Source organism: Trichosurus vulpecula, chromosome 4, assembly GCF_011100635.1.
Source record: "Trichosurus vulpecula isolate mTriVul1 chromosome 4, mTriVul1.pri, whole genome shotgun sequence".
In the NCBI taxonomy this organism is placed as follows: Eukaryota; Metazoa; Chordata; class Mammalia; order Diprotodontia; family Phalangeridae; genus Trichosurus; species Trichosurus vulpecula.
In genome coordinates, this window is record NC_050576.1 from 241759978 (window position 1) to 241904156 (window position 144179).

At 41.4% G+C, this 144179-nt stretch overlaps 1 protein-coding gene and 1 long non-coding RNA gene across 3 annotated transcripts; one reads left to right on the forward strand and one right to left on the reverse strand.

Moving 5' to 3' along the window:
- Nucleotides 1–5425: 5425 nt before the first annotated feature.
- On the reverse strand, nt 5426–102163 carry GOLIM4 (golgi integral membrane protein 4). Of its 2 annotated transcripts, XM_036754766.1 has the most exons (16): nt 101124–102163; nt 40479–40553; nt 38696–38745; nt 36675–36728; nt 35178–35328; nt 32169–32251; nt 29525–29608; nt 25827–25988; nt 22607–22954; nt 18649–18890; nt 17501–17583; nt 15749–15852; nt 13140–13307; nt 12751–12819; nt 9169–9249; nt 5426–7750 (listed from the first exon to the last, which is right to left on the reverse strand). In XM_036754766.1, exons 1-16 carry the CDS (start codon nt 101308–101310, stop codon nt 7607–7609), a joined length of 2085 nt encoding a protein of 694 aa, XP_036610661.1. In that variant the 5' UTR covers nt 101311–102163; the 3' UTR covers nt 5426–7606. The 2 variants fall into 2 exon arrangements, with proteins under 2 accessions (XP_036610661.1, XP_036610662.1); XM_036754767.1 differs by lacking the exon at nt 29525–29608 and having other exon boundaries at nt 101124–102138.
- A 19841-nt stretch (nt 102164–122004) lies between these two features.
- LOC118845726 lies at nt 122005–123717 on the forward strand. The gene is made up of 2 exons (XR_005010138.1): nt 122005–122103; nt 123419–123717. It is a non-coding gene; the product is annotated as an uncharacterized LOC118845726 (long non-coding RNA).
- The last annotated feature ends 20462 nt before the right edge of the window (nt 123718–144179 follow it).

Consider the following 144179-nt stretch of genomic DNA (forward strand, 5'->3'; position numbering starts at 1 on the left):
AAGAGACTGCCCATAACTGGGATGGAGGGGGGGATGTGAAGGGGGCACAGAGAAGGTGAGTTCAGGAAAAGTCCATTATAGGAGATGGCATTTGAGTTGTACTTTAGAAGGAAGCTAGGGAAATGTAAACTAGAAATGAGAAGCAAATACACTGCAGATGTGCAGACAGAGTCAAGTCCACAAGCATTTATTAAGCCCCTCTCATACGTTGGGCACTGGGCTAAGCACTGGAGATACAAAGAAGTAATAATAAGTAATTCCTGCTGCCCTCAGGGAAGTCACAACTCCATGGAGAAGACAATATGCAAACTGAGAATGCATGAATGAGTGAATGATGAGGACGCAAATAGCAAAGCGGAGGGTCCCTGCTCTCAGGGAGCTCCCATTCTAATGGGGGAAACAACACATATAATGGATTTAAGCTGCAAGTTGTATGGAGAAGTCCCATGGTCCGATTATATTTGTATAACCTATGGCAGATTGCTTGCTGACTTAGGGAAGGGGGAGGGGACGGAGGGAGAGAGGGAGAAAAATTCAGAACTCAAAATTCTACAAAAACGAATGTTGAAAACTATCTTTACATGTAATTGGAAAAATAAAATACTATTAAGGGGGAAAACTACATATTAAAGAAACTTTTTCGATTTAAAATTTTTATTTTTTTTTAAGTTCTATGGTCCTTAAGGTGCAGTAGTATCAGTAAAATAATCCTATCAGTGTCTCATGTTGAACCATCTTCCAGTGCCAAGGATAGAGACAGATCCATATACAAATATATTTATACAGATCTACCCTTAAAGGCATGTAAGTCTAACAGGTATAGAGATCTGTCTATATAGGGTCATAGACATATATATATATGTGTGTGTGTGTGTGTGTGTGTATAGATAGGTCTGCATACATATACAGGTACATAGATAGATCTCCCTATCTCTCTTTCAGTCTATCTATCTATCTATCTATCTATCTATCTATCTATCTATCTATCTCTCCATCCATCTATCTATCTACCTATCCATCCATCTATCTAATAAATTATATATAATCACAGATGGAAGACTTTAGTATTAAGGGGGACCAGGACAGGTTTCTTACAGAAGATAGGTTTTTAGCCAAGACATAAAGGATGCCCAGGAAGCCAGGAAGGAGAAATGAGGAAATATAGAATTCTAGGCAGGGACACAGCCGGAGAAAATACCCACAATCAAGAGATGGAATGTCAAATGTGTTAGTAAAACTGGTGTCACTAGGTTGTGGACTGCACAGAGCCGAGTAAAGTGTAGAAGACAGGGAATGTAGGAAGGGACCAGGTTATGAAGGCCTTTGGAAGCCAGGTGGAGGATTTTATATTTGATCTTGGAGGTAACAGGCATCCATTGGAGTTTATCAAATATGGTGAGGGTTGGGGTGGGGTGGGGGTGACATGCAGACCTGAGCTTAAAGCAAAGGTAGGTAGAAGTAGAGGCATGTGGGGCATTTATGATCACCAAATCACTCAAAATTAGGAAAAGAAAAAAAAAGGAAAATGTAAATTTATGATATCTGGTCCCTCATGGGAGACATCTGTATTAACTTGGCCAACAACATGTTGTCAAGTGAATGTTTGTGGAACTGAAGGGGATGGGAGAGGTTAGGATGGCAATTCAGGATCAAGTTATTGCCACCAGGAATTAGAGAAGAGTTATCCTGGAAGAGTCCAGACTTGCTGATCAATGTAGCTAATCCAAGTAAACAGTAGTAGTTGCCCAACACATCGCCACAAGCTATAAAATTTTAGCATCTGCAGAATACCTAGCAAGATATGACTTGGTAGTTAGTATTAATTATACCTCTAAAACTCACTATCTTTCATAGTTGACTGATGGGAAATCCACATAGTACAGGGACAGACTTTGAAATAGCCTGGAGAATTCAATCAATACATTGTTTTGGAACTAGACTGTTATCACAGAATAAACTGCTACTCATGCAATCACCTGGACAGATCATTGAGCCATTAAATACCTAAAAGCAATAACATTTTTAATATATACTGCTACACTAAATGCTCAATCTCCAAGCTACACAAAATAAAAGTTTTCAAAATATAGAAATCAAAACCACACGAGAATGAGATGGCGTGTGTATCATCCCTCTCCTCCTGCTACTGGAGTTGTATGGAGGAAACTTTCAGCAAGCCTGCAGAAGATGTGCTTACACCCTAATACTTTTATTAACCTAAAAAAAGGCAGTTTTTCCTCCATCCAGGTAATAGTTCATAGAACATTAAATATGAAACAACAGTTTAACAGCTTATTTTGGTACAATTTCTATCTGAATCCCATTGAAAAAGATAAGAATGAAGCAATAAGACATTATAGGAAGCTTATACACATTGTTTCATGAGGTGCTATTATCATTCTCATTTTACAGAAGAGGAAACTGAGGCTGAAAGATGTCAACCAACTTGCTCAGGGTCTCAATGAGGCTGAGATGGGATAAGAACCCACTCAGGTCTCCATGGTCACAATTCCAGCATTCTCTCCATACACTGTACCACCCTGATTTTCAATGTCAATTTACACAGATCAAGAGGTTACCATCAACTTTAGTATTCCAACATGGCTGTTAACATGCTTATGTCTGTCATTTTTCTCCAACATCGTTCTGCCCCATGGCTATTGAAGGTTTAGACAATTATAGATGAGTTTGTGACTGTCTACTGTATTAATTCATGACTGATAACTGGAGTACACTGCCCATAGACCCATTGAACCAGCATCCTTCAGAATGCTTTAATTAGGTGCTTAGAAGTAATCTAATAACGCTTCCTCAAAGAGAGCCCTTTACCTACTTGGCACACAGCTGTCGACATGACTTCTCCCCGCTCCCCTCGCCACCTCTCACCCCAGGCTTCTCTTCTCCAAGTGATACATGCTTAATTCCTTCAACCAACTTCCATATATCATGGACTCTAGGTAGGCCCTTCTTTATCCTGCTTTCTCCCCTGAGCGCCCCCTCCAGTTTATTAATGTCCTCAAATGAGGGGTGCCCAGTCTGCAAATATTCTACATGTGGTTTGGTCACGGTACAATACAGAAGGACTGTCACCAATGCATCCCTGGAATCTAAGCCTTCCTTAGGGCAGCTCAAGGTGGCACCAGTATTTTTGACTGTCCTAGCAGTGTACATGCAGGCCATGAAAACACCCAGATCTTTTTCAAACTACTAACTGTGCCTCCCCCAACTTGCATTTTAAAAGTTTTGGTTCTTTTTTTAACTCAAGCACATGCCTTTACTTTGATCTCTCCTTAATTTTACAGTGTTTGATTCAGCCAAATTCTAGTCTGTCAGAATTGTTTATTTGGATTCCATCTCTCCAGTGGGTTATTCCTCTCCCACTTCCCACTTATGAGTTATTTGCAATTTGATTAACATGTCATCTAGCAATTGGAGCAGCTAGGTGGCACAGTGGATGGAGTGCTGGGCCTGGAGTCAGGAAGACCTGAGTTCAAATCCAGACTCAAACACTAGCTGTGAGACCCTGGGCAAGTCACATAACCTTTGCCTCAGTTTCCTTATCTATCAAATGGAATACTAATACCACCTGCCTCCCAAGGTTGCTATGAAGATAATGAGATAATAATAGTAAACCCCTTAGCACAGTGCCTGGCACATAGTAACACTACATAGATGTTATTACTACCGTTATCCGAATCCCTGATATAAATTATTAAACTTCAAGGGGATGTCCTTTGTAGAGGTGGTGTGGGGGAGGGCCCACAGGTTTAGAACGTTGCACATGTCCAATTTTTTTTTAATATATTGATCAGTTTTGTTGAATTTTCCTTTCCTTGTTTTTCCTTTCTTAAAGCCCTTTGTTATAAGGGATAACTTTGAGGGGAGGGATACAGAGGGAAACTGAAATCTGGCCAATGTGAAAACAAAAGCTATCAAAATTTTATTTTTAAAAATCAGCAGAGTACAAGTCCCAGCAGAGATCCATTATTGGGGTACTCCACTGGAGACCTCCTTCTATCTTGAAATCATATTATTAAAAAATGACTCTGAGCCTGCACATTCAGCAGCTAGTTCTCTCACCCCATCTTGAAGTAGCAGGAATCCTAAGTGGATGTATCACTGCAGTAAAGGCTCCTGGTAAGTACGGGCTATCTGGAAGATTATTTGTACTTAAGCTAATAGACAGACCTGTGATTTAATCAGTGGTGAATTTCTATCTTGGGAACTCCCATCCCCAACTCAAATCCAAATCTGTCTATGACTAGAGAAGCCCTAGAGGCCCCAGAACCAGCAAATTTCAGTCGGATTTCAATTCTCTTCCTGACTCCAATCCCAGAGCTCCACTCATTATTCTGAACTGCCTCTTTATATGTCTGCCGATTCACACTTCAGCACCTGAATGGATGAACAGGCATTTATTAAGCGCTCCACGTCAAATGTTGTGCTAAACAGTGATGACACACAGACAAAAGTGAGATTGTCCTTGCTCTCACAGAGCTCACACTCCGACACACATAAAAAATTCCAGCAGCAGGGTGGATGGAGAGAACCCAAAGTCCTAAGGGTACAGCAGTGGGAGAGATGGCTAGGTCCACAGCTCCTTAGTACACTGGCAGGCCAGTTAGCAGTGCCAAGCATCTGTTTGATAGCATCATGTCAGGATAAGATGGTAAAGCCCAGTAATCCTCCATTTAGATATATCAGTGATGGGGGCACTTCTTCCAATGGTACACAATGTTACCCATCCTTTCCTCATCCCGTGGCGCTCTCGTCCACATCCTTCTATAAAGCCTCCACGGTGGTTTGCAGATTCCTAGAATATAAACTCGAATGGAATTCTTACTTTTCTAACTACTCTTCAGAGAGTTGGCACTCAGGTGGTCTTTGGCTCCAACCTGCCCTCAGAGAGCATATATTCTACAGTGTGGTGTGGTGATGGGAAATAGACACGATAGTTGAATCATGATCCTCTGAGAAGGGAGGGAAGACCAACAACTTGGGAAAGCACTGAAAACCATGAACATGCTTCCCAGAGTGTGCAGCTTGCTACTTGGCTCCTTAAGGAAATAATTTTTCTTCTGTCCATTTTGCTACTTTGAGATAAAATTAGAATACTGTAATATTGTAGAATACTGTATGCAGAATGTAATATGTAGACTACTGCAATACTGGCTTTGTCTATGCAATAACAGCAGAACTTTACACTACCATGTAGAGTTGAACCAGTAAGTCATGGCCCAAAGAGAAGTGGTACTTCAGTTTCGGATGACCACAGGAATGTGACCATTAGACTCCAGCTGCCTGGTTCTGTTACCAATTGGCTTCCAGATGGCAGATCAAGTCTGGGTCTTGCTGTGGGTGTGACACAGTTTAATGGCTATGAAAATTAAGACCCTTCTTAGACATATCACACTTCAGAAAGATGTACCATCTGTCTTTTGATTTTATTATCTGTAACCAAATTCTATTATGCCTCAAATAATTAAATATTGCCCCTGGGACATTAAAATACAAACTAATTTACCAAAATAATTGTATTCTGAAGATTATGTACAATATTATACATTTTACATTACAGAGAGATTTTATACATAAGGTAAAAGTTGATTTATGATTCCTAGAAAACCCCAAAATACATTTGAATGAAACCTTTCTTTGCATAATTACAAAAACACTCAGCCAGGAACAGTCAAAACTAGAAATGAACATAAAATTAGTTTTGTTTAAAAGGGTAAATTACATTAATATCAAAATTGTAAGAACAGAACTTTTTCCATTGCTTTGAAAGAATTAATACAAATTACAAAAGTATATGGGTTTTTAAAAAATGTTTTCTTATGCATTTAACCCCTAATTGCTGGTGGCGTTCATATCCAGCTTTGAAACAAATGTAGTCCTCTATGGAACAGAAATGCATTTCAAGAAAACTTAATGGGAAATGAATTGGAAGAGGCTCTTAAGGAGATGGTTAAATGTTTTTTTTTTCCTTTTCTGAACTAAGTCAATTCTAACATTTATGTGTCACTAAAAGCTGATGATCAGCCAGGAGGAAACTCATAGCCCTCCAGCACCCCTCTCTTTGGCAGTTTTTCCCTCTTAGAAAGTGTCTTCTTTCCAGGCCCCTTGGAAGAAGTGATCTCCACAGTCACTGCAGCACAGCCCACAACCAAATCCAGGAAACCCTGGCCCATGCATCCTAAAGGGATGATTCATTTTATGGCAGGATGTATGTGTTGAATGTACAAAACACTCAATTTCCAAAAACAGAACATTCTGGGAAATTCTGACTTTTTAAAGGGCTTCATTAATTCAGAATTACCATCATGTCTTATGTATGGGGGTCGGAGCTGGGGAGAGAAAGCAGACCTAATCGTTGCCAACAGAAGTCATGAGTAGATTATATCTGAATGTATAATGCCTTGCTATATATAGTTCCATGCAAAACGATTATGTTAAATGGTATGCTAAGGGAAATATATCTTCAATCTGATGGACTACATTTTGACAGTTGGTGCTTAAGGAAATAAGTGATAGCAAGATGATCTGTAAAGTGGCCAAGATGGACTGAGCATGACCTTGATGATACTGATGCTACCAGTTAATTCCAGAAAGAAGTCAAAATACTTAACATGAATATTGATGAACCAAAAAAAAAAGCTACTGAGAAGAAATGTACCAAGCCCCTTTCTAAAATTCAACCTGCCTCACTTGACCATTAAAGTCACTTAGTAAGTGGTCTACAGGCAACTCACATCAGCCTAGTGCCACTGGGATACTCCTGCTAATTGGCCCAGTTGTTTCTCAGGTGACTATAGTGTTGCATATGCTTCAGAAGAAGCAATGGGAAATCACTCACACACACACACACACACACACACACACACACACACACACCCTAACATGAATCTGATTGTCCAAAAAAGACATGGGCTATATACGGGAATTAGAGGCTTGGTCAAGCGTATACCATCCTGTGTGGGCATCTGGTATTGGAATCAGACTAGGGCTAAATAAAATATTCTGAAAAGACCGATGTGAAATAATATAGGGTTCCAGATATCATTGGTTTAGGGATTCCCAGGAGAGCAAATACTTTCCCCCAATGCAGGTCAGTACCTTCCCTATAACCTAGAGTCTTGAATTTTTACTTAGTTGTACATAGGAACTTGGGAACATGATTACTGACCTGACCATCTGTGGTCTACATGCCACAGAGCCCCACTTGTTTTTCTCCTATACTGCTTGTTGGAATGGAATATGTGTCAGAAGAGAGATGCTTGGAAAATACCTTGTGTAAACATAAGCTTGACAGTGTCACCACCCCTACTGACCACCCCCCAAAAAAAGAAAGCAAGCTGAGTCTGAGCTTATGGTTTGCCTTGAACGTGTTTCTCTTTCTTCATATTTAGCTTGGATACAAAAAAAGCACTAACCTAGAATACCAAAATACTATATTCATATAAAGGAATGAAAGCGTCAAATACAAAAGTAAAAAAAAAGTTGCAGCTCTGAATTGTCCTTAAATATCCTAGAGTTCGGTAGGCAGACTGTTTGTGAGCAGCTTGAAGAGAAAGCCTCTGCTGAAGCCTCCCCAGAGCTACCAAAATCACATTTCTGCTCGGCCTCGAGCTTTCTCCACAGCCCCGCCTTCCTCTTCCTCCTCTTCCTCCTCATAGTTTTCCTCCTGGCCTTTTCGGGGGTTTATTTCTCGAGCTGCCTGTTCTTGGGTGTCATTGTTCTTATCATCCACCTGAAAGTTTAAAACAACAACAAAAAAGGAGGGAAAACAGAATGATTGGTGGGGAAGAAGGTTTAGTAAAAAAAAAACTGCTCCTTGATAAACTTTTAAAAGGAAACACAAAGTGTTACTAATGACTAAACATGTTCGCCCTCACTAGAAACTAAAGAAATGAAGAGAAAAATAACTGAGGGCCCACCATCAAGCTGGCAAAAATAATTAAAAGCAACCAAATTCAACACTGGTGGGAAATGCACAGCAACAGGCATTGTCTTCTGTTGCTGGTAAAATTGCAAGCTTGTAGGTTGGGTTCTTTTTTTAAGAGCAATCTGATAGTATTTGGTAAAAATTATAAGAAAGATCATACCCTTTGACCAAGTAATCCCACTGCCAAAACTTTAGCCTAAAAGTGTAACTAAAAATAAACAGATAGGCAAATGGACAAATACAAAAGCTGTTTGTTCAAAGATTCTTATAGCCCTGTTATAGGTAATTGCAACAAAACTGGAAACAACCTACATGTGTAGCAAGAGCGGAAGGTGAGGGGCAGTTAGGGGGCACAGCGGATAGAGCACTGGCCCTGGAGTAGGGAGGACCTGAGTTCACATCCAGACTCAGACACTTGACCCTTACTAGCTGTGTGACCCTGGGCAAGTCACTTAACCCCAATTACCTCACAAAAAAAAGAGTGGAAGGTGAGACACACTGGGATATACTGATCTAATGTGCTAATGATATTGAGACTAACATGTACAAGGATCATAAAGTATTGTGGAAAGACCAATGGGAAATAATCCAGGGATAAGGGGATTGTTGGTGTGGGGAACTCCCAGGAGAGCAAACACTCTCCATCAAGCAGGTCAGCACCTTCTCCCTATCTCCTAGTCCTAGAGAGTTGCCTTGAACATGGAGGGCCAAAGGGCTGACTCGTCCAGAGGTCACCCAGCCAGAAATAATGGGAAGTGGCCAAAAGTAAGACAATGAGAAAAAGAGTCTACGCTACCTACCATCATACAAGAAGTGAGTGTGAAAGGAATCCTAATGGGGACTTAGAAGGAAGGATGGAAAAACCAGCAGCTTACTTTGTGCTTTGAAATTAATCCATTTAAATTAAATGGTTGTACTGATGTTCAATATAGTTTTAATAAAACACTTAATTTTAAAAAATTACTCCTCAAAGAGAAAAGGAAAAGGCACCAAGTGAGGAGGGATGACAGAAAGGGACAGGGTGGGGAAGGCCCTCATCCCTCCCCTGCTACTTCTCTTGCTGCTGTTCCTTTCTCCCCAAGACTGTGATAGCTCTGTTAAATATGGCAAGGCTCCAACAGTCCCCTCTACAGCCATTACACAAGACCACTGAGCCGCTAAACCCCATCCTGCTGAGCAGTGCCAGCTCTCACTACATTAAAAATGAAACATGTGGCACGTACGTTGTCATCATTTTCCCCATAGGGCTCCTCTGCATTGTGCTCCAATTCCCGTTTTTTCTCTTCAGTCAAATCTTCTTGACCCTAAAACAAAAACGTACAAATCCAGCATGATCATTCTCATTTTAAAGCAAGCCAAAGAATACGATGCTCCTCCTTATCACTGTAAAAGCCAAAAAAAAAAGCCTCTTAGACCTTCCAAGAGTGACTTCAAGATGTCCACTGTGATAATTCAGGTGAGAAGTAAAAAGGGATCACGTGAGTGGAGGGGATCATGGATCCCAACTCTAGCATTGGAAGAAACGTCAGAGGCATCTACTCCAAGCCCCTTATTCTACAGCTGACGACACTGAGCCCTGGAGGGGTCAAGTGTTACCTGACTAAGACCACACAGGTCTGCGAGTGGCAGAGCCAGGCCCTCTCACTCCAATAGCAGTGAGCTGTCCACTGGACCACACTGCCTCTGACTGGACCACTTTCAAGAGATGCTATGGAGGCTGGCCTGAAACCCAGCCAATCCAGGCACTTGGGGGTTTTCACTTGACTAAAGGATCTTAAGTGCAGCTAGGTGGCGCAGTGAATAGAACACTAGGCTTTGAATCAGTAAGACTCCTCTTCATGAGTTTAAATGATGAGGATGGTGTGATGAGGTCTGTGTCTGTGTCCCTTCCCAAGAAAATAAAAATAAGAGAAAAAAGAAAAGAAAAAAAATACAAATCTGGTTTAGCAAGGTTTGCAAATGGCTTTATAAATCTCAGTTTCATTTGTGTGACCCTGGGCAAGTCACTTAACCCTGTTTGCCTTAATTTCTCATCTGTAATATGAGCTGGAGAAGGAAATGGCAAGCCACTCCAGTACCTTTACCAAGAAAAACCCAAATCGGGTCATGAAGCGTCTGCAAAGACTCAACACAACAAGTGGATCTTATAAACTCCAATCATGGCTTTATGGCAAACTATAAGCCAAATACAGTGAAATACTTCTTTGCCAACCTTCAACTCCCAAATGAGGGAAAAGATAAGGATTTTCTCCTTTTGATGAGACTTTTAGGGGAGTGAATGCTTTTTTAATTCTACTCCAGTCCTCAATCCATTCACATTAACCAACTGTAAAGAATTTATTTATCTGAGAAGGTAACCAAGCCTAAGGCCTTGCTAGTTTAAAAAATTATCTAAAATACTAGAAATTAGCAACAAAATCTGTTGAGAAGGTGGATGTGGATAAAAACCTCAGGCTGAGTAAGCTGGCATGAAGAGCCACATGTGGAATTTGGGTTCCACTTTAATAAATGATTTAATAAAGATTAAATTATAAATGAAATAGCCGCCTCTTATGTAACAAATTCCTTCTGTAAATCTGCAAAAGAAGCAGTCACCAATTCTAGTGCAATTAGTGTCTAGGTGGCCGAAGGCAAACTTTTCAAACCCTGCAAGCATATATTCACACGGCAAATCACTTCAAGGACGGAGATCAGGGGCCTTAACTATTTTTGTGTCATGGACCCCCTTCGCAGTTGGTGAAGCCTAGGGGTGTCTTCCCAGAATAGTGTTTTCAAATGAGTAAAATATATAGGATTAAAAGGAAACAAATTATATTATAATACAATTATCAAAATGGTTTTAAAAAACCACAATTTTATAGACCCCAAGGTTAAGAACTCCTGACCTAAAGGAAAATTTCAAAATATCACGGATTTAAAGTTAGAAGTGAGTTCAGTCTGACTCTTTCATTTTACATACGGGAAAACTGAAGCCCAGGAGAGCTGGTCACTGTGCGAGGCACAATTTCAACCCAAATCTTGATTCCAAATGCCCCACTCTATCCACTGTATTATGCCTGGTACCCTAGTATGGACAAAGCCAGCTGGTTAGGCATATGGTTGCCCACCCAAATTTTTCTTTGTGCCAGGTTAACTGGCTCGTCCACATCGTCATTAGGGCTCTATACGTTGGCTTCACCAGTTCTCCATTTTTAATAACAGAGTTAAACTGCCCCCACTTAAGGGTAACACTGTCATTAAACTGTTTTGTTATCAAACACTGTTCTCTAATGGAACTATGGGGGTGAAGTGTCTGTACTCAGGAACTATGTGGTCTCTGTCAAACAGAAGATGACAGTATTATACAAACGTAGTATGACAAATAGCTGTTTTATCCAAATAAGAAAAAAAAGGAAATTAATTTTTTGTTTTAAAGCTGGACTCATCTTGTTTCTTCTCTTTATATTTAAATTCAACTGTGTCCATGAATTCTTGTGAGTGAAGGGATAAGATATGCAACTGAAAGGGGACAGGGTCAAAAATGTCACTAGCTATTTTTAATTAACGTAGAAGTCATGGGGGCTGTTGAAGAGCCACCTTGCTAAACCAGATTTGCATTTTCTTTTTTATTTTCTTAGGAAGGGACACAGACACAGATATACACCCTCCTCCTCAAGAGCTCTTATCTTATTTATATAATATGCAACATATTTTAATATAATACATAATGTACAATATTTATATATTGTTATAATATATATAATATATAAATATAAATATATAAATATATAATATATTATATTATTATAATAATATATATAATATATAATGTTATATTTTACATCTATCTTTCACTCTTTAAGTTTCGCAAACAACTTTATAAATCTCAGTTTCACTGAAGCCTCAGTAAAACCCTGGGAAGTGGGTATAATTACCCCGATTTATAACTATAGAAACTGATGCTCAGGGATGTTACATGAATTAGTAAGAAAGCACTTGAAAGTCAGCAGGAACATTGACACACGTGATTTCATTTGAACTTCCCAACACCTCAATGAGAGGGAGGTTCTGGCGTATTCATTTTAGAGATGAGAAAGATGAGGAGAACTGCCTTGCCCATGGCTGCAGAGACAGGAAGCTGGAGAGGTGGGATCCAAACCCTGGTCTTCCTGGCTCCACCCCCTAGCCCTCACTGCTTGTTGATAGCTATGTGCCCCTGTCTACTAAACTTTCCCAGATGTCTTCACTCTCTCATGAGGCTGCTGGGAGAACATTTGATTTCCAAAGCTGAAAGGCACAGGAACAGGGGCTGGATGTGGGATTCCAGCGGGAGAGGAAACTCCTCTTCCAGAAGCAAATCAGTGTCATCTGCCCTTTCTTTGGTGTGTTATCTCTCCCAATTAAAAGTGGGAGCTCCTTGAGAGCTGAGACTATTCATTTTTCTCCCTTAACAAGCACTTAACAAACTCTATTCTATCCCTTCTTCCCTTCATCCACCCATTCCTTTATTCTCTCCAACTTAGAGTCTTAGAGAACTGCCCAGAGCACAGAGAGGCTAAGACACTTTTCCAGGGTCACAAAGTCAGAAGCAGGAACTGGACCTGGATCTTCCTGTCCAGCTCTCTGTTCACTGTACCTTGCTGCATAAATGGGAGCCAGTGCCATCATATGTCTGCACACTACCTGGGCTGTTCATGGTTTACTTGCCCATCCTCTAGGATATACCCACAATTTCTACAAATATGTCCACAACTTCCAGCTCAGTCAGAACTTGCCATCTCAGAAACTCAATCCTTTGACCCCAACCTGGCTCAGAATGTTCCTACCTCTTCTTCGCCCTCTTCCTGGTACTGCTCATCGACATTATCTTCCTGCTGGTCTGGATTTCCTGCCATCTGTTGAAACAAAATGGGGAGGCTAGTGCAACTGTCCATTTCAGATGCATCCGTTAGTACTGTGAGATCTCAAGCCGAGCCCTCCATCCCTAGGAGAGAGCACTTTCAATGGCTCACCGGCCATGAAATGATGGACGATAATTCATAATAAGAAGCACAGAATGCCAGTCTCTCTCATGGTCCCCAGGCAGCTAAGTGAATATTGAAAATCAAAGCGGGGGCCCTTCTGTCTGTGTCTTACTCCTCCCCCTTTGGCTTAGGCCAGTCATCCGCTGCAACTTGCAGGTTCCAACCAGGCCCAGGCTCCCGGAGCTCCTCACCACCAAATGCTCCTCCATTTCGGCGTTCCCTTGCTTCTGACTGTTCTGCTTGGGCACCTCGTTCTCCTCAGGCAGGTTCTCTTCCCTTACTTGCTCTGCTTCTTCAAACTCATCCTCTCCTTGATTGTTTGGGTCATCGGCAGGATTTATATCCTCACCAGCTGCTCGCTGTCATTCAGAAGAAAAACAAAAAAGCAACATTTTAAAAATACTCGGGTCAAAAGAAATTACAATTGAAAAACCAGATTTTTTAAGCAACAAAGGTCTCTAGTTGACCGCTCTGGCAGTACAACTTTGCCCTGAATGGTATGAATTTAACTTAAATGTGTATCACCAAGATCCAGCTGCCTGGAGAACTTAACATCCTGCTTTACTCCAAAGGGAGATGAATCAGGATGAGGTGGAAGCAACATCTGACTAATTTCACTTGCTTTATACAGCTTGTTTTTCAGTCATGTCCAATTCTTCATGACCCTGTGGACCATGGCATGCCGATACTGTCCATGGGGTTTTCTTGGCAAAGATACTGGAGGGTTTTGCCATTTCGTTCCTTCAAAGCAAAGAGCAGTGAAGTGACTTGCCCAGGGTCACATGGCTAGTAAGTGTCTGAGGCTGAACGTGAACTCAAGTTTCCTTGATTCTAGGCCCAGAGCTCTCTCTGCTGAGCCACCTAGTTGCCTTTCATACAGCTTGCTACTCTGCAAAAGAATCCCAAAGCACTCTCCAAAATACAAAGGGAACCAGCCAACTTACCATGAGTAACAAGCAATCACATTTAAGTCAATACAGAGGAGTTATGAGAGAGTAGGGTAGGATAAGACCCCTGGAAAAACTGTCCCAAGCCACAGCATAAGTGACACAAGGGTGTTTCACAAAGCCATATTTTATTTAAATAAGCAGGGGTCATGCCCTGGAGAGGAAAATATGAAAGGACTCATAAGCAGGGTTTAACCTGCACCAACATGAGTGTTAAAATAGAATAGCCAGAAGTGACAAGGCCAAGGGGGGCTGAGGATACTGGCATAGGAAGAAGGGTCGGTTAGGCAGCAGAGCCAATGGCAAGTGGAACCAAGGGCAGCTTGGGGATTTGGGCTCCTCATTCCTTGTGTGACTTGAAGCAAGTCACTGAGCATCTCGGGAGCCTCCACTTCCTAATTTGTAGAAAGAAAGGGATGGACTCAAATGATCTCAAACATTCTTTACAAATCTAACGCACAGCAAATGGATAATTTCGTATGGGAATTCAATTGTTCCCTATCAAGCACTCTAGTATAGAACCTTGCACACAGAGATGAAGGAAGAGTATTACGCTTTGCATGCTGAATCTTACCTAGACAGCCTCCATTCTTTGGAAACATGAAAAAATGCAAAGAATGACGGATGGGGCATCAGAAAACCTGGCTTCACATCCCAGGTCTACCGAATGTGTGACCTTAGACAAGTCACTTTAGCCTCCTAGTGGGTCTAAGTTTCCTCCTCTAATATGAGAGAGTTGGACTAAATGGCTTCTGAGACCCCTTCCAGCTCCAGATCCATGACCCATCTTCAATAACCCGAAGGGATGATCACACCTTGAATCTCATCAGATAGGCAGCTAGGCTATGCAGTTGATAGAGGGCTGGGCTTGGAGTTAGGAAGATGTGAATTCAAATCCAGCCTCAGAAAATTACTAGTTGTATGATCTGTGCAAGTTACTTAACCTCCATCTGCCTCAGTTTCCTTGACTGCAAAAATGGGGAGAATAACATCACCTACCTGGAAGGATTGTTGTGAGAATTAATGAGATAATACCTGTCAAGCACAATGCCTGGCACATAGTAGGTGATTATAAATGCTTATTCTCTTCTCCTTCATCATCATTTGAATCAGCTCCCCTTCCTTCCCCTTTTCTATACCTCCTCTGCTACACTCATCATCAAATTCACTTCCTCCTCCCCTATTCTTTCAGTCCAGCTCTGGAAGTTGGTCCTTCTCCTGAATCTCTGTCACTATCATTCACCAACTTAGAGCTCATGCTGTTGCCTTTCTCAATTACTTCTGATCCTGCTTTACGATCGTCCATCTATATCCCTTCTTCCCCATACATTATCATTGGCGATGTCAACATCCATGTTGTTCACCTAACATCCTGACCTCACAGTTCCTTGAATTCCTGGCACCTGATACCATTTTCAAAGTGATTCTTCACCCCCTCCTGAAGCTGGACATGACCCCCTCCCCCCCAACCTGTCTTCTTCCAACCCAGGTTTCCTGTCTTCCAGGTTCAAGTCTTGGAGTCATTTTGAATACTAGGTTCTCCCTCCCTTTCCCCAACAACTAATAAACTTTCAAGTCCTGTTATGGTGGTCTCCATAAATTCTCTCGCAGCTCTAGACTCCTCTGGAAACCTCCTAGGTTAAGGTCTCACCAGTTGTCACCTGGAGGTAGGAAGGCCATCTTCTAACTGGCCTGCCCATTGGTTCCACCAATGTCAGAGCTATCTTACTGAGTATATATCATGATCTCACCTAGGGCATGGGCCAGCTGGTTTCACCCTTGTCTCCCCAGCATCTCACTTAGGGCCCTAGAGCTCTGTCTGCTGGACAGAAATGTACAAAGAGGGCACTCACATCAGGTTCAGGGTTATCTGCTTGCTGTACTCGTTCTCGGGGCTCATTCTCTCCATGTGTATCATCTTCAGTTTCATCTTGGTGCTGGTTGCCTCTTTCATAGGCTGGGAAATTAAACAAATTACAAGATATCCAAAACACTGTCAGTCTAATTTTCCCTTGTGACCCCTCAAGAATGGCAGCACCCGCTTTCATGCCCATAGCCTTCCATCAAGTCTATGGGATCATAAATATCAGTGGTCTCCTTCTATCTACCTCCTGTTCTGTCCAGAATATTTTCCAGGCTTGGTGGTATTGGAAATGCAAAAGAATAAAAAGAGAGAGAGAGAGAGAGAGAGAGAGAGAGAGAGAGAGAGAGAGAGAGAGAGAGACAGAGAGAGAGAGACAGAGAGAGAGAGAGAGAGAGAGAGAGAGAGAGAGAGAGAGAGAGAGAGAGAGAGAGAGAGAGAGAGAGAGAGAGAGAGAGGGAGAGGGAGAGGGAGAAGGACAGGGACAGGGATTGAGAAACAGACAGGGCACAGAGGAAAAGGGAAAGAAAGAAGAAGAAAAAGTGGAGAGAAGGAGGGATGGAGAAAGAGGGAGGAAAGAGGAATTCATCTATCTTCCTTCTTTGAACAAATGAAAAAAAGCCATAATTTCCTGTCCAAATTCTTCTCCCCAAAAGGCCAATAAAAAACTGGAAATGAACAAAATTCAAAATTTAAATTTAAAAGTGGAAATTAATGAAACTGCCAAAATTAACAGTTTATTCTTGGCCTATTGAAATACCAAGGAACAAAGAAAGCTAAAAATGTCTCACAAAAGTCAAAGATTTAACCCATTTTATGAGTTTAGGGACCAGCTTCTACACCTGAACATGTTCTGTGATGTGATGATAAAGACTCTGGCAACTTATGGTATAAAAAGAGATTGAAGTAGATTTCTCCTAGATCTCAGGATTAGTGAATATAAAGGAGATATAAGAAGATCAAGACATCTGGGGATTAGTTAGCTCGAGGAACAAAGAATTATGGGATAACAACATTAGTCTTCAAAGTATATAAAATGATGGCTTGATGAGAGGATGGTAATCAACTCTCCCCTATTCCCAATGATTCAAGAACAAATGGTCTTACAGTATTGGCAGAGGAGGACCATAAGGAAAATAATTTCTTGACTGTAAATAACAAATTCTCAAATATCAAAATAAATCAATGAGGTACCATATGCTGATTTCCTTTCGAGGTCCAGGAGATTAGGTTACACAGCTATATTAGTGCTGTCTGAAGACTAAGGAGCAGAAGGGATGAGAGTCTGGCTCTAAGGTCACCCCAAGGCAATGTGGAATTTAGAATGCCATCTAGCTAATAACTACAAATGAATGCTACTAACAACTTAATGTATATTTTTTCAGATATCAAACCAGAAGAAAGCCCACCTAGAAATTCATATGGGGATTCTCTAGAAGTACAAATTTCTTTCAGTAAAGCTTGCCATAAATTATTCGTATAGAAAATAATCTAATAGTGGTGAAAGAAAGAGAGGAAGTAGATCTTTCTGAATGACTTTGGCTGCTGATGTCTATTGGAGAAATATACACATGTACATACATATAGATACATATGTACATACAAACACATATACATTAATATATACATATATACATATTAAATATGACCTAATGCCTAGTGTCTCTCTAGGGTATAGTCCTATACCCATCCAGCCTTCTGGCAGAATGATGAAATAAGAGGCTGGCCATCTACACATCCTCACCTCCACCTTCTTCCTCTTGGATTCCCTGTTCCTCTGCTCCTTGGACAATATCGTTATCCATAGCATCATAACGTGTTTGCTGCCTGGGAGGGAGACCAGAATACATTTTTCAGTAACTCCAACAGAAAACTCAGACAAATTTGACACAGGCCATTTTTCAAAGCAGACAAGCTTTAAACGAGGTTTGTCAACATGTATAAAAAGAAAATAAATGAAACCAGACAAACCACATGTATTGGGGTCTGATAAACTCAAGTCTCCCCCAGGCCAGGGCATATCTAAAAGAAGCTTTATTTCAAAACAAAGAAATGTAGAAAATCAGAAGGAAAGGCTAACCAATGTCACATGGCTATCATGAGGCCTGCTATAAAATTTTAAAAGTTCTAAGGTACAATCTTTTAAAATGTGATTTCAATTAGATCTTAGATCCCTACAACAGCCAGTCTTGACATCCGAGGGGTGAGGAAACAGACCTGCCTCTTTCTCAGGGTTGGGAGTAAACTGCAAGCATACACTGAGGCATGTACCATCAGTTATGGTCTATGTATCCTCTGGTTTTGCTTAACTGTACTTTGTTACAAAGGAGGGTTCTATTGGTGGCCATAGTGGGATACTGGGAAATAACAGTGAGGCAAAAAGAAAAAAAAACGTAGCAACATTTAAATATGGCTCTGATGGAGACAATCAAGTTAGAGGCATTTTTGTCTGGCTGCGGCTACCTCATTTAAAAATATGCAAAGGAACTGGGATTTCTTCAGCAAGTGGAGAACTCAGTGTGAGACCTCCAACAACGAAGACGGATTATAACCCACCTAAGCCATAGGAGCTAACTTCTCAGATGCTGCCCCGGGGCATATAAAGATGAAATGACCTGCCCCTGTTACACGGTGGGATTTGAACTCAGGGTCACTGACACCAAGCCCATTTCCTTATCTACTACGCCATCCTACCTGCTCTTTTAAAATAAAAATGTAAAATGATGTACAGGTGAAAAAGGATCTGGGAAGTTGACATTTCCCTTTTAAATTCATTACTTGTACCTCTGCTACATGCTAAGTACCGTTAGTCTCCTGACTTTAGGGGCATGAGGCACCCGATGACTTTCCACTGCATCCACCCCTCCCTGTTTCCCGCACAAGAACACCAACCTCAGGCGCTTTTGACGGTGCTGCTCATCCTGGAGCGCAGCCTGCCGCTGCAAGGCCAGTTCTCTTTCCTGAAGTCGTTGCTGCCTCAGCAAGTGCTCTTGCAGCCTTTGCTTGCGCAAAGACTCCTGCCGCTCTCTTAGCTGCTGGGCTTCCTCGGCCCTTCTGGCAGCCAGTCTCTGCTGCTCTAATTGTTCCTCATAAGCTGATTTGGCCTTTGTCACAGCCTTCTCTGAAGGACGTGCCTACAAAAAACACAAAGTTATTTGGAGGATGAGATCCTTTCATGTTAGTGTTATTCTTTGTACTTTTCTGTTTTCATATCTACTGTAGGTGTAGCCCCCAATAAGATGGCCCTGGTGGTTTCATGATAATACCATTATTTCATGATTCATAAACTCCTAATACCCAGGCGAAAGGCCAAGATGGCAATCAGATAACTCAGATGGTGAGAAGTCAAGCCAGTGTTTAAACTCAGATGGATTTCAGATGACTTCTCATGGTGGCCATATATAAAACATAGTTCCTAACTGACCCTGGTAATGTTGTTTCACCTATTGGAATTTTTTAAAATTTTTTTTCGGAAAAGCTGATTGACATTTTGTAAGGCATACCTACATTTGATTCAATCCTCAGAACAACTCTGATGTGGGTAGGGAAGGTCAGGGCTGGCATTATCAGTATCTATGTTATAAGTAAGGAAATAGAGGGATTTTACATGTTAAACTAAGATCATGATGGAGGACAGTTCTGTCTGCAGGATTATTCTTGAGCAAATTTATTTTCATCTATCAACTGAATTTTATTTTCAGAATTTGGCTCAAAATTTTCCACATGATAATTTTTAATAGCAGTTCCATCTACTTCAAAAAGAAGTGTGGAATTTAAAATCTCATTAAGAAGAAAAAAAATTAAAATGATTTTGTAAGCTGAAGCTATTGTTGGGCCTCAAGATGGTGGTATATTAGGGGATGCTAATTAACACTATTATTGGCCATAAAAATTAGGGCATAACCAGCTAAACAAAAAGTCTACTAACAGCTATGTCTTGGAAGGAGGGGGAAGAGGAATGAAGGCAATCTTCTTTTTAAAAAAAATGAGGATGGAGACAAGATTACCTTCTTCTATTTAGAGAAAACAACACACAAAAGAACCATCACAATAGAACACTTTAAAGCTGTTTCTCATCTCTCTCAGTAGAGAAAAAAGGAAGAAAGGCCTGAAATGGAAGAAAGATTAAAAATCATAAGAAATTACTCCTTAAGTAATCTTTGAAGAAAGATAGTCACAGCAAAGATCCTTCAAAGCCAGGGGGCTTATGGGCCCAAAATGGGGGTCAGGAACTCCAGGGGGATACGGACTTATTAATAGGGGCCTATAAATCTATAACTAAGCAAACATCACTTTGTTAAATGTAAGTATGTCACACATGTAAGTATCACTATTTTTCAAGTATATATGGAATTTATTTTCATGAACACAATATAAATCCACTAAAAAGCTTTATTGAGGTCATTCATACTAGCTTTTTGTCAGAATTTAATTCTCAACAACAGATCTTCATGGTTCAACTGCATTTATTTGAGGATGTCTGTGAATCTTTTTGTTTTTTAAGGTTTCTCTTTCCTAAGTTAATGTCATTACCAGTAGCTGAGGGAAGAAGCGACAAGGGATTCTACCCCTCAATCCAGATGAGCATTCCCATGAGGTAGGCAAGTCAAGTCTTAGACATTCCCACCTTACAGATGAGAAAGGAGAGACAGGGATTTTAAATGCTCTACCTCAGGTTACAAAAGTCTAGAAACCCTCTCTCCTGAGTTATATTTTGGCTCTATTTAGCTTGGTTATCAACTGTGGTTTGAGTGCTAACTTGATGTATCTGAACTACAAACAAGCCCCAGGATGGTTCGGACACCACTGTGATAGATAAGTCTCTGAGTAAGAACAGGGGATTGATAATCACTAAGGGTCAATGAGAGAGGTTAACTTAAACGTTCTTATAAAAAAGCATCCTTAAAAGCTGAACAGTCACCATTCAAGTTCAGTTGTTTTCATGGTTATTTTTTATTAAAGAAATGAGGGAACCATTTAATCCTGTAAGCTGAAGTTGGGGGTGTCAGTAAGCTGCCACCCACAGACCTTGGGCAAACGCCTGTGTAGGCTGCATCTCACTGGTTAGAGCTGCATGCTCAGGGCCCCCCACCTGGTGGTGGCAAAGGAAAACAGCAGCACTAGCTCACAGAAAGCTGAAGCCACAATTAAAAAAAAAATTGACAGCAAATGTTACTGAGAGAAAAGAAAAATTCAAGCACATTTCAATGGTGATTTTTTTTGTTGTTGATGGAGGGGGTGGTGGGTGGGGGAAACCAAGCTATATAACAGGATTGTAAGGGTATATGCAGGCTGACTTCCTAACAAGATGTAGAGCATTGATAGTTTGTGAATGCAAAAGCAAACTAGAGGAGAAATAGGCTGCTAAGAAGGAGATCTAGGTACTATTTAATTGCTTGAGTATATCACAAAGGCACAAAGAGATTTAATTTCCTCATCCATAAAATGAAAGTAGCCTTTGCCACGTTCCCTCGAAGGGATAAAAGGGTAGATTTACGTGTTTAATGCAAAATGGACTCATTCTAGCCTTTGTGCTGATTGTCTTCCATGACTGGGATGCTCCCCTTCCATACTTCCTCCCTTAGGAAGCTCTGGTTTCCATCAAAACTCACCTGCAGTGCCCCATTCACCAAGCATTTTAGGATCCCCCCAGCTGCCAATGCCTCTCCCCTCCCAATGTTCCTTGTATCTGCCTAGCTAGGTACATGTTGGTGACCCTGCCCCCGAGAATGGAGCCCTGAGCACTGGCGTGCCTGGCACGGAGCTAAGTACATGTTGGTGACCCCAGGCAGCCGAAGGCAGGGACTGCTCCCAGAATGGAGCCCTGAGCCCTGGTGTGCCTGGAATGGAGCTGGTGCTTAGACACGCTTGTCCATCAATGGGTCGGCAGCCAGAAGATGAAACTGCAAATCACGTCTTTGCTACCTTCCACCCCTGTGACTTGGAGCCTCAGCTTCCAAATCTTTAGAATGAGGCTAATTGACATCTAAGTGTCTTCCTACTTCTACACATTGGAAAAGACTGTGATGTTGGGAAAGACTGAAGGCAAAAGGAGACAGGGATGGCAGAGGATGAGGTAGATAGGCAGCGTCATGGAAACACCGAATGTGAGCTTGGACTGACTTTGGGAAATAGTGGAGGCTCGAAGAGCCTGGGGTACTATGGTCCATGGGGTCACAAAGAGTCAGACACAGCTGACCAACTGACTGACCACCACCACCACCACCTCTAAGCCCTGTGATGGTAAGAAGTGGACTCTTTGAGAGGAATAAAAAATATCTCCCACCTCCCAACACCACTCCCCTCCTTCCCACATTGTTCATTCTATATTTGGTACTAACACCCCAATGCAGCTAGGTGGCCCAGGAGATATGGTGCTGGACTGGAAGTCTGCCTTCAGATGCTTATTAGTTGTGTGACCCTGGGAAAGTCATTTAAACTCAGTTTCCTCATCTGTAAAACAAGGGTCAGCCTTGATGACCTCTAAAGTCACCTTCAGCTCTAGACATGATTCTATGAACTGCCTTAAGCAGACAATATGACTAAGAGCACCAATACTGAAAAGTATTTACTAGCAAGAGGGGTTATTTCTGAGTCTTTTAAAATAAAACTAAGCTTCCAAATACAACCAATGTTTTCCAACCAACTTAGTCCAACTCTGCCCTCCTCTGTAGGCAGATGCTATAGAACAGCCTTCTATCAATGCAAAACTGCAACAGACAGTGCTGCCCAGAGAAAGGTCACACAGCCAGGATGTGGCAGAAGCTGGCCCTGAACCTGGGTCTCTTGGTTCCCACTGCTCCCCATGCTGCCTCTCTGAGCAGATGGCTGAGAACAGAGGGGCCCTTACCTCCGGATGAGCATGTTCTGTCAGCAGGTTGGTCTCCTCTTCTCTCTGCTCCTGCTGCTCCTTCCACGCCTGCTCCTGCTCTTCGGCAGCCTGATCCTGTTCTTCCACTAGGTGCTCAGCCTGCCCCACCTGCTCCATGGCCTCCTCTTCCAGCTCCCTCTTGTTTTCCTCTTCCACCTGATGCTCCTGCTCCTCTTGTCTCCTGGGCTCCTCCTTGTCTGGGTGGTTGGGTGCATCTCCAGGGCGGAACTCCACCTCTTTGGGGGTGGGATGCAAGGATTTGGTCTCTGCTGTCCTCTCCCCAGTGACCCGCTCCTGGTCTTGCCACTTTTCATTACTATGGGGACCCTATGCCAAAGACAATGTGAGAAAACCATGCTGATTTCATAGGGGTGTATTATGGCAAACACCACTGTCTTCAAGGTTACCCAATCAAATGGAGACATGTTCCTGAAGAGGGCTGAGACATTTCCCTGTGGCCCTGCCATGAAAATTCGATGAAGTCAGAACATGGCTTCTAGACTATGGCATCCCAGTGTTCTACTCTGTCCACTGCTGCTTATTAACCGGTACTTTGGGCAGATCACTTAACATCCTTGGGCCTCAGGCACTTGTTTAGATTTGGTTTTTCTTAGTCTACAAAATAAGGCCCTTACATTTAATGATCTCTTCCAGATCTAAGTCTATGAGTCTGGAATCCTAGTTAACATCCTCATCTGCAAAATGGTGATGCTTTGGAGATAAAACACCACCTTCAGAAAACTACATGAAGCTGATGATAGAGGTAAAGTCCAAATGCCCCTCATCATAGAGCAACTTTTATTTCATTTTGCAAAGTAACTATTTCTTTACTCTCCTCCCTTTGAGATAAAAAAAACCCAGCAAACTCTGAAAACTGAAAAGTCCTTTTTTTGTCTTTTTATTCAATCTGTTTTTAAAAAGTTCTCAAATAATCCATGTTAAAGAAAATGACAAAAATTAAATGGAAAATAACCTGATTCTCATCCAATGCTTTGACTTAAAGAAAATAGCAATATTAACAATGATCTCAAGTATGAAATCTGATCACTCCAGCTGCTTAAAAATTGTGGCTAATAAAAATAACACACGAAAACACTGAAATATCAATTCAATGTCAGTGCTTTTCAAAGTACAGTGTCCTTTTGTCTGTAGCATTTGTTAGCCACAGCCAATTAGCTAGAGGTTTTCCAGAATAATGCACACTTTTAATCTGAAAAGGTTCAGGAAATGTGGAATTTGAAGTGGAAATGTGGTCCCCACGGTTCCATCCCTTCAGGAATGGTCTCATTTGAAGCAGACAGAAGCGAAATGGAGATCCTCCATCAAAAGGGGGTAAAAAAGGAAGAGAGAATTAAAAAAGGAACCAAAAAACTTCTCATCACTTTCCCCATCACACCCTCCCCTCCTGCCAAGTTATCAGACTTTGCACATCGTTTCCCAGGCGGGAGCGGCTTGATCACGTGTTTTGCTCTCTGGCTATTAAAAGGAATTTCAATTCCTCCAATTTAAAGCCAATTTTCTCTTGTATCTACCTAGTTTTAAATGAACAAGATTTAATCACATTTGTGAAAGCACACAAATGTGTGAAGGAGGCATTTTGATAGCTTCCCAAGAAGAAAGGAGGAAGATGAAATTGTGGGAGATGCAGGGTTTTGCTCTCTCTTCACACCTAGTCTGGCTGTGACATCAGAATACCCTGAATTGATGGTGTCTTGTCCTTTTTTGAGCACTAAGGGCTTTCCCAAATATCTCATTTATCTTCACAAAATCCCCATGAAGTAGGTCTGAACAGATAATACTATCTCCACTTAACAGATGGAGAAGCTGAAGAATTGGGTGGTTAAGAGACTAAACCAAGGTTAAATGGCAGGCTGGGCCAGCCTCCAGACCCCTGCTTTGTCTCTATTTACTGACCTGGGTTGCCTTAAATAAAAAGGGTGGGAGGGATGACAGAAAGACAGAGAGGCCCAGGCAGGAATAATTGGGGTGAAGTGAAGTATGTTGCCAAAAGACAACTCTGTGTTTGCTGCTAGTGCAGAGAAAGACGCATCCCCCAGGGTGTGGGCCAATGTTGCCCTTTGGGGGGCAGCTGTGGACAATCCCAGATCACTCACTCCAATGGAATGGTGGCTCCTTGAAGGCAACTAGGGTTTGATTTTGTTTTTTTATTCCTTGAAACTAGCACAGTGGCTGCATATAATAGCATAGGATCGTAGATTAGAGGGAAAGGTAACTCAGGGCCATGATGGCTGATCTTCTCATTTTACGGGAAGCAAATAGGGCACAGAGACAGTGACTTGTCCCAGGGTCACAAAGCTAAGTGTCCAAGGCAAGACTCAAACTAGGGTCCTCCTGACTCCAGGTCTAGCACTCTGCCTACTCCATTATTCTGGGATGTTAATTTTAATTTGATTAAGATCAGTCCTTAATTAATATTCTTGATTGGTTGCTATATACCAATCCAAACAAGACTGTTAAAATCAATAGGATGGACATCAGTAATGGCTACCATGAATAAACATATACCAAGAAATAGAAGTATAGACAGTGAGGATCAGCTCAAAGACCACCTGGACTGTTCTTGTGCACCATTTAATTATGCTTTCGGTAACTTTAAATCATGGCAAGAGTCCTCAGCCACGCAAATTGATAGGAACAGAGGTAAAGTCAGTGGATAAAGACTGAATATTCTCAGAGAGAGCACTCTTTTATCTTGCCTTTGCAGCCCTAGTCTTTGAACATTCTAGAGTATGTAATAAATACTTGTTGGATTGGATAGGCAAACTTGGCAAGCCTGATTGACTTACTTGGACGACAACTTGACTGGCCAAAGATGGAACACAAATCCATACATTTAGCATTCACTGCTGAGGACACACTTTAGACAAAAAATAACACCACTGGAAAGAACAAGTTAAGAACTATGGCCAATGCAATGACCAGGCGGGGTTGCAAAGTGATGAAGGATGCTACTCATCTCCTGACCTAGGGCTTCAACTCAAGATGCACAATGACACACATTGTTGGACATGACCAATGTGGAAATTTGTCTTGCTTCATTATGATTATTTCTTACAAGGGTTTGGTTTTGCATCTCTTTCAATGGAGGGGGAGGGAGAAGGGGAAGGATGTAAGAGGGAGAAAATAAGTGCTTGTTAATTGAAAAAAATAGAATTTTGGAAGGGTTCATTGTTATTACCTCTTTTGGTTCCTCAGTTATTTTCTTCTCTTTGGCAACAGAATCATCTTGGTGGGAAGGTGCTACCTGGATGACATTTTGTTCTTCCACCCTATCAGGTTTTCGGAAGCTCGGAATCTTATTCAGCGTATCTTTCAGTTGTTTATATTCAGCCACTTGGGTCTGGATGCAAATTGTAGAATTTGAGAGGAGGAAAAATATGTCATTCACAGGCTAACTATGAATATGAGTTCCCTGCGTCACATACATAGTATAACTAGATTCCAGTTTGGCAAAATATGCAGATGATTTCCATGCATTAGACAGTCTTATTTTGACATGCTTCACCATTATAGAGTACATGCAAATTAGAAATTAGAGCTCTAAGGAAAACATGGAAAAATTATTGAAGGCAGATGTTAATTTCCCAAGCTACATACAAAAGAAGTCAGAATTCTTATTATTTCCTCTACTTTCTAATAAATGCCACTTTTATAAATGAGCCAGCTGTATAATTCTTACACTACTACATAAAAATCTACTGAAAATATGCTTAGCCAAATGCCGATCCATTTCCATTATCCATTATGGTCTCTTCCTCAACTGAAAGCAATCAAGTATTTTAAAATGTGAATACACTTTGTGACATCAAGCCAACTTGTGCTGAAAGGAGATGGAGAAGTCATGAGATACAGTTGGGAACACAAGCAAAAGGAGAAATGAATTTAGGCCCCAGGACCTTGAAAATCTAGTTCCTATGTGCTTTCTCTGCTTTTCCTTCATTGCGCTCACTAATTCTTTTACTGTTCCTGAGTAACTCTCAATTATACATGTGCCCTAATTAGTCCTCTTCCTTTCAATCTATTCTGGGAGCATGCCCCTTGAATCATGTCCTCTCTTTACAAACTTCAGCTCCAGTTTAACCACTGGATCCTACCCTGCTGTGTGCAAAAGTGCCCAGAACCTCCACTCTTCTTGACCTTGACATTCCCTCAAGTTATCCTCTTCTTTTCCCTTTTGTAGTCAAACTCCTAGAAAAAAGCTGTCTACACTCACTGCTTCCATCTTCCTCACATCCCACTCACAGCTCAACCCCTAGCTTGCACTCTGGCTTCTGAATTAAGCCACTCTAAGGTAACCCATCATCTCTTCACTGCTAAATCCAATGATCTTTCCTCAGGCTACATTCTCCTAGCAATCCTCTCCTGGGGTTATGTGACACTGTTTTTTCCTGGTTCTTCTATCTGTCCAACTGCCTCTTCTCACTTTCTTCAACTGGAACAACATCCACATTCCACCCCTTAGGCATGAGTGTACCTAACCAAGGGCTCTGCCCTACAACCCCTCTTCTTTTCTTTTACTACACTCATCTGCCATTACTTCAATTATTCTATTCCTCTTTTCCAATGACTCCCCAAATCTACCTAACCAACCCTAGTCTCTCTCCTGAACTCTGGCCCCCATTACCAACTGACTGCTGGATGTTGCCACCTGAATACTGTGTCAGCATTTCAAACTCATGGTGTCCTAAAGAGAATTCATTACTTTCCCCTTCTGAAACACACTGTATCCTGACTCAAATTTCTGTCAAGCAATCTGCCAACCTTCCAATCACTCAGCTTTGTAAGTTTTGCCCTTCATGTCCAATCAGTTTTCAAATTCTGCCAACTGTGCCTCCATAACGCCTACTGCCTTTTCTCCTACTCCAGGCTCCCATTGCCTCGTCCTTGGACTAAAGCAATCAGCTCCTGCTAAGTCTCCCTTCCTCCAGTCTCTCATCACACCAATACCATTTCTACCCAGGGGCCAAAGCAATCTTCTAGAAGCACAGGTCTGGTCACAACACTCTCCTTTTCATGAGGTTTCTGGAGTTCTTATTTCCTTTAGGATAAAATATAAACTATACTCTTGGCATTTAAAGACCCTCACTGACAGACTCTAACCTGTCTCTAGGCTACTCATGCCTTCTCCTTTCAGAACACCATTTAACTACTCTGCATATATTTCCTATGTACATAATATGTTTTATCTCCTGTTAGAACACAAGCACCTTGAGGGCAGGGATTGGTTTTGCCTTCTGTAGCCCCAGGACTAAGCATGGTGCTGGCAGACAGTAAGTAAAAGCTAGTCCACTGACTAAGCTAACTTCACATTATTCTTGCCCAGCCCAACCCCCAGGATACTTGTTTTTCCTCATAAATAACACTCCCATCTCCTGACTATTTGCCTTGGCTCTGGGTGTCTCCCATGGCTGAAATGTTTTCCTTCCTCACCTCCGCCTCTCAAAAGCCACTCAAGGCTCAGATCGAGTTCCACAAGGACTTTTCTGATTCCCTGGTAGTTAGGGCTTTGCACCAACCTTCCTAGCCCCTCTCCCTCCCCCCAGCCCCATTATTATGTGTTCAATTTCTATGACCCCAATAGAATGCAAGCCCTTTGATGGCAGGGACTTTTTCAGTTTTGTATTTGTATACTCAGCATTTAGTACAGTGAAGGGAACACAGAAGGTGTTTATTAAATGTTGAATTGAAAGAAATAAAAGTTTTGAATGAGCTAAAGTGATAGGGTATGTAGGCAAGATTTTAATGAGGACCTTCTCTTAGAGGGATGTTCAGTGATAGAGAAAAGAGAAGACAGGAGAAGGAGTTAGTGGGCCTTAGTTTACACCAGGCCCCATCACTGGCCTGGATGAGGTACATCCTTCTCTCTCCTACTTCTTACTCTCCTTGGCAGGATTTCCTTAAATAAGGGGCCCTTTTCTTAAAGTCAACCTCATTAAAGTTTTAAATAAAATCAGTGCACACAGATAACTTCCAGAATTAGGGTGAAGGGTGAGAGATACCCTTTATGCAGCAGCATCTTCTGAGGGTTCCCTCCAGCACTTCTTCTCCCTTGTCCTATCTACTTTCTGAAAAAAGTGCAAGAAAAGCCAAAAGAAGACTCCCCCACTGCAATCATGATCTCTATATTAAAAGGCTATTCCTAACTCCTTCCCCTTTTGTGGGCCCACCCCGCCTCCCCAAGAACTATTTCCTTTTTGAGCTAAGTGGGAGCTCCAAAGATAACCCCTCCATCCAGGTATACTTCTAATTCTTGGCTATCTAGGAGTGGCAGCCCACACCTTACTGCGGTACCCTGCTCAAATCCTGCACAGCACCAGTTCGAGCTTGTCTCTCGTAGCTAAGAGGTCTCTGCAGCTCTCAGCTCTTGCTTTCGAAATCAATACATTTACTATATCAGAACAAAGAACAAGCCTTGAATCTAATAACATATCAGTATTAATGATTATAAGCCATTTCCACGATAGGAGGAAAAAACAACACTCCTCAAAAGTAGGCAATTTCCCAGGTCTCTAGAACGTAACAGATCTTAAAAGGTAAGTTAATGAAAATTCCACTTCTTGAAACACATAGGAAAGGCAAGGGCTTGGCCTGCTCCTCCTCACTACAGACTGAGTCATACCCAGAGCACTCTCAGGACAAAGGCACTGCTGCAGGGGTTAGATTCATTCATTCTGCGGGGAGAGAGGGGGAGCAGTGGAGAGAAGAGAGCTAGAAACCTTTAAAGCATGCGTAATTCTCCAGGATCGGAACAGCGTTGGGCTGGCCCAAGCTGCAACTCACTGGAGAGTCATTGCAAAAGGCTACATGCATACAGGAATTCAGAAAGGAAGCCGCCTTTGAAAAGAACCCGTCAATAGAGGCTGCCACACTCCTAACCTGCGCAGCAGCTAGCGCGCTCTTGTGGTCTTCCAAAGTCACTACTAGGTGTTCATGCTCGGTGAGTAAATTCTTATGCTGTTGCTACATAAAGAAAGAATTTTACACGTTGAGCTTTAAGATCTCCAAGCACACGTTTCTCCAGCTGACAGTCATATGACTGAACACTGTGCTCAACTCTGCAAACTGACTTTCCAGCCCCCCACCTTCCTACCCCACCCCCAAAAGTATTTCCAAGTGAAAAAAATTAAGCTCTCTAGTTCCATCTATATTGGGGAGTTTTGAACACAATCAGTGGTACTATAGAATATGAAATCAGAAACAAAACAGAAATATCTGGAGACACCAGCTAAATGTGGAATGTGAGGACCTGGGTTCAAATCTCAGACACACCATTTACCAGATGTGTGACCTCAGCTACTGGGCTACCTTATCTTATCTACAAAATAGATCAGGGCTTCTTAATCCAGGGATATGGGAGGATCTGTGATTGAATTTATGAGGGGTCAATGAACTTGGATGGGAAAAAAAAATCACATCCTTCTTCTCACCAACCTATAACTGATATTCAGCATTTCCTTCAATGATGAATAATAATTTTTAAAAAGCATGAGTCTGAGAAGAGGCCCATGGGCTTCACCAGATGGGCTCCATGACCCCTCAAAGCCCAACACCCTTGGACTAGATGGTCTCTAAAGTTTTTCGAATGCGGAATGGAGGATCTTGTGATCTTTCATGAACAAACCTGGCTTGTGCCTGGGTTGCTAAAACAATGCAATCCTAAAAACGAACCACCACATCAGGACCATGGGCAATCCTTAGAGATCTACACGTGGACATTTTCAAGGTGAAGTGCCAAAGATTCTAAGAAGAGTAACATAATGGCCTAGATTTCTTCCAACACTGACTGCTGATATTTCCCTAAGCCATATACATTAGGATTCAATTCTGATAAATTTCGCTGATGCTGAATTTTCCAGAAACACATTTTTTATATAAAGCAAGGCAAGCTTGCATGAAAGAGAACTTTTTTTTCTCTTGTAAATGGACATGTACTGAGGACAAAAAGCTTTCCCCTATCCTCAGGATCTGAAGGCAAGCTAGTCTTTCCCACCTTCTACAAGAAACCACTGCCAAGCTCCCTTCATGTCTATGCCTTCTCTCTGTTGGCAATCAATCAGCAGGTATCATGTATACAGCTTGTTTGTTCACAGTTGTTTGTATGTGTTGTCTCCTCCATGAGACTGAGCTCCTGAAGAGATGAAACTGTCTTCTGCCTATCTTTGTATCCCCAGCACTACGTGCCTGGCACATAGTAGGTGTTTAACCAATGACTGTTGCCTTGGCTGAACTTAACTTGTACAGTGCTTAGCAGAATTCTCAATAATTTTCAGGCACAAAGTAGTGTGCAAATCGGTCCTAAATCCCCTTCAAAGAAACCCAACCATTACCGGCCTATCATGAACAATGCCTGGGCGTGAAGCTTGAACAATTCTATCTTTCCTTTCTCCCACTGGAAGGACTTATTTGAATCCAAATGTCACCATATCATTTCAAGAATGTTCGCACTGGTCCTGATGTTGAATTTCCTTCTCATTGCATCCCTCTTTTGTGTAACCAGAAGCGACCATTTAGCATGAGAAGCTCCCCAGGGCTCTCAAGCAATAAGGAAGCAATGGTGAAGGCCTACAGTAGAAGCCAAAGAACCACCTGGGCCTTGGCTGCACTGACCTCACCAAAATGCAAAGCTCAGCCCCTAAGCCTTGGTCCCGGAACTCAGAGCTGAAAGGGACTCAACCACCACCACCGAGCCAAAGCCACAGCTGAAAAGGAGGTCCCATTATAACATCCTGGGCAAGTGGTCCTCCAACCTTTGCTCAAAGACTTTCAGGGAGGGACGGCCCAAGACTTCCCAAGTCAGTTCATCACACCTCGATATTCCACAGGGTAGGGGATAGGGCTGTAGTCAGAAGGACCAGGCCATTCTCAACCTGGACACTGGCCAGCCTGGGGATCCTGGGGAAATCCTTTAGCCACTCTGAGCCCAGTGTCTGCATCTGGAAAATGAAAGGCCCAGTCTTGCCAGCCACTAAGGTCCTATCCTACTCTAAATCTATGAGGGCACTAATTGGTAGGAAGAATTTTGTCTTTAAATTTTACACTTTCAAACTTAAATTTGCTTCTTTGCCACTTCTACCACTGTACCTAAGTTTGGCCTCTGGGGCTCAAGTGGAACAAGTGACATAGTGAACAAAAGCTCTGGTCCCCGGTCCAAGGACCAGGGATTAAATCCTGCTTCTGACTCCCAGGACCAATGTAAGGGCCAGGTGAGGACTTCACTCTCCCAGGCTTCTCCTTCCTCATCCTCATCTGAGGGGTTGGATCAAAGGCCTCTGAGGTCCCTCCATCTCTAACCCTAGGATGCTGCGACCCTTCTTCCCATGGTGATACTTCAAGCTGTCACATCCTCCCAGGCAGGTGAGACATCCTCGGCTCCTTCAGCCCATCATCGTGTGGCATGACCTCGTGGGCTTCTTTCTTCTGGAGGATCCTTGGGTTACTAAACAAAGGCCAGGGAGGGACCAGTGCTTGGTAATGCTAAGCACAAAAACAGCCAAGAGACTCGAGGTTTGGCTGAACTTACCTTTACATCTTGAAGCTGCGTATGCATGTCTTGGTGGGCCTTTCTTAGCTGTCTATTCTCTTCTCGCAAATTGTAAACGGTTTCTATTTTAGAAAAATAAAACAAATTATCAGTGAACAACATCATGAAATTATTCTAACATCCTCCCATAGCACAAAATCCTGACAACTTGTTTTAAGATTTGGTTTGCCTACGGAACGGTTACAGCCCAACTCATCCACAAGAACGTAGGAGCGCTGCACTCCACGTAAAGACAACATTGGCATCGATCCACCTGGTCACCCAAACCAATTTGGTTTTATGGAACAAATCCCTACAAATGAGAAACCCAATAGACAAGCATGAGGAGATGCATTTTCGTTAACAGGTACACCTGCACCAGAAGTGGTTGGCGGTCTGAAATACGTGATCTCTAGACTGAAGGAAGCAAAGTCATTTTTTTTCAGGGACAGGGCTGCCATCTCTCATTGTCATCTACATATATTCTCATTTGGTCTCAAAAAACAAGTTCCACACAAGGGGTGGCTAAGAAACATTCAAGAGAAACCAAAATAAAGGCTATGCTAAGAGCTTCTTGTTCATGTCTGGGCTGATTAGATGGCCTTCCCTATCCCTCCAGAATCTGAGATACTCTGATCCTATGCAGATTCTTTCAGTAATTCTCATGCCTTATTCTCTTTTCATTTTGGGGGCGAATAATGCAATTCAATACATATCATTCTATTCGAATTCTGACTCTCATTTAAAAAAAAAAACTTGCAATTTCACAGGTAGAGGGGACTGCAAGAAATTCTGTCCACCCATGAAGACGGGAATCTGCTCCTCAAATTACACTGGGAGAGAGTTACCTGGGAAACTGAGGAGTAAAGTGCCTTGGCCAGGGCAGAACCTGAACCCGGGCCAGCACTTTTATCTGCTATACTACCATGCTGCCTTCTCCCCTCATTAAATCAAATTCTCCACCTCTGCCTTTACAGCTAGAGGGTGGTCTTTTCCTTTGTTATCAGGGCAGCCAAGGTCAAGTTTTTTCCCCCTTATTACTGGTTCCCCAGGGAACTCTCCTCACCAACCTATATATTCCCTTGTGATGTAAAAATCTCTTTTCATGCCTTCCCTGAACATACATTTGACCAAGATGGAATTTAGAAATAGATCAAGCCCAAGCCAAGAAGAGAGGTGGAATGTAAACCTAGCCACCAGCAATCTGATGTAATAATAGGTCCGAAGCCAATTCACAGGAAATAGTCTGGTTATCGCCTGCCATAAACAAAAAAGTCCCTTGATTCAATGCAACGTGTATGTGTAGATATGTATGTGTGTATGTCTATATTTATGTGTATACACACGTGTGTATGTACACACACATACACACTATGCTATGCTCTGTACTAGGTGGTGGAGACACTTCAATAAAAACAAAAAAAAAATTAAAAGGCAGTCGATGCCCTCAAGGAAAGCAGGGGGAAGAGGGCATATGTGGAGAAGTGTAAACAAGGGAGGAGCATGTTAGATTAGACAAAGGTGACCTTGTGCTCAGGACAGTCAAGACTAAACCTCCACCTCTTACACAGGAGAGTGGCTGTGGGACCATGAGTGAGTCCCTTACCCCTCAGTGTCCTAAGGTTCACAGATGTGGAGCCTGATGGGACCCCAAACCCATCAAGTTCAGCCTCCTCAGTTTACAGATGAGGGAACTGAGACCAAATGGTCAGTTGACTTGCCTGAGGTCCTCCAGGCAGGGAGTGAGCAGCACAGGCAGGATGGGAAGCCAGGGAAGCTAGCTTCCAATGCCCAGCCCTCTCAACTGTACCAGGCTGCCCAGAAGGTGCTAAGCTGTAGAGCAGGGGCACATCTGTGGGGTCAGAGGCTTTTCACCAGGCACCCCCTACACTGATGAAACCCCAGGGCCAATCAACGAGGAGGAGGCACAACAGAAATACATGGGAGGAAATGCTAGGGCCAAAAGAAAGACAAAAAGTTCTTTAAGAAAATATGAAGAGGGACAGAACCACTTTCAGGACCATATATGTCGTGGGGAGAGGGTGTCAAAGCAGTGACTGAACTGTGCCATCACTTTTGCTCCCTATGCAAATTAAAAGCCTTGGGCTCTACTGAGTGACTTAATCAACCCGGAAGTGACAGCGTCCCAGTCTAGGCATGCTCTGTTCTGATCAGCTGCTGGATGGATTGCAGATATATTGATGATCATAGATAGAGCTGAAAAGCACCTCAGAGGCCACTGAGTTCAACCCCCTCATTTCACTGCTGAGAAGACTGACATGAAATGATGTCCCCCAGGTCACATACAGGCACCAGGGTGTGACTGACAGATCTGAATCCTAGTCCTCACTCCACAGCCAGATCTCAGATTTCCTCTTCACTTCCAACTGTTCAAAAGTAAACGTTGGAGGAGATGGGGTAGGGATGGAAGTGGGGGCAGAGGGAAACTTTCCCTTCCAAAGCCACCTCCTGTCTTCCAGCATCTCTCAAATCCCCATCTATTTGTTCTTTATCTTGTTCACTGGGTTCCAAAGCACATGTGTGTATTTTGGTGCACTGCTAAACTTTATTATAGTGTGAGGGAACAGCAGGATCCAAGCTTATAATGAAGTCAAGAAATAGCAGGAAAATTTCATGTTTTTGTAGTGAATTTAGCTCAGATTTTTATAAAATCGGTCAATAGTTTTTCAGAGAAATTTCTTATCTTGATCCTCTCCTTTTGTGCTATGGAGTCAGGGCAGCTAGGTGGGGAGGTAGATAGAGTGCCAGGCCTGGAGAAAGTAAGACCTGAGTTCTAATCCTGCTTCTGATACTAACCCTGTGACCCTCAGCAAAACACTCAGCCTGTTCCCCATCTACAAAATGGATATGAGAGTGAAAACACCTACTTCACAGGATTGTTGTGAAGCTCCAATAACATAAACAAGCAAAACGCTACGCTAGTAATTATTGTCACTGCTATTGTCACTGTCAAGAATGAAGCATTTTCCTTCCTCCACTTTCAAATACCCTTTAGCTTGGACAGCTCCTGCTCTTTCTCTTGCTGAAGCTGGAGATATCTCTGCTTGTGGTCACTAAAGGTTCGACTGAAGTCATCGCCTTGTTTTCGATGTTCCTCCTCTAGGTCACTGTGTTGCTTCTTCAGCTCCTCATGCTGACTCTGCAAAGACCAAAATGGAACCATTAAAAAAATGTGGCACATGAAAAATGGGGAAGAGGGCTCTGAGGATGTGCCCTGTACTCCCCCAGTTCCAGCTCATAGCAAGAAGGGGCAACAAACACCTCCCTGAAGCCAACCCTTGGGAGTACAGTCATATATGATGTTTGTTCTTTCTGCCCATTCCCCTACCTATCTCTGAACCAGACAAATTGGGTTGGAATTAATGGCAAGGTATTATTGACATAATTTTTGCTAAATCTCTGAGGTTTGAAGGGGGTGACTAGAAAAAGGGAAAAATCACTGAGACACATGGAGTCCCAGATAACTGTCAACAATATATAATGAAGTCTCTGTGCCCTCAGGTTCCCTCCATGTCCCATAGCACCTCCACTACCTTTCCAATCCCATTCTTAAATTCTCGTCCCCAGTCTTCTGCTTTCCTTGGCACGCCGAATCATAAATGCCAAGAATGCTTCCCTTGAGCTTCATTTCACTGGCAACACTGATACGTCCCACATGTCTATGAAAGCCTTTCGGGCCAGTTCTGCTTTTTACTGTCCCATGCTCTCAGCCGATATTAATCCCATTACATTCAGCAATCCTCCAGGAAAGAATGCTGTGACTTAATCCACCTGATATACCCTCAGGAAGCAGACAAGGTTTCAGTTACAATAAAGGGTTTTTGTACTTCTCCTCTAACCCTCATCATTCAGGTGAAGAGGAGAGACAAATCTAATAGCTGCAATTCATGGTTTGTGGGTCCCCAAGAATATCCTTTGGTGGGATAAAGGTCACTTCTACTGGGTGGATACAAACAATTTTCTCTCCTGACGTAAATGAATGAATTTTGTTAAAGGACTAAAGAAAGGGAATCTCTGAGAACAAATTGTATGCCTCTGGTAGCACAGCATATTAAATGTCTGTGTACCCTGAAGCTCACTTTAGCAGACCTATGCACTCTTTGCTAAACTGATGGTACTTTTGTCCAGAAGAAGCACACTGAAAGCCTAGTATGGGGAGAAATAAACTAAAAACAAAAAACCCTGAAATGATGCCAAGGATGGTGATAAGAAGGATAAGGGGACACGATACCTGAATTGTGAGGAAAGACAAAATAAGTTAAACACACAGAGTTTAGCTAAGCAGTGACAGAGAGGGGCCTGATGAGTGGGTGTCATTTCCAACCATGTAGTCTATGCCATAGATTCATGCCCATTGATCTTCTCCAACCTTCCCTTAATCACTCCATGGACCAGCATTGCTAATCATCTTAAGCGGCAATTAATTCATTCCTTCACTCACCAAGAGGGGCCATTTTTAAGGGCCATATTTTATCTAATACTCACTTTCAACATCTGATGTTGTACATTCAACGCACTGTATCTGCTGTTGGAATCTTGCTGTAAAATTGAAGAAGAAAAAAGTCAACGCAAAGACACCAGATCTGCCTCATGTGAAACTCAGCCTCGAGCTGTTAAGAGAATGATTGTGCTTCTAAATTGAATTCAGGACTAGAACAGAGCATCTCTTTATTTCATGCTAGCAGTAAGGCTGAAAGGGTCAGGTATGGCTGTCATATTTAAGTAATGAAAAAAGTGGAGCTGGAGTGAGTCAGTATTGGATTGGAAGTCCTCAGAATACTCGGCTTCAAATAGAGACTCGACTGCTTTCTACCCGAGCGAGTGACCTTGGCAGGCATTTTCACCTTTCTGAGCCTCATTTGTAAAATGAGGGGGTTGGAGGAGTGGATTGCTGAGGTCCTTCTGAGCTCTAAATCCAGGAACCTGTTTTATATATGGAACAGGCCCTTTGAATGTTGCCACTTCATTTCACAAATGAGCAAAGTGAGATCCAGAAGTGGAGAGATTTCCCGAGGGGTCACAGTTGGCAATTTCAATAACAGGCTGATCCAACAAGCAATTATCAAGCACCTGCTGTGTGCTAGGCATTGTGCTAGACACAGAGGAAATACAAAAAAATAAACAAACAAAAAGTTCCTGACCTCAAGGAATTGACATTCTATTGGGTTGTACTGGAAACATACTTAATAGATAGTAATGGACTTGCTTGAAGTTACATGGATAAAGCACATGGTGGGAATTGTGCTCAAAACTCAGGTTATAAGAAAAGAGAGTGGTGATACTCAAAATCATTCCATTCTGTGAGATGAGGGGTAGGGAAAGGAGAGCTGCCCATGAGCTCAGGCTAACTTATTCCTAGAACCACCAAGATGTTCACATGATCGAGGTGACAGAGCCAACTTACATCTGGCTTCCACATTCATATACCTAGAGTCTGAGGATAAAAATTTCACAGCCATGTAACTATTTACATTTACACATTTAGTTTCCCTCTTGTAATTAATACACAGATGTTTTCATATAGGGAAACAACCTGACATGTTTTAGGGCTGGCCTATCTTTAACAATGTCCAAGAAAATCTACATTTTTGTGGAAGCCAGGGAAGTAAAAAGCACAGGGAGGTTGAGCTCCAACATAGAATGATCTCACATGTGTAAAACTGAGCATCTGTGACTAGCCTGCCTAAAAATGGCACCCAAAGCACATTATCAACTGTCAGAATTTATTCCCTTTATCCTGCTTTCTTCCTTTCTCTTTAAAGCTAACTGACTCTAGCCTAGCCTTTCATATCTAAATAAATCAGGTAAATTACACATTTCATTTTCCTCTTATAATTATTGATTGCCCTGAGGTTGTTTTTTCCCCATATAAGCCAATGCAGCATAGTGCATAGATGGTTAAACTTGGGAGTCAAGAAGACCCGAGTTCAAATCTGCCTCTAAATAGTATGTGACCAAGGACATGTCTCTTAGCCTCCCAGAGTGATGAGTATCCACACCACAAGTTTCTCCACCCTGGAGAGGCATGAGCTCTTCCTAAACAGAATTACCCATCTTTAACCACAGCGAGGCAAATATCATCTCATTAGAATGTTGAAACTTGGCCAGTAAATAATAACAACTGAGAGCCTGGTAGTCTTGGAGGTGATTTTCCTGTGGCTATCATTCACCCGAACCACTAACTACTCATTATCGTCCAACTGAAGTAACAAATAAAGTTTTTGTTACTGTAAGTGTTCATTTATCGGATTTATTTTTTTAGATTCAGAGCAAGTTTTCTGGCCAAGGAAAAGTTAAATATAAGCTTCTTGAGGACACGGACCATTGATTTTGTCATTTATGCATTTTGTTTTTGTTATCCCTGGTGCCTTTCATACAGTAGGCACTGAAAAAATCTTTGTGTGATTGAACTGAAATAAAGGTTTTGGCTTTTTCTGTACAAATGGCTTAGTTCCAAACATTCTTGTTAATCATCCACACAGAGAAACACACATTCAAAAACTTACCCTTCCTTTATTTAGTGTTTCTTGTGCTTCTAATTTATAAACCAGAAAATCTAGGAAATAAAAAAAAGAGACATATATAGATAGGCAGTGAATTTGAGGGCATTTTACAATGCCAGTCTAAGTGGAAAAATGCTTATCTCATAAAACCCTAGAAAAATGTTCTAAATTTTTCTTAAAAAAAAAAATCACTTCCTCATTGCAGTTTTGTCCAACTAACTTTGTTACTAAATTGAATGGAATGATTTTTTTTTTTCTTTTCTATTGACCTCAAAATCTGAACAAGCCAAAAAAAAAAAAAAAAACCATCCCAACATTAGAAAAAGCAAATTGTCTTATGGATTAGCTTTCACTCCATTAGAGAAAATAAAGAAGGGAGGATTTATTGCCAGCCACTAGATGGCACCATAAAATCATTCAAGATTGGAAGACCACACTAGCCTAAATCATGCCATCCAAACAGTCCTTAACGGTTCTTAAATTTTATTGTCCACTAGATGGCTCCATAAAATCATTCAGAATCTGCAAACAAGAAAGCTAGTAGACTGTTTCTCCTCAAGACATTACCACACTCTTTAAACTTTATACTTAAAATGAAGTTAATAATAATACCTACCTCCCATGGTTGTTTTGAGGATAAAGTGATATTTTTTAAACACCTCGCAAACTTTAAAGCACTATACAATTGTTACTATCTTTGTTCTTATTATTCAGAAGACAACCTCAAGGCTTTAATAAGATATTCCAAATAAGGACATTTGTCATCTACCCTTCCAGGTTCACCACGTATAGGAAGGATTTTTGTGACCTTGAACTTTAGGAAGACCTTAGATAAGAAGATGGGAAGTGCAAGGTGGCTGAGATTACAAAGGAGTTGTGCTTTCTGAAAAGTTTTCGTTAAAAAAGTCAGTTATGTCAACGCACAATGCTTCTCATGTCAGAACTCTTATGTGCACTTAAACGATAATGATCAGATTCAGCAAAATCACACGTGCCAATCCAAGGGCATTCATCAGGTTGCACAAGCTTTAGGAGATGCCCTGGCAAAAGGACAAACTTATTACTTGTACTAAATGTGATGGGTCAAATATTTCATACTATCAAGAAAGGATATATAAAGAAACATACAGAATACCAAAAACACATTGAGAGAAAGTCATAGAATCATTGATTTAGAGATGGAAGGGACCTTGGAGGTCATCAAGGTCAACCCACCCTCCTTTTACAGATAAGGAAACTGAGGCCCAAGGAAGTTGAATGACTTGCCCGGGGTCACACAGCTACTAAATGTATCTGAGCACCTTTTGATCACATATCTCTCTAAATCCAGGGCTCTCTCAACATAATGCTGCCTCCCCATTTTGCTTAGTGACCATGAATGACCTTTATATGCAAAGGTCCAATGACTCATAGAGATCAAGTAAAATTATGGCCAGATCCACCAGGGTGGAAAGAGTTTGAGCACAGATGTAGTTACGAACTAGATCACCTAAGGACCCATCCAATAATACTCCTGGCTGCAACATCATCACTCCCTGTTATAATAAAACCTATCTGACAAGTAAGTGTAGCTGAAGGGACTATTGGACTAGAATCTCATGGGTTGTATATTCTAAAGCTGATTCTGTCAATTCTTGATGTAACAATGAACATAGTAGGTCCACTTTCTGACACTGACGTTGGGTCATTTCAGATACGTCACTCCAAAAGAAATGGAAAGCCAACACAGCAGACATTAGAATACTGAACAATAAAACATGAGAGCCAAATGAAAAAATGTTTTTACCTTCTTTTGCTTTCTTGTGTTCAAGTCTCTCCTTCTGTAAAGATTTTTCTAATCTTGATCTGTGTTCATATACAACTGCAAAGAAAGAAAAAAAAGGTGATTCCTGTAAGAATAGTCTGTTCTCAAACAAATTTAGTATAATTTCTAAAAAACAGGGATGGCCTGGGAGAAGGAATAGAACCTTGCATATACTATGAAAGATGTTCCTACTGTATATAGACAACCTATTAGTCTTCAGCTGGGTAAAGAACTGTTACCCAGTAAGTTTTCTACTCACTGTGCTCCCACATACTGATAACCACACTGTGGCAATCTTGCGCCAGACAGCCTTGGTTCAAATCTGAGTTCTTTTACTTCCTACCCATTTGACCTTGGTCAAGTCATGGCCTCAGCTTCCTCATCTGCAAAATGGTGGGGCTGGACTAGATCACTCCCTTAGGTACATTCCTTTCCAAGACAGGAACAGTTAAGACATGGGAAAATGTAGCCAAAACACATGTGCTCACAAGGTAGAATGCAACGTACATAAAAGCACAGTGTATATTCTGCATTTACTCTGCTTAATCAATTTTCACTGAACTTAATTAAAGAACAAGAGCTATAGGAACCCAAGGAACACTCCACTGGGGAGATACTGGAGAATTCTGAAAAGTAAATGATATGTTAGAATAATGAATAAATAGACAAAAGGGGGAAATAGCAATTTTTAGAGCCATTGTGGACGGACAGGTACACCAGTGTACTACTGTTCATTGCTGGAATTGTAAATTGGTTCAAACATTCTGGAAAAGAGTTTGAAACTATTCCAGAAAGGTCACTAGACTGTTTATACCCTTTGATCCTGCAAAACTACTGGTAGTCATAAATCCCCAAAAAGGTCAAGAAGAGAAGGAAGGGACCCTCATATATATAACATGTAGAGTGGTGTTAGTCCCTATAACAATAAAATATATAAACAAAATAGATGTCTATCAAGTGGAGAATAGTTGAAAAACTGTGATATATAGATATAATGGAATATGGCTACACTATAAGAAATGACCAATATGCTGAATCCTAAAACCTGGAAAGACTTAAATGAACTGATGTAAATAGGAATGAGAAAACACAGGAAAGAAATTTACAAGTTGATGTTACAGTAATTAAGGTGGGGCTTTTTTACTGTTTTCTCTTTTGGAGCACTTATTTAATCAAGTGCCCTTGAAGAGTTTTGCCTTTGTTTCTTTGATTAAATCAGGAGTCTTTGATGAGGCAGGAGTGTCCCTGACTCAAGGGAAAGCCTAGTTTACATGGGTTTGAGTCACATGTTTGTGACACCAGAAGCTTTTAGGCCAGGTGGGTTTGAGTGGCATGTTTTGATGCCCTTTGACCCTGAACAGTGTATATAAACTCAGAGGTTTAGATTTTTCCTTTGGGGGCTCTCACTCACTGGAAGAGTGGCGTGTGACTCTGAGCAAGCCATTGTAACTGTCCCCTGGCTTTGCTAACCCAGACGCATTGATTCTTCAGTAACTATGAATTGTGGTTTGGTCTGTTTATATTGTCTCTGCAATTTGTTTGTATTTGCTCTGAAGTTCAGGGTGCTGGCTTTTCCTAATGAGATTGCTAACCCCTTAAAGTTACTTTCCTTAGTAAAGCAGATCAAAGAACCTGTGCTGGCAGCCCTCTGTGTGCTGGCTGTTGTTGGTTTCACACAGCCTCGGTAGCTGCTAGGCAAATGGTTGTTACAGGTGACCACAACAACACTATGAAGGGAAACCACTCCGGAAGACCTCACGACCTGATCAAAGTAGACAGTAACTGACTTCAAACCATACCTCCCACCTCTTAGCAAACCAGAGATGCAGAATGAGATTTGTATTTTCAGATATGGCCACTGTGTTGACCTATCTTGATGGGCTATACATGTTTGCTACAAGCAAAGGTGTTTTTTTTTTTAAGGACATAGATTAGAGAGTAATAATAGACTTGCCATCAAAAAAAGTCTCAAAAGACATTTTTTAAGCACAGAAGACAACCATTGTTTTGGTGTCAGATTTAGGCACTGGAAAACCAGAGAGACCATGATCACTCTTAGGGAGGGTGAGGCTCCCCCAAACTTCTTATCATTTAGGTTTATAAGACACACACTTAAGTTTTGTTCTTCAAACTATGTACACAGATCCCCAGACTCTGGGGTAGTTAAATACAACTTGGGTCATAATGCTATGCCAATACTGTTCACTCACTTTGAAAAGATGCGTGTTTAACGGTACTAAATGTGGACCAAATGGCATTATCCCTGGCCCGATGCTAGGTACCTCATTTTCCTGTCACAGTGATCCATTGGAAGTAGAGCTAGAGCTAGAGCTAGAGCACGTAGGTGAACTGGGGGAGATTTCCATGATGACAACTGCCTTAAGTGGTGGGAGCAGCCTTTTAAAGACTTAGGCTATCCCTGCTAGAGAAATATATTTGCCTAGAGCTGGAAGAAACCAGTGGAAAGTTTCTGGGAGAAAGCAATCGTATTCTGGTAGCAGCCATCTCAAGGTGTGTGGCTGGCACAACAGTCAGGATAACCCATGCCTGAAGAAAAGGAAAGACTGAAAAGGGAGAGGAGAAGAGGGGGAGGGAAAAGAAGATAGAGGAGGGAATGGGAGGAGATAGGGGAAGAGGAAAGAAGAGGAAAGGAAAAGGAAAAAGAAAAGGAAGAGGAAGGGGAAGAGGAAGAGGAAGAGGAGAGGAGAGGAGATTAACTGATCCTAAAAACTACTGACTTGTAAAGTACTTGGTAAAATTCTGTTTTAGAACACCACAAAGGCAATCTGTCGATACCGTGAGAAGCCAGATGGTGCAGACAGAGCAGTGGACCTGGAGTCAGAAAGACCTGAGTTCAAACCTAACCTCAGACATTTACTAGCTGTTTGACCTTGGGGAAGTCACCTCACCTTTCCTCAACTGTAAAATGGGGACAATAATAACAGCATCTACCTCACATGGTTATTTTAAGGACCAAATGAGATAATATGTGTGAAGTACTTAGCACAGAGTACATACTTAATAACGCATTTTCCTTTCCCATCCCCCTCTGAGGAGAACACGGCATTGGGTAATACAGCCTGGCTTCAGCAAGGACACATCCTATCAGAGTAATCTAATCTTCATTGAGAGAGTAGAAGGTAATAGCTCTGAGAGGAAGAAATACCTGCAATCTACCTTGAGCAAGGCTTTTTGGATCACTCCAATCTGGCACGCTGAAAGGTACTAAATAACTGTAGAGACGTGTTTTACCCAAGTGGCTCAATATCCCTCTCCTCTCCCCTCCCCTCCCCACTCCCACCCCCCAGCTAGGTGGCACAGTGGTTAGAGGGCTGGGCTTGGACTCAGGAAGACCTCATAGCAAATCTGGCCTCATCCACTTAGTGGTCATATGACCCTTAGCATCTGCCTGACTCAGTTTCCTCAACTGTAAAATGGGGATAATAAGAGCACTTACCTCCCAGGGCTGATATTATTTAATTAAATATTTGCACAGCGTCCAGCACAGGGGTTAAAAATGCTTGTTTGCTTCCTTTTCCTTCTACCCTCCCGCCCCCCTTAAGTCTAAGCTCTCTTCTGCCTACCTCACAATATTCTGACTACACTGGATTCTTTTTCCAGTCTTCAGACACCCAGCTAGAATGACAGATGCAGGGAAAACAGGGGCGGGGGGAGGGAAGGGCACGACAAGTAGGAATATTATTTCCTCTTCCGTATTTATTGCTTCTTGATATTAAAGTCACCGAGGCTATTTCTGATGGTTTCTTCAATTTATCAATGTCTTTTTGAATCCTGAGTCTGAATTTTGAATTTTGCCTCGCTGCAAAAGGAGAACCCCATTATTCAGGTGACTTGTGCAAACAACCCATGGAATCTAGGAAAGGCTTTTGTAGCACATGACCCATGTGCTTTACTGCTAGATACTCCCAGGACGGTGAGAGGAATTGACACCCATATGGTCCTTAGCACTCATAAAGACTTCTAATACACTATTTCACTTGATGACCATATGAGGTAGGTACCCAGTTATTTGTGTACCCATTTTTCAGATTAAAAAACCGAGGCTTGGGGGCAGCTAGGTGGCACAGTGAGTAGAGCACTGGCCCTGGAGTCAGGAGGACCTGAGTTCAAATCTGGCCTCAGACACTTGACACATTTACTAGCTGTGTGACCTTGGGCAAGTCACTTAACCCCAATTGCCCTGCCTTCCCCCCAGCCAAAAAAAGGAAAACAACAACAAAAAATACCCTGAGCCTTGGAGAAGTGAAACAGTCTGACTGCAGTCACACACTAGTAAGTGTCAGAGGTGGAATTTGTAGTGTGGACACTATCAATCACCCAACACTGTCTGATATGATATCTCCAAGTCTAGGAGCAGCTGCGTGCCTTCCTATACTTCTGTACTTTACACAGTCCACAGCAGGGATAAGTCATCTGTGAGGCAGCAGCACAATTCAGCCATTCACACACACACACACACACACACACACACACACACACACACACACACGCACGCGCGCGCGCACACACACATCACTGGTGGCCTATCCCTGCGGCAGGCCACAAGAGCCACTCCTGGGCGGGGCTGTTTGCATAAATCATCTGAGAAGGAACTTCTCCAGACTCTTACAGCGACTAGGACAACTGTGAGAGAACATCAAAATTCAAAAGTGCTCAAGTAAATAGGAGCCCCTATCCACGCCAAAACCTCAGGGACATCGACGATCAAAGGCAAGAAATAGGAAACAGAGGATAACTATCTGGGCAAGAATTCCTCTTCAACAACAGGAAGGAACATTTATAAAGCACCCACTATGTGTCAGGCACTGTGCTAAGCTCTTTACAAATATCATCTCATTTAATCCTCACAACAGCCCTGGGAGGTAGGTGCTACTATTATCAACATTTTACAGATAAGGAAACCGAGGCAAACAGGGTTAAGTGACTAGCTCAGGGTCACACAGCTGCTAAGTGGTTGAGGCCACATTTGAACTTGGGTCTTCTTGACTCCAGACTCTGCACTAACCACTGTACCACCTGGTTGCCACAGTATAAGATGCCTTTTGCACAAAGAGTAGTGATATGCCAGTCTACATCCCAAATCAGAAAAATCAAAACCCCAAACAGGTTTAAACTGTCAGTTCAACACACACCTGACAAGCACCTGTGTGCCAGCTGTTCTCAATGAGTTTATGCTCTGTGGGGGTGGAGTAGGCGATAAGACCACAACAGATAAGTCAATACAACATATATAGAAAGAGGCCATTTACTTTCCTGAGTCTGAGCTTGTCTATAAAATGCGGGACTTGAATTAGCTGGCTTCTATGGTCCCTCCTCACTCTCACTCTATAATATTATAACCCTAGAAATGGAGGGATTTCTGGGCAAGCCTAGCAGCTGGGGGCAGCAGGGAAGGCCTCATGTAGGAAGCAGTCCCTGTGCTGGTGCTTGATGGCACTTAGGGTCTCCAAGAAAATACTTTCCTACTAGCAAGGAGTTTCTGGAAGTTCTCTCTCCAGGAGCCTTGAAAAACCCTACAGATTTCCAACTGTCTGCACTGGGTTAAACGCAATCCCACCTGATGCCAGGGCGATGATCCAGCCAGCCTCTCCTGATCCCTCCCAAATCCAATGATTACAGTGCAAGCACCAAGATTAACTGAGCCCTTGCTAAGTGTACTGAGAGCAAAGCTTAGGCAGCCCGCTTTGGGCTGGGTCATGGTTTCTTTTTTCTGGTTTTTAAAACTCTCGAAATGGAAATCTATTTAAAAATCACAAAAGTAAATGATTGTCCTCATTTTCCAGACAGATGATAAAGCTATTTTTTTTTCATAAAATTTGAGCAAGGGGCCGCACAACAGATCAAAAGCCAGCTGCTTTGCATCAATGTTTCCATCTGCTATTCTAGAGAATGACCATAAGAAAAAACTCAAAAATGATTTTTTTTAAAAAAAATCATTCTTGATTCTAACAGAACTGGGCTTTTCAGCTAGTGATTTTTCTCCAGAGATTTTAGTGTGTTGCTCAGAAGAAGAAAGATGGATAGTCAATCCTTGTCCTATATCTCTACTTTTCTATTTATATTTGAAAGGCAAAGGCATCTGTCAGGGTGAAGTGATGCTACAGGAACCCCTGTGCCCCAAAGCAGCCCCTAATGACTATTCTCCAATCATCAAAAAAGCTTCCCAGGAAATGAGGGCAGTCGTGATAAGGGGTTCGATCATGGGCCCTCGAGATTTGGAACGAGAACCATGCTCCAGTGCATGCTCTGCTCACATCCTTGGAAATCAGGGGCAAAGATGAAAGCCAGGATGCTCATCTCCTCTCCTGCTTACTGAAACGTAGCTGAATATTTTCCGTGCATTCAGGAGTGGAAGCAGGCTTCTGTTTTTCTAAGTACTCGGGTATTTTTTTAAATGTATCAGCTTCTTAAAGCAATATTTTTTATTTTATCTCTTTGACTCACATCATAAAATCTCAAGAGATCAATTAAATGCACTATACTTACTCAATCAGCAAAACATAGATCAGTTTTGAAAACAAAAAGCAGCCCAGCCCATCAATTCTGCCTGGGGAAGAAGAGTTCAAAGACTGCATTTAGTCTATAGCTCTCTAAACATTACACACAGAAATTTTCTTATAGGGTTTTAAAAAATTGTTAGAAAAGGGCAATGGTTCTTTCATCTACAGCAATAGCCCAGGATCAATTCCCCCGTGGGATTTGACTTCCTCTGGCTGGCATAATTTTGCCTACAAGATCATTTAAATAAAATATTTGCAGTGGAATTTGGGACTCCGCATGAAACAAACTTCTGTGCTATTTGCAAAAACAAAGAGCTTTGAAAATACATGCATTTTTTCTGCATGTGTCAAAAATATTTATCAGACTTATTATCAGTAATACTTTAGCAGATCTGTGATCTCATAGATGTAAGTATTCCCTCCACTGGTACTGATATCAGCCCCTCCATGCTTTTGCAGCCCATGTCCATATTCTTCCATAAATCTTCCTAAAGGGGCACTGTCCAGTGTTCTGGAGGCCTTCCTCTAGGACAAGGGTGGGGAACCTATAGCCTTGAGGTGACATGCGGCCTTCTAGTTCCTCAAGTGTGGCCTTTTGACTGAATCCAAATTTTACAGAACTAATCCTTTTATTAAGGGGATTTGTTCTGGGGAGTTTGGATTCAGTCAAAAGATCACACTTGAGGAACTAGAGGGCCATATGTGGCCTCGAGGCCACAGGTTCCTCACTCCTGCTTTAGGACTCGTTACCTTTTGTGGATACCAATGGATCACTGGGTCTGTTCACTCAGTACTACTTGGGTGTTACCACATGTCCAAACACCCTTTCTGATCATGGATTTCCTTGGTATCATATATTCCACTTCTTGAGTGTAGGTTGTGATGGGAAACATGATGCCAACTACTTGTGCCCACCATGGAATCAATCTGCCACTCTCTCAGTTAACCCAAACTTTGACTTCCTGGGCCTTTGGTGTTCCAAGATGTCCAATCCTACAGATTCACTAGGAGAACATACCTGTTGAAAAGATGGGTCACAAGCATTTATTACTATGTGCTAAATGCTAGAGAGACAAAGATAATATTGATACCCAAAAGGCTATCAACCAATCAATAAGCAAGCATTTATAGCTATGGATCAAGGCATAAACTCTGCTAAATACTAAAGAGACAAAGAAAGGTGAAAATCCCTGTCCTTGAGGATCTTCCGCTTTGAGGGTAAGACAAGAGAACACCCATCACAACCAATTCAAACTATTGGTTTTATACAGTCTACAAAGGATGATTCCTTCTTTACAATGCACCCCACACCTTTACCAGTGGTGACAACTGACTGATAGCCCGGGTTCTGTTTTATTACTTTATAAGGACAAAAGAAAGCATCTGATGTGGTAAAACCAAAATGCTGTCTGAAAGGGTCTCCAACAAGAAGATTCTCATGTATATTAAGATCAGATAAGAATCCTTGATAAATGAAACCACAGATATAACTCTGGTTGTTACAGTGGGAAGATAGATGGTTGCCAAAGGCTTTTCCACCACTGTGGTGGGGGGTATCTTGCATAGTAATATTTGTTCATTATTAAACATAGGATATATTTGTAATTATATATTTCCTATAATTTTGACACTGTGGTCAGGGGATATTCAGAGGAGAAACTTGCAAAAAATACTGAGGCAAGTCAGAAAGGAAGAGATTTATCTCAACAAAGGTGTTCATGTGTTCTTCTCATCTGCCTTTTTTTTTAAGGACTTAGTAGTAACCATCCGGGGTGTGTGTGTGTGTGTGTGTGTGTGTGTGTTTATCATGTTGCTAAAGCGCATGCTGGTTTTGTTGTCTTGTTTTGACAAAGGTAGAAAAAGGAATGGAAGCAGGTATTCTCTTACTAAAGACTTGGCTGCTCCCATTGTTAAATTAAGGAACCACAGATGGGTTTTTGCAATTACTTTTCCTTCCCTCTTCTACCTTCCTGCCTCAAAGGTACATCAGAGGACAGTACACCAGTATTCTAGAGGGCACAAGATCTCCCCAGACACAAAACCATACTAACCAAATACGAGTAAAAAGCAGCGGATTGGGTCCAGCCAACTTTCAAAGATTCATGGATGGATCAATACCACTGGCTCTACTTTTTCCCACCCCTATAAAGGGGGTGTTGTTTCAGACTCCTTCCTAAGCCCTGTTTCCTCTCTTCACTCTCCTGCCTAAGAGAGCTCATCCCTTCCCAGGATTCATAGCCTCTCTCCAACCCACCCCTTGTTTCCAAGCACACAGCTAACACTTTGGTTCAAGTCCTCATCACCTCTTGTCTAGATTGCTGTCTAGTTAGGAACTGGTCTCCCCTCATGCCTTTCCCCACTCCAGTCCATCCCACCCACCACTGCCAAAGGGATTGTTCTTAAGTGCAGATATGACCAGGTGACTCCTCTATTCAACCAACTCTATTGGCTCCCTATGACTTCTAGGATAAAATATAGGGTGTTCCAAAAGTCTCAATGAAGCTTAAAGCTATTTATTCTTGGCTGAAAACTGCTCAAAGACTTTTGGGACATCCAATATAAACGACACTCTTTAGCTTTAAAAGCTATATACAATGAAGGTAATGGAATATAATTGTGCCATAAGAGATGGGGATGATACGGACTTCGTAGCAACCTGGAGAAACCTACACGACATAATGCTGAGTGAGCAGAGCAGAGCCAAGAGAAAAATGCACAACCACAGATATATGGATTCCATGAGGACCAACTCTGACAGACTTCGCTCCTCTCAGTAACACAAGGTGCAGGCACAACTCCAAAGGACTCACGATGGAGAGTGCTATCTGCATCCAGAGAAAGAGCTATGAAGTTTGAATGCAGATTGAGGCACACTTCATGCTTGCCTTTTTCTCTTCTCTTTTGTTTTTGGGTTTTTTTTTTTGGTTCTGTTTCTTCTTTCTCATTATTCATTCCATTGGTCATAATTCTTCTCCACAACTTGACTAGTGTATAAATTAATTCCATGCGAAGTCATTCGTGGTAGTTATATGCGATTCCATGCCATCTTGGGGAGGGAGGGGGGAGGGAGGGGAGAAAATCTGGAACTCAAAATTATGTAGAACCATCTGTTGTAAACTAAAAATAAAAATAAATTAAAAAAAAAGCTATATACAACCTGGTCCCAACATATCTTTGCAGCCTCATTCGCTATGGCTCCTCCTTGACCCCTCTTTGATCCAGTCAAACTGGCTTTCTCTGTGTGTGTTCCTCTCTCACAGCTATCTATCTCCCACATCTATGCCCCTGCATCCAGCGATCCCATATACCTGAAATGCACTCCCTCCCAACCCTTACCTAATAATAGAGGAATCCCTCCTTTCCTTTATGGTACAGGTCAGGCACGATCTTCCACCTGAAGCCCTTCCTGATTTCCCCAACTATCAGTGCACTCCCTCAAACAACTTTGTATGTAAAGAGCTTTGCAAAAAATCTTAACAAGCTATTTAAATGCTAGCTGTTTATCATATGGGCCACTAGGTGGCGCAGTGGGTAGATTACTGGGCCTGGAGTCAGGAAGACTCTTGAGTTCAAATCTGACCTCAGACACTTGCTAGCTCCGCGATCTTGGGCAAGTCACTTAACCCTGTTTGCCTCAGTTTCCTCAACTGTAAAATGAGCTGGAGAAGGAAATGGCAGAATGACTCCAGTATCTTTGCCAAGAAAACCCCAAATGGGATGATGAAGAGTCCGATATGACAGAAAAACACCCCAACAACAATTATTATTGCATATGTGGTTATGTATTCATTTGAAAGTTCTGTTGTGGATATTTTTACACGTGCTTGTTCTCTCCTTTGTTAAAATACAGGCTCCACTTGGGTCGGCATTGTTCCCCTCTTTGTACCTGCATCCCTAGCTCCTGGCACATAACACACATTTCTAAATGCCTGTGGATCGATTTTCAATAGCACCTCTACATGAATGTCACTGACACCCTGAGCTCTTGTCCAAGAGTGTCCTCTATCCAAAGGATGATTCAGAAATTCCACCTCACGCTCAAGTATAAGATCTTACTACCCAATGGTTCACTTTCCTGACTTCCTCATTTCTATTAATGGTGCCAGTATCCTCCTTAACTCTCAGTGTCATCTTTGACTTCCGGGTTCTTCTGCACAATGTGAGTAGGCACGCAACAAATGTTTGTCAGCGATGACTTCTCTCTCCTTCTCTTTCTCACTTGGTGCATTTCCCAACCCATCACTTACGAAGAACAGCTGTTCCTACCTCAGAACGGCTTTTGTAGCCATCCCCTCCTCCCCCTTACTTTCCATTCCCACTGTTGTCACCCTCCTAATTGGTCTCGGCTGCTGAAATCCATCTTGTACATTACGAGTCATTACGAGATTATTCTTCCTGAAATATTGGCGCCATTGGGTCCCTCACCATACAAAAATGTTCACTGGCTCTCCATTGCCAGGGGGAAAAGGCCAAACGCAGCTGGACTTTCATGGTTCTCCAGCTTTCTAAATTGTCCTTCAGGGCTGACCCACAAAAAGCCTCTGCTCTATTCCAGACTGGCTGAGATGGGCCTTTACTCCTACTTTACACTCATTTGGAATGTTCTTCCCATCCCACCTTCCTCTGCAACATGGTACAATACGTAGATCACCTGCCTGACTCACATCCTCACTATAGCTGTCTGTCTCTAAGCAAGTCCTAACTTCTCTCAGCTGTTTTCTTCATTTGAAAACAAAAAGGTGGGGGGGAGATAATGTCAGTACTTGCCTCAGTGGTTTATGCATGCCTGAAATACCATATGTAAAATGTTTCGCAAAGCTAAAAATTATTTCATAAATGAATTATTCCCTCCCTCCCTCCCTCCCAAAATGTAAACTCCCTTGGACAGAGCCTATTTCCTTTCTGTTTTGTATTCCTGGTATTTAGCACTTAGTAGGTGCTTAAATAAATCCTTGTTGGGTGAGTCTATGTAAACCCTAGCCATGCTATCTCCTCTCTGAAGCTTTCTGTATCTGTAGTGATCTTTCCCTCCCTCTAAACTCTTAAGATGTTGACTATACATGCCTTTCAGAGATCATAGATTTAGAGCTGGCCAACACTTCAAAAGCCTTCATTATAGGAGGCCACTGAGGAGCAGGAAGTCATTTGCCCAAAGTCACTAGGTAGTGACAGAAACAGGATTTGAACCCAAATCACCCAAATCCCTAAGTCACACTCTTCCCATCGTATCCCACTACAGACTGCCTTCTGCTTAGGTTAATGTTTCACGTGTGGGTAGGTGTGTGTGAGGAGAAGGCAGAGGCTATCTGGCCTAACCAAAGTATAAGCTTCATTAGGCAGTACCTCAATCCTAGCCTCTTTTATCTCCCACAGAGTGAGAGATATTTCTATTAAATTCATGAAGGCATTCAGTGACCCTTCCACCATTTTTCCTACCTGCCTGCCCACTTTTTGTCCACCTGTTCACCCACTGGTACTGCCTCCCAGAGAAGATGTGGGCCCAGTTACAAGATGGAGGTTTACCTTTCTGTTCATCTTTTCTGATGGGTTGGGGCTCCCTGAGACCAGTGTTAATCACATTAACAAACATCCCCACCCAGGTGCTACCCAGTTTGAACACTTTTAGAGGGCTCACTGAAAAAGGTGACAATACTCTGGGTTGTTTCTCCTGTAGCAGGACTGCATTTCCCAGAAGCACAACAGAGATTTCTCTATTCATTTACACCAGCATCTATTTATGCATTTGCAGATGCATCCAGCTTCCTCAGAAGATTAAACAGAAATTTTCATGGAGCTCTGAATTGGGGCTGACAGCCTTTTCTAGCTTTGATTCTGAGAAATAACACATCCAGTCTTTTCCTCATGACACTGACTGAGACTTGGCAATATTTTTAAATACTGGCTGGCCTACGACATTCATTCCTTAGAATGAGAGTTTTCTTTTTTGGCCTATCTTCAAATGAACTACTGCTTATATTTTAAAATTTGAATTCAATTTAAAATCAAAAAACAAAATGAAGCAAAAAACAGAACCAAAAAAATCCCTTTTCCACCTGGATTTAAAAACAGTAGATCCAAGTAAATGTTTACTCTTTGCTAGGTCAAAGAGTGAATAGAGTGCCTGCCCAGACCTTTTTTTTTCATTTATGCAAACAGGCGTTTATTTAAAAATCTGCCTCCCCGACATGATCACTTGTTATTTACAATGCCTATATTGCCCTGGCTGTGAGCAGAGGGTGGTCTATTATTCCGTGTTCACAGTGTAAGGTGACAGCACATTCTGTTGCAGGGGCCAGAATACCGGAGGGCAACCTCTCCGCACTTGTTCCTTGCCATCGTAAGAAAGTGGATCAAACCAGTCCTTGGACTAAGGATGCTGGTAAATTCCATGATGAGGTCTGCAGCAGAGAGGAGCCACTTATGGTCCAAAATCCCCAGGTTATTAGGAGTTGAAGGGATAAGACCTTTCTAGGGCTGGATGAAGGGAAGAAAGCAAGGGGAGACCAGAAGGCAGGAAGAACAGTGAGCATGGGTATCGAGGAAACTGACCAACATGGAATAGAGAATCTGGGCTAAGAAGTAAGAAGGATGAACAAAGATGGGTAGGGAGGAGGGGTCCAAACTGAAATCTTGAAAGCAATATAGAGGCCTCTGAACTTGAAGCCCTGAAATACGAAACCATAACGACATGATAAAAGCAGAGTTTTAAGCAGGTTAATTTGGAGGATGTGTATAGAATGTACTGGAGTAGAAAGATCCAAGAGGCAGGGTCACTGCCACCATCTATTTGGGAATGAATGATGAGGACCACTGACTGTGAAAAAGGAGAAGGAGACATTTTAAAGGCAAAAAAAAAATGATAGAAGTTGATGGCAGATAAAATGCTGGAGATGAAGATGATTTCAATGTTTCCAGTCTGAAAGAAGCAGGGGTGGGGTGAGACTATCACCAACAGAAATGACGCCATTAGCAAGTGGAGGGGGCAAGCTTAATCTGCCACAGACCGAGTTTGAGGTAAGAGTGGAACACTGAAGTGAGAATGTGCTCCCTGTAATCAGAAATTTCTAGTCTCCAGTCTCTGGATCTAGGGCAGCTGGGGGGCACAGCAGATAGAGCATCAGAAGACTCCTCTTCCCAAGTTCAAATCTGACTTCAGACACTTACAAGTCAAGTGACCCTGGACAAGTCACTTCACCCTGTTTGCCTCAGTTTAAAATGAGCTGGAGAAGGAAATGGCAAAACACTCCAGTATCTCTGCCAGGAAAACCCTAAATGGGATCACAGAGAGTACAACATGACTGAAAAACAACTCAACAACAACAAAAATCTTTGTTTATCCCTTAAGGTTGGGAGGCTTGCCTTGCTTCACCTGTCCTTGTCGTCCTTCAAAGTTCTTCCCAGGTGCCACCTCCTGTGACACCTTCCTCTCTGCTGCCCCCTCCCCTCTCAGCTTTTATCCCCTCTTTTCATTTGTTTTTTTTTTTTTACCCCCTCTTTCAAGCGTCCAGTTAGCTATGGAGTGTTCCTCATCTCCATCGGCTGAACTGAGTAGTATCTATGTCATAGCCTCCAATAGAAGGCAAGCTCCCTGAGGGCAGGGCTTATCATTTTTGTTTATTTAGCTGTTTTTGTATCTCCAGGCACTGAGTCTTAGAGTTCTGGATTTGTAGGCAGTGACTGGGATTCAAATCCTAAGTCTGTTATATGGTTTTCTCTCCCTCTGCTTCCTTGACCATAAAACAGGGCGTTGGATTTAATTAGGAGTTCTCAACCTGGAGTTTGGAACATTTTTTTCTAACAAAATATGTTGATCACTGTATTCCAATGTAAACCTGTGTATTTTGTAAACCTGTACATTTAAGAACAGAGATTTCCCCAGACTGCCCAATGGGTCCCTGACAATAAAAGTTGAAGGACTCCTGGATGGAATGATCTCCAAGGTCACTTCTGATTCTTAATCAATGACACTCTCATGTTACAGATGAGGAAATCAAGGCCTGGAAGAGAGGTGACCTACCCAAAGACAGCCAACCAACAAGTAGCAGAGCCCCCATCTGAACCCATGTTCTCTGATTCCAGACTTCATGCTGATCCTTACATTTGTAAGATCATTAGGACATTTTACTGATAAGAAAAAAAATAGAAGCTCAGAAAGTTTATGCCCAGAGTAATATAGCAAGTAAATGACAGAAAGCAGACCAAGGGACGGTTCTCTTCAGACTCCTTCCGGGACTCCTTCTACTATCCCACAAGAAAACGTTTCACCAACATTTTAAGACCTAAACTCTAAAATTCCTTGCTGCCAATAAGCAGCGTTGGTGGGGGAGTTGGGGTGGCAAAGGGAGACAATGTAATATTCACTAAGGTTCTGAATTTCAAACAAAATGCTTCTTTTCTACTTGACTCTGTTGCCAAATAATTAGCCCAGATAAACATATATTTTAAAAAAGGCTCTGAAGTGCCCCATAATTAAGGTCTGCTTAACACACCATATAGCACACGGGACTTCCAGTGCTTCAAGGATTCTCCATCTAAACGCTGCTTTTCGAAAAAATGCTTGGACCCAACTCTTAGGATCTTATTGTCAACAACTGCCTGCTGCCTTCAGATGAACAAAGAAACAAACTGCAGGTGAGCTGCCTTTTCCTTAACAGGCCTAAGGCACTGACACCATAGCACTTTTAAAAGCCTCATTTTTAACCACATATATTGACTCTTAGGCTCATCAGTTCTTTCTGCAGTAGAGCGAGATCTGTACAAGAAAATGGGTGGAATTCCATTTCCCACAGAAGCTGTGCTCCCCTCCTCATATCCCACCCCATGTCTCTAGAATGCATTCCCTCCTCACCCTGGACTCTTAGCAACCCAACTGCCTTCAAGGCTCAGCTGATGGACAAAGTCACTTCCTGTGGGAGGCCTTTCCTAAGGCCCCCTAGATAGCAGTGCCCTCCTATCCTCAAATCATCATGTATACTGTCTGTATCTATTGTTAATTCTGCCCAAGAGAACAGAAGCCCCTTGAGGACAGGGACTTTTATCTTACTATCCTGAATGCCTATCACAGTTCCTGAGGAATCGGTCATTAATAAATGCTTGTTCTTAGTCTCACTCTTGTATATGCGGTATCTAGTGGTGTTAAGTAGTAGTAGTAGTGGTAGTAACGATGATTTAAGATTTCCACAGCCTATCAGAAATATTATTTAATTTGAACTCCACAATAACCTTGTTTAGTACTTAACAGTTAAGCTAATAGTTAAGTGGTACTATTATTATCTGTCTTACAGATGAGGAAATTGAGGCTAGGCAAGATTAAGTGATGTGTCCAGGGTCACTCAGCTAGGAAGTGTCTGAGGCTCAGGTTTTCCTGAATTTAAGTTCAGCACTACATCCATTGCACTCCCAATGCCAGGCGCTGGGCCCCTCCAGAGCCACTGTGGACCGCTGGCTTGGAATGCGGTTCTAAGCGGGTTCTATGGACACAGGGCATGGGAGAAGGGGCTGGCCTTAATCAAGGGTCTGAGCCCAGCTTAGCCTCTTGGTAGCTGTGTGATACTGGAGAAGTCATTCGACCTCTGTGAACCACCTTCCTCCTCTGTAGAAGGGGCTTACCAACTGACCCCATCCATCTCCCTCCAGGGCTGTGAAGATCTCATTGGACTTCAACTCAAAAATGTATTTTTGAGGCTACTATGTACCAAGCACTTCTCAGGCATCTACTTTCTCCTTCTCCCCGCACAGGAAAGCTAAGAACTACAGCAAGCACTTGGGTGAAAGTCCCCCAGCCAGCTCCCAACCCCAGGCATCAAAAGGAGTTCATTAGGTAAACTGAGTCTGGAGAAAGACTAAATCAAAGCATAGCTTTTGTAAAGGTAGACGCCAAGGAGGCACACAGCTGGAGCAGGTTGTCATTACTGGCTACCTCCCCCTTCCTAAAGCCCTTAACAACCAAGGGTAGATGAGCCCTAACATATTTGTAATTTGTTGTGGCCTCCCGCATCCACTCAAAAGTAGCCAACTGTTTACAAGATGCTGCTAGGCTCCAAGATGAGCCTCACATGCAGAGCTGTGGTCCTGAGCAGGGCTAGCACTGAAATGGCTAGGGATGAACAAGCATTTGGGGACAATGTAGAGGGGGTTGGGGACTGGAAGCCTGGGGCCAAGAGCCAGGAGCCAGGCAGTCTTTATGGACACCAGGGGTTAAAGCAGTAGGAGTGTTCACAGGAAGCTCCAAGGGCACCTGCAGCCATAAAGGGCGGGGATGCCAAGTCTGAAGAACTTAGTCATCAGAGAGAACAGATTATGGTACCAGGCTCAAGGTTCCAATTAGGATGTCAGTGAAATTGAATACCGAGATACTTTATAGCAACTAGCTCGTAAACGATACAAACATCAGGTTTTACAATTTGACCAGATTCTTGTTCAAATATTTGTATCAACTGTGCTTGGCACATAGTAAGGTCCTGAGGAGGGATAACATTGAACTGTAAGGGATAAAGTAAATGCTTGAGAAATGGTTTTTTCCCTTCAAGTATTCAATTCATTTTGAAAATGTTTGGGCAGCATTCTTGGTTTTTTTTGTGACTTAACAGGGAAAGAAAAAGAAAGAAAGAAAGAAAGAAAGAAAGAAAGAAAGAAAGGAAGAAAGAAAGAAAGAAAGAAAGAAAGAAAGAAAGAAAGAAAGAGAGAGAAAATGAGAGAATGGGGGGGGGAAGAGAGCGTAAAAGAAAGAAAGGGAAGGAAGCAGGAGGGAGGAGTAGTCTTGACCAGTTTGGGGGTCTATTCTGCCCATCCCACCCTCACTCTGAGAAACTGAGGCTACTGCTCAAAGCTAGCTCGGAGATCTCATCCTCACCACAAGGTCAGTGGAAAAGAGATCAGTCCCAGAGGGCAGCCCTGGTGCTGAGACTCTGGAAGTCCTGACTCTTCCAAGAATGAGTTAGTAGAGTGAGAGCCGGTCACTCTCAAAATGGCTTTCTGAACTAAGTGCCAACTTTTAAAGAAGCCTTATTCATCTGTAGGCAGCAGTGACGGCTAACAAAGCTGCTTCCTCCGAGAGGAGGGAAAATAACTGACTTTACCCACACTGTTTGAGCAACAAAGAACACTGACCATTTGCTGCAAAAATCATGAAAAATCAATCCACTGTTCACATCTGCCAAAAGCATCAGGACTCAGGCTCTGGGCTTCACAAAATTCCTTTTTTAAAATAATATTTTATTTTTCTCAATTACACATTAAAACCATTTTAACATTTGTTCTTATTTTTTTTTAAATTTTGAGTTCCAAATTCTCTCACTCCCCTCTCCCCTCCCTGAGATGATAAACAATTTGTTATAGCTTATACATAAGCAATCATGCAAAACATTTCCCTATTTGTCATGTTGTGAAAGAAAACAGAACAAAAATACCCCATAAAAGATAAAGCAAAAATTGTATCCTCTGATCTACATTCAGACCCTACCAGTTCTTTCTCTGAAGGTGGATTGCGTTTTTTATCATGAGTCCTTTGGAATTGTCTTGGATCACTGCTACACAAGATGCTTAAGAGCCTCAGTGGTATAATCAGAGCCCTACTGTTCCACATCCCACTCCCTGCAAAATTCATGTTAAAATCTGTGAGCTAAAGGCGAAAAGCCTTGATATCAAGCAGCTCAGGGGAGGGTGGTGTGCACAGCAGAGAGAAACAAACGAACAAGGGCTATCAAGCTTGGTCTTAATCACCTTTCACATACCTACTTTAATGAGGAACGATCTGGCATGAGTAATCCAAAAGTTATGATAAATGTCTTTCTAAGACATTCAAGTACTAACAAAGGAACAAGAGAAGAGACTGGAATAGGAGCTCATAATGGAAAATTTGGCTCACAATTCAGGGAGACTTAAGTAGGAAGTGACATCATATGTACCCGTGGGCTTAAGAGGTATTCTGCTCAAAATAAAATGTACAAGTGTAACACAGTCACGTCATTTCAGAGCTGGAAGGGGCCTAAGCAGCCATCTTGTCCAAATGGTACCCAAATAAGAATCTTCCCAACCCCAAGCCCAGCAAGTGGTCTTGGTAGGTTTCTGTCTGAAGAACTCCAGGGACGGGGAACTCAATACCTTTCAAGGCAACCTGTTGCACGCTGGGTTAGTTCTATGGCTTAGGAAATGTTTCCTGCCCTCAAACCCAAAAACTTGTGTAATCTGTACCTTCTAACTCTGTCCACTGGGGCCAAGAGGTTCAAGTTTAATCATATTTTTTTCTTGTGTGGAAGCCCTTGAAAGGAAAGACAGCTATCATCCTGTCCCTAAATCTACCTATGGGATTGAATATTCCCAATTCCTTCATCTTGTCCCTCTTTAAGGAGGAAGCCAAGGCCGCTCAAAGGTTAGCCATGTGCTGCACACAACTAAACAGGCAGTTACATGGTACAGTGAATAGAGCTCCTGGCCTGCAGTCAGTAAGGCTCATCTTCCTGAATTCAAATTTGACCTCAGACACTTACTAGATATATAAGCCTGGACAAGTCACTTAAGCCTATTTGCCTCAGTTTACCCATCTGTAAAATAAGCTTGAGAAGGCAATGGCAAACCACTACAGTGTCTTCTCCAAGAAAACCCCAAATATGGTCAGGAAGAATCAGACACGACTGAAACTACTGAACGACAACAACAACTCTCAACTAAGCAACGTTCATTTGATTTCAGTCATGATAGCCAGTGAATGAGAATTACTCGTTAGCTACTGACAGTGGGCCTTGTTTATGAAGTGTTAGTGTAAGAATCAAATCACCGAGGGTCCCTCAAGGCTCTCAGAAGGGACAATCCAAACATATCATTGCTTACTCATTCTGAAAATCTAACCAAGAACACTTAGTTCAGCAAATAATTAGGTTTCACAGACAATGTAAACAGAGCTATTTAATGAATGTGCTCAGTTGTTTTTCCCTGAGCTATAGACACTAATCCTTGTTTGTTCTTCAGACTACTTAGTCTACCCCGGTAAATATCTAACTGGTACTTGGGCGATGGGATCTGGACACAGAGGCAGAAGAAGGGACAGCTGCATGGAGGATTCGAGAAGCAATGAGACCTCGGTGGATATCAAAAAGTCATGGTGGGGGGTGGGGGGAGAAAAAAAGAGAAAAAAAGAAATTTACATGATAACATGGATTTACAGTTTCACGTTCAATAATCTTTTTTATTGTACTGTGTTATGGAAATGCTTCTTTTGTTCCATGAATTGAAAATAAAATATAGTTTTTAAAAAGTCAAGTTGTCCAGTGGAAAGAGGGCTGGTGTGGTAGAGTAAGAAATGAGACCTGGGTTCTACGATCCTGTCACTGCAAGTCACGTGACCTCCGTGACACCTGTTTCCTCCTCTGTAAAATGACCGGGCCATCCTAAGCCCTGTTTCCTTCCTGCTCTACAAGTCTATGATGGCTAATTAGCTGTGTGAGCTTGGCAAGAAAGGCCATTTCAGAAACGAAATTAAGAGACTGTGAGTAAGGCATAGTGAGGGCCAGCATAGAGCTAGGACAAAATGTAACATAACATTCTTGTCTTTATTATGTACATCTGTCAGCAGCAAAAATGAAAACAACAAAAAACAGCAAACAAAAACATGTAATCCCTTCCAAAGCCCTGATTTCTTTGCAGTATTCTATCCAGCTCCCTGATTCCTGGGACAGCCCAGGTAAAGGTGGACACAAGAGAAGAGAGAATAAGGTAAGGATGGGCAGGTATCTCAAGGAAAATGAAGCCTGGACCAACAGCTTTTTCGTCTTCTTTCATACTCCACAGAACCTAGAGATTCTTGCATCAGGCACCCAGTACATAGCTGGTGATTGACTGATAGATGGGGAAAGATCTAGAAACACAGGATAAACAGATTAAAAAAATAATTTTACTTGAAGCATGTCTGTAAACCAATGGAAAATTAGTTTTGACAGCAGCATGAGAGCGGGGAGAGGGTAGAAACAAGACGAGCAAGGAGCTTCATCAGTCACAGACCAAATTCAGAGATCTATTAATTTACTTTTAATTCTGTGAATACAGATTAGGTTGACATTCACCCCAGGATTATGTGGGGTAGGGGGAGGATATGCACATGAGTTCCATAATGCCAGATGCCATGGGAGGCTAAAACCAGTCATTTCCATGCACTCTGAAACTCCCCTTAACAGCACTCATTTATGTGCAAAAGTGCTAATTACAAATAATTCTTAACATATTCATTAACAGACTTTGCAGGACTTTGGTAGTTTGTGTGATTCCAAGATCACAGTATAAAATTTGACTTCTTTTAAAGATCCTGGACAAATTCAGAATGGTCTTTCTGCATCCCTGTGGATTATCTTAGATGGGACCTTCAAGGAGAGGGTAGCATTGAGGTAAAAAAGGGAAGGTAAAAGCTATCCTAGACAACAGGCCTGAGGAGGGAGGTCTCACTGTATCACCTTCTTACAGGCAGACCATTGTGGAAACATTGGTGGAAGCTAGACATTAGACACCCATAACACCCTAGCCAAAGAGAGTGGCTTTTTATTCAGGAAACAAGGTAATAGCATTGACAACTTAAGAGTATAGGAATGACTCAATAAAACTTGTTTCTTGAAGAGAAATTTGAAAGAGGTGAATATAGGGTGGACAGGAGGAAGAGAGAGACCAAAGGCAATGAGAAGAGATATAGGTATGGAAGCAGTTTGACTAATCAATACCACTAGATTCAAGGATGGGCTGATAAATGTGTAATGACTGTCTCTCAGAGATAAAAGTTTAGGCATGACATACTTTTAAATTTAATCTGCATTATTAAATTTTCTCTACAACTTTCTTAAACACAGTCAAATAACAAAACAATAAATCACCCCCTGATTTGTAGAGTTGCAGGTTTCTGGAGTGTAAATGATCACAATGAAAATGTAACTGCTAGCTGACCTGAGCTGGCTCCAGCACATGGGTGGCCGAGACCCCAAAAAGATCAAAGAAAGAGGAAAAGGCACCAAAATACCCACAGCAGCAATTTTTACAAAAATCAAAGAACAAATGGAGAATGCTTGAACAATCATGGTATAGGAATGTCATGGCATACTATTGTGCCATAAGAAATGACAGAAAGGATGGTCTCTGTGAAATTTTGTAAAACTTGTATGACTGAGGTAGTGTGAACTGAGCAGAAATAGGAGAATGACAACAACACCACTATAAAGACACACAGCTTGAAAAGACTTTAGAATATTCTGTTCAAGGCAATGACCAGCCACTGATGATAAACTCTGCTACCCACATCCTGACAGACAGGGAGGTGGCGATGGACTCATGACTTGGAATGAGAGATACGTTTTTAGGACATGGCCAATGTGGGAATTTGCTTGGCTTAACTGTGTGTATTTGTTACAAGGGTTTGGTTTTATTTTCCATTGGAGGAATGCAAAGGAAAGAAAATAAAGCCTTGCTAATTGGAAAAAAAATTAAATTTTAAATCAAGTAGAGGGACAGATACAGGAAACAGGGGAAGGCATGAGTATTGAGAGGGATTAGCAAAGGGAAAAACCAATAGTAATTTTGTAAATCCATTTAAAATAGGGGTGAAAGGGAGACAAATCATCCACAGAGAGGTGCTGAAGACAACTGTGACGTTTAAAAGGCAAAGAACCAGAATTATTAGTGTAAATGGGAGTTGAGTAAGAGAAAAGGGTCAACTTAAGGGAACTAACCATATTTCAATTTTTTTTTTCTGTAACATGATTATACTGCCACCATTTTTTTTTGGTATAGAAAATAGGAGTATTGTCTTCTCCCTTTATACAACTTCACTTGGTGATCTCATCAGTTCCCATAGATTTATTATCATCTCTACACTGATGATTCTCACATCTGCTTATCTAGCTAGCTCTAACCTCTAGGTTGACCTCCAGTCTCAAATCTCCAACTGCCTTTCAGACATTTAGAAACAGACATCCAGTAGATATCTTAAACTCAACACGACCAAATTAGAACTCTTTCCGACAAAACCTTTCTCTCTTCCAAAATTCCCTATTACTTTCTGGGTGAGTACTGTCAAACTCGAATAGAAACAGGGCTACTATACTGTACATGAGGGTTCCTGGCAGCTAATACTGACTTAGAAAACCATATATTAATATTATCTGTTTTACTATATTTTATTTATTTTGTTAAATGTTTCCCAATTATATTTCAATTGGTTTGGGCTGCTTTCAAGAGTATTGTAGACCACATCATACCAAGTGCCTGACACTTCTGGACCCAGGGCATTAACATCCTCCCAGTCCTCTAGGCTTGCAACCTAGGAGTCATTCGCAACTCTTCACTGTTCCCTTATTCAATCTGTTACCAAGGCCTGTTGATTTCGCCATTGAAACACCTCTTGAATAGGTCCCCTTTTCTCCTCTGACATTGCCACCCTCCTGGTCTAGGCCTTCATCTCCTAAGGCCTGCACAATTGCAACAGCCTGCTGGTTGCTCTTCCTGCCTCAAGTCTCTTCAGTCCATCCTCCCTTCAGCTGTCAAGATAATCTTCCTAAAGCACAAGTCTGACCATGATGCCTTGCCTCCAAACTCAAATTCCAGGGCCCCCTTCATTGACAATTTCTAGTTTTCTTACACCTTATCCTCCCCTCCTCCTAAAAGTGACTCTGGTCTTCTGGCCTTTCCCTGAACAAGACACTTGATCTCTTGGCTCTGGGCATTTTCTCTGGTTGTCCCCAGTGCCTGGAATGTTCTCTTTCTTCATCTTCACTTCCTAGCTTCCTTCAAGATCCAACTAAAATCCCACCTTCTCTGTGGGAAGCCTTTCCCAATCCCTCTAATGCTTTTCCTATTTATCCTGTATGTGGTTTGTATGGACTTAGCTGGTTGCAGGCCATTAGGAGCGCCTTCAGGACAGGGACTATCTTTTGCTTTTGTTTCCCCAGAGTTTAAAAGTGCCTGGCATACAGCAGGCACTTAATAAATGCTTGTTGACTGACTGACTAGAGGACTGGATGCAGTGTAGCTTAGTTGATACTCTGTAGGACTTGGATGTAGTCAAGAAGGTTCAAACTCTGTCTCTGACACTGATTATTGGCTGGGCAAACTGGCTCCTTGTGCCTCAGGCTACGATGTGTGGATGGTTGCTATCTGTTCAACCCCAGGTATGGCCAGACGCATGGACTGCTTTTGTTTATTCAGCCCAATCTTTATCACCTTCTTCAAAAATATTTCGACATAATAACAAGGACATGTGATATGTATGAAAAAATGGAAGTTCACCCTATTTCTCAAGTTCTTTTGCAAAATGTTCTACTATTAGTTGTGCAGCACGGAGGAAGGAATAACATTTGGGGGTGTAAGTCTGCCATCGAAATCCAGGCCTGCTATTTGCTACATGTGTGATCTTAGGCAAGGGGTCACTTAACCTCTCTGGGCCTCAGTTTCCTCATGCCTAAGATGAGGAAGAAGAACCAGTTCATTTCTAAGGACCATTTCAATTAGAATGATGGATTTCATCAATGGGAGAGGAAGAACAGAAGAATAATTCTTAATCTCAAGTCACAAACACCACAAAAAAGCCATAATGAAATAAAACAGCCAACTCTAAGAAAATAGTCAAGAGTCCTTCCAAAGATACTGCTAAACATAATTTGTAAAAGGAGAATTGAACATTTTTTTTAAAAAATGTTTGAACTGGAAATCAAAGGGATGCCCATCAATTGGGGAATGGCTAAACAAATTGTGGTGTATGATTGTAAAGGAATACTATTGTGTTATAAGAAATGAGGAACAGACGGACTTCATTATAACCCAGAAAGACTGAACTGATGCCGAGTGAGGGGAGCAGAACCAGAAGAACATTATACACAATTACAGACACACAATCTGTAAGGACTAACTTTGATAGACTTGGCTCTTTGCATCAATGCAAGGTTCAAAGACAGCTCCAAGAGACTCATGATGGAAAAAGCTATGCGCATCTAGAGAAAGAATTATGGAGTCTGAATGCAGATGAGGCAAACTATTTGCTCTTTTTTTTTTCTCCTTTTTTGGTTTTGTTTCTTCTTTCTTATGCTTCATTTCATTGGTTAGAATTCTTCTTTACAACTGGACTATTATGTAAATAAGTTCAATGAGAAGGTATATGTAGAGCCTATATCAGATTACATGCTGTCTTGGGGGGAGGAAGGAGGGAGAGAATTTGGAACTCAAAATTTTGAAAAAATGTTAAAAATTGTTTTTATATTCAATTGGGAAAAAAATGGAATATTACTCAAATAAAAATATTTGTGCTAGTTTCTATTAATTTGTTTCCTATTCTTGAGAAGTTAACCTGCTCTTGAAGAAAAGTCCATTGAAATGTGCCAACTTTTAGTTAGTACTTTTAATGAAGGCAGTTTTGTGACTACTTCTTTAACTTGCTTAAAACAGGATAGAAAAATTGATCCTTGTTACTAATAAATTGGATTTGTGAATTAACAATTTTACTACTCTATACAAATATTTTTTAAAAAACCCATTTCTTAAATTTCTTAGTTACCTTAATGAGGATAGCATCAGTAGTGCTCACTAACACTGTCTTTGAATCAAAAATTTCTCTCATCAACAGCTTTCTTTCTGAGACTCCAAAAATACCATCTTGGGTCTAAAAGTAAATGCCAGCAGTGATCTTGGCAGAGCTCAGTAAATCATCCCCACACTGAGGTGTCAAAGTATCCAGTTCTGCGATTGGAGGGATACAATTAAGGCCAGGGCTCATGTCAAAGTCTCAGGCTTGTATGAAAAACAATGCCTTCAAAATTAAAAAGGACAAGAAAATAACTATACCTTGATACCTTTATATCGAGAAAGAAGGTTCTGAGAATGTTCTATCTTGTTCCATAGCTTCCAAGGAGGGGTGGGTAGCCCCAAATGAAAGTGTTCCAGAATCAGCCCTGAACCGAAAGCTGAGAGAATAGATTCTAGTCATGCAGCTCTTATAAACTGGAGGGCTGACCTTGAACATACTATTCAGGACTTGATTTCCTTATGTATAAACACCCATGTGGGGGGAGAAAGAAGAAAGAAAGAGAGAGGAGAGAGAAAAGAGAGAGGGTGAAGAGAGAGGAGAGGGAAGAGAGGAGAGAGAAGAGAGAAAAAAAGAGAGAAGAGGGGAGAGACAGAGAGATATATTTCACTTCCAATTCTAACTAGTATTCTGAGCTTCTGGGGTTTTAAGCCATTTCTAGACCTATTTATAATTTGACTTTTCATCCAAAAAAAATTGATGTCATTACTGGAGACCAAGGGAAATGGGCAAGCATGGTGGAGAGGGGCAGCAAGTTCATTCCATAGGAGGTTTGGCTGAAAGTGAGTATTTTCAGAATGGGGAAGAGAAGATGGGAGGTGGAGAGGACGTAAGGGCTGTCTACAAGCACAAGGAAATGATCATGTGAAAGGGGAATTAGGCATATTTTACTTGGCCCCAGGAGGCAGAACTCAGTGCAGGAGGCTCAAAGGAAAACTTGTTTAACAAGCAGAGCTGTTCCCAAGTGGAATGGACTGCCTCAGGAGACAAGAGGCTGGCTGGCTGTCACTGGGGATCCTCAAGCCAAGGCTGGCTGACCCCTTGCCTAGTATGTTATAGAAGGGATTCTTTTCAGGTTGAGCTGAGGAAATGGCTACAGCAGGGTCCATACTAACTTCACCATCAATATGGTGGTGTTGGGGGAACCGGGCTGCCTAACAAGGGCCAAATCATCAGAAACTGAGCATCCTAAAGCTTGGTGCAGATCGGAACGCGACTGGGTCTTAAGTAGCCTCTGAGGAAGCAAGAAAGGAAGAGATAAAGAAACATAAAGAGACAGGGAAACAAGGACAGAGATTGAGAGACAAACATTTAGAGAGAGATAGTCGAGAGGGAGTGGGATTGAGAGTCAGAAAGAGACACAGAGACAGAGATATTGAGGGAGTTTGAGAGAGAAAGTTGGGGGGAGAGAGCAATCGAGGGGGGTAAGAGGTTGAGAGAGACACAGAGAGGGACTGAGAGAGAATATGCATGGAAGAAATTTTGTTTAAAGTTAGCTTTCGTTATTGTGATAAAATTGCTCTCTCGTAACTACAAGAAAAGAGAGCAACCCACAGGTCCCTCTCCAAAAACTGGGCTCTGAAATGGCTTCCTTTTCAGAGCCATATTGTTTTCTGAACAAACATTCTGAAAATAGGTCTGTGCTTCCCTTTACTCTTCCCATATCAACTGCCGGTAGAAGAATGTTCCCAAAATACTTTGCTGCTTTTCTTGCCCAAACCCAGGGGGGGGGCCTTTGCCATATTGCTTAATGTAAAAAGACAGGAGGTTTCTTTTTGCCAGTGTAAGAGGGAGCACACATTAGCCCAGTGCCAGACTGCCCTTGTCATCTGCATTTCCTTGAAGTTGCTTTGAGAATTTCAAATTTGAATTCATAAGAGCATGAGCAGCCGATGAGTAATGCATGGTGCTTACTCCACTTAGCTTCGGCATAGTTATTTCCTCAGTTCTTTAGAGGATGTGAATTTCTGCCCTGTATACTTGCAAAAAGGTCACCTACTATTTCAACTTAGCTTTGATTGGTGAAATTGAGATGGCAGGTACATTTTCAATCAACTGGAAACCAACAAATTAAAAAAAAATTTCCTTCTCTGCTCAATTTTTAGAGTCACCAAGAGATTAGACTCCTAGCAGGGAGGGAACCTGGGGATCATCCACCCCTGTGGCTGAGCCCAAGAAAGTCAACTTCTATCAGGGATTCAATCCAAACCACGACCTCCAGGAGAATGGAAGTTATTTGAGGGCAGTGATTTTCTTTCAATCTTATTTTCATTTCTATTTTGGATTATTTGTTGTTGAGGTAGGAGAGCTGGGAATTTCTGTACTCCTTGACAGGAGAGACTTTTTTTTTTTTTTTTTACCTTTCATTGTATCTCCAGGGCTTAGCACAGAGCCCAACAATTAAGTATTTAATGAATGTTGATTGACTTACTGAAGCCAGGAGCACCCAGGGTTCAAGTCTAGCTTCCACACCTCAGGCTCACAGACCCTGGGCAAATAAATCACTTATCTTCTCAGTGACCTAGGCAATTTTCCAAGATTAAGTTATAGAGAAAGCAGTGACCTTCACTTAGACAGGAAGTTTCCTCAGATGAATCATTTCTTATGCTAATAAACTCAGAGTTCAGGTTTTTTTTTAATTATCCATATCTGGCTTATGACACAAAAATGTATGGATGGCAGCAATTCCAGTTAGTATAACCATACAGATCATATCATAGGTCAAGGCTGTCCAACCTTAGGTTTTTATTGAAACAATAGACAATATATTTTAATTTGCCATTTTAGTGAGAGCTCTGTGGTAGCTCAGCTTCATTTACTAAAGTACTTATATAAATTTCTATGCTTGTAGGCAGGCTGCATAAATCACACTGTGGGGCGCATTTTGGACAGCCCTGTCATAGGTGGAGAGGCAGCATAATAAAGTAAACATGTTGGGAAACAGAAAGATTTTGGATTCAAATCCCACCTCATATTTAATAGCTGTGTGATCCTGGGTGAGTCACTTAATTTCTTGGTGATCATCCTATTCAATGAACTTGATGGACTTAGGGCTCTCCCGTTCCATGCTCTTTGGTTTTTCAGTGTCTTTCCTCAAATGTGCCCCTTGGAACTAAATGCAATACACCAGAGATGAAACACTCAAATTGTCTGGAGAAGGCCCTAAAAGATCCGGCCAAGTAAGGTAAACCTTCTTGGCCTCAGTCTCTTCACCTGAAATATGGAGATAAGGATAGCACCTACATCCTGGAGTTGTTATGAAGATCTAATGAGATAAGTATAAAAGTGGTTAGCACAGTGCCTGGCACATAGTAAGTGTATAGAAATGTCAGCTATTGTTTGTTATTTATTTATTAATAACTATTATTATCCCAGAGCCATGAAAGATTTAAATATATTTCCTCTGCCTTACTAAGGTCAGAAAGTAAACACAAGGAGTGTTTTTTTTTCTTTAGGTTGAAAATAAAAAGGTTTTTATTTTCCCTATAACTTAGGAGCACCAGACTAGAGCCTTAGATCTGGCATAGATTGTAAAGGCCATCTGGTCCAACTTCCTCCGAATTCCCTAGTTAATAAGTAGCAGGGGGAGGATCAGAATGTCTGCCCTCAAATTTTCAAATACAGGGCCTCTGGCCCACCAGTCATCAGCAGAGCTGGGATAGAACCTGGAGCTCCTCCCTCCCAGCAGAATCTCCTTTTCACTAGATTGTGGGATGACTTCTCAGAACAAAAGAGTCACAGCTCCCCTGACTTTCTGTTTCTAGTTCTTTTTTTTTTATTTCATTTCCCCAGCAGGCCACTCCTCCTCCTTGTTTGGTCCAGCATGTTTTCAAGCTAAAGGAGACATCCTGATATAAATCCCGCATGTCATGGAGCCTGTAGGTCTGCAGGAGGAAGTTCTACATAGGGCTGGTGGAGTTCAATCACCTCCAAGACCAGGATCAAGAAGTCAAAGGTTGCTCTTATGTGATCAGCAGAGTTCTGTTCACGCAACATGGAATAAGTACAGGAAGTTATTAAAGACCTCTGAGGGCCCATTACATACCTCATTTACGTCTGGAACTACCCTTCAGGGAACAGCCCTGCTAAAGGCTCAGTGAGCTCCCAGGATAGGGCTAAGGATCCCCAATGGACCTACCTACTACTTGACATTCATGGCACTGAAGGGACACACCTCAGATTCCCCAAACTGTGGATTCCTCAGTTCCCCAAGAGGTTTTCAAGTACAATCCCATTCATAAGGTTTTCTAAAAGTTGAAATGTGAATGAAAAATTGAATCAGTCAGCAGTCCTACCGGATGGATAAAAATCCACTGGTTTTCCTTTGTTCAACAAGCATTTATTAAGCACCTACTATGTACCAGGCACTGTGACTGAGCCCTGGGGCCACAAGAACCAACAGTCCTTACCCTCAAGGAGACTGATCTAGTTGGAGAAATAATGCCACATGAAAACATAATCAAATTAGATCCAAAATAATGGAGACTGGACAGAAGAGAGCAAGGGCCTCTGACTGGGCACAAAGCTAGGACTCACAAAGGAAGAAACACTTGAAATGAGTTGGGTTTTTTTTAACCTTTTTTAAAAAATAAATTTTTATTGATGTACTTCAAAAAATATTAACATAATTTTCCTTAGGATTTCTCCTTCCCAGAGAGCCACCCCATATAATAGTAGCTTTTAAAGACCAAAAAGAAAAAAAAGGAAAAAATCAGCATAATTGATCAATACACCAAAAATCTTTGAAAATACGTGCAAAGGACAACACTTGTGGACCTTGGACCTCTGCAAAGGGAAAGCGTGGCAGTGTCTTCCATTTCTTTTCTTGAATCATACGTATTCTTTATAATTTTGTAATATTCACTTCTGATTTTTATGTGTGCATATGCACATGGTGATCTTTTCAGTTCACATTGTTGCAGTCATCGATCATCTTCTTGGCTCTGCTTACTTCTTTCTGCATCAGTTCTTGTAGTTCTTTGCATGCTTCTCCATATTTATTACATTCACCATTTCTTACATCACAGCAATATTCCATCACGTTTGGGAACCACACTTTGTTTAGCCATACCCCAGTAGATGAGCACCAACTCTGTTTCCAATTCCTTGCTATGACCAAAAATGCTGCCACAAACATTTTTGTGATGCTGAGGCCTTTCTTCTTATCGATGGCTTCCTTGGGGTATAAGCCCAATGATGGAGTCTCAGGCTCAAAGGGCATGGATAGTCTAGTCATTAGATTTGCATCACTACAAATTCACAGCTCAGATAAGGCTCTAAAGTGTCCCCATCTCTCCACAGCCATTCCAGCATGGACTATCCCCACCATTTGTCATCTTTGCTACGTTGCTGGGGGTAAGGTGAAGCCTCAGAAAGTTTTATTTTACATTTCTCTTGTTAGTAGTTTTCAAATCTTCTTTTGAGAACTGTCTGTCTGTGTCCTTAGTCCACTTATCTATTGGGGGATTGCAGTACCCACTTGGGTTGTCTAAGAGCATTCACTGTGTCAGCGTGGGCCCCACTGGGGCAGTTCCAAGCACGCACACTGGAGTCTTGATCACATCACCTCATCTCAGCCCCACTGCCAACTTTGGTTTTGCCTAGGCTGGCTGCCTCCCCACCCTCACAGTACCCTGGCCAATCGCAAGCCTTCAGCGCACTCTGGTTGGCCCCACCCACTCACCTCGACCACATACAATCCCTAGTTTTCTTCAAGGCTTAGCTCAGGCACCACTTTCTGCATGAAGTCAATATGATATCCCTGACTGGTTAGTGTTCTCCCCTCCCCAAATTTGCAGGAGTGCCCTCCCTGGTAAAACATGAGCTACTTGAAGAAAGAGGTTGTTTTTTGTCTTTCTATCTCTATCACTAAGGACAACGGGTACTTGATACTTACTAAATTGATCACTGGCATAATAGCACTTAGGAACAACATTTTCTAATGTTGGTTGTCATCATCCCAAATATGCCATCTCCCAGTAGAAGGATGGGGAATATGTAAGGCTCTCCAAATATAAGGCCCTAGGAGAGCTAAGCAAAGTCACATGGGAAGGAGAGATGCATTTCATTTCTGTCATCTAGCCTGCCTGGCATCATTCCAGAGACGCTTTCAGGGAGACTACAGAAGATGAGCATACATCTCCATGCTTTTATTCAGCTACACAAAGCAGTCAGTGAACCCACCTACTCAAGAGACACAGATCATTAAATAGAAAAGAATAAAATAATAGCATTTTGTCCTAGAACCATTTCTATCTGAGTCCATGGATAAAGAGGAGAAGGAATGGATGAAGGAATAAACATTTACTAAGCACTGGTGATAGGAAAAGCACCATGTTATGCGCTGGGGATACAAATACCAAAAACAATTCAGTCAGCCAACTACAATTTATTAAGTGCGTACTATGTACCAGGTTCTGTGTGCTAAGGGGCTCACATTCTCATTAGGAAAGACAATGAGTGTAATATGGTGGTAGCCATGTAGAAGGAGGTCATCCAGTCACAGAGCCCCAGTGAGAGCGGTCCTCAGAAGTCAGCAAACCCCGCCCCTCATTTTAAACTCAGGCCCATCATGCCCAAAGAGTTCTACAAGTGAGTATATCCTTTGACCCAGAAATACCACTACTAGGTCTGTTTCCCAAGGAGAGCAGGGAAAAAGGAAAAGAATTCTTATGTTCTAAAATATTGACAGTGGCTCTCTACGTGGTGGCAAAGAACTGGAAATTGTGGGCATGCCGGTCAATTGGGGAATGGCCAAACAAGCTGTGGTATGTGATGGTGATGGAATATGACTGTGCTGGAAGAAATGACGAGCGGGTTGATTCTGGAAAAACATGGAAAGACCTGCATGAAATAATGAAAAGAGCAGAACCAAGAAAATGCTGCATACGCTAATGGCAATACTATTCTAAGAATAGCTATGAACGAACAAGTTATTCTGAGCATTATAAACACTCAAACCAACTACAAAAGAGCTACGAAGGAAGATGCTATACACTTCCAGAGAACGGACTGATAAATAGAAGTACAGATGTTATGGTTTTACATATATATATGTATAGGCCTCTATATTTGTCTAGCTATGGATCTATGTATGTATCCATCTCTGTGACATGTCTCTGTGTCAAATGGTGGTCCTCTCTAGTGAGGGAAGGAAGGAGGTTTGGAATTTAAAATGTAATAAAAAATTTAAATAAGTAAATGAATGAATAAACTTAAGCCCAGAGAGGTTTAGTTATGTCCAAGATCACAGAGGGAGTAAAAATGGCAGAGCTCAAATTCAAACTCATTTCCTGCGACACCCAAATTAAGCACTCACGCCATTGTTCTGAGGCCTTCTGATTTAATCTGGGAAGTCAAAGGGATGATAAATGGAGTCAAAAGGCAATGGATTTCCATATTCTTTCAAAAATGCTAGTGTTGAGCTGTTATTACTGCTTAAAGAGATAAACATGGACAAAGAGGAAAGGGAAGGGGATGACAGTGGCCCAGAGTATGAAGCTAGGAGGAGAGTAGCATGGTGAGTCTGGTGCAGGCTAGGCAGGGAGGATTCTCACCATGAGAAGCCCAGGGCCGAAGCTGGACTGCCTTTGCACAGCACGAGTAATAATAATAAGGTGGTGGTGTCAGGAACCCTGTCCTAAAGTCCTCCCCTGGTATCTCATCTAAGCAGGGGGGTGATCTCTGGAGCTTGAAGGCCAGGAGCTCTGACAGCTATCCCCAAGCTAGAAAACCCTCAGGGAAGGGCCTACAGATGCACAGTGTGCCAGAGAGAGGCCTGGCTAAATTCCCAGATCCTCAGCATCAGGACACTGACCAATGTGTCCACTAAGGAGGGTTGTAACCTGCAACCAGCACACAGACCACCTCCCAGGGCAGAGAGAACTTTCACTGACACCTGCTTTAAGAGCATTCACATTTATAGAGTCCTTTGACTCCTCCCCCGTGAGAGTGCTCACAAACACTCAGTGATGCAGGAGACACAAATATTATCCTTCCTGGTTTTCAGATGAAGAGCCTAAAACAGAGGGAAGTAATGGGAGCCGCCCAGTGTCACACAGCTGGTGAATCTCAGGGACAGAACTGGGGTCCAGATCTTTTCACTCTGACTCTGGCACTCTTTCTAATACCCTAAGCCAGGAGGCCTTCCAAGAGCAAAGGAGCCTGCTGTAGGTCACTGGATCACGGCAGATCGCTATCAAGTTTTTCTAAAATGTCATTGTAGAGTATTTCGGTGGATCAAAAGCATCTCCTTTCAGCAGCAAGGATTTCATGCAATGGTCCAAGATGGTGCTTCATGGCTAATTCCTTCAATACCCTTTTGATGAACATGGTCAGGGGGAAGTTTTCCTTCTAAATAATCAACGAAGGGGTGGTCAGGAGGGATCACATGATCAGAGCTGATCCTGGGCCATTGGACATTATCCTCTCTCTTACAGTCTGCCTTTCCAAGAGAATGTTACAAGGAACCCTTGATGGAATTTCACAGCTGGGCCTTAACTGCCTCATGTAAAACTTGCAATAATGGAAGCATAAAGAGAGAAGGTAAGCAAGTCCCAGGTCGTCCCTTAGGCTTGCCTTTGTAGCCCTCCTTTGAACCGAATCATAGAATCTCAGAGCTGAAAAGGCTTTTTTTTAATAGATCATAGAATCCAACCTTTCATTTTCTAGACAAGGAAACTGAGGTATATATATCCTCCCAGAGCTCACCAGGGTAGTTTGGTGGCTGAGCTCCCCTAGACATCAGGTTCCCCGACTCCAATAAAGGCTTTAGTGAAATGATCTACAATGAAACTTTGCGATTGTTTATCCAACTCCAGTCTGATTTACAACATCTCTTGTAAAGTTTTCTTTCTAAATAATAAATGAGCGTGTTTCTGCATTTACATACGGTAGAATCATATTGGAGCTTGCTCATCTCCCATTAACTGTTTGATGACTCTCGCACAGATACAGGGCAAACTATTGTAGGGCTCTTTTCCTAAGAATCAGGATAGATTTTCTGATCCAGTCTCATCGAATGGATGTCAGAACTGAAGTCCAAAGAGGTTAAATGATTTTTCCAAGATCACACAGTTGTCACAAGAGCCAGGCAGGAACTTAACTCTCCTGCTTCCCACGGGCTGCACAAGGAGAATCAGGAAGATTCTGAGTCTAAATTTTGCCCTCTGCTACTTAGAAGGCTCATGAATGAGACCCTAAATACACATTCTTCACCTAAAAAGGCAACAAGAAGACCTATAGCACGTACCTCAGAGGCTGTTAGAGAAACAAAAGAGTCAATGTTTGTAGCCCTTAAAAAATGTGCCTAAGAACTAGATGTTATTTATTACAGACTACCCAAGTTCCCTATCATTTGTTTAGGAGAAGTTAAATCACCAATATTCAGAGTCATCCAATAAACAAAATCATTTTAAAATGTCTATAAATGCACATGGCAAGCTTCTCAATATTAGAATGTAGAGAATCTAGTTACAATCATTTATCTTATATGTTCAATGTTAGCACATGAGTACAGCTCCCTCCCATTTTGTTTATTTTTAAAATGAAAAACAAAAACAAACACACTCCCCCAAGATTCAGACTCCATTACCCAATGAATGGATCGTAGTTCCTTTCCCATATGAGTAAGTCTATTTTCACTAAGTCAATTTTCCTTTGGCATTTCACTTTCCTCATTTGTAAAATGGAAGAGGTAAAGTGTGGCATAATGAGATAAGGCAGGCTCAGGAGTCATTAAGACCTAGGTTCAAGGGTTACCTCTGCCATTAACTGGCTGGGTCACCCTAGCCAAGTCATTTGACATCTGCAGGCCCTAAGCAGGTTGCAAAGACTACCCACTACTGGAGAAGCCACCCACACACAGGCAGAAGGAACTTTCCAGAAATGAAATCACTGGTCTCCCCCCAAAATGAAAGGTCTGGACAGGGTGACCAGAAGGGCTCTTCCCCACCCTAATGCTGGAAAAGTCAGTTTTTTTTTTAATCCCAGTAAACATTTTGGTTGGCTCTTTGCCAAACTACTCAGGCATTCACCCACAATGTTTGTAACTACAACAAAAACGCAAAAGCCTTATGAATTATAAATGTGCAATAAAAGGGCGGATGTGGGGGAAACAAAACAAAACAGGATACACAATAAAGTCCCAACTCTCCCCAAAGTAGCTTATCCTCACTGACTGATCCCCAGCAAATCCAGCTGTCCTGCAAGGCTGAATTATAGAAAAGCTCAAACCCAATTGCTATCTGGAAAAACATATGTTTGTGAGCACACACACACACACACACACACACACACACACACACACACCCTTCAGTTATATTTGTTTTAACAAAATAAAGAATCCTTTTGTAGCATGAACAATCATGCTCTTATATATCTCTTACTGGATTTGGGATTTTGAACTAAGGTTTTTGTTGTTTTTAAGTAGAATTGTAGCAAGGACACATCATGGTTGAATCCTGTCTCAGACACTCAGTAGCTGTGTGACCCTGGGACAGTCACTTCTCACCTGGGCCTCAGTTTCTTCAGCTGTAAAATGTGGAGCCTGAACTCAATGGCCTTTTGCCTACAAATCTTATGACTTCTTCCTTCTTTGCCGCCCTCTGATGGGGCATTTATTGTTACTCTGCAGGTAAGAAGTCGTCCTCTGAGTCCCAAATATTTCACCACTTTCTCTTTTGGGGAATGTTTCAGAAAAGTCCATTGTCCTCGGCTCCCTGTGAAAAGCTCACTCATTTCAGAGCACTCTGCATTCCTGACAACAGAAAGGGAAAAAACTCCACAGCTTCCCCGTTCTTCCCCACACTGAGCTGCTGTTTTCTTTTTTGAATTAACTTTCCAGAATAAAATAATAACAAAAGTTAATAATAATTCTATTTAGCATTTACAAGCCTTTGTCTATGTTATCTCATTTGACCCCCCCCCCAACAAGAATGGAAGGAGCTATAGTTATTATCCCCATTTAAAGGTAAGAAAACTTGGCCACAAAGAAGTTAGAGGACCTGCCCAGGCCCACAGAGCTAGTAAGTGTTTGAGGTAGGGCTCGAACTGGGCTCTTCCTGATTCTGAGTCAGGGATTTTATTCATATGCTGCTTAGAAACCTATAAGATACATCCATATCAAATGAAAAGCACAGAAAACATTATTTCCAAACTCAATTATTAATGATTTAAATGATCTGGGGCTTTACCATGCTTCTGCTTGCTTCTCTGCGTAAAATTAAAAGTAACCCCCTTTGTAAAAATGCAGGAGCTTCCCCTACCCATGCCCACCACCTTCTCTCTCATTAGGCAATTCTGTGGACAGCCACTGGCATAGAGTGTCTAAAGTCTCTGTCAATCCGTATCCTCCAGGAATTACCACACAGAAAGACAAGGTTTGGGCCAATTGGCTTTGGGACTTGAGATGGAAATGTTTACTAAATTTGGCACAATCCAAACACTTTTGCTATTCTTTGCTCATTCCCTAAAGCATTTATTGAGTATTTACTACAAGCATGGCCCTGTGAAAAAAAGAGAAAAACCTGTGGCCCCATAGAGGGGAGTGGATTAGCTCTACTGTACCGTACACATTGAATGAATGCCATGTGTCTACAGGGAAATCGGATGGAGACATCTCCCCCTGTGCAGTTGGTGATGAAGGACTAGAACTAAGGAATTGGATGAGGTTTCAGATATGTCAAGATGAAAGTCATCTGCATGGGGATTATTGAATCCAGGGGAGCTGATATGATCCCCAAGAGAAAATACAGAAAGAGAAGAGGGAACAGAAAGAAACTATGGGGATGCTCAGGGTTAAGGAACAAAATAATGAGGAAACCCAAGGATGATAACTGAACAAAAGACACTGAGAAGGGATAAAAATGAGTAGTCAAGAAAATAAAGGAAGAGAAAGAGAGAGAGAGAGAGAGAGACAGAGAGACGGGGTGGGGGGAAGGGAGAGAGGGAGATAGACAGAGAGAGAAGGAGAGACAGAGAGAAAGAGAAAGTGAGAGAGTGAGAGTGTGTGTGTGTGTGTGCACGTGTGCGTGTGCATGCGTGCGCGCGCGCGTGTGTGTGTGTGTGTGTGTGTGTGTGTGTGTGTGTGTGTGTGTGTATGTGTGTAGGTGGGATATGAAGGCAAATTGACAAAGTCCAGAGTCATAAGCACTTCTGGGAAGGGAATGAATCATGGCTGACTTGGGCATATCCATTCAGGAGAAGGATCTGGTATTGAGGAGGGATACCACCTGGTGAGAAGGCTCCAGGCAATGAGGGAAGTGCCAGAGTGAGAGGCAACTAAGACCCATATGGTGGTGAACTCAGAATCTGAAGCAATGTCAGGAAAGAAATGAGGTGTTAAACATGAAGTTTTTTGGTCATCTTGGAAAAAGGAGTTTTGGTTGAGTGGTAAGGTTGGAAGAGAGACTGCAAAGGGCCAAAAAGTCAGGTAGTATCTAGGAAGCCAAGGCAACGGGTAGAGATGGCTTTCTCTAGGAATGTGGCTTTGACAGGGAGGAAGGATGGGGGATGACAACTTATGGGGAGAGAAGGAAAACTGAGAGAAGGGGAGGGAGAGGGGGAGGTCCAGAGTATGTTTACAAGCAACAGTAAAGAAACCAATCACTGATGAAAAGCCACATATTACAGTGCAGAGCATGTTTATAGGCAATAGTAAAGAAACCACTCAGTGATAAAAAGCTGCATATTATAGTGAAAATATGAAAGATGGTGGAGTTAGAGGTGCTAGGTTAGAACTGGTGAAAAACAAGAAAAATGAGGAATGAGTCAATCCTGAAATGAAGGGGGACTGAATCACGGTGAGCCTCAGTTCTCTCATTTGTAAAATGGGGATAACACTTCCTCCCATTCCTATATAATTATTATTATTATTAATATTATTATTATTATTGATAAAAACATTCAGCATGCTAAGGTTTCCAAACACTGTACAGATATTATCTCGTTTGCTTCTCACGACTACTCTGGGAGGTAAGTTCTACATTATTCCCACTTTACAGATGATGAAGCTGAGGCAGACAAAGGTTGACTTGCCTGGGGTCAGATCCATCACCACCTACCTGGACATCACCACTTGGAGGCCCTGTGAACACCTCAAATTCAGTATCTCTCTGCCAGAACTTATCATCCCTGTTTCTGTCAAAGGAATCACCAACTCTCCAGTCAACCTTTCACCCACTGTATCCAATCTATCCAATCCAAGCTATATCCACTATTTCTTCTTTCACACACTATATCCAATCAGTTGCCAAGTCTTGGATGTCCCCTCCAAAGCATCTCTTGTATACATCACTCATCCACATACACACTGCCTCCACCTTAATCCAGCCCTCATCACCTCACACACTACAAGAGGATCCCAGTTTGAGTTTGAGTGCCAGTGGCTCCTCTGTCCCATTTGTCTTTCCCACAGCCACTAATATAACATGCCTAAAGCTCTGATCATGTCATTCCCCACTTAGGGAAGCTTCACTGGATCCCTGATGCTTCAACAAAAAACAAGCCCCCAACCTTGGCATTTAAAGCCCTTCCCAATCTTGCTGCAGCCTAGTTCTGTCTTATTCCCCACTCACCCCGTCTCTTTTCCAGCCAAAGTGAATACCATGTTCCATCTACCACCTAAGTACCTTGGCACAGCTGTTCCCCATGACTGGAATGAATTCCCTCCTTACCTGCATCTCTTAGGACCCCCCTTTCTAGACTTAGCTCCTGTGAAATTTCCCTCCCTGATCTTCTCAGGGCTCATAGTCTGAGTATGTCTCGCTCTCCCCTCTCCCTTGCCTCTTCCTCCCCTCTCTCTTCTTTTCCTTCACGTTCTTGATCTTGTTTTTAAAATATTTTCGTAACTGCACTTCAATAGAAATTGTTTCCTCTAGCCTACGTGTATAATTTTATGCATTTCAAACCAGTATTCTGAGAAGGGCTCCAGGGGCTTCAGGAGACTGCCATGATCAAGCCCCACTTCCTCAAAGGTGTTCTCTATGCACTAAGCCACATGCTGCCGCCTCACAATAAACCTGAAGGGGCTTTATTACTATGAATTACTTCTCCAGGGACAATCTAGGACTTGGGATTCTGATAAACTCTGGCTTCTAGTTTTGAGCCAAGCTTCAGAGAAGCATTCAATCTCTGATAATCTCCCAAATTATCCTACCCACACTCAGGGCAGGCAAGCCAGCCTGAATAAAGTGATAGGGCCCCCTGAGGGGGGAGACTGAAGGCAGCAGTGCCAGACAAACCCACCGCTGCCATCACCACCACCACCACCACCACCATCATGGTTCCCTTGACCACCATTTCCCAGAGGTAGCCCAGAGCCCTACCTACCCCACCCCCCAAGCCAGGGGAATAGCAGCTTCTCCCAAACCATCAGACCTGTTTCTTGCCTACCTTCCCCCAGCTATCATTGAGGAAAGAAATTACTATGGAGAACAGCTTCCTCACCTTCTTCATTACCACCAGCAACAAACACTGACCAAGTGCCATCAACATATGGTGATGGCAGCTCCACTTGCCTGGCATTGCCACCTTCAGATCACTTCACTTAGGCTGGGGGAGTTTAGATTGTTTTCATACAAGAACGAAAGAGAGACAGCTAGTTGACACCACAGTGCACTGAGTTCTGGACCTGAAGTCAGGAAGACCTGAGTTCAAATCTAACCTTAGATACTTTTCAGCTTTGGGCAGGTCACCAAACCTGTTTGCCTCAGTTTCCTTAATTATGAAATGATGCTAATATTAGCACCTACCTTGCAGAGTTGTGGTGAGGCTCAAATGAGGCATCTGTAAAAGTCTTAGTACAGTGCTTGGAACATAGTAGGCATTTAATAAATGCTATTCTATTCCACTCCAAATTGGAAGTGTATACTAGAGATAAAAAGAGGGAAGAGGAAAGCCAATTTAGAGACATCTCACCTATTAAGGACTGGGCAGCCTGCAAGCACAGCTAAAAAGGAAGCTGCCAAGACAACCATTTCACTCACAGAAGAGTCACTGAGGCCTTCCCTCACAGTCAACTGATTCTTGCTTTGCATAAATTAGGAAAAAAAAAAAACAAACCTTTATTTGGTTTGTAAAACCACAGCAGATTACAGATAAGGACTTGGGGTACAATTTGATTGATAGAGGAAAGTCCCAAATGAAGAAAACTCTCTCTGTCAGGGCAGGTCAGAGCTTTCTCTGAAATGTACAGTCTCAGAGAGGAGAGGAGCCTCAAGTATGGAGAGATAAGTGATATCTCCCCAGTCACAGAGCTGATATGTCTGAGGTAGGATTTGAGCCCAGGCCTCTATGGCTCTGAGGTCCCACTGTCTCTACACCACACCATGCTGTTTCTGCCACAGTAGATTAGAAGCAGCTAATTCAAAGTTCTGGGCAGGCCTACTCATAGCTCTAAGAAAGAGCAGATGACAGCATGAGGAAGAAAGGAAAACCCATTAGAAAAGCAGACCAACAATGGTCTGGAGCCAGTGTCCCATGATGGTCTGATACTTAGTGTTCAGGACAGAATATAAGCTCCTTTAGGACAGGGATGGTTTCATTTTTGTCTCTGTATGCCTCGGCCTGAGGATGCTATCTGGCACCTAAGTGATTAATAAATGCAGGCTTTTTGATGGATGACTCAAACCATATGGGAAAAATAAGTTAACTTTCATTTTGTACACGGGAGAGGCAGGGGGGGAATGTAGCACATTTTAGAATGATTGTAATTCCAAGTTCAAAAGAATGTTAAAAAATCTTGGTGCACAACATACGTAAACATTCTAAATTGGAAAACTTGGGCAATCCAGAGCCACTTGTTCCCTGAAAGTTCTTCAGGGCCGGAGTTTCAGTTTACCCAGCTCTTAGCCTCTGGTGACTTGGCTTAACATGGTGCTTCAATCCCTAAAACAGACCTAGCCACATAACAAAGGGGAAAGTAGATATGGTCAAGCCTCCACCGAGAAATACCTCAGGGCCTAAAAATCTAGGAAATGATTATGCGATAGGACAGTCTTTGGTGGAAAATGCCTTTCCCAGAGAAGGAGAGAAAGTAGAGAAGAGAGAATGGGCAAGAAAAAGGAAAGGAGGGAGACAGAAAAGGGGGGGAGGGAGGGAGAGAGAGAGATTGAAGGAAGACAGGAGAGAGGGAGAGAGAGAATGGGCAAGAAGAGGTAGGGAGGAAGAAGGAAAAAGAGAGAGAAACACAAAAAGGCAAACAGAACTCAAAAGGGAATACAGACAGCAATTTTTTTCCTCATTAAATTTGATATACACTTCTTTAAACAAATTATACATAACAGAAGTTTACTGCTTCATATGCAATCCTCTTTTTTTATCCTCCTGTTTGTTGATGATTAAGATGAAAAGTAAAACAAACTGACACCTCTACCTAATGGAACTGCTTAGGGCAATAAGGAGAAAGCTCAGCCCAGCTCCTGTCTTGGCAATTAGCAGACAGCTTTATTTTTTCCAGGTTCAAATATGTGCAGATATTTTTTAAAGTGTTCAGCTTTATTTAAGATTTTTTTTTAAACTCAGGAATTAAAGTGAGAGACAAAAAAGGCTCCAAGTGATAACAATCAGCTTAGCTTTAAAGACGATTTTTGAAACATGCCTCCCCCTCCCTCCCTGCCCTGCCTCTCTCTCTAAAGGATGGAGGCCTGAGCTTCCTTTGGATCAGGGCCCAAATGACTAACCATAGGAACAGTGGGATTATTCACCAATTTCCTCACCTGAACCTACCTTTCCCCTCACCAAGAACATTTCTACAAAAATCCACACACTTACATATTGAAAACTATTCCCGACTACTTCATAATGCAGAAATGAAAGCATCAGAGGCTGCAATCTGCCCCCAGTGCACCTTTTATTAAATGCATAAACAAGCACCTCTATACACTACTTGTTGGGATTGCAGAATTTTAATTTAAGGAAATGGGTTTCCTTCACTTTTGCCAGAACCCAAAAAGGAGGCATTGTTTATTCAATTCCATTCCAACTTCTAAGGATACCAGGCACAAAGCCTGCCAAAGAAGTTCTATTCCAACACCTTGTCACGCAGGTGACTCAGATATCTCAAAGCAAGTAGGTCTTTTTTACCATGTGACCTAGTCAAAAGGCTCTGGGTTGGGAGCTAGAAAACCCAGGTTCTAATTCTGCCTCTGACATTTTACTAGCTGTGTGATCACTGAGGGCAAGTCCCATATGTTGGTTTCCTCATCTTTAAAATGGAGATTCCATAATGCCTAGAGGACCCAGCTCACAGGGTGCTCTGGGAGGCTCACAAGAAACTGTAGGCAAGTGCTTTGTAAATCTTAAAATGCTACAGAAATAGCAGCCACTAACAGTATCCCTATCAAGCTTTACAGCTTGACATTAAATACCGACCTGGTGAGCTACAAGGACAGATCAGTATCAGCCCTCGGAGGACCAGCCTGGAGGCCAGTAAATGTGAAAAGGAAGTTTCTCACTGGATGACTGGATGATCAGAGTGATTTGGCCACAGCAGCTCACAAGGGCTAGCTGCTTAAATACAGTAGTAATAAACATTTATTAAGTGCCTGTTATGTGCCAGGGACCGTGCTAAGTGCTGGGGATATAAAAAAGAGCCAAAAGACCATCCCTGCTCTTGAGGAACCCACAATCAAATAGGGGAGCCAAGAGATATAGACAAGAGATAAATAACTGGAAGTAATTAAAAGAGGGAAAGGCACAAGAATTAAGAGAGGCTGAGAAGGGTTCCCCATAGAAGAGAGGATTTTAGTTGGGACTTAAGAGAAGCCAGGGAAGCCAAAAGGAGGAGATGAGGACAGAAAGCATTGTAGACATGGGGAACAGCCAGGAGGCCATTGTCACAGGATCGAAGAGTGTGTAAGAAGATTGGTGAGGTAATAAAGATCTTTGAATGACAAGCGGAGCATTTTGTAATTTAATCCCACAGGTTAAGGAACCCCTGGAGTTTGTTAAGTGGGGTAGGGGGTGCCATGGTCAGATCTGGGCTTTAGAAAAATCACTTTGGTGGCTGAATGGAGGATGGACTGGAGTGGGGAGAGACTTGAGGCAGGCAGACTCACCAGGAGGCTAATGCAATAATCCAGGTGTGAGGTGATGGAGGACCCACCTGAGCAGTGGCTGTGTCAGAGGAAAGAAGGGGTTGTATTCAAGAGATATTGCAAAGGTGAAAGAGAAAGTCAGGGGTGGGGAACCTGCAGCCTCGAGGCCACAGGTTCCCCACCCCTGAGACAGGCCATGGCAACATACCGGCAAGGGGGTGGGGGGAAGAGAGAATGAAGGAATTTTGTCCTGGCACTCCAAGCACCTAGTACAGCACCCAGGAACACAGCTGAAGTATTTACTACATGCTTGTTGACTGAGTTCTCCCAGTAGAATATAAGCTCCTTGAAGACAGGGGCTTTTTTGTTTTTGTCTTTATTCTTAGTACACTGTGCTTGGCACACAGTTGGTCCTTAATAAATGCCTATTTGATTGAATTTCTAAGAAAGAATCCAGTAAAAGGGGTGGGCCATGCTGTCCCAGACTAACCCAAGGCCAGTAATACACATTCATTACTCCCTCCTCAAGGAGAGCCAGATTCAAGATGAACAGCCTGCACTGGGCAGGCTGGAATCACAGAAACAAAAAGCTGTTAGTTCTAAAAACAGAATTCAAAACTCAAGTTCCTGCATGAGAGGAAGAACCTTACGGAACCCAAGAATTGTCAACTGGCCTTCCTGATACATTTTAGTGTACCTCTTGGCAGTGAATGGTTATAGGTGCCTTTACTTACCTTCCTGGTGGTATAATGTTACTTTACTTCTCATGAAAGAATCTATTATGCAATCAAAGGGAAGAAATCCAAGCCCTGCATGTGATTGTTAATAAGTACTGGCATTTTATTTTCCCATTTTTCTCCCTTCCCACCTCCTTTAGCAGACCTTATAATTAATGTCAGCCCTTAATTTATACCATTTCATCTCCTTCTTTAGGAGTTTAAGAGATGCATTAAGGACTTTTTAAAGAAATGTCAAAACCTTTATAATTTTATACAAAAAAGCAGCAACATACAAACATTCATTTTATAATCCTCCTTTCCAAGGCTCAAAGCAGTATCCCAAGGTTCCCGGGGCCCTTTAATAGAAAACTCCACCCACACAAATGTAATTTTAAAAATCTGAATCATAAAGATTCCATGGGATGGCATTTAGCTTTAAAGGTTCACTTCGATTAAAATCAAAAGTACCTCCTGAAGACCCTGGGTCTAAGTCTGGTTTGGCACAGTCACTTACCATATGATAAAAAATGTAGAACTGGAGGGATATTAGAGGTTCTAATCCAATCCCTTCATTTTAAAGGGTGGAAACTAAGTCCTAGAAAGTGCAAGTGACTTGGGCAAGGTCATACAGGGACCCACGCAGCAGAATCCAAATCAATGGCTCTGATCCCAAAGCTGATGTGAAATCATTCCACTGTCTCACAACTCCCATCCTAAGGAGGTTATCATTAAATTTGATGTAGCACCAAAGGGGGTGGGGATGGGAGGGTGAAAACACCTTGGAAGGAATGAGAACCATGGGTTTCAGTGCCAGTTCAGCCATCAAATTGCTGTGAAACTTCGGAAATATTGCTTTACCCACCTAAAGCACAGTTTCCCTATCTGGAAAAGAAGTGGATTGGGCTGGATGGTCTTTACAATCCTTCCAGTTCTAAAATCCTATGCATTTAGGAAATGGGAGCTAAAGGAGTTATGTCGTCCATTTCTTACTGATTTAAAAAACAAACAAGCTCTTGGTTTCAGAATAAAGGAAGCAAAGGATCAGCAAGCACTTATTAATCACCTATGTGCTGGGCACAGGGGATATACCTGGACAAAAATGCCAGATCCCTGCCCTCAAGGAGTCTACATTTGAATTCCTAGAGTATTAGTTAGGGAAATCACTTAACATGAACTTTTCTGGTTTTCAGTAGCTTGGAACTGGCCTTTATTTCATCAGTTTTCCTCTGGGGAAACAAATTAAAAAACCCACTTGATTCTGCTCAGGGAGAAAGTGAGGATGGCATTGTGGCTAGTGAGCCTATCAGAATCCCAGGAAACTGAAGGAAGTCCCACTGAATATCATATCCTTCTCTGGCCTTCTCTATCTCCTCCCGCTAGAGATACTTCTGCCCTGAGGTCTCCCCTCCACACAAGCCCTGACCACCACTTCATAAAGGCCTCCAGCCATGATTACTTCAGGGAAGTTCTTCATCTGCTCCCTTGGCCATACAATTTCTTTTAAAGGAATTTCCCAAAGTCTCTTTTATTAATTAGATACATCAATAATTTCCCAAAGTCTCTTTTATTAATTAGATACATCAATAACTACATATAAAAGTATTAGAAACTCAACCTAACACTTTAATTTCAAAGGAATGTAAATGTCAGCTCTCTAAAGAATGAATATGTTAGTATTAATAAGAGTATTAATGATTATAATTAATAGTATCCATAATCATCAATAGAATGAATAAGTTAGTATCTTTACTAGCCCAAATGACCATGTTATTGACTCAGAATCTTCCTGGAGCTCATGAAGTCATACACACCCCATTGGACTGGGTAGCTTCGAAAGCACCCCAACATCCCCAAGGGGCAAGGTTCTTAATCCTTAACCTTCTTTGTGTCAGGGGCCCATCTGGCAGTCTGAGGAAGTCTATGGATCCTTGGCTAAACAATGATCTCAAATGTACAAAATAAAACACAAAGGGATGCAAAGGAAAGAGTTATCCAAATATATATATATTTTTAAAGTTCACAGATTCCTCTGAAATCTATCCATGGACTCCAGATTAAGGAACTTCTTCCCACAGGGGAATTTATTCAGTCAATAAGATCTAGCCAACTTCTCAGAAAACCTCACTCATTAAAACTAAGTGAGGGGGAAGGAAAGTCTGAATTAAGGGAAACTCCAAATTATAGGAGGCTTCAATAACATATAGCAGGTTTTTAGATTTCATTACTTTGAGAAAAGAAAAGTCAAACTGTTAAAAAATGCTACTCTGCAGAGGCCCTGCCAGGCATGCTTTAATGAGTAAGAAGCATCTATAAGTAGTAGTAGCAGCATCTTTTTATACAGAAGCAATTGATACAGGACAGTAACTTTAAAAGTCTGTTATTTTTTTTTCCTCCATGAGAGTCCTACACACAGCCACAAGGGCACACAGGTGGCCAGTTTATGCCAGCCAAGACCATGTCCTCCCAGGTCCAACCCAGATGGAAAAGCTTTAAGGAAGGCTAGGCAACCCATTACAATCCTAAGATGAGCCCAACTAAGCTTGGAGTGGGTTCAATACTGGATGGCTGGCCATTGGTCATCAGAACATTGTGGCTACACCAGCTGAGGAGCTGTGATCTACATCAATGAAGTCTCCCATCTTGGGGGTAAGTCATTCCTTGCTAGTGAGCCTCTGGGAAAGATGACATAGTTAGGGGGTGTATTTAACCCCCCGTCCCTTTTTTAACACCAATGATGCTACAAGAAGTGAGGCTACAAAGCAAATGAAAAAAGTGATGGTGCTGACTACACATCTGACTAAACCATGCTGTGGGAAATAACCTCAAAGGTCAGTTTTAGCTTTATTATTATTCAATAATAATGATGATGATGATGACAATGGTGATAACAATTAACAATTATAAGGTATGCCAAGCACTTTTCACAGATTATCCCACTTGATATTCACAGCAACTCTGGGAGGTAGGTACTGTTATTATCTCATTTTACAGATGAGGACACTGAGGCAAAGGGAGGCTAAATAACTTGCCCAGGGTCAGGCATCTAGTAAGTATCTAAGAGAAGATTCATTCAGGTCTTCCTGACCCCAAGTCCAGGGTTCTACCCACTCTGCCATCCAAATATAGGGCACTGCTCTGGCCACTGAGAATATAAAGAGGAAAAATAGGCAGTCCCTGGACTCAAAGAACCCGTGTCCTAACATTCATTCTCTGACCCCATGAGCCACCTGCCCAAACAAAGGCAGAGCACACTTTGCCTCTGGAGTGTTTACTTGATGTTAGGGCAATGCTCTCCTCACTGAAAGGTAGGTCAGAAATCAGGATGAATAGCAATGGGAAATTGCATTAGGGGCCCTTCTGACTTTGTCTCCAGTTTTTCAGGGACACTCATTTTGTAAAATAGGGTCAAACTGTTTCCATCAGCACTGCTCAAATGGCATCATTCACTATTACCCTTGAATTAGAAGCAGGACCACCTAGTGGATGGAGTGCTGGATTGGAACCCAAGAAGACTTGGGATCAAATCCTGTTTTGGACACTGTAGCTATGTGAAACTAACCAAGTCACTTTAGGTCTCTGGGGCTGAATTTCTTCATCTCTTTAAAAATAAAAAAGGAGGGTGTTAGTAGACATCCTCCAAGGTTCCTTCCAATTTTAAATCTATGACCTTATGATCCTTCACACTGTAGTCCATTTCTTCTCTCTGTAGCCCCCAATGTTTTCCAGGTGGATGCATGGTAGGGGTGGAGGGTGCTCATATTTCAAAAGTTCTATTCTGATTTTACAAATTGACTGAATGATATAAACTTTCCACATGGAGGTGGATGCAAATCATCAACCATTAAGTTAACACTCTGGTCTCAACTTTTTAATAATAGTAAAGTGCTGTCAAAATCAGTAAGATTCTTTATTTGACCTATTTAAATGGTGTAGCCAGGAATACTAAAGCTTTCCTAGGCTCTATATTTAGTGTCAGAGGTGAGTGGGATCAGACCCAGGTCTGTCTGTCTGTCTGTCTCTCTCTTTCTTTCTCTCTTGCTCGCTCTCCCTCCCTCTCCTTTTTCCATTAGTATCACTGCTTCACCAAACTCCTAAATGAAATACTATCCTGTGATGAGAGTGGTAGTGAGGAATTTTGTCATCCATGATTGACTGCTATTCAATTATCAAAATTAAAACTACAGCTTCCCTCAACTGTATTCTTATAACTTTGACATTTTAAGTTGGTTTTATCATGGGGTGGGGGAGGGGAGAGGGATTTCAATTTAAACCAAAAACCACATTGGTACTGATCAAATTACTGTCTTATTCAGGGGTGGGGAACCTGTGGCCTCAGAGCCACATGTGGCCCACTAGGTCCTCAAGTGTGGCCTTGAGGAACTAGAGGGACACAAGTTCCACACCCATGGATACCCACTTCCTCAGGTATAAAGGTAAGCAAAAGCTTCTGTTTTGTTCTGAACAATAACTGGTCATTAACTCTGTCTAAGCGTTGTAGACTTTATCAATCTGCTTTTTCATGACTTATGCTATGTGTTGGCAATGTTACTCCAAAAAGAGGGAGCCAAAAGCAGTGATTCCACTTCCTGACCTAGAAAGGGGTTGGGTACATGCCCAAAGCTACTTTTACAAGACCAGAGAAGCCCTGGCATGGCCATTCCCAACATAACTATTAGCATTTCAACATGAAGTATTTAAAGGATGTTTTGCATTTAAATCTAGGTCATAAACTGAACTGTAAGTGATTACAGCTAGGTGACACAGTGGATACAGCTTTGGGCTTAGAATCCGGAAGACATCTTAGTTCAAATCTGGCCTCAGGCACTTGATAGCTATGTGACCCTGGGCAAGTCACTTCAATCTGTTTGTTTCCTCATCGGCAAAATGAGCTGGAGAAGGAAATAACAAACCACTCCAGTATCTCTGCCAAGAAAATTCCAAATGGGGTTATGAAGAGTTGGACATGACTGAAAACAAAAAACAATTATTATAATGTCTATCATTAATAAAAGGTATGCAAAGCACTTTTCACAGATTATCTTATTTGATATTCACAACAACTCTTGGAGGTAGGTACTGTTATTATCTCATTTTACATTAATAAAACTCCATCTCAGATGGCTGACCTTCCACTGAGAGGCACAATCAGGAAGATTTGCATTAGAGAGACTGGCCTTGCATGTCTGCTCCTGGATAAGCCCTGTAAATGCCTAGTGCCTTCAGGCAACTCTGAAGCTCTACGATGCCAAGTAGGTGCCAATCTACATTGGAAGAGGGAGATTTCCTCACCTAAACGAAATCACAAGCCTCACTCAGAACAGGAGCAGCAACTACAAGACAATATAACTGTTCAGCGGTAGTGTCACAGTGGAGAGATCTCAGGTCTTCCTGACCCCAAGCCCAGGGTTCTACCCACTCTGCTACCCAAATATAGGGCACTGTGCTGGCCACTGGGAATATAAATGACACAGTGGAGAGAATGTATGTCTTGAAGTCAGGCAGACCTGGATTCACGTCTTCTCTCTTGTCCACACTGGCTTTGTGGTCCTGGACAAGTCACCTCTCAGTGTTTGAGAAACCCCTAACTACAAATTGTAGACAAGTTACTGATCCATATCAATGAAAAAAACTGTCACACCAGAGGCTTCCTCACATCAAAGGGTCACGAGACTGGACCCAAAAAGACAAATACTGTTTCTGTTTCTTTCAAGGTTCTCTGATTCACACCTCCAACCCACAGATTCCAGCCCCTCAGTACTGTAGAAGACGGTCAGGAATGACTGCCGCAGAAATATGTCATCCCCTTGAAGCCAACCTTCAGAGGCTGGATACTCAGATGACAGGCACTCATGTCTGGGAGAAACCTTTCATAGTCTGTGGACCCTAAAGATGTTTCCATTGGTGAGCAGAGACTTTGAGTATTCAGTCATGTGCGCCAAAAAGCCAAAGTGGCCAATTAGAGGGTCCTAGATTTAGAGCAAGGAAAGAGCTCAGAGACTATGAAGGCCAACCCCCCACTTTATAGATAGAAAAGTGAGGCCCAGAGGGACTGACAGACTAGTTCAGAGTCATACAACTAATAAGTGTCAGAGGGAGGATCTGAAACTGAGGTTTTTCTGACTCCAAACCCAGGGTTTTATTCACTATACTGTGACATACACAACCAAAGTGTTTCCTGACTGGGGGCTAAGGTTCCTAAAAAGCAGCATGTACTTCATCATTTTGGTGTCCCAGACCCTTTTGCCAGGCTAATGAAACCTACGGACTAAACTCACAGACCTCCGCTTAAGAACCACTGCTACAACTAAAAATTATCTTACTGAGTCAGAAAAAATAACAAAGTGTTCATTTGGAAGAGCAGAGTGTCAGGAATTTCAAGGAAATCAGAGGGAAAAATGTGAAGGAACTAGATTCAGCAGTATCAAACATTAAACCATATTATAAGGTGAGAGCATTGTTGAAATGTAAAATGTATAATTTTGATTATTTTAAATTAAAGTTTTCCTGTATAAATAAAACCTATGTAGCCAAGATTAGAGGGAACGCAGAAAATTGGGGGAAAACTCTCATAGACAATCTCCCAGATAGAATGTGACTGAGTCAGAATATTTTTGTGGTAGAGGAAATGATGAGCTGGCAGATTCAGGAAAAATATGGAAAGACTTGGCCTTCGAAAGGAAGATGCTATCAACCTATGGAGAAACGGATAAGTGGAAATAAGCATAGGTATATGCATTTGAGTGTATATGTATGTATATGTTTATGCATAGATCTATGTATATGTGTATGTATGTGTATACATACGTACACACACATACATATATACACATACATACATATACACACACATATATCTCCATGCTTAACTGTAGTTTCTTGTAGGGGGGTGAGGGGAGAAGGAAGAAAAAAAAAGGTACATGGCAATGTTTTTTTTCCTTGTTTTGTATTTAATTTTAAACTAAATTCAAATATAATTTAAAAAAAAGAACCACTGCTACCAAGTAAAGCATATTGTTCATCCGTACAGTAGCTAAGACTACACAGTGGAAGGAGATCCCATCAGACCTTGGGCTGAAGCAAAGATTCGTGGATATTGAGCCATTATCGTAACATCATTGACTGATATTTCCCAAGTACTGACGTGCTCATTACTGAAGAGAATACATAAAACAGGCATTCCCTGCTCTCTGGAGACTCGGCAGTAGCTTTGAGAAAATGCAAAAGCCTTGATATCAGGTAGTTCTATTACCGAGAGAGCCACTTACAATTTCCCCACAATAACAATAAGCGTGTCCCATTTCCAGTCTGCAGAAATGCACATCGGTGCAATGCCTCACCAACTCAGAGATTTGAGGGTTTGGTCTGGTTTGGTTTTTTACTGTTGTTACTTTAAATTTTAAGGGTGTAAGCTTCATCCTTTTGTTTAGGGAATATCATTTTGAAAAAGTCTAAAGGAGGATAGTTCTATCCATAGCTTCATACGTAGCTATTAGAACGTAAGCCCCTGACAGTGGGGATCACGTCCTTCTTTGAGGCAGCTAAGTGGTTTGGTAGCTATAGCATTAGACCTAGACATGGGAAGACTCCAGCTCGAATATGACCTCAGACGTTCACTAGTTGAATGACCGTTGGCCTCCCTCAGCGTCAACTTCCTCCTCTTTAATTAAAATGGGGATGATGATGACATCTACCTCCCAGGGTTGTGTGAGGATAACATGAGACAATGTTTGCAAAGCACTTTGCAAACCTTAAAAATGATACAGATGTTAGCTGTTCTTGTATTCCTATCTCTAAAGCAGTGCTTGGCTCATAACCCTGGTGGGCACAAGATCCTTCTTGTGTACACTTCCCACATCACTTTGGAAGTAGTTCACTCTAAATATAAAGGATTCAGAAAAGCTGGTGCAAAAAGTGACGCAGGGAAAAATGAGTAGAAGCAGGAGAAAAATTCATGCTGGTGACCACAAGAATGAAAAGGAAAGGTAGATATAAGGACATCAGATAACTGTGTCATTCAGTGACCAATCCCGACTTCGGAAGACTGATGGTGATGAAGCATGTCTTCTAACTCTCCACAGAGAGGTAGGAGACTAAAGGTGTGGGATGGGGTATATATGTGTGTACACACATGCACACACACATATACATATTTGTTTGTTTTGTCTGATGACACTTATGCACTATGGAAGGACTCACTGGGAAGTGAGAGTCACATAAAAGAAAATAAGTTCATCTCAGCCCACGTGAGGAAAAAAAAAAAAAAAAGAGCCACTATGTGGCTAAACCCTCCCCTCTTGATCATCAAAAGAAAAACATAAGGATCAATCCACCATTCTCTTCTTAAAGAGATGGATAATCCAATCTACTAGGTTCAAAGCACTGATTAAGTATTACAAATAACAGTGCTCAAAGAAGGGACTGCAGACTATCCCATTCTGAGTAATACAGAGACTATTTTACAAATTATCAGACAGAGCAAGAGAATCTTAGCACTAACCACCTCCTCCGTCTCTGCCCCCAAGGAGAAGAGCCTAGTGGAGTTGTTTTTATGGAGGGTGTGGGATTTTATTGGAGAAAATGCTGAGCCTAATGAGGCAGCAGAAAGGAGGGAAGCTGGGGAGGAGAGTGATCGGTCTTCGAAGAGGAGCAGGAAGCATGGGAAGCAGTAGGCTTAGTCTCAGGTCTACTAAAATTCGTGTGTGTGCGTGTGTGTGTGTGTGTGTGTGTGTGTGTGTGTGTTTTGAAGATGCTCTAAGAAGCCTCCAAATAAAAGAGCTCAGGTCCCAACTTTAAAGAAATCAGAACAAAATGTCTGTCTCTGCTTTTGAGGGCTGAGTTGCTTGACCTAGCAAGCACTTTTTGTGCTCAAATTTTGTTGATGATGCTGACAAAGATCACAAAAAATACAGACTAGAAAAGGATAAAAGGCAACAAATTTTTGTGAACCTAAATTAACACTAGGAGACCAATCTATGTCAAATGATGCAGTCTATTTGTTTTTATCCTTAAGGCAAAGAAAATATAGTGGATGAAAATTTTTATTTCAAAGTAAAATTTACATACATACATGCAGTTTTATACATATATATATATATATATATAATATTTTACAAAGTAAAATTACACATCTATATAAAATTTTATATATAGTATATATTTCTAGGTAAAATTATATAAAACTATGTGTGTTCTATAAATGTAACACATATTATACACATGTGTATATAGCTATCTTTATATCTATTGATACAGGTAGAAAGATAGGAAGGAAGGAAGGAAGGAAGGAAGGAAGGAAGGAAGGAAGGAAGGAAGGAAGAAAGGAAGGAAGAAAGAAAGGAAAGAAAGAAAGAAAGAAAGAAAGGGAAAGGAAGAAAGAAAGAAAGAAAGAAAGAAAGAAAGAAAGAAAGAAAGGGAAAGAAAGAAAGAAAGAAAGAAAGAAAGAAAGAAAGAAAGAAAGAAAGAAAGAAAGAAAGAAAGAGAAATATCTCTCCAACTTTTTTGTTTGGCCCTTCTAGTGTTGAGTTTTTAGAGCCTGGTGTAACGGACAAAGCACTGGACAAGTGGTCAGTTAAGATGTGCGTTTGAATCCTTCCTTGGACAAACATTGTCTGCCTCACACTGGACAAATCACTTTACCCCCCGGTGCTCAGTTTCACCTGTAAAACAGGGATAATCATAGCACATTTCCCTCATAGGGCTGAGGTGGGGATCAAGTGGGTAGTGAAATGTTTTGAATATTTTAAAGGGCTATAAAAATGTGAGCTATTTTTAAAATAATTGTATAATAGCCACACTATTTCTACATAGTAGGAAAAATAGGAAGTTAGCTCAGTACTGTTGGGGCCTTATATATACACATCACACTGCTGTAAGCATATTGCCCACAATGGCTTGCACACGAGCAGATAGAAAAAGGAAATCATCCAGTTACAGAAAAAAAAAAAAGGAAAAGGAAAAATCATGGCTCTGGAGTCAGATTTTCTGGCTCAAATCCCATCTTTGGCACATATTCCCTGTGTGATCTCTGTACATCATTTTCCTCATCTATAAAGTTAAGAGGTTGGGCCAGATGGCCTCCAAGGTCCCATTCAGCTCCATAGCTAGGATGCTAAGGAGAGGTAGGTCTGTGAAAGGAAGTGAGCCAACCTGCACTCAGAGGGATGAAAGACACACAATAGAAAAGGAGCACTAGAACCCACAGAATAGTAAAAGGCTAAGAGGAAGGTCACTAGTACGTTGGGTGGACTCTTCAGAGAATTTTATGAGAGAACATAGACAAGAATGGTATGGGAAGAAGTGATGGGTGAGCTGCAATGGGCATTGGTAAATGGAGTACCAATATAGTGATAAGAACACAGATCCAACAGATAAGTATCATAGCACAGATTAGATGCAATGAGTATTTACTGAATACTCCTAATGAGCTGTCCTAGACTGTCTGTATTAGGATCTCTATCCTTAAAGAGCTCACAGTGGGTGAAATAAGTGGCAGGAATACCTTAGCCAAAGACAAGGAAACACATTGTTGGGGTGGTTTCATTGAGGTTAGAATTAAACCAGTTTCCCTTTAGACCAGAGAATCAAGAGAAAAATGTTAGAAAGAAGATGGGACCAGATCAAAAGGACTTTGAATGACAAGATGAACGGCCTGGACTTGGGAAAAGGAACAGATAGCTGTTATAGGGTTTTTGAATAGGTGATTGGCATGATAAAAGTGGTAGGTTTGGAGGATGAGCATGCAGGGTCCTCCATGATATCCTTATGGCTGGTAGCACCTTTCCTTCTAAGGCTACCTTCTACTCACTCTATTTTTTTTGTCCACACCTACAGTACATAGGATGGGATAGAAAAGGAAAGAGATGAGAAGCAGAAGCTTTTAGAGTAACTAAGGACCACCACTGCCATGATTTCGGGATTATAAGACAACCTGGCCTCCAAAAATGAGAGAAATAGAGGGCTAGTTCCAAAGAGCTCCTCATATCCACCTTGAACTTCAGTCTCTAGGTACCTATGACAGCAGAAGGCCTGCTTTGAAGGGGACTCTAGGCCAGGGATGGGGAATCTGTGGCTTCAAGGCCATATGTGGCCCTCTAGGTTCTTAAGTGCAGCCCTTTGACTGAATCCAAATTTCACAGAACAAATCCCCTTAATAAACTGATTTGTTCTGTAAAACCTGCACTCAGTCAAAAGGCCCCATTTGAGGACCTAGAAGGCCACATGTGGCCCCGAGGCTGCAGGTTCCCCACCCCTACTCTAGGTCGTCATCACAGGTTCCAAGCCTTAGCACCCCTTAGCTGGGGACCGGAGTTTACTCTGCCCTTAAAGCCTGGAGCCACGTCCTCACGTAAGGCATCTCCTGAGTCTGTCTCATGACCCTGTCATCTTAGGATGTGGCTCCAAGAAGACAGCCATAATGCAGAGGGAAAAATCACTACCTTAACTCTCTCTTCAGTGCTTACTATGTGCCAGGGACTGTGTTGAATGCTAGGGATCCAAATATAAGCAAACCAGATGGGCCCTGGCTTCAAGTGGCTTACATTTTGATAGGAAAGGCAACAAATACAGAGAAGTGGTAGCTAGGGAAGGATGTACTGGTGAGGAAAAGTCAGAACATTGGACCAACAGGGCAAGTGCCTAAGAGGGCCTTGCCAGGAAAGGTAATATTGATTTGATTACTGTTCTCAGAGTTACAGCTGGAAGGCTGGACAGGGGAGAAGAAAGGTAAAATGCTTACCAGAAGCCAAATGCCTTCATCTCACTGATTCAGTCAATATCTGCTCTCCCCCCATCTCTCCAGTACAACCGGGCATCCCCAGTCACCTCAGTTCTATCCCTTCAAAGCCCCTGACCTGCTCAGCCCTCCTGTTCCTTTAGATCTTCTGGACAATCTCCTATGGCTCATTATCAACAGACTCCCCTTTATCCTGAATCTCAGGCCTAGACTATCACAAAAGCCTCCTCATTTGTAGGACACACTCTCATTGAAGACAGATGCTTTTTTTGTTTTTGTGTTTGTATCATCTCCTGTTCGTATGTTTATATCACACCTTGGACATATATACAGTCCACTACATTCTGGCAATCCAAGATGAGTAAGAAAACAAGACAAAACACAAAACTGCTTACTAGATAACTGAATAATAGAGGAATTGGTAACAGAGACACTTGAGGACTCCAAACTCTACTGTAAGCATGCAAAGACTTGGGCAGAGGGAAAGAAAGAGATGGGCAATGAGGGGAAATCTTATCTCAGCACATAGATAAATATAACACTTAATGAAGGCATAGCCCCTGCCTAGTGGGGGATGAAGGGGAGCTGGGGGATGAAGGAAGAACATTACAAACCACAGACAAATAACTAAGGCCAAGGACAAGAACTGAATAAAGACTGGACCTGTGAGTTAGTTCACTGGCATTGGAAATTTCAAGGTGAGAGATGTCCTTGACCCATGCAGGTCAGCACTTTCTATATAACATATATTCTTAGGTGACTACCTAGCACACTCAAATAACTTGATCTGGGGCACACATATAGCTAGTACAGGTCAAAGGTATCACCTGAATTCAGGTCTTTCCAGCTCCAAGACAAGCTCAGTTGATTATACCATTCTGTTTCTATGACAAATAGCTTACAATGCAAAAATCAAACATATTAAAGGCTTGAAAGAGGTACAAAGGAACTTCCTACATTAGAAGCATCGATAGGCTAATGGGAAGCCATTTCCCCAAGTCCCACACCCAGTCTCTCAATGATACTTTGCTTTCCAAGTCCGGAACTCCTGACTTTTACCACTTCATACTAAATCACTAATGGGGTCCTTAATGGCCCTAAAACTCAGCCACAAAACAAAGACCTAGAGCTAGGAGTTTAGGAATTGCCAAGTACAATCTCCTTTTATACAGATGAGGAAACTGATTCCCAGAGATATAAAGTGATTTGGCCAAAATTATACAGGTAGTAAGTAGAAGAGTCAAATTTTGAACCCAGGTCATCTGCCTCAAAACCCAAATGTCCCTTCCAATATAATGGGAGGCTTCCAAATGAATTTTGTTCCAAAAGTGTGGGTTCCAAGTAAGGGACTATTTTCCTGTTGGCCGGAAGAAGATAAAAAGAAAGAAAAAATACCAGGCACCAGTGTTACAGTTCAGTTTTTCTGTATTTTTTTTTAAAAGGAAGGTTTATACAATTATCTCCTTTTACTTGTCTAGTCAAACCACAAAAGAAAGATTAAATCTAAACTACATACAACCCTAAGAGCATATGTTTTGACAAACCAAGGGCCCTCCATGGTAGTTCCTCATTGGCCCCTCTTCTTAAAAGGTATTTTTCCAGAGACAGGGAAAAACAAAGTCACAATCTACCAAAAACCCATAAACCAGGTAGTTCACAAGTCAAAATAAATAAATGAATTAAAAATGAAACAAGAAGCAGTGTCCCAGAGTTAGAGCTAACAGTGAGCTAGCTGCGCGTGGGTTGCCCAAACACTTTGGCCTAATTTTGCAATGCTGCTTCTGTTGCCCTGTTGTAACTATTACAATATCCCAATTCAGAACAGATTCAATGAAAGGCCGGGCATTAAATCCACCTCACTCAAAACTTTTTCAAGATACATTTCTCTCCCTTTGTATTCTCACCCTCTGTCCTACAAATGCCCCCTCCCCCCAATACCAGCCTGCATCATTCTGAGTTCCCCTGTCTCACTTCCCAAATTAAGCAACAAGGATGAGAAAGAAAATCAAATCCATTTTCAAAAATCCAATAGTGCAAACAGGAAGAAAGCACCAATTCATTAATTAAGGGCTCAGTCATCAAATTCTGGCAGCAGCTGTTAAGGAGATTTAGCTAGCTGGGCAGAGGGAGGAACTGGGGTCCCTCTTGGTTGGTTGGTTTTGCTTTCAAAGCCAAATCTGATCTTGAGGGTTGAGGAGGAAACCCACAGAAGAAGACATACGAATGTCCTCACTCGGGTTCAGAATTTTTTAGTGGGGAGGGAGGAGTGGGGTGGGGGGAGGGGAAGAAAGAAAGACAGCTCAGATTCTGCTTGCTCCAGGAGCCCAGCCAATGAATCCAAGAGCACCTACAGCCCTCCCCTTTCCTTCCTCTTCTATCCACTTTTATGAAAATCTATTTCTAAAGCACCAGTTGGACTTCTAAGATAAGTTTGGTGCAACCTGATATGCAGAAGCAAGGAAAGAAGCTGGTGACTAATAAATCCCCACCCTTCATACCAACAATAACTCATGGGTCAATTCACCCAGTTAAAAAAGAAAAAAAAAACAGTTAAAAGCCAGAAAGCAAAAAGCAAGTTCCTTTCTGAGCTCAGCCCAGCTCACAGATGGATGGTGCCTATAGCTATGAAGTTTCTATTTGCTAAAAATACCATACTTTCTTCTAATTTGGTCACAGCAAACATGCAGGCAAATGGGTGGGTTTAATTTTCTCTTCTGCCTTATTATTTTTTTTTTTTTGTAATTAGAAATAGCATCCAGAAGAACTAAAGTGACCTGGAGGCATTGTTTTAATGTGTCTCCATAACAATCTTCAACAAGATTCAAGCCAACATTTATTAAGCAACTACTTGGCATGAAACCCCAGGCAGGGGAGATGAGGACGTTAAAGAAATCAGTCCCTGCCCCAGGAAGCTGAGATGCTACTATATTCAAGGTATACTGGACAGCTAATAGTCAGTCAACAAACTTTTTACTAAGTGTGCCAGGTACTGTCTGAAGCACTGGGGATACAAAAAAAAAAAAGGGAAAAATAATCTCAGTCTCTGTTCTCGGGAAACATACATTCACATGGGGAAAACAAAGCGTAAATATCTAGATATATACAAGATACAGGCAGAGTATATGAAGGTAATTTGAAAGTTATCTTGCAGGTAAGGCTCTGTCAAAAGGTTCACTGCAAATCCCAGACTGCTTACGTTCAAAAGTGACTCTAGGTACGAAACAGCTAAAAAGTAACTATGGCTTAAGACTTTCAAAGACTCCAAAGGTTAAATGACTCTTCCCCACTAGGACTATTTAGCATACATAGTGTTTATTTTGAAGCCATGCATTATTTATGTGATTTTGACACTTCCATTAGATATATTGATAGATAGAAGCTGAGTGAATCTATGGTGTGGCTGGGATTGGTGTTTGCTGAGGCTGGGGAAGAAGAAACATTTTTGAAAATAAGCCATGTGGGATGCACCAAATGTAACCAGTGAAGGAAAACAAGTATCATATGGCATAGACAATGTAAACATTCTAAACCTCTCCAATCCATCTACACTGACAAATTGAAGGGAAAGACAAACCTAGAGGCACAATTCACAGTTAATTTGCCATTTGCTTAGACCAGGAGATCATTTTGAAAATTTCAATTCCCAGCTAGATCAATTTCAGTTAGACTTATGGCAATGACCCCTTTCTTCTCCCCCAATTTCTTCAACATCACTGATTAGATCCAAGCACAAAAAAAAAAATCTTGAAAATTCTGGCCTGAGAGCTTCTGGGTGGACAGAGTCTGATGGGAAGTGTGCTGCTATGAATGGGAACTAAACCTTTTCCTCTCCCATGGCACCCAACCCACTAGGCTCTCTTTTCAAGGCTCAACCTAAGGTCGACCTCCAACAAGGGAACATACTAGATTTCGCTAGATGTGAGAGCTCTTTCTGATTACTTTGTTTCTTTTTTTAATTTGTATACGTGATGTGTTTACCTATCTCTGTACCTAGTTATCTCTTCACTCCCCCAAAGTAGAATGTAAGCTCCTAGAAGGCAGGCAAGGACTGTTTGTTTTTGGTTTTTCTATACTCATCACATAGTCGAGTGAGCATTTCAATTCTTCTGGAACTGGAAGCGACCAAGGAGGCTACCTGAGTCCAACCTCCTCATTTTACAGATGAAGAAACTGAGGCTTAAAGAGTTCAGGTGACTTTCTCAAGGTCAGACAGCTAGCAAAAGTCGAAAGTAAGATTTTAGCCTAGATCTTCTTGACTAAAAGTCCAGGAACTCCACCTACTATGACGTCATAGGAAAAAATGTTCGAGGAATTGATAAGACTTGGAATTCAACTAGGAGAGCAAAAGACGGGGGGGGCTGGAATCCCCCACCCCCCAGGATTTCAAGTCAACCTGGGGCTCAGATCCTGGCTGGGCCACTTCCAGACTGCATGGGGGTCATGTCTGTAGGCCTCAGTTTCCCTATTTGAAAAATGAGGGTGCTGGGTCAGATAATCTCTAGGACTCCTTCCAGGGTTAGATCTCTGTGCCCACGATATAACGTAAAGGGCAAAGGCACTATCCAGGGACAAAAACCCAAATCTGCTTACTCTCTCTGCGCCTGAGAAAGATAAGGGGCTTGAGCTAACTTGATCTTTGGCGAAGGACCTTTCCAGCTGCAGATCAAGAATCTCATAATAATCCTCAGCCTGACTTTGTGATGACCTGCCAAGGACGTTGTCAGAACCTACTTGAAATAAAGGGATGCTGGGAGCGGTGGGTCCCATTGCTAACAGGTAAAGGGGGCAGGGAGATATCCCGACATCAATATTCATCACTCTCCTGCCTAAATTCATGCTGAAGGTCAAAGGCGCTGCCTCAGTCACCAACACATCCATCAGTAAGCCCTAAATCAGAGGCAGACAGGCAACTTTTGGCTGGGGGCTGTGTGCGCTGGTGGTCAGGCTGAGTGTGTGCTCCTGTGCCGGCCAGAGTGTGAGTGTGAGTGTACGTGTGCGTGCATGAGCGTGAGGGCATTCCTTAAATGCGCTGCCTCCGGGGCCGGCCCTGCTCCGCCCCGGGGGCCCCCCCAGGTACCTTGTAGCTGGGCTGAGAGGGCCTCCTGGTGCTGCTGGTACTTGAGCGCCACCGCCTCGGCTTTGCGCAGCTGGCTCTGCAGCTCGTAGTAGAGCATGGCCCCATAGAGGACGCCGAACACCACGGTGAGCAGCAGCAGCGTTTGGAAGATCCGTTTCTGCTTTCGGGAGCACATCCCGTTTCCCATAGTCCCCGTTTTGGCCCCCCGAGCCTCCTCCTCCTCCTTCTCCTCCTCTGCGCCCCAAGCGCCTCAACAGCTGCTGCCACCGCAGCAGGAGGGAGCTGCAGCACCCGGCAGCAGCAGCAGCAGCATCGGGCACGGGTCCGAGAGAAGGGAGGAGGCGCCGTCCACGCAGGACCCCCGGGATAGAGCGGCACGCGCTCGCTTCAACCCCCTGGCACTGCTGGGCGGACTGCCATCGACGTCGGCACCGCTATCGCCACAGCCGCTCCAACTCCAACTCCTTGGGGCAGCAGCGGAGCAGCAAACTTTTCCTGAGTGCGCTCTCCCCGAGTGCTAGCGCCCGCGCGAGGGCCCTTCGCATGCTTCGGTGCGGGCTGCCCGGGCTCCCTCTGTCCCTGGCCCGGAGGGGCCGAGTTGGTGGCTAGCAGCCGCTTCCCTGCACCCGCGGGATCCGGACAGCTCAGGCTCCTGGCGGGTTGGGCTGGGCTGGCCGGCTTCAGACCGGTCAAGGTCCGGACAGGCCGGCTCTGAGCTGGGCTGCTCCGGCTCCGGGCGCTACTTTGTTGCCACCTAAAGGAGGATGAGAGTAGCACAAAGGGAAGAGAGGCTGGTCCCGGTCCGCTGCCCGGCTGCTTAGCCCGGGCGCATCCCGGCTGGGCTGAGCTGGGCTGGACTGGGCTGGACTGGCCTGGGTTGGGCTGGGCTGGGGGGCACGGCTCGTCTGGGCCAGGACGGGGTGACCACTGCCGCTACCCCGGCCAGGGCCGCCACAGCCTCCCACTCAACTTACGTGTCACCCACCAGTCCCGCTCCTCCGGCCAACGGGATTCCGGGAGGAAGTCCCGCGCGCGGCTCTGCGCTCATTGGGCTGGTCCGAGCGGCCACTCCCTCCCTTTGGGGAGGCAGGGCCCAGCTCCATTGGGCGCCCGCTTTGTCTGTCTGGCCGGAGGGCTCTGGCGGCCCGCCCCCTGCGCGGGCTGGAGGGGCTACCTTGCGTGGGGAGGTGGCGGCCGGCTGGAACCGCGGGGTGCCCACGTGGAAGCTGTCCCGGGTGTGAGGAGGAGGAGCCGCAGCGGAGAGGACTTTTAGCTGTCGCTGGGTACGCGCATGAAACTGTGCGCACGTGTGTGACTGTATGGTTGTGATTGTGTGTTTGTTGTGTATGCTGTCCAGATGAAGACACATGAACCACTGGTATGGTGTATGAGTGTGCATGCCAGGTGTAAGCAGTGTGGAAGGGATGGAAGAGCAGAGGGCGTGTGGCAGACACCCAGGTGCACAGTGGACATTAAGTGTGGAATGCAAGGCCCTGTCTCACCTCTGTACACAATGTATAAATGCTGCAGTCACACGCGTGAATTGCAACGTCTCCGAACCAGGAACCTCAGATAGGATCTAGCGCGGGATACACACGTGGGGTCCTATGCAGTACTCATGTCTAGGTGTGTGCATTCCCAGATGGGAATATCTGCCCAGGAGAAGTGGAATTACAGTGTCAGCCCTTAACAGAGACCCTTGGAAATCAGCTTGTTAGTGGTAAAGGGGAGGGGGGAAAATGAGCTCTTGTTACTTAGGGCACCTCCCACCTCCACCCCTAGTAGAACAATTTTAAAAACAAACTTCATAGGCTGAAATGAGTTTGCATTCCTTTCGTCATATTTATTGATTCTATTGGTGGCAAAAAAAAAGCAAGTTTTAAAAAGCAACATTTCCAAATTACATTGTAAAGGCAAGGAGTGTGTATTTGGATAAAATAATTGAAACTTTTCAGAAAAACTGGGAAATATTCACCACTTCTAAAAGGAAATCAAATCTGCAGTGCAGGCATATTTTGAGATGTATATTTGAGGGGGGAAATTCAGGTTATGCATACCTATAAAATGGTAATTATATTTCTGTCCTTGACCTACATTCTAAGAAAAGTAAGCTATTTCCCAGATGCTTCCTTATTATTAGTGAAATTCATTATATGCCCCATCATTTTTATTACATTCTGGCAGGATTTTACTATTTATCGTTAATTGTTTGTAGTGAGCACTAGGAAACTGTTTTAGAACATAAAAGCAATTTGTTGTCGTTGTTGAGTTGTGTCTGACTCTGTGACCCCAGTTGCAATTTTCTTGGGGAAGATATTGGAATGGTTTACCATTTTACCATTTTACAGATGAAGAAACTGAGGCAAGCTGGTTTAAGTGACTTGCCCAGGGTCACATAGCTAGTAAATGCTGGGTTTGAACTCAGGAAGATGAATCTTCCTGATTCCAAGCCTCATGCTCTATCCACTGTGCCACCCAGCTGCCAAACGTTCGTTAAGTGTCTGCTACGTGCCTGGTCCACTTAGGGTTACGGTTAGAATAAATTTGGAGGACCCACCCCAAATGTTCACACGGATTATTTGTGCCGACCTGTGGTAGAGCATTTCAAGCTCGTGTTGGTCTGATCAGTCATAGTCAGACACACTAAAACTATTCTAGCATAGTGATGTCATTTTGATCCTTTTCCAGAACAAAGGACAACAAACCATGTGCCTGGTACTATGCCAAGCACTGGAGATAAAACAATAAAAAGAAAGACAGATCTTGCCCTCAAGGAGCTTACAATCTAAAAGAGGAGACAACACACAAAAGGAGGTAGGAGGAGGGCAGGGATGGACTCTAAAGAGTACCTGGTGCCACAGCATTTTGTTCTATGGAATAGAAACCAGGCAGAGCAGCAGATGCAAAGTGGAGTGAGCTGAGAAGCCCAGTTTCTGCCCATTATAAAGGAAGGAATTGGGAGAAGTTTGGAACTCCATCCTCCAGCTTTCCAATCAGAGAGGAGAGAAGGCTGAGGTTAATCAAGTTGAGTTAGCAGAATGCGGATGAGATTAGAAGTGATGAGTTTATTCAGGGAGAGATAGAGTTGAAATGAGGCAGGGCAGCCGATGCAAAGAGAAGTAAGTTGAGAGTCTCTAATTTGTGCCCTCTGTAAAGGAAGGAATGGTGAGGACTATGTACAAAGCACTATGCTAGAGATTAAAAGACCAAAAATAAAATGAACCATTCCCTGCCTTCAAAGAGCTTACATAGTCCTTTGTAGGAGACTACATGTGAACATGTAAGTGTGTAGTAACATAAAGTTATTTCAAGGGGGGGTGGAGCAGTAATAATCAGAAAGGTCAATCAATTCACAAAAATGTATTAAGTCATATGTACTAGTAATTGGGCCCAGATTTGGATCAGGAAAACTCTTGTGCATAAGATAGCACCTTAGTTAAGCTTTGAAGGAAGTCAGTGATACCAAAAGGTGGACTGAAGAGGAAGAGCATTCCAGGCATAGAGGCAGTCTCCTACAAGAGATGGAATGTGGGAGACCTTTTTGTGCATGACCTTTTTTGTCTGGAATGTAGAGTGCATGAAGTGGAGAAACTTATGATAAGTTGGAATTTGAAGCTGGAGCTGGACTGGGTTTTCAGGTACCAGTGGATATGTTTGCATGTTATTCTAGTGACAATAGACAACTGCTGCACCGTCTTTGAACTTTGAGAAGTATCTTTTGGTAGCTGTGTGAAGGAGGGGATTGGAAAGGGAAGAGACTGGAAACAGGAAGACCAATCAGGATGCTATTGAAATAGACTAGGTGAGAGGTCAGACAGTCCTGAATGAGGTCAAAGACTTAGAGGGGGAAAAGGAGCAAATTCAAGAGATATAAACAGAATTAATAAGACTTGTCAAACAGATTGGATGTGGGAAAGGAATGAGAGAGAAAGAGTGGGAAGGATTGAGAATGACTCTTAAGTTGGCAAACATGGGTGTCTGGCAGAATAGTGGTACCCTCAAAAGAACAGGCGAGGAACCAGCTTAAAGAACCTGCCAAGGTTGCACATCAATTTGTGATGAAATCAGGACCATAGTCAGCTATACTGTCTGTGGTGTTTATGTCTGTGGTATTTTCTGTGAAAAAAAAAAACAACATAGCATTTTCACTAACCTAGTAAACCAGTTAAGTCCACAGGACTTTATCTGATATTTTAAAATGACCATTTGATGGTAGAAAGATTTTATCCTAAATAATTCTACTATTTAAAAATAAAGAATTTTAACTATTTTCTATAAACTTTCCCTGATTCCCCCAGATGCCAGTATGCTCCCAAGATCCCCTTGTATTAGTTTTGTATAGACACACATACATACACATATGCATGTATATATATGTATGTATGTACTGTGGCATTTAAAAAGTTTGAGACATAATTTCTGCATAATTAATTATTTTGTGAATAATGCTAGCAATAGGGCAACTCAGGTAGACCTGAATTCAAATCCAGTCTGTGATACTTGATATGTACTTGTTGTGTGACCCTGGACAAACCACTTAAACCCCCATTGCCTGGCAGAAAAACAAACAAACAAGAACACAACAAAATAATGCTAGCATTTTATTAATAAAAGAGGTTAGTGGCACTCTCAAATGCCAAAGACCTTACATGGTGGTGTGCTCACAGTTTATATACTGTTGGAAGAGTGAGTGTTCCTGAGGTTGGCAATCAATTCTGATTGGTTAACAGTTAATGAGAGAATGAATATTACAATAGAAGTGGGCTTACTCCAATGAGGGGCTAAGAGTGACATCATATAACTGGACTGTCTCTACACGCAGACCACCCCTAGCCTTCACCTAGACAAAGGGTCTACCTCCACCCAAACTTGCTTGAGTGGAACACAATGGGCAGGATTAGATGGTCTAGGTGGGGTAAATTTTTGGCAGAGGTCAGCAGTGTCCTTCAAAGGTTAGGCTTTGAACATGGAAATAGGACAGGGGAAAAGCCTGTTTTTATTGGTTATTATATTATATATTAATATATAATAACATTATATATTATTGGTTATTATAATCATTTCTCTCAGTATGCATGTCTGTCTGTATTTGTCTGCCTGTGTGTCTATCTAAATATAGATAAAAATATAGATCTATAAATATACATGTAGTTTATGTCTCTGATAGAATGTAAGCTCTTTCAGGACAGGAACTGTTTCAATTTTACCTTTATATCACCAGTGACTAGCACAATGCCTGGCACACAGTATGCCTATAATAAATGCCTGTTAATTGGTGGAATAATTGATTATAATCTATCATTTTATTTAGATTCTCTTCTGTTTAGGTTCTGTTTGAAATTTGCCAGATGATATATCTAGGTTCTTCTTTGGTTCTCCCTCATGAAGGATCACTTCTTATTGCTAAATGAAAATAGTCATAAATTATCCCTTTCTGGACACAAGTAACCCCAGAATCTTGAGGAAGATGAAATCTGACATCAGCAGATGTAATTCATACCTGAAAGGAAAAAAAATTATTTCATCTCTAAAACAACAATAATAAACCAAGGAAAGTTGTCTCGAATAGCATTACAGTATCTATTTAGTTTTAAGCACCAGAACCACTGATATTTAATACACATATGATTACTCATAGTAAACCTCTGGTTCCTCAGCCACCAATTCTAGGCTCAGAAATCACGCTTGCCTAGAGCTGCCTATCTGACTATGCAAAATAGAATTGGCACAGGTGGTAAAATGCCATTCAATATTTTAGTCATAAAATTTGAAAGAGAACAAAAATTATTACCTGAGGAATCCCATTATTTCAAATGTAAGAAATATTTAAACTTGCCTGTGGCAATCTTAGAATATTAAAACTCAAAGGTGAAGCATGCTGCCAGATTCTTCAATTTTTTTAGAAGAGCCTTTTGGAGATGGAAGGAGAGGAGTCAGGATATTATTAAAGGAAGGAGTTGTGTTTACATACCTTTGCTTTTGGGTGGGGCCCTGAGCCAGTTTATGATTTCTTCTGAGCTTATTATTCATGATAAGAATAATTCTACTTTTGATACCATATTATTTCTCATTCTATTATCATATGGTAAGTAGTAGAATATATGTATCAATTTATTCTTTCAACAGATATTAAACACCTATTATATATAATGCATTCTGCTAGGCAATGGGATGCAAAGATATATAAGATGTTCCTTGCCTTCAAAACTTAATATCTACATGGGTAATAAGATATGTTTATAGGTAAATCTATTAAAAACTGAATAAGTAAAATATATAAAATGAGATGAAAGCTATATGAATACATATTGATAATGTAACTTATTAACATGCTACTTGGGAACATTTATGGGTGCATACAGATATACATATTCAACAAGCTGTTCTATATGCTGATAGATTTGCTCTCTGAGCTGTGTATCCAATTACATATCATAGTCTGGACAGCAGGTATTCTTCATTTGTTTGTTTGTTTTGGGTTTGGGTTTTTTTTTTCCTGTGTAGATAGTTTGGTCAAACCCTTTTAAATGCTTATAGATCTCATTTTGGAAGTTCTTCAGTGCTGTAAAACTCAGTGCAATTATCACAATGTTAGCCTCACACAGAAGCTTCAGGAGAACTTTTACATCTCTATCATGGGTTCTTACATTGAGGTCCATGAACCCCCAAGGAATCCTTGGTAGATTTCAAAGGCTCAGTCAATCAACAAGCATTGATTAAGAGTTGCTCTATGCCAGGTGCTGTGCTAAATGCTTGGTATACAAAGAAAAGTAAAAACAGTCCCTGCTCTCAAGGAGCTCATTGTCTAATGAGAGAGACAACATGTAAGCAACTATGTGCAAACAAGATTTACACAGGATAAATTAGAGATAATTACACACATGGGGGTGAGGGTGGTCTGTGAACTGGTATGAAGAAAAAAATATCTTATTTTCTCCCATCTCTAACTAAAAATTCCACCATTTTTTTTAATAAAAAGGGGAGCCATAGGCTTCACCAGACTGCCAAAATGGTCCAAGACAGAAGGTTAAGAACCACTGACCTTTAGGGAATCACCCTTCCATTTAGACTTTGCTGGACATCCTCCATGTAGGTAGCAACCATCTTCATTGAGCATATATTTCCCCTTGTTTATTTCTCACTTGATATTGATAATTTAAAAGGTCACCAAACAGAATTGTTTGTATTATTTGTTTGACTACATTTTGGAGTGAATTAAAGGTTGCTCTCTGTTGGTATCCTATGGATCTATCATCCCTTTCTTCTCTACTTCTCATACTTTTGGGCAATTTTCTTTTGTGATTCCCTGAACCATAGCATTCGAAATTTTGGTTTCACCATGTTATAACGGGAGGCAAAAGAGTCTTAGATTGTTGAACCAAGCACAGCCTTGAAGGTCATTTGCTTTGGATTATTGACACTACCTATGTCTCTATTTTTTTTAATCTTTTGATTTTGCTCAAAGATTTATTATTTTACCTCTGCATTTTTTACTTCTATCTTTTCCATTACTTTTTTTGGGTGTACAGTTACAGTTACAGTTTTCCACCTTCTATTTCAAGCTATCAGTTCTCTTTTGCAGTTTTAAAGACAGCTAATTTTTGTTTCTTAGCACTTTAATTTTCGATAAAATTATTCAAACACTCATATGATTCTTGTCTTTCCTTCCATTTACTCCAGTCCTACTTGTAGTTATTGGAGAATTATATTTTTCTTAAAGATTTGTTCATTGTATTCTTTTATCCTATAATATTTCATCATTGTATTGGGAGCGCTGTGTTAAAAACGACAACGGATTTACCCACCCTTCAAGAACCAACATGAATTCTATCTCTTCAAGAGAAAGTAGAGCATGGGGAGTAGAGTGCAGGCCTAGAATAAGGAAGACTAGTGTTTCTATTCTACCTCAAATGCTTACTACTGAGCAAGTCCCTCAGCTTCTCTTAACTGTATCTTCCTCATCTGTAAAAGAAGGATAAAAATTTAACCGCTTTAATCATTCAAAACTTTCCCAAGCCTTTTGGACCACCCTGTATTTCCAACCTCAGAGCCATATGCCACAACATATCTTTCTTATGTTCTTATCCTATTCTATTTTGATTATAATATTTGTACATATACCTCACCCTTCGAGGTTCAAAAGTTCCATGAGTTAAGGGGCAATCTTTTATTTATCTTTTTGTTTACCAAAACACCAAATGAAATAGTAAATAGAGTCCAAGATTGGAATCAGAAAAACTTGAGTTAAAATCCCACCTCAAGATGTTTACTATTCATGTGACTCTGGACAACTCCCTTAACCTATCTATGCCTCGGTTTCCTCCTCTGTAAAGTGAATGATTGGAAACAATAGCTTCAGAGGTTCATTAGAGCTCTGAGGCTATGATTCTATGATCTTAGTACAGGACTCTGCATTTATTAGATACTTAAATATTTGTTGAATTTAATTACTAGAGAGAAATTTTTTTCGGGAAAAGGAAGCAAATAATCCAAACCTCATTAGCTAGTTTGGACCATCTAAAACCAAGCCTCCATAAGCTCTAGCATAGGTTAAAAAGGCAAGCAATGAATGTGAAATGTTTACTGTAGCTGCTATATTAGTTTTAAGTACAATTTATGAGACATAAGTTGAAATTGTGTGTGCTTTATGTACATTTCCTAGTCATTTGAACAGAGTTCCTTTATCCATATGGTTTCATACTTGGAGCATAGTTGTACAATTTAAAATGATTTAGAAACAGAGAGCAGTTTCATCATGCTTATAACACATTGCTGGTCATGGCTTTAATTTATTCAATTTCTAGTCATTGGTCAGTAACATGACCCTTCTTCCCTTAATAATTTCATTATCCTTGGGGGAAAATACTTTACAATGGACCTTCTTATAGGGAACTTCTAGGATTATATTATGGCTGACCCTCGGGGGTGCCTGCGTTTATGTTGAGAATTAAAGTGGGCAAAGTTTAAGGTAAAAAAATCAGCAAAATGGTCTTTCACAAAATTGTCACTAAAACCCCTAAAACTTTAAAGAACCCAGTACCATTAAAGTTATCCCTAGACAAAACTATGAATCTAGTCAAACATTTTGGTTATCTCCTACCCCCTCTTTCTCTTTTTCAACTGTTTCTTCATATGCTAGCTTTCCACCTGTCTACCATTCCATTTTTCAAGGTAGTATGCCATGATCAAAAAGGATTCTTCTCTCAACTCCTGATCCTCAATTAAGGCTTCATCCAAATGCCCATGTTATCCTCTTTCCTTTTCTCAGCTAGTTGTTTAAGCAGAGGAAAGGAGTAACTTAAGTGTTAATGATATATAACTTGCTACCTCTTCTAAAGAATGTCTTCTTGGAGGTGGCAGTATGTTAATGCAAAGAAATGACTCTCCGATGTCATAATTTTTGTAACTGGTGTAGGCATATAGTGGAGATATTTGGGGGAAGGGAAGCCTGTTGGTCATTCATCCTAAGTGTAAGACTGGCTTTGCATAAAGAAATGCTTGAAGGCTCTGTGATTTTCTCAGTGTGGAGAGCTTTGAAGAGGCAGGCAACCACCTACAATGTAATAGATAAGTTCTAGGGAGTTCTCTGAGGCACCAAGAGGTTGATTAACTTGCCCAAGGTCAGACAGCTAGTGAGCCTCAGAGACAGGATTTGAATTCAGCTCTTTTCAACTTCAAGACTAAGATTGTACCCACTTTGCCAGTCTGCAGCAGCCAAAATTAATGAGACTGAATTTGTATAGGCTTAAAATTTTATTTCAATTAGTATTATTTTCTGTCCTTTAACATTTCAAAAATGAGTCAAGATGGTTAAAAAAAAAGTTATCATCAGTTAGGTTTATCTTCCATTCCAGGTTGAAATCTGCTTTCTAGTTCCATTTGAAGTACAGAATTGAAATGGGAAAAGCTGTGACACCTACACAACTACGTGACACAGTTGGTAGAGATGGAGTCAAGAAGACCTGAGTTCAAATCTGTCCTCAGGCACTTCTTAACGGTGTGACCCTGGGCAAGTGACTGCACCCTACCTGTCTCAGTTTCCTCAACTATAAAATAAGGATAATAATAGCACCTATTTCCCAGGGTTATTGTGAGGAGCAAATGAGATAATATTTGTACTTATTGAAAATTTCCATCCTTCCTCCCTCTCTCCTTTCTTCCTTCCCCCCTTACCTTCTCTCCTCTTTTTCCTTCCCTTCATTCCTCTCCTCTCTTCTCTTTCCCTTCTCTTTTCTTCCTTCCTTCTTTCCTTCCTTCCTTCCTTCCTTCCTTTCTTCTTTCCTTCCTTTTCTTCCTTCCTTCCTTCTTTTCTTCCTTCCTCCCTCCCTCCCTTCCTTTCTCCCTCCCTCCCTTCCTTTCTCCCTTCCTCCCTCCCTTCCATCTCTTCCTTCCTTCTTTCTCTTCCTCCCTTTATTTCTTTCTCCCTTCCTAAAATACCACCTTCTAATGGAAGCCTTTCCTGATTACCCCTTAATGCTAATGTCTTCCCTCTGTTGATTATCCTCAATTTATCTGGCATATATATCATTTGTATTTATCATTTGCATGTTGTCTTCCTCATTAGACTGTGAGCATTTTGAGACTGCTTTTTGTTTTCGTTTGGCTTGTTTGTTTTTCTTTGTATCACTAGTACTTAGCACAGTGCCTGGCACATGGGAAGCACTTAATAAATGCTTGTTGACTGACTGCCTCTGATTGCAAACTGTTAGTTTTGTAACTGATTTATGGTTATAAAATTTTTTATCCTATTATATTTAATCCAAATTTTCATTCCTTTAGTTGTAATCAGCAACAAGTTGCTTTAATGCATTTATTTAAATAAAGTTGGATAGAAAGCAAAAGAAGTCTTATTCGACTCTGAGTGGGAACATACCAGTCTCCCTGGGTTGATGGACATATCAGACACCAGATGATACATGCAAGGGCTTTGTCATCTCTAAAAGCCTTTACACGTGCGAGGCATTGTTCTTCTTAATTATTTTTTGTTATGAGTACAATGCCCTGGAAGTTTCCTATTGCAGCTGCTGCAAAGCAGCATGTTAACTCAATTACTTGGGCAATTCAGGCGAGATAACATTTTTGCTTGGACAGTTGCCTCAGTCTGTCTTTGATCTGCCTGTCGAGCCTGGACAAATGGATATTGTTGTATCACGTCCCCAGATGGGCAATGTGCAGGCATTACCTGGCTAAGAGGAAGCGTCAGAGTGGACAGGCTAGCTGTGTTCAAAAAAGATGAATTAATTCAGGTTTGGCGAATTGATTCTTTCCCAGCTGGTAAATTTTAGCAAATAGGTTGAAGAGAAAAATACCTTCAGACTAGAGTAAACACAACATTTTTAAAGAGCCACAGATGGCCTCTTATTCTACCCTGAATGCTTCTGGTGGGACACTTTTATTCCTCTTCCAATTTGTGATGTTACTGAAAGTCTCTCTGACTGGAACATTTAGAGAAAATAAAGAGCGTTTTTGTTGGGAAAATATTGATGTCCATTCATTCTTGACAGAGTCGTAACTAGGCAGAAATAGTTGTTGTGTAAAGTGAGGAGAGGGGAGATGTAACATCCAGAGTTCAGATGGACACAGGTGTATGCATGCTGGGAAAAGGGTCCTCAGCCCTTGGAGACCATGTGCTGGTGTTGGAGTGGGGAGTGGCAGTGGAAGGGGTTCCATAATTTTGGAACTCTGGGGGTAGATGACCCATGAAGTGATTATATGATATAATGATGAAGGACAGCAGAAGATGGTAGTCATCCTGGGGAGGAAGTGAACCCCCTTGATGGCAGTACCCTGGGGCAACATTCCATTCGCCCTGGGGCAGTTCAACCACATAACTTTGTCTTATGTCTGCCTTAAGAATTAGCAGTTTATACTTGAAGGAGTTTAGGAAATGTAGAGGGTGGAGATTTCTTTTCTTTTTTTTTAAATTAGATTTTTTATTTTTAGTTTACAACACTTAGTTTTACATGGTCTTGAATTTCAAATTTTCTTCCCTTCCCTTCCCTCCCCCCGTCCCCCAAGATGGCATGCAGTCTGATATAAATTCTACATAGACCTTCGCATTAAACTTATTTACACAATAGTCAAGTTGCAAAAAAGAATTATGACCAATGGAATGAGCAAAAAAAGAGGAAAAAAAAAGAGCGAATGTTTTGCCTCAGTCTGCATCCAGACTCCACAGTTCTTTCTCTCAATGTAGCTGGCTTTTTCCATCATGAGTCCTTTGGAGTTGTCTTTAAGCCTTGTATTGCTGAGGAGAGGCAAGTCTATCAAAGTTAGTCATCACAGAATCAATATGTCTGTGGTTGTCTACAATGTTCTCCTGGTTCTGCTCCTCTCACTCAGCATCACATCATGTAGGTCTTTCCAGGTTATTATGAAGTCCATATCTTCCCCATTTCTTATAGCACAATGTATTCCATTACATTCATATGCCACAACTTGTTCAGCCATTCCCCAATTGATGGGCATCCCCTTAATTTCCAATTTTTTGCCACCACAAAAAGAGCAGCTATAAATATTTTTATACATACAGGTCCCTTTCCCACTTGTGTGATCTCTTTGGGATATAGCCCTAGGAGTGGTATTGCTGGATCAAAGGGTATGCACATTTTTATAGCCCTTTGGGCATAGTTCCAAATTGCTCTCCAAAATGGCTGGATCTGTTCACAACTCCACCAGCAATGTAACAATGTTCCCCACATCCTCTCCAGCATTTATTATTTTCCTGCTTTGTCATGTTAGCCAATTTGACAAGTGAGATGTGGTACCTAAGAGTTGTTTTGATTTGCATTTCTCTAATCAGTTGTGATCTTGAGCATTTTTTCATATGCCTATAGATGTCTTTAATTTCTTCCTCTGAAAACTGCCTATTCATATCCTTTGACCGTTTCTCAATTGGGGAATGACTTTTATTCCTATAAATTTGGCTCAGTTCCCTGTATATTTTAGATATGAGGCCTTTATCAGAGACATTGGTTGTAAAGATTTTCTCCCAATTTTCTGCTTCCCTCCTAATCTTTGTTGCATTGGCTTTGTTTATACAAAAACTTTTCAGTTTAACATAATCAAAATTATCCATTTTGCATTTTATAATGCTCTCTATCTCTTGTTGGGTCATGAATGCTTCCTTTTCCCATAAATCTGACAGGTAAACTATTCCTTGCTCTCCCAAATTGCTTATAGTATCAGCCTTTATTCCTAAATCATGTACCCATTTTGACTTTATTTTGGTATATGATGTAAGATATGGATCTATGCCCAGTTTCTGCCATACTCATTTCCAATTTTCCCAGCAGTTTTTGTGAAATAGTAAATTCTTAGCCCAGAAGCTGGATTCTTTGGGTTTATCAAAGAGTAGATTGCTATAGTTGTTGACTACTGCATCTTGTGTACCTAACCTATTCCACTGATCTACCACTCCGTTTCTTAGCCAGTACCAGGTAGTTTTGATGACTGCTGCTTAATAGTACAGTTTAATATCTGGTATGGCGAGGCCAGCTTCTCTAGCATTTCTTTTCATTAGTTCCTTTGATATTCTGGACTTTTCATTCTTCCAGATGAATTTTGTTAGTATTTTATCCAGCTCTGTAAAATAATTTTTTGGTAGTTCGATTGATACGGCAGAGGGTGGTGATTTCTATTTTACAGATGTGCCTGCCTTACATTTCCCTTTGAATGATACATAGGGATGATAGGATCATGAAAACATGGTGGGAAGGGGCATTAGATGCCATCTAATCTGACCTTCTCATTTTATATATGAGGAAATTGAGGCCCAAGGCGGTTACCTCAGTTACCCAAGATCACAGAGATAGTAAGTGGTAGAGCCATGACTTCAACCTAGACCCTCTGACTCCAAATCCAGCCCTCTTTGGACTTCTTTGAAAGAAATATCTCCATCTAGGCCTTGTTTAGTGTACTTGAATTTTATATATTATTAGTCATGTTTCCTCTCCCTTGCTCATAGATTCTTCTTATCTTTCACATTTTCCCCTTCACTGAGAAGTTCCTCCTGCCTGAACTCCACCTGCCCAGAGACAATAAATGAGACTTCCAGACTTGTGGGACCCCTTCCCTCAGCCTTAGCCCAATCCCTGCCCACTCAGATCCCACCGTGGTCTCTCCTTCCCAAAAGTGTACCCCAAGGACCATGGGGCCCATTCAGCCACTCTTCGGCTGAACTCTCTTAATTGCTGCGTTTTCTCTTTTAAATTAGAATTTGAGCTTTTGAAAGCAAAACCCTCCATGGCAGGCCCCATGTGGCCTGTGCCAAGTTTTCCTACTATTTCACTTTTCAGTTTCCATTCAAACATTTAGCAAAGAGCTTATCACATAGGAAGTGCTTAACAAATGACTACTGTAATTCCAGTCCTTTCTATCCCCATCATTGGTAAACTAATCTATGATACTTCATGCCTAAAGCATTATATTTTTCTCCTAACAGTTTCCCTTAACTCCTTCTATTCAATCTTAGTCACCATAGCTAAACTACTTTTTCTAAAATAATATTTTGGGCATTCTCCCTTTCCCTACCAAAATTTTCAATCACACTCTATTGCCTGAAGAATGAAATCCAAACTCCTCATCTGTTTTTCAAGGAATTCCACAATCACATCTCAACCTGCCTTTTTCACTACATCCCCTACCATTCCTCTCACAAACCTTTCATTCCTACCGAAGTGCCCTTATTATTTCCTGAGCTTATCTTTTGCTTTCCTGACTCCAGTCCTTTGTCCAAGCTGCTGCCTCCTATCCTGGAATGCCCTCTCCCAATTTTTCCACTTACCTAATTTTGATACCTTCCTTCAAATGCCAGTTTTAGGTCTGGTTCCTGCCCAAAACGTATGATTTGAGAAATACAGAATTTCAGAGTTTCCAGGAAAAGGGGACAGAAGAGGATAAGATAAATTTACAGTGTCATGGAAACATGAGTTTGGACAGACCTCAATAGCTATTGGAGGGTAGAAGGGCCTGGTGTGCTGTGGTCCATGGGATCACAAAAGGTAGGACACGATCAAACAACTGAACAAGGAAGTTAAAGATCATTCCAGTCCAGCCTACACCAGAAAGGAATATCTACTGTAATGTAGCTGATAAATAGTTGGTCACCTTCTTCTTAAAGAGGAGGAATGTACTGCTTCTCAAGGTCACTCATTTAACTTTTGGATTTGTGTAATGGTTAGCAATATTTTTCCCCCTTGACACCAAGCCTTGATTTACATTTTTTCCATTTCTATCCTTTGCTCCTGGTTCTGCCCTATGGAGCCAAGCTCAATTTCCCTAATCTCTCTTCCCCATGACAGCCAGTCAAATACTTGAAGGCAATTATCATAACCCACCTATCTTCTCTTCTCCATTAACAAACCTTTATATAGCACAAATTGGCAAGACAACCAAGTGATGCAGTGGATAGAGTGCTTGATTTGAGGTTAGGAAGACCTGAATTAAAATACTTCCTCATGAACATAGCTATAGACCTTGGACAAGTCACTTAACCTCTTCTAGCCTCAGTTTCCTCATTTGTAAAGTGAAGATCATAATAGAAACAGAATTTGCCAAGTAATTCATAGATTTTTAAGTGCTATTTTAATGCTAGCTACTGCTAACATTATAAACTTAAGGTCTCCCCCCCCCATATGTTTTCCAGTTTTTGCTAAACTGTGGCATCTAGAACTCAACACAGTGCTCTGGATATGGTATGATCAGGGCAGAGTATATATAAGGGGATTATCCAGTACTTATTCCTGAGTTGAGCTTCTCTTAATGTGGCCTAAGATTACTTAAGTGTGTTTTGGCTTCCACATCATATATTTGGTACCCATTGGACTTGCAAGCTTACAGCATGAGTGTGGATCCCTATATGGAAAACTGGAAATGAATTGAGGATAAATTAATCTTCCCCTGCTAATGTACCCTAAAGGTTAGCACTCCTCCTAATTCAGGGCCACCCTAGAAGGCTTTCTGTCTCAGGTAATACCTGCCAGGGCTCATGTAATGCTGGCACAGCCTTTGAGAACCCATGGTCATGCTCAGTCAACAGTGAGTCATCAAAGGAATTGTATGTGAACCAATGCAAAAATAGTTCTGTGAAAGCTTGAATAGTCGACTCTATATTGAATTGAATCCAAATCCTCAGTTAACCCTATTTTTTATTTTTTTAAATATTTTCCCAGTTACATATAAAAACGATTTTAAATATTTTTTAAAAATTTTGAGTTCCAAATTTTTCCCCCTCTCCACTGCTCCATTATTGAGAAGGCAAGCAATTTGATATAGATTATACATGTGCTATCATGCGAAACATATTTCCACATTAGTCAGGTTGTGAAAGAAAACACAGATCAAAACAAAGAAACCAACAAGAAAAATATAGAAAGTTTTAAAAAGTATGCTCTGATCTGCATTCATATTCCATCAGTTCTTTCTCTGGAGGTGGATAGCATTTTTCATCATGAGTCCTTTGGAATTGTCTTGGATTATTTTATAGCTAAGGCATTCATAGTTGATTATCATACAGTATTGCTGTTATGGTGTACAATGTTCTTCTGGTTCTGCTCATTTCACTTTGCATCAGTTCAAGTAAGTCTTTCCAGGGTTTTCTGAGAGCATCCTGCTTGTCATTCCTTTTAGCATAATAAAATCATCACAATCACATACTAGTATATATCATAATAGTATACATAATAATATCCATTACAATCACATACCACAACTTGTTCAGCCCTTTCCCAACTGATGGGCATCACCTCAATTTCCAATTATTTGCTACCTCAAAAGAGGTGCTATAACTATTTTTATACATATAGGTCTTTTTCCTTTTTGTTTTTAATCTATGTGAGATACAGGCCTAGTAGTAGCAGTATTGCTGGGCCAAAGGATATGCATGTTTTTATAGCCGTTTGGGCATAGTTCCAAATTGCTTTCCAGAATGGGTGAATCTGTTCACAACTCTACCAACAATGCATCAATGTCTCATTTTTCCCATATCTCCTCCAACATTTATCATTTTCCTTTTCTGTCATGTTAGACAACCTGATAGGTACAGGGTGGTGCCTCAGAGTTGTTTTAATTTGCATTTCTCTAATTAATAGTAATTTAGAGCATTTCTTCATATGACTATAGGTAGCTTTGATTACTTTGTCTGAAAACTTCCTGTTCGTATTATTTGCCCATTTATCAATTGGAGAATGACTTATATTTTTACAAATTTTACCCAGTTCTCTATATGTTTGAGAAATGAGGCCTTTATCAGAGAAACTTGCTGTAAATTTTTTTCACAGACATGATTGCTGTTTATTTCCCTTCTTCCAGCCAGATTGTTGAAGGCCTTAAATGCCAAGGAAACTGTTCGTATTTGATACTATTGGCAATGCGAACCATTGAAGAACTTTAAGGAAGTGACACTGCCAGAACTTTGCCTTAGGCACACTCTTTTGAAAGCTTTTTAGAGGATGAATTGGGCACTAGAGATACAGGAAACAATACCTCCCCATCCCCCCAGCCCCCACCTAACTGGACTAGCACCTAGCCCCAGTCCACCATTTTTCCATAAGAAGCACATGAGACACTATGTCCAATGGTTTGCTAAAATCTAAGTAAACTATACCTGTGGCATTCCTTTTAATTTACCACTTACCAACCTTGTCAAAAAAGCTAAGATGTGCTTTCAATGGAACCATTCTTGCTCTTCATGACCACTGTTCTCTCTAGATGTCCACTAATCACCTCTTGAATAACCCCTTTTGGCATTTTGTCAGGAATTGAAGGCAAGCTAACACTTACTTTTTTCAGCTCTCTCCTCCCTTTTTTTGAGACCTATATATGTGTCAGAGACAGGACTTGAACCCAGGTCTCCTGATGCCAAGGCCTCTCTCCACTCTGCTACGTTGATTTCCATCATGACAGGTTAGGCAGGCAATATGTCAATGCATCTGAGAGGCAGATAGGATTGGAAATATCAGACAGACAGCCATCAGTCAGACAATGGAAGACTTAAGGGTCTAGGCAGTGGATATTATAGAATATAGAGTTGGAAGAAAAGTGAGAGACTATGTCGTCCAACCCCTTCATATTCCAGTCAAGGAAACCAAGGCCCCAATGCAGGAAATAACTTGCAGAGGGCACACACCTAGTAAGTGGAATAGGGTGCCCTGGGAGCTAGTAGGTTTTTTTTTTCTTCTTTACATTAGATGTCATCGGATAAAGTCTTGATAACTGACACTTAGCACAATGCTTGGCAAATAGCAGGTGCTTATTAAATGCTTGTTGATTTGATTTGACCACTCATTGCATACCTTATAGAGCAGATTTTTTCCCCTAGATATGAGTTGTTCTAGATGGTGCCTTCTGGGGTCCCTTCTGACTGTGTCTTCTTTAGTATATAAATGGAAGAGTTAAAATTCAAACCCAGTTCATCCGACTCCAAATCTAATGACCTTTCCATTAATCTTAAGTGTCTAGAGCCCAAATGCCAGGAGTCAGAGACAGCTCTAAGCAACTGGAGATCCAGGCTGTGTTTGAATGCTAGGTGGGAAGCTAGTTGTGCTGTGCCCTCTTTTATGAGCTTTGTTGGGAATGGGCAAGCCAGGGCATGTAGCAATACCCTTCGAAGCAGAGAAATAGGAGGAACCCCCAAGGGGCAGCTTTCCCCTAATTAGGGCAAGGGCAGGCATATGGGGCCTCCAGAGAGGTTCTTACATAATGAATGGAGCAGATTGGGTCAACACAGGCTTGCTCCCTCAGTCCCAGAATACCAGAATTAGGGATTGCTCTTTAGAAGTTTGGTGGGGGCGGGGGGGGGGGGGAGAAGGAGAGAGAGAGAGAGAGAGAGAGAGAGAGAGAGAGAGAGAGAGAGAGAGAGAGAGAGAGAGAGAGAGAGAGAGAGAGGGGGGATGGAGAGACAGAGAGAGAGAGAGGCAGAGAGGCAGACCTAAAACCAATAAAAGGAAGAATTATGGAGAGAGGTGAAGGGGTGTCCAGATCAATGATTTCATGGGTGTTGGGAACTCCCAGGGTAGAAATTTCCAGTGCTGGTGAAGGTCAGCAACTCATCTACAACAGAATCTTAGAGAGTTGCTTGGGACATTTAGGAGTTAAGTGACTTGCTCAGTCATGTGGCTAATATATAACAGAAGCAGGTCTTGAACCCAGGTCATGCTGACCCTCCGGCTAGCTCTCTGACACTTTATCAAATTACCTCTCATTGCTTCCCATAGCAGGTTCTTAAACAACTTGAGGAATTTGTTATTTCAAGACATGATATATAAGCTACACCTCTGGACTTGTTCAAGACAGGTTTGGATAGATGCATGAATGAGAGAGTCATGATGAGGCATCGAAGGAGACTGGTGTGTTTTATATACGTGCTTAACATTTGAGGAATCCGTAAAGGAAGATAACCATTCATAGGTCCCTTAATTTCACTTTCAGGAGCAAAATATTGGGCCAATTGATTCTATATGAGCATTCTTATGTTTATTTATTGGATCAATTTTATGATATAAAATACATTCCTTCGTCTTTATAGGATTATAGATCTATATTATAAATCTAGAGCTTGAAGGGAGTTTAGTCACCATTTAGTCCAATCTCCCCTTTAACAGATGAGGAAAACTGAGACCCATGGAGATGAAATTATTTATGCAAGGTCACACATCAAGCTTCTAAAGTAAAATTTGAACTCAGGTCCTCTGGCTTAAGAGCCGATACCTTTCCTATCATACTATCTGCCTCCATTTATTACTTGACCTTCCTGTCTAACGAAAGGAATGGAGCTGGATGTCTGGATCATTCAATCCAAGACCTCCCCATCACCTGAACTCAATAGTTCCCAATTACTGATCTTAGCTAAAAAGCACAGATGGATTTATATTATAAGTATTGATTTCCTTCCCTCCCCAAAAAGGTGAGATTTGGGATTGAATTTATTTAAATATACCGAAGACTGGTGAGCCTGTCAGTCTGAGTACTCTCATCCTGGGGGCTGATTGCAGCTCTTCTATGATATATAGCACAAGTTATTTTAGCTTCTTGGGACTCAAACATAAAATGAAGGGCTTAGACTCACTGGCCTTTAGCTCCCCTTTCAGCACCATGTCTGTTACCCTATGATCACATAATCATTCAGGGTTAGAAGGGATTCCAAAGCCCATTCATTGCTGGGGGCGGGGGGGAACTTGCACCTTCGAGGCCACATGTGGCCCTCTAGGGTCCTCAAGTGTGGCCCTTTGATGGATTCTGCGCTTGAGGACCTAAAGGGCCACATGTGGCTTCAAGGATGCAGGTTCCCCACTCCTGAAACCTCATGTGAATCCCCTCTTCAACATCTACAGCAGTAGAGTCAAAACTAAGTAGGAATCTTATGTAAGGACCCCTGTAGGCTGCATATTGACTTAGTTTTAAATGTGGTATTATCTATGTGATATTATTGTAATTTTATTTATTTTGTTAAATATTTCCCAGTAGTGTTAAGACATTTGGTTTTATTTGATAGTCATGCAAGAAAAAGGTAAAATTAAGATCCAGGTCCTCTTCTGTTAAGAGACATATGACACACATGATTCTCACACTCCACATAGTTCAGCCAAACTGGTTTTCTTGCTGTTCCTCCCATACCTCATAGTTGCTAAGGTTGTCCCCCATATCTGGGATAGGCTTCCTGCTCAACTTCTCTTCTTAAAATCTGTGGTTTCCTTCAAGACTCAGTTCAAATGCCACCTCTTATGTAAGGCCTTCCCTGATTTCCCCTCCCTGGTACTTCCTCTCCCTAATCACATTGTCTTGTATGTTGTATACTCTCCTATGTATGCATTGCTTCTCCTTCTTGAGGGCAGGGAATTTCATTTTAGTTGTTGCTGTTTATCTGTTGTTCTTGAAGATCGTTGATATCAGGAGGGTGATGTGGTGAACTGGATTTAAGTGAGGCAGAGCTGCAAAAAGTCACGGACCTCACTGTCTTCTCCAGAGTCATGGAAGTCCAGAGGTAAGACATGGTTCAAGAATGCCCAGTACTTAGAACAGTGCCTGGCCCAAAGCAACTGCTTAATAATCATCACTAATAATTGATCGATTAATGTCTTTTAGAAAGTTATTCAAAATGTAACCAAAAATTTGGGGGGGCACTTGATATGATCTGGAGAAGATAAGATTATCTGGAAAATTCAGTCCTGTGCTATCATTCTGCTACAGTGCAGAGAAAAGTGGGAGGGATTTCTGTATCTAATGTCATTAAGACATTGGAATTCAAGAGAATTGGGGTCATCCAAGCCAACCATGCCAGATTCGTTTTATCATCCCTGATTGATCAATTGCCCTGGATTCAGATGCTGACGCTAACACTCCCTCCTTCTGTGAACTCCTCCCCATGCAAGTGTCTTCCCTCCTAAGACTGTTTCCTATCTATTCTATGTATCTTGCACATACACCAGGGATGTCAAACACCCGTGGCTGCATCAGCTCACAATATTTCAGAGTGGGGCCCAAACACATTAAAACATTATTGGGAAATATGTAATAAAATAAATAAAACCACATAAAACTTGGATAATGTTAATGTATGGCTTTCTAAATCAATATGTGACCCACAGGGATCCTTCCATACCATTTAGTGGTCCCCATCTCTCTTTGAGTTTGACACTACTGACATACACATTTATATACCCATTAGAGGGCAGAAACTATTTTGGCTTTTTCCAATTTAATAAATGCTGGTTGACTGATAAGCTCCCCTGGCCTCAGTTTCCTCATTTGTAAAATGAAGTTATTGGAGAAGATGGTCTGTAAAGCCCCTTCCAGCTTGAGGTTTATGTTCCCTGTCACCCAGCCTCTGGAGAGAGCAGACCCTGCCTTCAGCTCTGTAACTCACCAGGCTGCCTATTGCTTTACTGAAAGGCTCTAATTTCTATCATGACCTCAGCAGGCTGAGACTGTTCTTAAATTCCCTGATATCTCCAGAGCAGGAACCTGCTGAGGCTCAGCTCAGTGACTACCATCTAGAGTCACTGTACTCTGTTCTCTTCTGGTCCTGCCCTCCTCTGGGGGAAAGGAAGCAGAGACAACAATCTGGGCCTGTTCACCTAGGACTGAACTGAGGCCACAGGAGATGTTAACATTTGAGAGACTAGAGACCAGTGGGAAAGACGCCTTTGTCTCTGGGAGGCCTTGAGGGAACAGGAGCCTCATTGTTGACAAGGAAGCCTCAAGAGTTTGCCCCCCTTGGTATATTGTTACTAGTTCCCAGCTTCTCCTCTCTGTGCTTATTAATAAGTTATTCTTTGCTCACGTGTTTTCTTTAATAGCCTGTGTTTTCTGTTGGCCTGGAACGATGCCACCAGGGCTACAAGATGAAACAAGAATGGAAGACCTGCTTCTTGTAGGGTGTAGCAGCTTTCTCTTCTTCAGGCCCAGCCCATCAGACTAATAATGACTCTAGGGAGGGGAGAAAAATGCCAGGAGCTTTGTTCATTTCAAAGTCTTAGCCTAAGGAGGAAAACAACAGGAAGACAAGATACCCTTTAGGCCAAGGGTATGTGGGAAAACACATGTACTGTACTTGTATTCTGGGACTGGAGCAATGAATAAAATCACTTTTTATTTCTTCCTGGGTTATGTTGTCATCAGTGTGAAAGGGTTTTTGTTTTTGCTTTTATTTTTGGACTCAGTTTACTGTGGCTTAAAGGGTGTCATCAGAGAAATGCATGATGGGAGGAAGCTGTGCAAGCAGGCTTTGAAGCACAGTGCCTGGAATATAGTAGGCACTTAATAAATGTTGATTGATTGATTGATCTTGAGTCAGAGGCCCTGGGTTCGAAGGCCAGCTCTGCCACTTCACATCCTATGTAGAGGCAGTAGGGATCCCAGAGACTGTCTATTTCGACTCCGTTATTTTACTAATGAAAGAATGAAGCTGTGTGCCCAAGGTCATACAGGTAGTAAGTATCAGAGTGTGAGAAATGATTACTTCTCTCCAGTATTAATAACTAATTATTATATTAGGACCAAGGTTTTCCCCCTTTTCTATTTCCTCATCCAGAACTCAATCAGCATGGGAAATCTTAGGCAGAGATTTACCCAGGCCAAGATCTAATCAGAGAGCAAAAGAAAGTCTATGTTTGGGCTAATGGGTGCATGCCTGATCTTTGTGTTTGCTCAGACAGGTCTGGGAAAATGTGGATCCTGTTGTCAGACAAGTGATGTGGGAATTGATAAGTCTCTTTGACCATGACTTGGGTGATCCAAGTCATGTACCCCAAGATCCTCATTGGCTAATCTCTCATTGTAATATTCATTTTCTCATTACTTGTTAACCAATCAGAGTTGACTGCCACTCTGAGGAACACCTACTCTTCCAAGAGTATATAAACTATGAGCCCACCACCATGAAGGGTCTTTGGTCTGAAAGAGATGGCCTAATGACCATCCTTTTATTAATAAACATGTAACCTTATTAATAAAATGATTAAATTACCCAGAAACTATGTCTCTTGAACTTTTTTAAATGCCACAAGAGGTTGCATTTGAATCCAAGTACTCTGATTCAATTCACAAGACCTTTCTGGGACTCAGTTTCCTCATCTGCAAAATTATGGGATTAGATGGGATGGCCTCTGAAGTCCCTCCAGTTATGGATTTATGATCCCAATATTATAGATAACAGCCTGTGCTTTCTATTGTACCCTCCATTCCTCTAGTTGTATGACTTTGGGCAAGTCAACTGACCTTTGTAGGTCTTAGTTTCCTCACTAGAAAATGGAGAGATTGGATTAAATGATATCCAGGGACCCTTCTAGCTCTAAATTATGAAATCTAATGAAAAACGTGGAGCCATCAGGTAGGGAGAAAGAGCCAGCTCACTGGCTCCAAATTTGTTGCTGTTCAGTCATATCTGACTTTTGCCATTTCCTTCTCTAGCTCGTTTTACAGATGAGGAAAATGAGGCAAACTGGTCACATAGCTAGTAAGTGTCTGAGGCCAGATTTGAACTCAAGAAGATAAATCTATCTGGCTGCAAGCCCAGCACTCTCCACTGAGCCACCTAGCTGCCCCAAACTTACCTGTCTCAAAACAGAAGAATGTGAATCAGCCTTATATGCTTCTGCTCTCTACTAGCAAATGATATATGCGTCTTCTCCCCCTTTATAATGGCTGCCAATAATAGATCATTTTATATACCTCAATCCTGTATGGTAATTAATAAAATGGTATCATTATTTCTACTTTATACACAACTATAGCTCAATATGGTTAAAAGACTGTGCCCATGTCGTACACCTAGAAAATGTCAAATTCAGCATTTGGACGATGACATTCTTGATTTCAGTCACTTAGTTATTAAGCATTTGTTAAATGCCTGCTATATGCCAGGCACTGTGTTAAGCACTGGGGATACAAAGAAAGACCAAAAAATAGGGCCTAGCCTCAAGGAGTATGCAGTCTAATGATGGATTCCATGACCACTACTTTCCCCACTATTACCCACGTTGCCACACTTTCTAAGAATTCTTCTAAATCCCTTTGTTGCATTGCCTGTATCTGTACCTCTATGGTCTAATCCTATACCCAACTGCCCTTTCAAAAGTTTATCCAACTTATCATGTCACCTAATCATGACTGAAAGAAGTATTGAGTCCCTTCTCTGAAACATACCAATGAGACCTACTTGTGAGACAGGACAGGACCCTTACTTTTTCAGTGCTCTGGGAAAAACAGCCAGGCATCAGCTGGAGGGGTTTCTGTATTAGAAGTTCCTTATACCAATGAAATCACAGGACTGGACAAACCCCGCAAAAAGATGTGTATCTACTCCCGAAGAAGACTTCAAAAGTCTAACCACCGTTTTTATACTTTTTCAGTTGGACCAGATAAGCCAGGTGGGGATGCCCATCAATTGGGAAATGGCTGAACAAGTGTTATATGATCGTGATGGAATTGTGGATAAGAAATGATGAGCTCGATGATCTTAGAAAAACATGGATAGACTTGCAAGAGCAAAACGAGCAAAACCAAGAGAACGCTGTATACAGTAATGGCAATATTGTTTTAAGAACAGCTTTGAGTGACTAAGTCATTTGGGGTGGGGCAGGGCAATTGGGGTTAAGTGACCTGCCCAAGGTCACACAGCTAGTAAATGTGTCAAGTGTCTGAGGTCAGATTTGAATTTAGGTCCTCCCGGCTCCAGGGCTGGTGCTCTACTCACTGCCCCACCTGGCTTCCCCCTTGACTAAGTCATTTTGACTATTATAAATACCAAAATTAACCACAATGGACATATAAAGGAAGATGCTATCTGCGTCCAGAGAAAGAACTGATAAATAGAAGTATGTGTGGAATGGTTTTATATATACATTTATGTAATATGTATATATACAAATACACATACAAACAAATATATATATATATATATATATATATATATATATATACACACATACATATACATAGACACACACACACACACACACACATACCTGTGTCTAATGTTAGTCATCTCTGGGGTGGGAGGAGGGAAGAAAAAAGGGAAAAAAAGAAAGTTAACATGATAACTATTATATATTTAAAATGGATAGCAAGTTGTACATAATAGATTTGCAGTTTCATGTGCAATCACCTTTTTTCCCCTACTCTACTATGTTAAAGAAATGCTTATTTTATTTTTTAAGTTCAGAATAAAATGAATACATTTTTTAAAAAAGGGATTAGAATCCTGAGGAGAACGTGGTAGGGCTTGGGAGATGGTGGCAGCAAAGGCATTTTGTTCTGTGAATAACATTAATAAGACTGCCTTCTGTAGGGCAGATAGAAATATTACTGCGTTTGTTTTGTGGCTCACCTAAGGCACAATTACATTTCAGATCCTGTTCCTGCTGGCCCATTTTTGCCTCATTGATTTTTAGAGCTGATTAGTCACCTCTGTCTTGTTTGCCAGAATTCCCTTGGTGAGTGAAACACATTTTCCCTTGTTCTTTTATGATAGGTGGTTCTTGCTCCCCAGAACTATGGCTGGGATCCTTCTAGGTTCTCTTCAGATGACAAGGAATAACTTTCTGGGCAAAGGGCACCCAGGCTTACCCTGTTGATTTCAGAAATGTAGCATTACAGGAAAGAGGATCAATTGGGACTTTATAGCCTTCATTTTAAGAATTGTGGAAAGGATAGTTGCTTTTTCAAAATTTACTAATATTTCATAATACCTACTTTTACCCTGGGGAAAGATTATTCCACTAGGAAAAAAAGGAGAAAAACAAACAAAAAGGGCAAGTAATTTCCTTTCTCTGGATCCCTGTTTTTCAGAATCTCAGAGCTAGAAGGACCTCAAAGATCACCTGGGATCTCAGGACCACAGAGACCATTTAATAACACACTCTCATTTTACAGATGAAGAATTTGTGGCCTTGGGGCAGCTAGATGGGATAGTGAGTAGAGCACAGGCCCTGGAGTCAGGAGGACCTGAGTTCAAATCCAGCCTCAGACATTTGACACATTTACTAGATGTGTGGCCTTAGGCAAATCACTTACCTCAATTGCCCTGCCTTGCCCTCTCCAAAAAAAAAAAAGAATTTATAGCCTTAAAATTGGGCCCAGGGTCTAGAATCTCACCTTAAACATATCTGCTAAACGGCAATCCAATCTTTCCTTGAAATTCTCCAGGGGATAGGGTATCCATGATTCCTGATTGCCCCCATTCTCCTCTCAAGTAGATGCATTTGTTATGCATTCTCTCCCTTATATGGGGTCTGGTAGGTGAGGATAGAAGCCATACTTGGAGTCTTCTAGCAGCTTGCTGAGAGGCGTCGTAGAGCATGAGAATGGAATTTTGGACTTGGCATCAGGAAAGTGTGGGTTCAAACTGTATCTGTGACTCTTATTCACTGGATAACCCTATGCAAGGAGAAATCTTATCCCTCTTTAATCTGATAACCCATCATAAGAACCTCTGGGCCTTGCACTGTGTGCCACTGAAGCGCCCTTAGGATGCCTGGGTTTTCCCATCTACCTTGCAGCTGAATTTTCTTTTTTTGAATTATCTCCTCCTATTAGAAGTGAGCTCCTTGACAGCAGAGACTATCTTGCTTTTTCTATTTGTATCTCCAGCACTTTGTATGGTTCTTGGCTTATAGGAGACACTTAATAAAAGTGTTTTTTTCCATTCAATCATTCATATATGTGAAGAAAGATATCATGATCTTCCTAAATCTTCACTTCTCCAGATTCTTCATCCATAAAATGAGGGGCATGGATTAGATCATCTCTAAGGTCCTTTCAAGCTCTGAATATATGATCTTATCTCTTTTCCCCAACTCCATTGCATCTGTTGGAAGTTGAGTGGCCCAGTGATAACATATTTGATATTTTAATGTAGAGGGGCAGGCAAGTGGCACAGTGGAAAGAGTGCTGGGCCTGGATTCAGGAAGACTCATCTTCCTGAATTCAAATCTGGCCTCAGACACTTACTAGCTGTATGACCCTGGGCAAGTCACTTAACCCTGTTTGCCTCAGTTTCTTCATTTGTAAAATGAGCTGGAGAAAGAAATGGCAAAGCACTCCAGTATCTTTGCCAAGAAAAATCCAAATGGGGTCAGAAACTGTTAGACACGACCAAAAATTGACTGAACATTGTCAACACGAAATCACAATGTCAGGAGACTTATGTGAAAAACAGGTTTATTACAAGAGAAATGAATACACATGTGGAATCCAAAAGGTTTACAGAAATTTACATTTTTATAATAGCAGGACAAAGGGAGGCAGGGATACTAGGAAGATGTGTGACATGGAAAGGTGAACAGTGGAACAAAAGTGGGAAAAGAGATAAGACTACTCCCCATGGGGAGGAGCAAGGCGATGGCAAAAGCCTCCTTCTTTTCCCTGGGGAACTGCCAGACTATGAAGATAGGAGGGTCTACTTACCTGCAAAGAACCTCAGCTATGCAAGCATTATTTCAGCCTGGCACAGACTGGCTGGCATGTGTCTTGCCTCCCAGGGACACACAGTGAGTCCAGCTTGAGGTGTAACAATAAATTATGTCAGCTCAGGAGGAGCTTCGTCATTGATACATTCATGGCTTCCTGCATGTTCTGGTTCCAGTGTTCCTGGAAAATGTGGCAACTCAAAAAGACAAGTTCAGGGGACCTGTTAACAGCCCTTCCAAGGTCAACAACAAAATTCTAGTGTAGAGTGCAAAACAGGTGAGCATCCTTTAGTCTGCCCAACCCCAGGTCATTTCCAATGGGCCATGTGGATTCTGGCTCAGTGCTGACTGGTTTGGTGCTTTAGGGTGATACAGCATATTTCAAGTGGTCCCTGCTTCCTCTATTCCCCCTCGTAATTGTCAGGCTCCCTGATAACGGAACCATTACTTGGCTCTAGAAGGCTGAGGTATTAATCTTACCCTTTAAGGGGGTCCTACCTCTGGATTTAGGTACATGGACTGGATTCTGTCCTGGGAAGACTGGTCTCTCAAGAGATGATTAAACCATTTCCCCCTCTTTTTTGGTTCACACTGGCTCTTTATATCTCTACACTGGAGCCCCAGGGAGAATAACTTAAAGTTTAAGAATGGCTCAATTTTAGGGTCTTTTGAAATGAAGGTGTAGGAAGGTATTAAATGTACAATGTAGATCAGGCATGGGACAGCTACCTATTTCTCCACACAAAAGAAATGCTTAAAACATAAATGACTTACAAGTGTACATTGACAGAGTTAAACATGAAGCAGTAATTTTTTTGAAGGCAGAGATGTCTTCATATATATATATATATATGTATATATATGTAGTATTTTCTTTTTTCCCCAATTCCATGTCAAGACAATTTTAGCATTCTTTTTTTACACGATTTTGAGTTCCAAATTTTTCTCCCTCCCTCCCCTCCCCTTTTCCAAAAAGGCAATTTGATAAAGGTTATACATGTGCTATCATGTAAAACATATTTCTATATTAGTCACAGTTGTGAAGAAGAAACTAATCAAAAGGGAAAAAAAAACATGAAAAAGAATATAGCAAGTGAAAAACTATACTTCGATCTGCATTCAGAGTCCTTCAGTTCTTTATCTGGATGCGAATAGCATTTTCCTTTGTGAGTCCCATATACTTGTCTTGTATTATTATGTGGCTGAAAAGAGCTGAGTCATTTATAGCTGATCATCATACAATGTTGCTGATACTGTGTGCTATATTTTCCTGGTTCTGTTCATTTCACTTTGCATCAGTTAGTGCAAGTCTTCCCAGGTTTTTCTGAAATTTGCCTGTTCATCATTTCTTATTGCACAATAGTATTCCATTGCATTCATATACCACAGCTTGTTCAGCTGTTCCCCAGTTGATGGGCATCCCCTCAATTTCCAATATTTTGCTACCACAAAAGGGCTCCTATAAATATTTTTGCACATGTAGGTTCTTTTCTCTTTTTTATGATCTCTTTGGGAGACAGATTTAGTAGTGGTATTGCTGGGTCAAAGGGTATGCCCAGTACAGTTGCCCTTTGGGCATAATTACAAATTGCTCTCCAGAGTGGTTGGATCAGTTCACAGCTCCACCAACAGTACATTAGTATTCTGATTTTCCCATATCCTCTCCAAAATTTATCATTTTCCTTTTTTTGTCATATTAGGCATTCTGGTAGGCATGAGGTGGTACCTTAGAGTTGTTTTAATTTGCATTTCTCTAATCAAAAGTAACTTAAAGAACTTTTCCATATGCCTATAGATAGCTTTGATTTCTTCATCTGAAAACTGCCTGTTCATATCCTTTGGCTATTTAGCAATTGGGGAATGGTTTGTATTCTTACAAATTCAGGTCTCTATATATTTGAGAAATGAGGCCTTTATCAGAGACACTTGCTGTGAAAATTGTTTCCCAGCTTTCTGCTTTCCTTCTAATCTTGGTTGCATTGATTTTGTTTGTACAAAAGCCATTCAATTTCATATAATCATAATACTTCATAATGCTCTCTATCTCTTGTTTTGTCATGAATTCTTGCCATTCCCATAGATAGGACTATTCCTTCCTCTTCTAATTTGTTTATAGTGTCACCCTTTATGCCTAAATCAAGCACCCACTTTGACTTTATCTTGGTATATGGTGTGAGATGTTGGTCTATAGCTAGTTTGTGTCTTATTTTTGCCCTATTATTTTCCAATTTTCATAGCAATTTTTGTCAAACAGTGAGTTCTTATCCCAAAAGCTAGGGTCTTTGGAACACTAGGTTGTTTATGGTCATTGACTACTGTGTCTTGTGTACCTAATCTATTCCACTGATCTATTACTTATTTTTTAGACAGTGCCAGAGATTTTGATGATTATTGCTTTGTAATAGTATGAGATCTGATATTGCTAGGCCACCTTCCTTTGTAGCTTTTTTCTTCATTAATCCCCTTGATCTTCTTGACCTTTTGTCCAGATGAATTTTGTTATTTTTTTTCTAGCTCTATCAAATAATTTTTTGGTATTTTGAATGGTAAAGCACTGAATAATTAAATTAGTTTAGGCAGAATTGTCATTTTTATTGTATTGGCTTAGCCTACCCATGAGCAAGTGATATTTTTCCAGTTGCTTAGATCTGACTTTATTTGTGTGAAAAGTGATTTTTAATTGTGTACATATAGTTCCTGGGTTTGTCTTGGTAAGTAAGCTCAAAATATTTTATACTTTTTAGTTATTTTAAGAGGAATTTCTCTTTCTATCTCTTGCTGTTGGACTTTGTTGGTCATATAGAGAAATGCTGATGATTCATGTGTGTGGATCTTATATCTCTCAACTTTTCTAAAGTTGTTAATTATTTCAAGTAGTTTTTTTAATTTGATTCTCTAGGATTCTCTTAGTATATCATCCTATCATCTGCAAAGAGTGATAGTTTTGTTTCCTCATTACCTAGTCTAATTTCTTCAATTTCTTTTTCTTCTATTATTGCTAAAACTAACATTTCTAGTATAATGTTAAATAATAGTGGTGTTAATGGGCATCCTTGTTTCATAATTGATCTTATTGAGAAGGCTTCTAGCTTATCTCCATTACATATAATGTTTGCAGATAGTTTTAGATGCATACTCCTTATCATTTTAAGGAATGCTCCCTTTATTCCTATGCTCTCTATTGTTTTTAATAGAGATGGGTGCTGTATTCTGTCAAAAGCTTTTTCAGCATCTTTTGAGATAATCATACGATTTCTGTTGGTTTTGTTATTGATACAGTCAATTATTTTGATTGTTTTCCTAATATTCAACCAACCCTCCATTCCTAGTATAAATCCCACCTGGTCACAGTGTATAATCCTTGTCATATATTGATGTAATCTCCTTGCTAATATTTTAATAAAAATTTTTGCATCTATATTCATTAGAGAAATTGGTCTATTATTTTTTCTCTGTTTTAGTTCTTCCTAGTTTAGGTATCAGCACCTTATTTGTGTCATAAGAAGAGTTTGTTAGGACTCCCTCTTCTCCTATTTTTCCAAATGGTTTATATAGAGTTGATATTACTTGTTCTTTAAATGTTTGGTAGAATTCACTTGTAAATCCATCTTCCCATGGAGATTTTTTCCTAGGGAGTTCGTTAATGGCTTGTTCAATTTCGTTTTCTAAGATGGGCTTATTTAGGCATTCTATTTCCTGATCTGTTAATCTAGGTAACTTACATATTTTTTGTAAATATTCATTGATTTCACTTAGATTGTCAGATTTATTGGTATATAATTTGATAAAAGATTTCATAATGTGAAGGGGTAAATTTCAATTCCTACTACTCTCCAATGTAATATTGTATTGTGTGTGCATGTGTGTGTGTGTGTGAGAGAGACTGTCAGAGACATACGCATGGAGAGACAGAGACAGATAGAGAGACAGCTGCTAAAAAAGAGACAAAGACATAAAAACAAAAAAAAACAGAAATAGAGAAAGAGAAAGAGAAGACATAGACAGAGAGACAGAGAAAGACAAAGACAGACATGCACAGATGGAGACAAAATGAAGCGGATAGAAAGAGAAACAAAGTAGACACAGAGACAGGGCTCTGTGCTTGAGGGAGAGGGAGGGAGGAGGAGAGGGAGAGAGGGAGGGAGGAAGGGAGAAAGGTGGGAGAAGAGAGAGAGGGAGGGAGAGAGTGAGTGCAGAAGCTGTCTCTTTTAAAATGATACAAATTTGACGTTCTCTCTCCCACTATTATGCGGTGAGGGGTGGGGGACAAAGGGATCACCTAGGGTCATCTCAAAGAGTTAAACCTGTCAGTGTTTGATTCAGGGTCCCATACATTGGTGGGGGGGGGGGGACCACATGTATGCTCCATTACACTAAGAAACCGTAATATATGAATTGTGAAAAAGTAAGACCATCCTATTAGGCTTTAATGGGACTGCATTACTGAAAATTAGTTTGTAGGACAATTATTTGAAGTTAAAAACTGGATTAATGGGTACCTCTTTCTTCTCCTGGTATAGTTCCTTGGAACTGAGATACAAGGTACCTCAGAGAACTCTCAGACATGAGGTAAATTAACCTAGTATGGAATTAAAATTCATGCTCTCTACCTTATTAAGCAAACTGAGAATCTTAAACAAGACCCTCAGTTTCTTCCCACTACTAATAATTCTGTTAGAGACAATCCCACTAGGTTTTTTTTTCTTCTTTCAGAAACGCATAGACTAGAGATACTTCCCTGGGATGAAACTCCGTGGTGTGGAACCCAAGGGAAAGACATGAGCATAGACAGGCTAATTTGTAATGGGATTCCTGACTGATGTGGGTGGGGATCTGCCCAGATTTCTTTTGTTTACAAGCTTCCAGGGACCTCATCCTGTACATACCCTGAAGGGCTAACTTATCCTAGCAATTTTGCTAATCCTAGAGGCCAGACCAAAGATCAGCTCACCTGTATCAGTATTCCACCACTGAGAGCTTGACATTAGACTAGGCTTCCTGCCTTCCAAAGAAAGGTAAGCCAGCTGGTTAGACCATTGTCCCTCTGCAGGATTTCAGCCCCTCCTCCAGCAGTATGTCTCTGTGTTCATTTTTTCTCAGGCTGAGGGTCTTTGACTTCCATCTGTGGCAGACATAGTTTTTGCCATAAGCCTGTGGTTTTTTTGCTTATCTTCTCCCTCCATCTCAGTGACCTTAACTATTTTGTACTTCCAGAGTGAGTATGCTTTTCATTACATACCTATAATCCTGTTTATTGACATTCATGTGACTACATGCCTATAAAATGGTGTGTGTGTGTGTGTGTGTGTGTGTGTGTGTGTATTTTTTTCTTCTAGTCCTCTGTTATATTTCTAGTCAACCTAGCTTCATTTACCCAAGAAGGTTTTCTCCAGCTTACTGGATCCTCCCTGAGGTATGAGATGACAACATCTAGACTTGTGTTGTGTTTCAGTAAGAATCCAGAGAGGAACACACTGCCATGTGACAGGGCTTTATTGCTGCAAAGCTGGCTTTGGGCAAAACCACATCCTAAAATTCACTTGAGTAAAGACAAAGGGAAATCAAAGCAAACAAATACCAACAGGAACTCCTTAGGAATGTAGACACTGAGTGTATCACAGAACTTCCTGGCATATGTAGATACTTAATTTGCTGAGAGGCATTGAGAAACAGTATTGAACTGGCTGAGTGTGAGGAAGTGACTTTCTATCATATTGGGAAGAATTTCTTTACCTCTATGGACCTTGGGGATTCTTTTCTGTAAAGCAGGGATTTTTTTACCTACTTCACAGGATTATCGTGAGGGAAAGCCTTTGTAATTGGCAAAAGGAGGATCGCTATTTGCCAAAAAGTTCATTTCCTCCTCCTTAATCTGTGTAGGTTCAGGTGACTTTAGAAATTGGTGACTTTTCAGAAGCTTGAAGGTAGGAGGAATCTCAGCCATCATCTAGTGACCAGGGGTGGGGGAACCTGCAGCCTCGAGGCCACATGTGGCCTTCTAGGTCCTCAAGTGTGGCCCTTTGATTGAATCCAAACTTCACAGAACAAATCCTCTTAATAAAAAGATTTGTTCTATAAAACTTGGACTCAGTCAAAAGGCCTAACTTGAGGACCTAGAAGGCCACATGTGGCCTCAAGGTTGCAGGTTCCCCACCCCTGAATTCTAGTCTTTTGATCCAGAAGCTGTTATGAAGCATCACAACTTTCTGGGGATGGCAGGATAAAGATCTGAAGGTTTGGGGGGAGGTGCAGACTTCCCCTCTCTAAAAGAAAGGGTGGGGAGAAGGTGAGATCCGAGTCTCCCTTTGGACAGGCAGAGTATCAAGAAACAGGGGATTGATAGACCTGCTCTATTCTGTGGTGGTCAGTTGGCAAGCATTTATTAAGTACTTCCTATGTTCCAAGCACTGTGCTAAGAACTAAAAGAAAGGCATAAAGTACCCTCACCATCTTCAAAGAACTCATATTCTAAATATGATAAATATGTAAACAGATAGCTAGGTGGTACAGTGCATAGGGGGCCTGGAGTCAGGAAGACCTGAGTTCAAATCCAGCCTCAGATACTTACTAGCCATATGACCCTGAGCAAGTAACCTCTGCCGCAGTTTTCTCATCTGTAAAATTGGGGTGATGATAGCACCTACAGAGTTGTTGATCAAATGAGAGAATATTTATAAAGCTCTTAGCATAGTATCTGACACGTGTAAATCTGTATCGAATCATATAAATGCTATCTATTATTATCATTGCTTTGGACATACCATATACACACATACACATAAGTACATATGTGCATAGAGTATACAAAAGGTAGTCTCAGAGGAAGGCAAACTATTCAGATCAGATGTGGACTGCTCTAGTCTTGGGCACTATACTTTAGGGAAGATCTTGATAAACTGTTCAGTGTCCTAAGGAGGGCAATCAGGGTGGTGAAAGATGTTAAGATTGTACCACATAAGTACCATACCCCTGTTGTGCTACTTCCTTGTAACTTTCACTCTAACTCATGGGTTGGTTGCTCCAGAAGGTAACCACCCTCTGGATTCAAAAGTTTTCTTTGGATTGCTACTACCAAAACTATACTCTATGAGCCCCCACCAGTGTGCTTATCTTTAATACTAAGTAGACACAATTAGCTCGAAGCAAAGATGGTATAATAAGAACAATAGTAACAAAATACCCCCTCTCCATAAACCTGGGTGAGCAGTACTCCACAAATACATGCAGTCTCAGTGGGAAAAGTGGGCATAAACTTAGAGTATGCTGGTAAATGAGATACACTGGAGAACATGTATCTAACTCAACTCAAGCCTCCAACGCTGCCCCAGTGTTTTGTTTTGTTTTTGTTCTTATGATATCCAAATGTTGTTTCCCCCAGGAGTAATATCTCTCTCGGGCAGATTTCTTGGTCTATTCTTCTCTGTAGCATCAAATTCCAACTACCAAAGTTAATTTTTCCTTGAATCTATGGTTGTTTCTCTTTTGCCTGATTCATGTGATTTCTCCTCCTAAGGAAGTAGTTCTGCTGCAAGACAAGACTAATGGAGTGGGAGAAGAGAGAAATGTCTTCTGCTCTGCATTCTGGTGGAGTTTCAGTGGACACAATAAAGTACCTTCCTGACTTCAGTGCCCCTACTATCTCTCAGAGCAATGTTGTTTGCTTTTTAGGGGCTATTGGGGCATGACCAATGATAAGCTGTCCCTTTTATTCCATCAGGGAAAACTCCTTCATATTTCATAAAAAGGTAATAGGACATAGATGCACCTTTATCTTACTTAATATGTCAACACATCATCATTTCTGTTTTTGGATATTTACCTTCTGCAATTAAATCCACTGGGATGGGAAGAGCTAACTCTTCCACTGCCAACAGGGGATGTTTGGCTTGGAAAAGGGAAGGCTTAGCATGGTCATAGGAGCTGTCTTCAGGTATTTAAAGGACTGGCCTGTGGAAATGGGATCAGATTTACTCTGGCCCTACAGTACAGAACCAGGATCAATGAGCGGAAGCGACAGAGAGGCCTGACACGTGATATAAAAGGGGAAAAAAATCCAACCTTACTAACAGAGTTTTCCCAGGATGGAATAGACTGCCTTTGGAAATAGTGAGTTCTTTATCCTTACTAGAGGTCACATTAGCTGGAAAAACCTTGTTGGGTGAGTAAAAGGAGGGATTCTTTCAAAAGTGTGCATTGAGTTAGATATTCTCTGAGACCCTTTCCAATTCAGTAAGTCTGTGATACTGTTATCTTTAAGATAAAGTTTAATATCCATTTTCTAACTTTACTCAACCCTTCCCCCCTTGTTGATGCCTTCCAAGTCCATGATACTCAATGTATAATCATTTCTCTCTGTCTCTCTCTCTCTCTGTCTCTCTCTGTCTCTCTCTCTCTCTCTCTCTCTCTCTCTCCCCCTCTGTCTTTCTCTGTTTTTCATAATTTATGCACCCCCCTTTCCACAGAATTTGCTTTATCAACTCAGAATAACTTTGTGATACATAGTAAAGCAAAGGACATTTATTGAAAATAACAAAGAATTAAATGAAGCAAAAAGAACTCTCACTACTCATTTCCCAAGTGGACATATTATGTTTGATGCCTTGGGAGACTGGAAACTACAAATTCCCCACAACCTCATTCCCTCTTCTTCACAAAACCACCATTGCTTCCCCTCACTCCCCACCCCTTCCAAATTAGCCATGATAAAGCATACCTATTCAATCATTCAGAGTCTAAAGTGGGGTAATGTTGACACCACACCTGCTGGCTCACACACAACTTTCTGGGGGATGTAGTTCCCAAAGAGAACATGATTTTTAAAAACTCCTTTACATGCCCCTTTACAATATGATGCATTCTAGGAAGGATTCCAAGAATATGGTTAATTCTGACTTGTGATTCATTTCCTTGCCTGTCCCACAGCTCTTCTGCCTAATTTCTTCAAATCTGTTCTCTACATTTTCTTTCCTCCCCACCCAGTGTACTGGGGTTCCCTTGCCTGGCTCTCTCAAACCCCCTTTTTCTTTACTAGAGTTATAAGTATGAGCACAACATACTCTGTTCTAACAAATTTCTCAAGAAAGAGGCGGTTATATGCTTTCTTGTAAACTAAAGCAGCAATGAAATGTGCAAAGAAAAAATGAAAGCCTCAGAACACAATAGGAAGATCATGTCTAATTAAAATGACTAAGCAAATTGGTCAGGTCTGAACTATTTTCTTTGCAAAAAAGCTTTTTTTTTAACGACTGAATTTTCAGTTATAAATACATTTACATTATAAGTAAATGATGGTATTTTGGTAACCTATTACTCTTGAGGATGTTGGGATATGTGTCCTTTACTAAAAATAGATTCGTCTAATGGGGAATAAGAATGGACAGAGACCCTCAGGAACGCTGATTATAGAATAGCACACTAATTAAACAGTTGGGAAATAATTGAAGAAGTTTAGAGTAAGGTTAAATAGAAGGGCTAAAAGAAAAGAAACATGATTTCAAAATTTCCAATTGATTAGCTGTGTTTTAAGAAATAAATACTAAGCAATTATGCCTTGCTGATTCAGTATGATAAAGTATAGCAATTAAATCGGGACTTTGATTTCCCAATGCCGCATTTCCTATTTATGTGTACTCAAATCTATAAAGAGGAAAATGAAAAAAAAAAACCCAAAACAAAACCCAAACTTGAAACTCACAAGACATTTGTAACTCTGGTGTCAGAGCATCTTTCCTGGTATTAAAACTCACAAATAATTTGGGGGATGTTTCTCAAATGAATTTTTCTGGCTTATGCCCCCACCAAGGGAAAATCTGGAAACTTCTGGTATCCCTTTCAGTCTGAAGATCTCTTCCCCTCCTAGGACAACATTATTTTACTCTCCCAAAGGTCCCTCAAATCTCTTTCAACCACTCAGGCTAATAAGACATTTAAACATGCAAGAGTTTTTATCTTTCCAACAAAAATGGAGAAAGCACCTATATTTGAGTTTATAGATTTTTCCATGTAGAAAATCACAGGATTTGGAGTGGGAAGGGATTGTAGGATCATGTAATGGGGGGTGGTGGTGGTGGTGGTTGTGGTTGTGGGGGTGGGGTTTTTTTTTTAGCTTTTTATGCCGTGGACCTCTTCGGTCCCAGGCTGTAAAGCCCATGTCCTCTTCACAATCATGTTTTTCAATAATTGAAGGAAATGCTCAATTTCAATGAAAGATTATGGAAAATAAAGATGCAATTTCCCCACATTCAAGTTCACAGGCCCTCTGGAATCTATCCAAGGGTTTGTGTATTCTACATTAAAGGGTCTAATCCAACCAAAGCATTTTGCAGCTGTAAAAACTGAGAAGTTAAAGGATTTGTTCTAGATGACATCTATAAGTTGCAGAACCAGAACATTACCCCAGACCCTCTGAGTCCAAACTCAGTGTTCTCTTCCATACACTTATCACAAGGAAGAGAGAAAGGGCAAATATCTAAGATCAACAGTCAATAACAATTTCTCTTTACAGCAAGGGATCTGGACAGCTCTTTTGACTTACAGGCCTGCCTTATGTGGCTCAGGGTTCTAGAGAATTGAGCTTCCTTGACCTTCACACTCTGCATGATTCATATTCCTCATCGAGACAAAGGCTCCTCCATAGCATTATGGCTTAGTGACTTTTTGTCTCTTGGCTCCAGTCCCTTTTTCTTCCTTCTGTCAGATCCCTACCACATCTTCTCTCCGTGGCACTCCAGCATTCTACTGTCAGCTTGGTGTGCCCATCTGTTGGAGATTTCTTTTTTGCAGGAAGATACATGGATGCAGCAACTTTCAGCCTAGGGTTTTTCTAGGCCCATGTGTGGTTCTGTCTCATCCATCATGCCACTGACTCCAGTTCTACCCAGTGTGCTTGCTCTCCCTCTTTATCATTTTCATCCCTCTGAAGGAATCATGGCCCTTCCCACAGAAGCAATGTTCCTTTGGGGTATATTCCTCGCAGCCTTTTAGTCGCTTGCACATACCAAGATGGCTGTACCTGGTTTATTTTGGCACAAGCCCACTAGACATCCTCATGTAATTTTGACATTACAAATAAAAAGAGGAGAACAGTCCAAACCAAAGGCCAGTGAGTTTGACTTTGATCCCTGGCAAAATTCTCGAATGGATCATATGAGAGATAGTTGGTGAATATGTAATAAAAGAAGTGACAGTTACAAAGAGCCAGCTGAGCTTCATCAAGAACAAATGATGCCAATCTAACCTTACTTTCTTTTGCGACAGGGATATTAAACTTGTAGATGAGGAGAATGGCATTGCTATAGCTTATTTAGATTTTAACAAAGCTTTTGCTAAAGTATCTCATGTCATTCTTGTGGGGCAAATGGAGAGGTGTGGATTAAATGATAATTCAATTAGATGCATTCAGAACTGATTGGGTAGTTAGATAGATATGTAGTAAGATAGGGCATTTATTAAATAGCTTGTTGTTCATCCTTCCTTCTCAAAGAGGACCAATGACATCATGAGGGGGATATCTTGACTTTCTCCTGAATTGGATTTAAATGGAGCGGAGCTGAGCAAAGTCATCAGCCTCACTCTCACCTCCAAACTCATTGGAGTCCAAGACAAAAGACAAAAGTTGAGATGACTGGTGATGGCCCAAAGTACTATTAGGCTGGAAGGCCAGGGCACCCTTGAGAAAATCTAGACATAGGGGAAGGAAATTTATTAAACTCTATGTGTAGGAACTGTGCTAAGCCAGATTCCAATAGTAGTTGTAAATAGTTCAATGTCAACATGGCATGAGGCCTCCAGCAAAGTTGCTAAGGATCTGTGTTTGGCACTGTTCTGTTTGACACCTTTATTAATGACTTGGATAAAGGTAGAGATGCTTTGCTCATCAGATTTACAGATGACACAAAACTGGGAGGGATAGCTAACATACTGAGCGACAGAGTGAGGATCCAAAATATTCTTGGCCAGCCTAGAGCATTGGACTGAACCTAACACGATTTCATTCAGTGGGAGGTGGAGGGGGAATGTAAAGTTTTACACGTAGGTACCAAAAAAATCCACTTCACAAGTATAACATGAGGGAGAAGCATGTTCTGAAAAAGATCCGAGAGTCTTACTGTATTGCAATCTCCACATGAACTAAGAGGCAGCTCGGTGGCACTGAGCCTGGAGTGAGGAAAACCTGAGTTCATATCTGACCTCAGACACTTCCTAGCTGTGTGACCTTGGCAAACTCCTTAATTTTAGTTTGTCTCAGTTTTCTTAACTACAAAATGGGGATAGTAATAGCACATACCTCCCAGGGTTGTTCTGAGAATCTGATGTGATAACATTTGGAAAACATTTAGATCTGGCACACAGTAGCTGCTGTATAAATGTTAGTCATTAGCGTATTCTAGTATTCTAAAATCTAATGCAAGCATATTGCAGGGAGGGGCACGGGTTCCGAGAACAGGGATGCAATTGTACTTTTACATTCATCCGATCTCATTGGGAGATTTGGGTTCGGTTCTGAGTGCCACATTTTAAAAAGGATATTTATGAAGAGGGAAATATCCATGGTGGTGAAGGTTCTTGAGTCCATGGATTAAAAATTTGCTGAAGGAACTGGGCATGCTCAGCCTAGAGAAGACTAGAAAGTAGGGGAAACACATGATAGCTGTGTACATGCATGTGAAGTGTGGTCATGTGAAAGATTGATTAAACTTCTTCTGTTTGGTCCCAAAAGGCAGAACTAGTAGTTGAGTATGAGAATCACAAAGAACTAAATTTAGGCATGATGTCAGGAAAAAAATATTTTTTCTTAAATAATATTTTATTCTTTTGCCAATTACATGTAAAATAATTTTTTACATTCATTTAAAACATTTGAGTTCCAAAATCTCCCCCTTCCTCCCCTCTCCCCTCCCTGAGACAGTAAGAATTTGATATAGGTCATACATGTACAATCATGCAAAATATATTCAGGAAAAATTTCATAAAAATTAGAGCTAGTGAGTTCTCTCTCCTTGGAGGTCTTTCAGCAGAGACCACAACATCGAGCATGTTATAGTGATTAGACTAGATGGTTGCTGAGGTTCTTCCAAATCTAGAATTCTATGATTCAGTTATAATGCTTACAGATGACTCTGCTCATTCAAAATCAGGCCATTTTAGTCATCAGGAGGAGTGAGCAAATTTAGATGTGCAAAAAAGGATTCAGAAGTGTGACCAGAGTATCATCAACTCTGACTGAAAAATGCCCGTTAACTCTACAGTGATATCCCCAAAAGAATGTGGAGGGGTTACCAAAGGTGTTGTTGAGGAATGGTGAGGTGGTCGCCTAATCTGTTGATTTTATAGATAAGGAAGTTTAGCCTAGAAAAGTTAGTATCATTTCTCAAAGCCACCTCCTCTCTCTCTCTGTTTCTCTCTTTCTGTCTCTTGCCCTCTGTTTCTTTCTTTCTTTCCTTCTTTATCTTTCTTTTTTCCTTTCTTTCTTTCTTTCTTTCTTTCTTTCTTTCTTTCTTTCTCTCCCTCTGTTTCTTTCTTTCCTTCTCTTTCTCTCTCTCTCTCTTTCTTTCTTTCTTTCTTTCTTTCTTTCTTTCTTTCTTTCTTTCTCTCTTTCTTTCCTTCTTCTCTCCCACCCCTCTTCCCTCATTCTCGCTCTCCCTCTGTTTTCTCCTCCATAATTTATTTGACCAAATTTTGAAAAGTCTACTATAAATTTGAATATATATGTATATCTGTGGGTATACTTGTATGTGTATGTATATACACACACCCAAGCAACCATATACTTCTTTTTTATTTTTTTCTTTTTATTTTTTAAATTTATTTATTTAACATATTTAGTTTTCAGCATTGATTTTCACAAGAGTTTGAATTACAAATTTTCTCCCCATTTCTATCCTCCCCCCTACTCCAAGATGATGTATATTCTGGTTGCCCTTTTCTCCATTCAGCCCTCACATCTGTCACCCCACTCCCCTCCCGTCCCCTTTTCCCTTCCTTTCTTGTAGGGCAAGATAAATTTCTATGCCCCATTGCCTGTGTATCTTATTTTCTAGTTGCATGAAAAAACTTTTTTTTTTTGTTTTTGAACATCTGTTTTTAAAACTTTGAGTTCCAAATTTTCTCCCCTCTTCTCATCCCACCCACCCTCCCTAAGAAGTCAAGCAATTCAACCTAGGCCACATGTGTATCATTATGTATAACCCTTCCACAATATTCATGTTGTGAAAGATTAACTATATTTTGCTTCTTCCCAAGCCATCCCCCTTTATTGAATTTTCTCCCTTGACCCTGTCCCCTTTTGAAAGTGTTTGTTTTTGATTACCTCCACCCTCATCTGCCCTCCCCTCCATCATCCCCCCCCTTTTTATCTTCTTCCCTCTTCTTTCCTGTGGGGTAAGATACCCAATTGAGAATGTATGGTATTCCCTCCTCAGGCCAAATTTGATGAGAGCAAGATTCACTCATTCCCCCCTCAGCTGCCCTCTCCCCTCCTCCCACAGAACTGCTTCCTCTTGCCACCTTTATGTGAGATAATCCACCCCATTCTATCTCTCCTTATCTCCCTCTCTCAGTATGTTGCTCTCTCATTCCTTAATTTGATTTTATTTCTTTTAGATATCTTCCCTTCATTTTCAACTCACCCTGTGTCCTCTCTCTCTCTCTCTTTCTCTCTCTCTCTCTCTCTCTCTCTATATATATATATATATATATATATATATATATATACATATATATTTATACACACACATACATATATACACACATGCACATTCACTTATATATATATATATATACACATAAACATATATATATATATGCATATTCCTTTCAGCTACTATGATATTGAGGTCTCATGAATCATACACATCATCTTTCTATGTAGGAATGTAAACAAAACAGTTCAACTTTAGTAAGTCCCTTATGATTTCTCTTTCTTGTTTACCTTTTCATGCTTCTCTTGATTCTTGTGTTTGAAAGTCAAATTTTCTATTCAGCTCTGGTCTTTTCACTGAGAAAGCTTGAAAGTCCTCTATTTTATTGAAAGTCCATATTTTGCCTTTGAGCATGATACTCAGTTTTGCTGGGTAGGTGATTCTAGGTTTTAATCCTAGCTCCATTGACCTCCGGAATATTGTATTCCAAGCCCTTCAATCTCTTAATGTAG

Coding starts and splice junctions, on each gene's coding strand:
- GOLIM4 (XM_036754766.1), bottom strand. CDS start 101,310: ATGGGAAACGGGATGTGCTCCCGAAAGCAGAAACGGATCTTCCAAACG. Junction 36,729..38,695: donor AAACACTAAATAAAGGAAGG/GTAAGTTTTTGA, acceptor TCAATTTTACAG/CAAGATTCCAACAGCAGATA. Junction 12,820..13,139: donor AAATGGAGGAGCATTTGGTG/GTGAGGAGCTCC, acceptor TTGTTTCAACAG/ATGGCAGGAAATCCAGACCA.